This window comes from Arachis ipaensis, chromosome B10 (genome assembly GCF_059453495.1).
Source record: "Arachis ipaensis isolate K30076 ecotype BB chromosome B10, ASM5945349v1, whole genome shotgun sequence".
NCBI lineage: Eukaryota > Viridiplantae > Streptophyta > Magnoliopsida > Fabales > Fabaceae > Arachis > Arachis ipaensis.
In genome coordinates this window covers 516,154-630,912 of record NC_142435.1, presented here as the reverse complement: position 1 = coordinate 630,912, position 114,759 = coordinate 516,154, and the positions used below count along the sequence as shown (strand labels likewise).

At 33.4% G+C, this 114,759-nt stretch overlaps 16 protein-coding genes, 1 long non-coding RNA gene, 1 other non-coding gene and 1 pseudogene across 35 annotated transcripts; 12 read left to right on the top strand and 7 right to left on the bottom strand.

Moving 5' to 3' along the window:
• Nucleotides 1-4,126: 4,126 nt before the first annotated feature.
• On the top strand, nucleotides 4,127-10,163 carry LOC107623709 (MLO-like protein 10). Its single transcript, XM_016326057.3, has 15 exons — nucleotides 4,127-4,763; nucleotides 5,102-5,159; nucleotides 5,336-5,529; nucleotides 5,924-6,040; nucleotides 6,258-6,318; nucleotides 6,462-6,550; nucleotides 6,822-6,896; nucleotides 7,202-7,290; nucleotides 7,377-7,426; nucleotides 7,525-7,565; nucleotides 7,651-7,824; nucleotides 8,190-8,225; nucleotides 8,324-8,391; nucleotides 8,645-8,705; nucleotides 9,425-10,163. The coding sequence occupies exons 1-15, from the start codon at nucleotides 4,560-4,562 to the stop codon at nucleotides 9,815-9,817; spliced, it is 1,710 nt and encodes a 569-aa protein (XP_016181543.1). The 5' UTR covers nucleotides 4,127-4,559; the 3' UTR covers nucleotides 9,818-10,163.
• Nucleotides 10,164-20,551: 10,388 nt separating this feature from the next.
• LOC148578908 (uncharacterized) lies at nucleotides 20,552-21,618 on the top strand (annotated as a pseudogene).
• Nucleotides 21,619-24,498: 2,880 nt separating this feature from the next.
• LOC107621583 (RING-H2 finger protein ATL80) lies at nucleotides 24,499-25,686 on the top strand. The gene has a single exon (XM_016323617.3). The coding sequence runs from the start codon at nucleotides 24,606-24,608 to the stop codon at nucleotides 25,284-25,286; it is 681 nt and encodes a 226-aa protein (XP_016179103.1). The 5' UTR covers nucleotides 24,499-24,605; the 3' UTR covers nucleotides 25,287-25,686.
• Nucleotides 25,687-27,966: 2,280 nt separating this feature from the next.
• Nucleotides 27,967-31,456, bottom strand: LOC107623955 (uncharacterized). The gene is made up of 6 exons (XM_016326368.3): nucleotides 31,245-31,456; nucleotides 30,500-30,560; nucleotides 30,271-30,406; nucleotides 29,522-29,849; nucleotides 29,147-29,275; nucleotides 27,967-29,031 (listed from the first exon to the last, which is right to left on the bottom strand). The coding sequence occupies exons 1-6, from the start codon at nucleotides 31,330-31,332 to the stop codon at nucleotides 28,592-28,594; spliced, it is 1,182 nt and encodes a 393-aa protein (XP_016181854.1). The 5' UTR covers nucleotides 31,333-31,456; the 3' UTR covers nucleotides 27,967-28,591.
• A 779-nt stretch (nucleotides 31,457-32,235) lies between these two features.
• LOC107623070 (uncharacterized) lies at nucleotides 32,236-36,904 on the top strand. 2 transcript variants are annotated; one of them, XM_088502631.1, is made up of 8 exons: nucleotides 32,236-32,491; nucleotides 33,285-34,191; nucleotides 34,257-34,498; nucleotides 34,593-34,799; nucleotides 34,886-34,975; nucleotides 35,051-35,152; nucleotides 35,922-36,242; nucleotides 36,639-36,904. In XM_088502631.1, the coding sequence occupies exons 2-8, from the start codon at nucleotides 33,294-33,296 to the stop codon at nucleotides 36,687-36,689; spliced, it is 1,911 nt and encodes a 636-aa protein (XP_088358757.1). In that variant the 5' UTR covers nucleotides 32,236-32,491; nucleotides 33,285-33,293; the 3' UTR covers nucleotides 36,690-36,904. The 2 variants fall into 2 exon arrangements, with proteins under 2 accessions (XP_088358757.1, XP_088358759.1); XM_088502633.1 differs by having other exon boundaries at nucleotides 32,348-32,491; nucleotides 33,293-34,191.
• Nucleotides 36,905-38,111: 1,207 nt separating this feature from the next.
• Nucleotides 38,112-42,590, top strand: LOC107623372 (uncharacterized). 2 transcript variants are annotated; one of them, XM_016325606.2, is made up of 8 exons: nucleotides 38,112-38,275; nucleotides 39,226-39,992; nucleotides 40,056-40,297; nucleotides 40,397-40,603; nucleotides 40,694-40,786; nucleotides 40,869-40,970; nucleotides 41,624-41,971; nucleotides 42,181-42,590. In XM_016325606.2, exons 2-8 carry the CDS (start codon nucleotides 39,233-39,235, stop codon nucleotides 42,253-42,255), a joined length of 1,827 nt encoding a protein of 608 aa, XP_016181092.1. In that variant the 5' UTR covers nucleotides 38,112-38,275; nucleotides 39,226-39,232; the 3' UTR covers nucleotides 42,256-42,590. The 2 variants fall into 2 exon arrangements, with proteins under 2 accessions (XP_016181092.1, XP_016181091.1); XM_016325605.3 differs by having other exon boundaries at nucleotides 38,132-38,275; nucleotides 40,694-40,792.
• A 581-nt stretch (nucleotides 42,591-43,171) lies between these two features.
• LOC107619866 (monosaccharide-sensing protein 2-like) lies at nucleotides 43,172-49,367 on the bottom strand. The gene is made up of 6 exons (XM_016322104.3): nucleotides 49,159-49,367; nucleotides 47,387-47,947; nucleotides 45,962-46,461; nucleotides 45,127-45,471; nucleotides 44,345-44,532; nucleotides 43,172-44,010 (listed from the first exon to the last, which is right to left on the bottom strand). The coding sequence occupies exons 1-6, from the start codon at nucleotides 49,235-49,237 to the stop codon at nucleotides 43,560-43,562; spliced, it is 2,124 nt and encodes a 707-aa protein (XP_016177590.1). The 5' UTR covers nucleotides 49,238-49,367; the 3' UTR covers nucleotides 43,172-43,559.
• Nucleotides 49,368-52,234: 2,867 nt separating this feature from the next.
• On the top strand, nucleotides 52,235-55,236 carry LOC107619865 (uncharacterized). Its single transcript, XM_016322103.3, has 2 exons — nucleotides 52,235-52,610; nucleotides 54,678-55,236. Exons 1-2 carry the CDS (start codon nucleotides 52,294-52,296, stop codon nucleotides 55,135-55,137), a joined length of 777 nt encoding a protein of 258 aa, XP_016177589.1. The 5' UTR covers nucleotides 52,235-52,293; the 3' UTR covers nucleotides 55,138-55,236.
• A 1,919-nt stretch (nucleotides 55,237-57,155) lies between these two features.
• Nucleotides 57,156-60,221, top strand: LOC107623881 (actin-related protein 6). Its single transcript, XM_016326276.3, has 7 exons — nucleotides 57,156-58,167; nucleotides 58,766-58,991; nucleotides 59,073-59,136; nucleotides 59,332-59,416; nucleotides 59,522-59,572; nucleotides 59,673-59,735; nucleotides 59,821-60,221. The coding sequence occupies exons 1-7, from the start codon at nucleotides 57,443-57,445 to the stop codon at nucleotides 59,948-59,950; spliced, it is 1,344 nt and encodes a 447-aa protein (XP_016181762.2). The 5' UTR covers nucleotides 57,156-57,442; the 3' UTR covers nucleotides 59,951-60,221.
• Nucleotides 60,222-60,814: 593 nt separating this feature from the next.
• LOC107622682 (uncharacterized) lies at nucleotides 60,815-68,208 on the top strand. The gene is made up of 16 exons (XM_016324663.3): nucleotides 60,815-60,912; nucleotides 61,060-61,347; nucleotides 61,438-61,521; nucleotides 61,625-61,696; nucleotides 61,840-61,911; nucleotides 61,998-62,234; nucleotides 62,653-62,763; nucleotides 62,853-62,957; nucleotides 65,400-65,525; nucleotides 65,611-65,679; nucleotides 65,754-65,860; nucleotides 66,248-66,331; nucleotides 66,440-66,527; nucleotides 67,029-67,148; nucleotides 67,322-67,506; nucleotides 67,622-68,208. The coding sequence occupies exons 2-16, from the start codon at nucleotides 61,234-61,236 to the stop codon at nucleotides 67,911-67,913; spliced, it is 1,866 nt and encodes a 621-aa protein (XP_016180149.1). The 5' UTR covers nucleotides 60,815-60,912; nucleotides 61,060-61,233; the 3' UTR covers nucleotides 67,914-68,208.
• Nucleotides 68,209-70,635: 2,427 nt separating this feature from the next.
• LOC107622504 (uncharacterized) lies at nucleotides 70,636-84,220 on the bottom strand. Of its 14 annotated transcripts, none has more exons than XM_088502586.1 (7): nucleotides 83,467-84,039; nucleotides 83,137-83,331; nucleotides 82,895-83,052; nucleotides 76,128-76,290; nucleotides 74,967-75,394; nucleotides 71,211-73,643; nucleotides 70,636-70,962 (listed from the first exon to the last, which is right to left on the bottom strand). In XM_088502586.1, the coding sequence occupies exons 6-7, from the start codon at nucleotides 73,468-73,470 to the stop codon at nucleotides 70,910-70,912; spliced, it is 2,313 nt and encodes a 770-aa protein (XP_088358712.1). In that variant the 5' UTR covers nucleotides 73,471-73,643; nucleotides 74,967-75,394; nucleotides 76,128-76,290; nucleotides 82,895-83,052; nucleotides 83,137-83,331; nucleotides 83,467-84,039; the 3' UTR covers nucleotides 70,636-70,909. The 14 variants fall into 14 exon arrangements, with proteins under 14 accessions (XP_088358712.1, XP_088358707.1, XP_088358733.1 ...); XM_088502581.1 differs by having other exon boundaries at nucleotides 71,211-73,619; XM_088502607.1 differs by having other exon boundaries at nucleotides 82,895-82,990.
• On the top strand, nucleotides 79,536-80,291 carry LOC148578907 (uncharacterized). Its single transcript, XM_088501708.1, has one exon. It carries the CDS (start codon nucleotides 79,536-79,538, stop codon nucleotides 80,289-80,291), a length of 756 nt encoding a protein of 251 aa, XP_088357834.1.
• On the top strand, nucleotides 80,349-83,849 carry LOC110267813 (uncharacterized). The gene has a single exon (XM_021113623.1). The coding sequence runs from the start codon at nucleotides 80,349-80,351 to the stop codon at nucleotides 83,847-83,849; it is 3,501 nt and encodes a 1,166-aa protein (XP_020969282.1).
• A 455-nt stretch (nucleotides 84,221-84,675) lies between the features above and the next one.
• On the bottom strand, nucleotides 84,676-91,503 carry LOC107622208 (trafficking protein particle complex subunit-like protein). The gene is made up of 9 exons (XM_088502574.1): nucleotides 90,928-91,503; nucleotides 90,263-90,321; nucleotides 89,824-89,938; nucleotides 89,612-89,735; nucleotides 89,184-89,264; nucleotides 88,410-88,751; nucleotides 87,600-87,763; nucleotides 86,686-87,509; nucleotides 84,676-86,286 (listed from the first exon to the last, which is right to left on the bottom strand). Exons 1-9 carry the CDS (start codon nucleotides 91,281-91,283, stop codon nucleotides 84,800-84,802), a joined length of 3,552 nt encoding a protein of 1,183 aa, XP_088358700.1. The 5' UTR covers nucleotides 91,284-91,503; the 3' UTR covers nucleotides 84,676-84,799.
• A 1,183-nt stretch (nucleotides 91,504-92,686) lies between these two features.
• Nucleotides 92,687-98,583, bottom strand: LOC107622207 (RNA polymerase Rpb7 N-terminal domain-containing protein). 3 transcript variants are annotated; one of them, XM_016324090.3, is made up of 10 exons: nucleotides 98,520-98,583; nucleotides 97,695-98,402; nucleotides 95,652-95,728; nucleotides 95,230-95,345; nucleotides 95,032-95,127; nucleotides 94,553-94,640; nucleotides 93,745-93,829; nucleotides 93,543-93,606; nucleotides 93,370-93,459; nucleotides 92,687-93,016 (listed from the first exon to the last, which is right to left on the bottom strand). In XM_016324090.3, the coding sequence occupies exons 4-10, from the start codon at nucleotides 95,338-95,340 to the stop codon at nucleotides 92,915-92,917; spliced, it is 636 nt and encodes a 211-aa protein (XP_016179576.1). In that variant the 5' UTR covers nucleotides 95,341-95,345; nucleotides 95,652-95,728; nucleotides 97,695-98,402; nucleotides 98,520-98,583; the 3' UTR covers nucleotides 92,687-92,914. The 3 variants fall into 3 exon arrangements, with proteins under 3 accessions (XP_016179576.1, XP_016179577.1, XP_088358696.1); XM_016324091.3 differs by lacking the exon at nucleotides 98,520-98,583 and having other exon boundaries at nucleotides 95,652-95,811; nucleotides 97,695-98,117; XM_088502570.1 differs by lacking the exons at nucleotides 95,652-95,728; nucleotides 98,520-98,583 and having other exon boundaries at nucleotides 95,230-95,348; nucleotides 98,355-98,433.
• Nucleotides 98,584-100,204: 1,621 nt separating this feature from the next.
• On the top strand, nucleotides 100,205-103,912 carry LOC107622205 (3-hydroxy-3-methylglutaryl-coenzyme A reductase 3). Its single transcript, XM_016324085.3, has 5 exons — nucleotides 100,205-100,940; nucleotides 101,224-101,710; nucleotides 102,319-102,500; nucleotides 102,610-102,956; nucleotides 103,182-103,912. The coding sequence occupies exons 1-5, from the start codon at nucleotides 100,499-100,501 to the stop codon at nucleotides 103,422-103,424; spliced, it is 1,701 nt and encodes a 566-aa protein (XP_016179571.1). The 5' UTR covers nucleotides 100,205-100,498; the 3' UTR covers nucleotides 103,425-103,912.
• Nucleotides 103,913-104,084: 172 nt separating this feature from the next.
• Nucleotides 104,085-104,157, bottom strand: TRNAK-UUU (transfer RNA lysine (anticodon UUU)). The gene has a single exon. It is a non-coding gene; the product is annotated as a tRNA-Lys (tRNA).
• Nucleotides 104,158-107,517: 3,360 nt separating this feature from the next.
• LOC107622206 (thioredoxin reductase NTRB) lies at nucleotides 107,518-111,160 on the bottom strand. Its single transcript, XM_016324088.3, has 2 exons — nucleotides 109,699-111,160; nucleotides 107,518-107,763 (listed from the first exon to the last, which is right to left on the bottom strand). The coding sequence occupies exons 1-2, from the start codon at nucleotides 110,822-110,824 to the stop codon at nucleotides 107,693-107,695; spliced, it is 1,197 nt and encodes a 398-aa protein (XP_016179574.1). The 5' UTR covers nucleotides 110,825-111,160; the 3' UTR covers nucleotides 107,518-107,692.
• LOC148578906 (uncharacterized) lies at nucleotides 108,882-110,837 on the top strand. Its single transcript, XR_015902676.1, has 2 exons — nucleotides 108,882-108,996; nucleotides 109,110-110,837. It is a non-coding gene; the product is annotated as an uncharacterized LOC148578906 (long non-coding RNA).
• Nucleotides 111,161-114,759: the final 3,599 nt, after the last annotated feature.

Here is a 114,759-nt window from a genome sequence, read left to right as displayed (position 1 = left end):
AGTCTTGCTTGATTTGTTTGGTTTCCGTGCTTGAGTGCTTCACTTCATACCTTTACTCTTTCGTTTTTCCTTATCTTTAATTCCTTTTGCTTTGACACCTGTATTAGTGTCATTTGGGAGGCCCCTATTTTTTGTATTGTTTCAAATTTTGGATCTCTTGTTATTTTTTTAAGTCCTAATAAATAACATATATCTTTGGAAAAAAAAAAGAATAAAAATGTTATTTTTTTATTTAAAATAATCTGATAGTTTTTACTTTTATTTAATTTTTTTAAGTAAATTACCCAAATTTACATGTTAACTTTTTCATATGATTTTTGTATGCATACATAATTTGTTTTATAATTACTTTATTTTTCTAATATTACATATGTATTATTTAGGGAAAATTAATCCTAAAGAACAGGAATAGGAGCTAATTAATATTATTAAAATGACTAATTATATCAAAATTATCTAAAAAGATTAGAACATAAATGAAATATATATATGATCAAAGATTAGAACATACATGAAAAACGATGTGACATGCAAATCAAATCACAAGTGAAATGAGAAAAGAACTTGTTTGTGTGTGTTAGCTATAGAGAGAAAGAGGCTTCTATAATTATATCTATTTAAAAATTGATTGTTTTCTTAAATTTTACTCTTGTGCTCCTTGTGGTATCCCACTTTGCAGAAGGATTCAATAAAATATTTAATTAATATACAAATTTCATAATTAGATCAAAATTTTAATTAAGCAGTCCTTTCTCCAAATTAAAGGAATTTGATTTCTTGGTTAGGGATAATATTTGATAATGAAGATAACGACCTTGACAATGGAGATGGTAAAATGAATGGTTGAGGAGAAAAGAAAGTGTGATGAAGATAGTAGTGAGAGACGATGATAAATTGATAATAGTATAAGAATTTTGGATTATTTTTTAATGAAATTAACTAAAATATAAGAATTAGACATTTTTGTTAATTATAATTTATCTCTTTTAAAATTATAAATATAATGTTAGTTTTATTTATTTTTTGAATAAATTTATCAATATTTTAAATATTTATTAATAAAAATATTTTTTTATTTTTTTAATAAAACTTGAATTTGATCACTATGTTTGAGTGGTCTCACCTATTAAATTGTTGGTGCATACTATGGTGCCTATATATATTTACTTAACTTATTAAAAAAAAATAAAAATTAATATTTAAATTAAAAAAATATAAAAATAAATAATTTTTTAATATTTAAAACTTAACATAAAAGATAAGTTTGGTACACAAAAGTTATAGACACGGCAGAATTTACCTAAATTATTTGTAGCATTTTATGTAGGAATTTTTGTGTTTTTTTTTTCCTTTGGGCGTGGAATTTTATTGTGTTGGAACATGTCTTGATGCATTATTAGATTGATTTCTACTTGGGTTGTCACCTTGGAAGTTGCAGGTCCACTTGTTTGACTTTTATAGTCAACAAATGCAATATATTCTTTTAAAACTTATTGCATTTTGTATTTTGGATGTGTGTTTAGATTAAATTTAGATTTTTAGCCTATGTTTTGGTGTTTATAAAATATTGAATTGCAATTAGATTATTAAGAGGAGGGTTTTCCAAAAATTAAAAAAAATAAACGAAAAAACTCGTTTAGCCCGTCAACTTAGATAAGTTGAATTGAATTAAGATTTTTGGACTGAAAGCAAAGTACACCACTTAAATGATTAATTTATTTATGACCTAAAATTTAAAATGGCTATTGAGGGTGATGTTTTGTGGAAATAAAACATATTTATGATCTTATTAACCCAAGTGTATGGTCAAATACTCAAATGTTAACACTAATCAGAACATAATATCAAAAAAAGGAATGTGAGAACTAACTTGGTTAGTTAATAGCTTACTTGTCCATTTAAATAAGTATTAAATCTTATTTTGTGCATATAGTAATTTATTAGTCAGACACAAATTTTTAAATAAAGTTCAATTATACAACATATTAATTTTTTGTGAAAACTCAGGTGAAGTCTATTTCACGTAAAGTTGATATTTGAAAACTGTAAAATGAAAATTTAATCAATTCAATTAAATCATCTAACAATTTTTAAGTATCAACTTCAATTGACCAGAATTTTCACCTTAATTTTTATTCTGTCAAGTTAAAGATACCGTGAGAGAGAAAAAAAAGGATGGTGGGTCCAATTAATGAAAAATGGGAAAAAATTAAGAAAGTAGGAAACCAACCACTAACCGGGAATCAAGCCTGAATTATCAATCATTATTAAAATAAATAAATAATAATAAAACGAGAGAAAGAAAAAAAAAATTTATTGAATATTATATTATTATTTGATGCTTCCTTTGCGCACAAATTTGAGGTCAAATTGCTACAATCAGAAAATATTAGTTTCTAGCTACTACTTACTACTAATTATTAGTAATTAGTTCTAATTTCTACTAATTTAATATTTTATTTTAGGATTAATGGCTTTAACTTTTAATATAAGGTGATTATAAATATAATAACTTAAATAATTTTTATAATATGATCGCACATATATAAGATATATTTGTTACCATATCATATTATTTGATAAATAACAACTAATATACTCATCAATTTGAATTTAATGGCCAAAGTAATTCAAATTCACTCGTATAATTTTAGAAATACAATTGATGATAGCAAAAAGTGACAAATAAAGTGCCAAAAGTGTATGTTATTAATACTATAAATTGGGAAAAAAAAAATTAAGTGCACATAAACAAGTAGCAAAAATAGAAGGTAACCATATAAATTTGCATTTGATGATGAATTCTTTGAATTTAAGTCTGATAGTGACCACATTGGATTGCAATCTCAGAACTTTTGTTTTTTAATGAATAATAATTTGAGTATCTAATGTGAACAAAAGCTAGCATAATCTTAGGTAATTATTACTTTCCTTATTGCAAATATAATCACAATTACCTATTATTTTTATCAATTAGAGTATCTACTATCTATTGCAAATAGAGATTATTTATCGAAAATATTTGATAATAAAAAAAATTAGCTAAAATCTGTAAAAAAAATTTTTATTTAGTATTTATATTAATTATTATAGTAATTAATAAATATTAAATAAGACAAGTTCTAATTTTTTTTATTTTCTCAATATTATTGATTATTCATGTTGTATTTTTTTTTATGAAATAAGTAATTGAATAAAAAAGGGAGCAAGTGATTAATTTAATCTCTTAATTGGCATTCTCTTAAAGAAATGGCAACCAAATTCTTCTTTAATATTTTTAAAAAATAAATCGTAATCCTTGGCTACAACTATGTCAGTGAATCAGAGAGAATCTAACTCAATGAATAAATAACTCCATAGGCATAAATAAATAAGGAGAAAAAAACATTACGTTATAATATAACAATATTAATGATATAAATGTTAATACATTGATTATATTATTTTCAATAGTATTTTCCTATTCAGTAGATTATTATCACTTGATTTAATAAAATTTTTGAAAAAATAATTGTATTGTTTTAAAGTATAAATTTTTTATTTTGTATTTGATAAATAAAAAAAATTACGCATTTATACTTACAATTTTTACAACAGAGGAATTTTTTGAAATTATATAAAATAGAGTTTCTTAAAATTAGTTTATACTTATTAAAATTGTAAAAAGTATAATATAATTTATATATTAATTAAATTTTAAATTTAATTTTTATATTTATATTTATTATGACTTTTTTAATTTTAAAAATTATTTTATTAAATATAATTATAATAATTATGTTTATTAAAAATTATTTTTAATTTAATTTTATTAAATACAGACACTACAATAATTTTTAAAAAATAACTTTTCTTAAATTATTTTTAAAAATAAAAATTTTACTAAATATACAATCAAACTTTATTTAAATATTTATCTCAATAAATTATTATCTACCCAAAATAAAATTTAAAACGTGAGTTACTTATTTTTTTTTTTACCGAAGACTCGAATCAGCAACCTCTTAATTGAGTATGGAAAGACTATGTCATTTGAGTTATAACTCATTGACAAAGTGAGCACTTATTAATCAACCTAAATTGATTAAAAATATTAATATATAACATAATGAATGTCATAAACCATGACAAGAGGCAGAATAGAACTTCAGAAAATATATAAAATATTTTTTTTTTTCAACTCTTAACAAAAATGGTGCTTCAATTCAATCCATGAGCTGCTTTCAATGCCAGCAACTTTCTGAGCACAATCAGAAGCCATAGTTACACATTGCTTCTCTCTCTCTCTCCCTCTCTCTCTCTCTCTCTCTCTCTCTCCAGCTACCAGTAAATGCACGCGCTTTTGATTCTGAAGTCTGAACATTGGTGCTTCTTGTAATCTTTCTTCACCTTCCATTTCTGAAGAAACCAATCACACTATTTATTAAAGTTGCAATCTTTTTCCTTTTCCACAAAATCCCAACATAATTTTTCTCAACCTTGGTCAACCTGATATTCTTCTTTTCTCAGTGCTCCTTTCTTTCCGAGAGAATTGTAACTGCTTCTGTAATTTGTCATAAATGCATGCCTCAAAGTGCAAAATGCAGTTTTTTATGATCAGCATAGCGTGTAGCTTGTTATGGAATGGTGTAATGGCGTCAAGTGATAGCAGTGGGACTGGGAGTGAACTTGATCAAACACCAACTTGGGCTGTGGCTGGTGTCTGCACTGTCTTCATCTTAATTTCCATTGTTCTTGAGAAGGGTCTTCACAAAGTTGGAACGGTACTAATTTTCTCACCATCAAATTCAAACCTTTTTATCTCTTTAATTTGATTTAATTTCTCAAAATTATGAAATATGATCAATTATTATGATTTTGTAGCTGGAAAATTTTGTCATGATAATGTAACATTGTTTGTACTTTCACTTTTGTTGCTGAGGAAAAATGAAGAATTGTGTTAGTTGATCTTAATTTTCTGGTTGTTAGTTTCAATGTGAGACTTTTTGACCAAGGACAATGTGTCATTAGTGTAATTTTCATTTTTGTTTCTTCCAAATTTTGTAAAAGATATTTGTGATTTTCTTATGTACTGTGTCCCTAACTGGCTGAAATTTTCCAGTGGCTAAATGATAGGCACAAGAGGGCTCTGCTTGAAGCTCTTGAGAAAGTCAAAGCTGGTAAGAATTTTTCCAAGCAATTATTTCTTATGAACTTCTGAATTATGATGCTTATCACTGTAACTTGGAAAATCAATTTGAATCTTCTTGACTTACTTTTAGTACATGTTGATATTAATGTTTAATAAATAACTACCACATGTTTTCTTCTGTTTTAAATCTCTGTTTTTATGCAGAGTTGATGGTTCTAGGCTTCATTTCTCTGCTTTTGACATTCGGGCAGAGTTACATTGTTAGAATTTGTATTCCTGGCAGTGCCGCGGACAAACTGTTGCCATGTAAATATGCAGGTAGCGGCGATGAGAGTAGCGGCAAAGATCAACATCGTAGGAAACTTCTATCAGAAGATGGAGTTCATAAATGCAAGGAGGTAACTAATGTTTCTATGCTTAAATTTCCATGTTCTTATGTCAAGAGGATCTTAAAGGTTTTTCTTGCAGCTAAAGTTATATTTTTTGACCATGATAATTTCCAAACCTTTTGCAAGTTTATATTTGAAAAGAGAAAAATAAAATAATGGCAGAGTGTGTGACATACTTGGATATTTACTCTTTCAAAGTGCCATCTTTATCTGTTGATTGCCGTTTGCCAAAGCGATTTTTCCCTCTATTATGGGGGGTTTCAAGTTTTGATTTTTGGTTGATATGCTTTCATCAAAACAACTCTTTTACTATCAACCTGTTACTGTTTTCGAAAACACGATCAAAGGTTGCTGTTACTTACCTATATTAATTTTAACATTATCTGCTAATTGCTAATTATAGGGATACGCGCCGCTTATATCAAGCAATGGGTTGCACCAGTTACACATCCTCATATTCTTCTTGGCAGTTCTTCATGTGCTTTACAGTGCTGTCACAATGCTTCTTGGGAGACTGAAGGTCTGCATTTCCCTTTTTCATTGAATACTTAAAAAGTTATTTTTCCATATATATCCATTCTAAGCATATTAAATCGATGCTCGTAAGTATAAAATTTTCGTTGTGCTTTGAAAGAATAGGAGGAAATTAGTAGATCTAGTTTAACTTTTAGATATTTTGTCCTAAATCCCTATCCTAAGATGTCAGTTGCAAGTAGTAAAAAATTTCTTTTCTGCAGATACGCGGGTGGAAGGCATGGGAGGCAGAGACTTCATCTCATGGCTATGAGTTTGCTACTGGTATGGTGGATAATGATGCACTAAGTATTTATCTTTTTTTGCATTGCAAAAAGTGACAAATTTTTAGGCTTCTAAGTTTATGAATTTTACTTTGAAATTGTGCTGCATGCAATCTCATTCATATGTTGCATATTTGTGTGTAGATGCTTCGAGATTCCGGCTAACTCATGAAACATCGTTTGTGAAAGCCCATGCAACTTTTTGGACTAGAAATCCCGTCTTCTTCTATATCGTAAGATCTTTTCTTTAGCTAATCTTCCATATTTTCTGGTTTTTTCTTTTTTTCTCTTCTTGAGATAGAGGATATGATTTTATGAACAAGACAGAGGCATGTCAACACCCGGTACTTGTTGGACCATCCTATGCAAATTATTAGAAGTAAACGGGGGCATACTTGAGTCATAGCTCAAATGACTTGAATATTAATTATTTCATTGCTTCATTTTCTTGTGCTCTTTTTAAATTGATGTTGTGTACCGTTTCTTTTGTTTTGCCAATTTCAGGGTTGCTTCTTTAGGCAGTTTTATAGGTCTGTGGGTAAAGCTGACTACCTAGCTCTTCGCAATGGTTTTATCAGTGTGAGTCCTTGATAAGATATGCTCTTTTATGATATTATTTTCCCAATTAAAACTGGCTTAAACCCAAGACGGGTAAGCAAATTACAAAAGATCACAACCGAGTTAGAATACAGTTCACACTGCATCAAGTCCTATCCATTCATGGATACCATTTTCCTCCTCACAAGATGTTAAAATTCATGGTTATTCAGTGGAAATAATAGAGTAACTAGAAGAAAGAGAGAAAGATAATATATTACTCTTGGAAAGTAAATTAGACTTAATATCGAAATCACCTTCGCTGTTTGACTGTGCATTATGTGTAGGTCCATATGGCTCCTGGAAGTAAATTTGACTTCCAAAAGTATATCAAAAGATCCTTGGAGGATGACTTCAAGATAGTTGTTGGAGTCAGGTAATATTCTCTTACAAAAGCATTCATGCGAGTATATTCTGTACGGTTTTTAAACCATTATAACTTGTTTATTTTATTAATGACAGTCCTGTCCTCTGGGCGTCGTTCGTCATTTTTCTACTACTAAATATTAATGGTGAGAAATTATTTTCTTATTGGAGTTTTTTAGTATCTACAGTTTTGCTGTCGATAATTCGACTAACAAACTAAAGGTAATTTTTATATTATTTGCAGGATGGCATGCTATGTTTTGGGCATCCTTAATTCCTGTCGTCGTGAGTATTTTGTTTTTTATATATATAGTATGCACAATCATAGGTTTGTTGAGATATACAATTATAAATATTTAATTTGTTGCAGATAATTTTGGCTGTTGGAACAAAACTTCAAGCCACATTAGCAAATATGGCTATAGAAATCACAGAAAAGCATGCTGTTGTCCAAGGGATTCCTCTTGTTCAGGGCTCTGACCAATATTTTTGGTTCGGTCGACCTCAATTAGTTCTTCATCTTATTCACTTTGCTTTGTTCCAGGTATTTTATTGGTTCCCTTTTTGTACAATCCAGAACTAATATTTTGCATATCCAAAAAGTCATGTATAATTATTAAGACTTGAAGTTGGAAGCTTCAAAGATAAGGAAGATTATGTGTGTTACCTTGAAAAATCTTGTGTGTAAGCATGCAGATTTTGTTCTTTTGAATCTTGATATACACCTGCAGAACAAATAATTTCCGTTGTAACTTTGAATTCGAGTTTTCATGTTGTTTAACTTATTGAATGGATTAAGATATTACCATTTATACTAGCAAGAACAATATAGATATTTGTTTTAGGAGGCTTTGGATTTTTCAATCTGTTTACCAATAACTAACTGATTTTATTTCACTTCACTTGCAGAATGCATTCCAAATAACATATTTCTTGTGGATATGGGTATTGAACCTACCTCCTTACGCCATAACCTTGCATAATAATTCTTCGATATTATGTTAAAACGGTTGAGTAATCGATGATTCTTGCTTTGTTTGCAGTACACTTTTGGGTTTAGAAACTGTTTTCATGCTGACTTCAAGCTTGCAATACTTAAAGTAGTTTTAGGGTAAGTGTTAACACCTAAATTTCTCTTTTCGCAGTAAAGTAGCAAATCAACATGATTATGCTATGCATCATGTATCAAAGAATTGCAATGGTTCAAGTTTAGTGTATAATTCATGTCTATACTAAGGAATTACCTTAGCTCCCCAAGTTGAACCTTGTGCATCTAAGATATTGACATAAGAAAATGCATGATATACATCAAAGTTGCATTTCATAACATTAACTAATTCCATGAATTCTTGTGTGGCTTGAAGGCTTGGAGTGCTATGCCTATGCAGTTATATCACGCTTCCGTTATACGCTCTCGTTACTCAGGTATTACATGCTTCTGCTTGATGATTTTCTACTGTTTTATCTAATAGAAACACACTCATGCAAGATTTTCCGGGGTCAAGATCGACGATGCATACGTTTTGTTTGTCCAGAACAAACAACTTATATGGGTGTGGATCGGAAAATTTCTTATTGATAAAATGACTTAGTTCCAATTTGATTCCTAATGCCATAATCATGATAAACACTAGTTGTTTTTTATTCTTTGTAAGTTACTATTTAGATTTTTCAATTTAGAATGAGTCAATACTATTGGAGTTTAATTTTAATGCACTGACAGTGTAAAGCGCTTTACACAGTCGTGCAATCACATTCATTCATTTGGATGACCATTCACGCGGTCAATGTGAAAGGTAGTTATTTTTACGGTGAAAATTCAGGTGCAGTCAACTTCACGTGAAGTTGATAGTTGCGAACCGTTAAATGATTTGACTGATTTGATTAAATTTTCATCTAACAGCTCTCAGTTATCAACTTCATGTGAAGTTGACTGCACCTCAGTTTCCACCTGTTTTTATTGATGTGACATTACGTAATTGGATGCACGTATAAAACTACTTTACACTAGGCGTGCATCAAAATCAAATTCATACTACTATTTAGATTTCTATTTCATTTGTTTCGTTTTATTTGTCACTGTCACTTTTTGATACATCTGATCAACTTGCGAATGTTGTTTTCGCCATGATGAACACTTGTAGATGGGCTCAACAATGAAAAGATCAATATTTGATGAACAAACATCGAAGGCGCTGAAGAAATGGCACATGGCTGTGAAAAAGAAGCATGGAGAGAGGCTAGGGAAGTCCAAGGCGCGAACCTTGGACGACGGAAGCACCATTGGTTCGACGGTGCATTCTTCAGGACCAATGCTACACCGCTTCAAAACCACCGGCCACTCGACCCGGCACACTTCATCGTACGAGGACCATGATGATGACGATGATTATCAATCTGAGACTGAATTGTCTCCCATTACTCCAAGATCAAGCTTGATAGTGAGAGTGGATAATGGTGACCAGCAAGAAGAAACAGCAAAAGAAAATAGGCACCCCACTGTGGGAGAACAATCCAATCATGGTTTTGGAGGTTAATCTATTAATCTCCCTTCCCTCCTTTAATTTTTTTAAACATATTTATACATCGGCGAAAACTCCGTACAGTTGTCTTGATGCGAAGTTAGTTGAGAACCGTTAGATGATTCAACATGTTTGACTAAATTGTTTTTTAACCATTCTCAACTATCAACTTCACGTGAAAACAACTATACGTGAATCTTCACCTTATATATATCTCTTTGTAGATAGGAATATATAATTCACTTTTGTATATTGTAATATATTTTTAGTCTTTTGAATTTGTGGATAGAACATCAAAATGTGAAATAATCTATCCTTCACAGTGAAATAGTTAAAAATCAAAGAACCAGTCATTTACATATCCAACTATTATAAATTTATAATTATCTTCTATAAATGATTTATTAAAATCCCAGTTATTATCTTAGGCATCAATGTATGTTAACCTTTGCTGTTATGTATCTTTGGTCATCACACCAAAGTAGCATTTGATTTTTTGTCGGTAAAAATTCACATGCAGTTGACTTTATATGAAGTTGCTAGTTAAAAACCGCTAGATAATAATTTAGTCAAGGTGAAAACTCAGGTGCAGTTTACTTCACGTGAAGTTGATAGTTAAGAGTGGTTCAATGAAAATTTAGTCAAATCAGTCAAATCATCTAACGGTTCTCAGTTATAAACTTCACGTGAAGTTGACTGAAGTTGACTGCACCTGAGTTTTCACCTTTAGTCAAACATATTAAATCATCTAACAATTTTAATTAACAGCTTCACATGAAAACAACTGTACACGAGTCTTCACTTTTTTGTCACTATTATTTACCAGGTCAAATAAACTTTTATTATGATATTCATAAATTGTTACATAATATTATAAACAAAATAATAATAATAATAATAATGCTCTTGTGCTTATCTATGGATATCTTATGAATCTGTTCCAATGAAACAGTAATGAAAAGTGAACAACGAGGGAACTTTTCATGATGAAAATATCACCTAGGTCTATATATGTTAGAATTAAAAGGTGAATTGACATGAGATATTTTCTTTTTTATATTCTTTTCTTCTTTTCTTTTTTTTTTGGGGAGGATTGGTGACATTAGATATTTGTTTTTGTTGTTAAGAGGACATGAGATATTTGTGTTTGAAGATAATGACGTTGGGTTTGATTAAAATGGACTAATCATCCTTAATATATAAAATTAAAAATCAAAACCATGACACGTAAGAAACTTTTAGTGTTCAAAGTACCTAGGAATAATGCTTTTGCAATTTTTTTTATTATTTTTATATTAAATTACTGCCATCTAAATCTCAACTCTCATTATCTGAAATCTAAAAGATTCTCCTCAACCGAAGTGAAATCTCAATAAAGGAGTAAAAATTTTCTAAGAAAAAAAATTATTTTAACTTCAATACTTAAATTCCAAAACCTTTAAATAAGTGTTTTTTTTTTTCTTTCTAAACTTTTATAAATAAATACCATGATGTCTACATTATTACATTTATGAATAAATAACACACACATTAAATATACTTGGCGATTGAATTGAACAAAAATTTCATATAAAACTTCTTGTAGAATACAAAACAGAAGACAAGGAAAATACATATAACTTTGTATATATATATGGGACGGATCCAGAAAATTTAGTATGGAGGGGTCAAATTTTAGATAATTTTTTTATTTCATAAAAATAATTAACATATAGTTATTAGAGTTAATTTTTTAAAAAATTTATCAATATATATATAATTATAAATTTTTTTCACAATTTTACTTTTAATATGATAGTTACATAAAAAAAATATAACAATATCAATAGTACACTATAAAATTATAAAGTACCAATAATTTATAGCGTGTTTAGTTAAAAATGATCATATATCTTATTAATTAAAATTAATTCTTTCAAAAAAATTTAAAAATTTGAAAATAAATGATAAATTATTAATTATTTGAAAGATACAATACCTTTATAGAATACAAGATATAAGATATTTTTATAAAATTTTTTCTTTCAACAACGTAAATTTAAAAAAAAAATAAGTATTTTTTATAAAAAAAATATCTAAAGTACATAATGTGATTACCAAAATATAACTACGTAAGTTATTATTAATATAATAATATAAATTTTAAATATGATAATATAAAATAGACATATGATTTTTTTAAATAAATATAGAGATTATTATATAAAAACTAATTTAAAAGTTACAAAGACTTGAGGATATAATATTAAATTAGTTAAGTGAAAAATATTAGTGAATTAAATAATTAAGACATAAATCTATCACATAATAAAAAATAATACATATAAAAATACTAAATTATATAATATTTTTTATATTTTTAAATACATATCTCATATATAAATATAGTTTCTAAAAATTTTGGGGGGCCGAAACCACTACCCGCCCCCCTCTAAGTCCGTCCCTCTATATATATATATATATATATACTCATTTTCTTAATTATTCTTTTAATTTTTTATCTTTTTAATATTTTTAAAAGTAACTTATATATAAATTTTTACTGACTTAAATATTTAAAAAGTAATTAACAGGATGAATAATTAATACTCCTAATTATTACTCAGCGTATAAAACTAGGTCAAAATGTATGAAATTTAAGTTTAAATTTTTCTATTGTTAATGTACCAAAACTTATTATCACATTGCAAGCAGGACCATTTTTTCCCTTTTTAATTCTTTGTTTTATTGTTTCTTTTTCTTTTTCTTTTTCTTTTTAAGTATGAATTAAGAAGGACCACGCCTTAAATCATAACACGTATATTTAGTTATTTACATCTCAAGATGTTATAGGTTTTGCATCCTTTTGACTCAGCTGAAAAGGATACATATATCTAGTGTGATTTTATGCAAGTTCCCTTGAATTTATTAATTAGTTTGCAATAATAATTTGATGAATAACACAAACAAACAAAGAAATAAGAGAAAGCAAATATAAATGCACACTCCTATATATGAACAAGAAGGAAGCTATCTTATCTTATAATAATAATAAGAAAAAAGATAAATAAATCTTTGATTTTATAATTCGAAGATACATAAGTCATTGACTAATTAAAAATACAAAAACGTCTTTCATTTTTTTAAAATACGAGACATCTAAGTCTTTCTGTCCAAAATATATAGATATATAAGTCCTCCAAAAAAACTTAGATGTCTTGTGTTTTTAAAAATAAAAAATACTTTTATATTTTTAATTAGTTAGATAAAAAATAAAGGGCCTATTTAATTTGTCATTTTCTCTAATAATAAAAGAGCATATATAAATCAAGTTGAGTTGGTCTAATGGTTAGCTCACTAGTCCGCTTAAACAAGTGTCGGAGATTTGAATCCTGTTTTATACATGCAGCAATCCATTGAACAGCATACATATATAGAGAGGTTTTCCTTTTTTTTTTTTTGGGTGCTATTTGGCTTGAAAGGGATACATGCTATATAGTATGCAAACACCCTATTAATTAGTATCACTTTCTAATGCTTGCTAGAAGGAGGATATGATTATTTATGTGACATTTGAAAATTATTTTAGGATAGAAATATGTAATTTACTTTAAAATATATATATATATATATATATATATATATATATATAGAGAGAGAGAGAGATGAATAGAAACAAAAATATATAATGTTCTATCTTAAAATAATATTTCTTCATTTTCTTTTAAATAGAGTGTTTGGAAGTTGTTTTTAAGTTTTAATGTATAAATTAAATAAAAAGGAAGGTAATAATAGATAAACTTGTTTGTTTACCCGTGATATACATAATTACATAGAGAAGCCAAAAAGTTTTTGTATGATGATGATTAATTTTTTTTTTTTACCTTTTAAAAATTAGTAAAAATTGTCCCCATTCTAATTAACTAACTATATTTGTGTCACATCAGGACAACTTAAAAACGCTACTCTAAAAACTAAATTAAAGAACAAATGCATCAGGAACAGAAATCCAATAATATTTTTGTCTCATCTTTAATTTATCTTAAAACACTTTGATATTTCTAGGCATGAAAAAGAATGAAAAATTTTAGTACAAGAAAATTCTCTCTCAATCATGCTACGAATTTAATTATATTATTTTTACTAATTAAAAACAAAAAATCATATTATTTAGACATAATTAATAATAACATAACTAATTAATCAAAACCCTATAATAATGGCAACCATATATATGTAACCACGTTCACTAGACATATTTAAGTATTGATTTGGAAGGTTTGGCTTTAATCTCTATCACTCATTAATTTTGAGATGGGAACATAATAATAGAAATTAACAATAATAATATTGTTTAGGGTAAAATATATATTTTTTGTCCTTAAAATTTGTTAAAAATTTTAAAAATAATCTTAAGTTTTATTTTGTTTTAATTTTGTCCTAAAGTTTTCAATTTACATCAAATATAAATATATCTCTGACAGCTAATTTTTTGAAAAATTTAGAATCAATTCATTTACAATTTCACAATAACAACCTTCAATACAAATAAATCAGATATAGTTATCACGCATCATTACTGAATTAGTCCTAAATTTTTTAAAAATTTAGGTGTCAGAGCTATATTTGATGTAAATAAAAAATTTTAGGAATAAAATTAAAAAAAATAAAATTTAAAAGTATTTTCAAAATTTGTGACAAATTTTAAAGATAAAAAATATAAGAAATATATTTATACGAAAAACTTTTAAGTATACTAGTACATCGGTATTTTAGTAATTTTTAATCGTTAATCTTAATTATAAAAAATGTATATAATAATAATTAAGATTAACAATTAAAAATTACTAAAATACCGGTGTTGATATACTTTTTAATTTCAAATTAGATAAGAGTTCCACGAAGCAACAATGAAGGGATCCTTCTCATTTTTTCGAGTTTTTGTTTTATTTTAATATTTAACAACAATGGAAATGATTTATTCACTTGAATATATATTTATATTCATATATTCAAATGAATAATAAGAAAAATTCGTATATATAGAAAGAATTTAACAAAAGATATAAATATTTCAATAATTATTATTATATCTTTTTTATTTTGTGATTTTATTCTATAAATTTAATTAATTATATTAAATTGATAAATTTAAAAGTTGAATTCAATTTCTATTACTTAAAAACTTTCTTATACTTTATCTTATTGTTTATTTGTTTGATAATAAGTGAAAAGAAATGAAGGACCCTACAATGGTAGACAATAGCACATGTTGAATATGAGGCTAAGTAGTGGTTCTTCCATATCAAAGTGGGAAAAGCATATAAAAGTTTTAATTTCAAACAACATGTTGAATAAAGCTCATAAGTGTGTATATGTGTGCCTCACACATCAAAAGTGGGAAAAACCTAATGCTTTCACATACAATACCATGGTAGCTAGAGCCACTACTCTTCTATATATATAATCCATGGTTTTCATACTTAGTGCATCTATGCATGTTTCAAACTTTATCCTCCTGTATCCAACTAATTATTACACACTTATCTAATTCTAGATATGACTTGACGTATTATTATTATTTTTTTTAATTTATATGAAGCTTTTATTCATTCACATACATCTCAATATATTTATTTAATTTATGTAAACTATATAGTTTTCCTTCTTAAAGCATAATTTATTATTTCTAGTTGAAAATAGTTGTTTAAGTTAATTTGGAGAATTTTTTTCACAAGTAATTGTTCAAGGAGGGAAAAAATTAGATAATATATATTCATTATTAAATATTTTCATAATAATCACATACACAAATATAGCTAATAAGTTGCTCTAAATTTTTTCTTTTCATTTTCTCTAATTTATGTCCGCAATTAAAACAAATTTATGAAGCACGGACACTTCGTTGAGTTGTCGTGTTCGCGTGTCGGACACATTTCGGACACGACACTTATCGACACTCGTCCGACACGCGTGTCTACTGTGTCCAACCGTGTCTTAATAAAAAATAAAAAATTCTTCTCCAGATCAGACACACCTGGACACACCTAAATACCATCATATGTCATTGCGTCCTGTCTTATTCTTAACATATATTTTTAAAATAAATTTAGATATAGTATATATTATTATTTATTAAAACAAAAAATATTTTAAATACTTGATATAATTAAAATAAGACATTAAAAATAATTAAAAAATTTAATTTATATTTTAATATCAATAAAATATCAAAATATCATTACAATTTATCTAAATGCTTTATATTTTATATGTATGCGTATCCCCGTGTCATGTAAGATTTTAAAATTCGCATGTCGGCGTGTCCCGAGTCGTGTCGTGTCCCGTATTCGTGTCCGTATCAGTGTCTATGCATCATAGAAACAAATTAAACAGTTACTTTTAATTATAAGAGAGTTACTGTATATCTTCTTTAATTATTATTTAACCTAACAAATTAATTAATTAAATTAAAGTGATCAATCTTTTCCGATGCATGAAATTTCATTTTCAAGAATAAATAAAGAGATTGTTTTATGCAAACAGAATCCTAACTACTATTGCGCAAAGATTAGCCTTTTCATCAATTAATTCCCACCATCATCAAACATCAATGTTTTGCTTTGCTTTTCTTGCACAACAAGAAGAGAAAAAAAAATTAATAAAATTAAAAAATAAAAAGAGCATACTTTAATTTGGATTAGAAGATCGAATTTAGCACAAAAAATTGAGCAAGTGCAAGACTCTTAAGATGTTGACATCTAGTGGCTCAAAGAAGAAACTGTTGTTTAAAGTGATGAGGATTATTACACATTACATAATTAAGCTTTTTCATAAAGTATATATAGCAACACTATCTACCAACCTGAATTAAAAAAAATAAAGATTTAATTACTCTGTTGGTCTCTATAGTTTTGCAAAATTTTTAATTAGGTTCCTATATTTTTTTTTAATTGAGACCTTGCACTAATTTTTTTTTAATTGGGTCCCTACACTTTTTTTCCTTTTATTTAGGTCTCTATACCAATTTTTTTTTATTTGGGTCCCTATAAAATTAAGCCAATTACTATTAATAAGAAAAACTTAATTGAAAAAAAAATTTAGTGTAGGGACTCAATTAAAAAGAAAAAAAGTATAGAGACCTAATTAAAAATTTCACAAAACTATAGGACCAATAGAGTAATTAAACAAAAAATAAATAAAATAAAATAAAATAAAATATCCATATGATTCTCTCTAAAAAAGAAAACCAAATTACTATTTTGTTCCATTGGTTCATTTTCAGCATCATATGTATGTCTGTTCCAATAAAAAAATTAGAATAGTGAGATCTCTGAAAATGGACAAGACTATAACCCTAATTAACCAAACCTTATAAATATATGAGAAAGATAACTTTTTCTTTTTAATTTAATTTGCACGTACAACATGGGACGTACTGTTGTCCATTTATACATGAATCAATTAAATATAATCCAAGTAATTTTTTTTTTTTTTGGGAATACTTAAATTAAAGCACGTCTTGCTTGTACTTTAATTTGTATGGATTCCATCATCCTTAAATTTTGATATGAGTGGTTATCTTTTAATATTTAATTTATTTTTTACTATTAATTAAATATCGTTAGATGTCATATTAAAGTATTAACACATGTTTAGCTGTATGTTTGTTCAAAATAAAAGGGTAAAATACTAAAAAGAAATTACATATCAATTCATATATTATAAAAAATAATTAATTATCAAACGCGCACCGAACCCTATGTTTACCTTAATTAAACCAACAAACATATTGACACAAAAAATTAAAAACCAACAAACATATATATGCATATAAAAAATTTTCATATATACTTAAAAGCAACCACAAACTTAAGTAATATATATGTTAATATTTATATACATGTTAATTTATAAATAGTTTAATTAAGTAATTAATCATTAAAAATAATCAAAACTATTATAATATGTAAAATAATTAAATTTGTAATGGATAAATAACGATCAAACTTAATTTATTTACAATAATAGTATAATACTTTTTTTATGAAATATCAAATACGTGTATATATATATATATATATATATATATATATATATATATATATATATATATATATATATATATATATATTGGTTATTTTTAGTATATACGTAACACACGTATATATTATATCCTATAGTAGATTTCAAGTAACATTTATCACTCAAGTGAAAATTGAAAAAAATAATTCAGTTACTTTTTGTTTTTATTCAAGAAACCGGAAAAATAAGGCCACCACTTGCTACTCTTTTATATTATCAACAAAGATAATTGGATAAGTGTAGATTTAGAACGCCTGAAAAACTTTATTATAACATAATTAAGATTGGTAAGATACTAAAACAAATTAAACACTAAACTTTAACATTAGTGGCAGGTACGTACTATATTAAACTGATGTTAAATAATAAATATAGTTCTTGTCTTTGTCTCTTTTCTCTGAAGAAATTTAAAATTATTTACTAGCCGAAAAGTTTAGATTCACATTCGATTTAGTGAAGTGTGTGGGTTTTGAAAAACGCATTATTTTTTGGCTTTGAACGGTATACTTGTATATAGTTTATTTAATTTAGTGATATATATTATAATATACACAATGCAATTATTTATTGTATTGAACGGATTAAAAGAGAAAGATTAAAAAAAAAAAAAAAAACCGTAGGAATTTATGCCTGCATGATACGTTTCTTCTCTCCATATTCTTAACTATATATATAAACCTACTTTTTTTTTTCTTTCTTTTTTTTTTTTTTCCCTTCTAATCCTAACAACACTAATAATGATAAAGAAAAAACACTAGTCAATATTCTACTACTCTTCCAACAACTCCTATATGCTTTCTAGTATTCTTGACTATCCACTAAAATGTTCTCAGACTACTAATAATTTTTCTCTTTCAAGTAGTTAACTATATATATATATATATATATATATATATATATATATATATATATATATATATATATATATATAAATAAATAAAAAAACCAGAGCTTAAATTAAGGACACACAGAAAATACTAAATTATATGAGGGGTGTGTGTATCAATTTATATTTTAGTTATGATCTATTTGTAGTACTTAAAAGGTGCATCTATTAGTATTATGTTAAATTAATGTATCATTATTATTTAACTGTATTTGGCTATTTTTTCATATTTCATCTTAATTAGGTATTATTTATATTTACAATTTATAAATGAAACAACTATTATTGGATATATATAAATTATTTCCTTTTTGTACACAAACAACTACTAAATATTCTTTATTTATTTAGTAACAAATTGTTTATGTATATAATTTTAGAATATTAGTTATAAGAAAGAAAATAATCAATCAACAATACATTGATGTCAAAATAATTAACATACATACATATTAATATATTATGTTAATATGTGCATACACTTAATTTTATGTAAAATTAATAGTTAAATTTTTTTAAATAATTTAATAAATTTAATTAATTTATTATCTAACAGCTCTCAATTATCAACTTCACATAAAATTAACTAATAAAAATAGGGTATTAATATGATAAAACATGAATGGAATAGAATAGCTTAACTAGTAAGAATGGGGTATTAATCAATGTCCCTTTCCTCTACCTACATTTTCCCTTATTAATAGGCAGTGTTCCCCACACTCTTTTAACCTACCAGACACAGTGAAAATGAGAGTGTGTTATGTTATTAATAGAGAACTATTTCAAGCTACTTTTCCTCCCTTCAATATCTCTATCCCTCTCAATACTCTCCTTTGGTCAATGTCTTCTCTTCTCACATTGACCCGTATATCTTCATTAAGCAAATAATACCCCTATTGAAAGTGAACCCTAATTTTTTCACAAACTAAAATTTTTATATGAGTAAAGTGATATATAAATTCTTTAAAATTTATATTTTGAACAGATTAATTTTTAAAAAAATATATACTAATAAAATCTTTTATAATAATAGACGTAGACAAATGTGTTTAAATTAAAATTTGTACCCTAATCATAAGAATTAATCTGAAGATAATATATCCATTACATTTTTTTATCGTAAATGACTTTATTAGTATTTTTTTAAATTTAATATTTTAAAGTATAAATTTTTAAAAATTTATTTGTCACTCTATTCTTTCTTTAAATTATTGTTTATTTTTTTTTGTTAATTCTTAAATTTTACCTTGCAAACTTAACTCTACTGGCCACACACGTTGACATGATAACTGACAAGTGAAACACACTAAATTTTTAAAAATTTTTGTTAGAATTTGGGGGCAAAATAATTTGGTTATGAGATTAAAATTAGTGTTTGAGTTTAAAATGGGTGCAATGTGGTATTTGTAGATTGGTGGTGTCAGAAGATACTTTTAACATGTGGGGTTACGTGTTGTTTGTAAACTACAACACATGGGGACGTGTTGAGTCAGCACATGGTTGGGCGTGAATGCCATTTGGCAAAATTTGGTTGCACGAACCTGCAACACATGGGGGTGTGCTGAGTCAGCACATGAGTGGGCGTGAATGTCACGTGGCAAAGTCTGATTGCACGAGACTACAACATATGGGGTGGCGTGCTGAATCAACACCAGGGGGCGTGTTACACATATCGAAAGCTGGTTGGTTGGTAATCGCAACACGGGGGTGAACGTGCTGAGTACTTCATCTATATAAGGCAAAGTCCGATACCATTTTCATTGCGAGGAAGAGTGTTCTTTGAGTGTGTTGCTAGTGTAATGGAGAAAACCGCAAACGTGATAGTGTATTGCAATGGTGAGATTATACGAAATACTCATGAGGGAGTGAGGTTTGTGTGTCAGAATCCATTTTCGTTTGTGGTTCCATGCACCATGACGTTTATCGAGCTTTAAAACGGTCTCTGTCAAAACATGGAGAACAGTATATTGAGGAGAGTGAGCAGTATATTGTACCAGAATTCGGTTATAGTTTTGGTGGTCTAATACAGTATGATATCATGCCGATCATTGACGAGGAGATTATGCACAATATGTTCCAGATTCACCGATAAACTCAAATGCGACAGCCACAGATTGAGTTGTATGTTGAGTTTGAAGACGTAGAGGCAGATGGATTCAAAATGATTTAGATATAGAGGATGATAGAGCTGCAGTGTACGAAGGAATGAATAGTGACAGCGAAGAGGACTTCGAAGCCACTTATGAAGCTGGCAATGAAGACGAGGATAGTGATGTGGGAGTCGAAGCAGAAGTAGAGAATGTGGTGGTTCACCCGCAGTCAATCAACCGATGAACGTCCCACTTTTTATGCGTAATTTGGATCTTGACGCGATAAATGCACCGGAATTTCCGGAATATGCAAACATAGGTACGTGATGAGTGAATAATATGTTTTTGTAAATTTATATTTCGGATGGATCAATGAATGATGATTTCTGCTTTTTATAGGTGTTGCTGATCCTGAGGACGGAGAGTTCAGGATAGGAATGGAGTACAGTTCTAGAAAGTCTGTCGTCGCAGCAATCAGAAGTTACACTATCTCTAGAGGAGTCGACTACAATGTTTATGAGTCCGAACCATTGACGTTCTATGCAAAATGCAAGACGTATAGGCGTGGGTGCAACTGGCTTATCCGAGCCAGTTTAATACGGAAAAAAGGTTGTTGGGAGATACGGAGATACAACGGCAGGCACACATGCACCATGAGAACGATTTCACAAGATCATTCCAAGTTAGACTCGGACACAGTTGCTGAGGCTATAAGGCCGTTGGTTGAGAGTGACCCGTCCATCAAGGTCAAATCTATAATTGCGGAAGTCCAGTAAAGGTTTAACTACACCATCAGTTACCGAAAGACTTGGTTGGCAAAGTAGAAGTCTATAACCAAAGTTTTCGGTGGTTGGAAGGATTCTCATCAAACTTTGCCATGGTGGCTCTCGGTCATGACTCAAAATGTCTGGTTCAATAGTCCAAATAAAAACACAACCATTGTACAACGGAATAAATAAGAAAGATGAAGTACACTGAGAGAGACTCTTAAAAAACATTTGGGATAAGTACTTTTTTCGTTCCCAAGGTGTGGGGTTGAAATCAAAATCGTCCCCGACCTTTTTTTCTTATTAAAATCATCTTCAACGTTTAAAAACGCTTTAAAACCATCCTTTCCCGAATTTTTGGACCAAAATACCCTCATCATCATCATTCTCCTCTTCACCTTCCTCACCCCACCACCACCACCACCACCACCACCAACACAAACACCACCACCAACACCAACCAACACCAACACCAAGACCACCAAACAACAGCAACAACACCATACCACCACAACCACCATCAACACCACCACCACCACCACCACCATCAAACCCCTCACCGTAACCCCCCACCCCTCACCCCACTCCCTCACCCCCTCACCCCCTCACCGTAACCCCCACCCCCTCACCCCACTCCCTCACCGTAACCCCCCACCCCCTTCCTCATGCCCCTCTCTTCATGGTCGTCATCATCATCATCATCATCATCAACAGATTTCATCAACAACAACAAATTTCATCAAAAATTCAGAAATTCAAATTTCAGCAACAACAACAAATTTCATCAAAAATCCAGTTCACAGAAGAAGAAGAAGAAGATGATGATGATGATGATGATGGTGGTGGTGGTCGTGCGGTGGTGTAGTGGTGCGGTGCGGTGCGGCAGGACGACAGGGGTGCGGTGCGATGCGGCAGGACGGCAGGGCGGCAGTGCAGGACGGCAGTCCCCCTTCTCTCCCCCCTCCTCCCCTTTTTCTCGCGGCCTCCCCCCTTTCTTTCTCTCCCCAGTCCCCACTCCTTTTTTTCTTTTTATTTATTTATTTTATATTTATTTTATTTTATAATTTTTTAATAATAAAGGGTAATTTGGTAAAAAAAATAAAATTGAAGTAAAAAAGGACAATTTTATAACGTTTTGTAACGTTGAGGATGATTTTAATAAGAAAAAAAGGTCGGGGACGATTTTGATTTCGACCCCAGACCTTGGGAACGAAAAAAGTATTTATCCCAAAACATTTACTTATTTAAATATTATACATAATAATTAGTACAAATAATAATATTTATTTTTAAAAATATATTAAAAACCAATATAGTAATAATATTTATATTAAAAAATAAATGAACATATATAACATTTATATTCGAAAAAAAATGTAAATAATATTTACATTTATATAAAACAAAACATATATAATTATATTAGACAACTAAAAATATTATTCGTAAATATTATTAAAAAAAATTATTCTAAAATAATAATATTATATTTTCATATATTACTAACAATAATAAAAATAAAAAAATAATTTAAATACATAAAATAATAAAATTTATGAACTTATATAAACTGGATGATCCAAATAATTAATGATATGTTCTTCAAGTGTCGTATAATTACATACTATTTTTAAACACTACAAATTAATAATTTTTTTATATAATTTTTTTTAAACAACCCTAACTCTAACACTCTTCTTCAGCCTCTCAACTTCTTCTCTCACAATCAAATTGTGAGGCATTCAACAACAACACAAAAAAAAAAAAAATTAACTCTTACATTCATCTTCACTCTCTCAACTTCTCCTCTCACCGTGAACATATGAAGCATTCATGCATGAGAAATGGTTCTAGAAGTTTAATTTATAGTAGGACTTTGAACATTGTTGCTGATTACCAGAATGAGGGACTGTCCTCTGCATGCAGACTACCTGCGCTCCTGTGTTGCTCCAGATTTCTCGGAAAGAAGCAAAGGTTGTGCTGGCTTGCCAAGATTCAGAGGCTGCGTGTTGGCAGGGCTGTACTACACGTCCCTCCAACTCACCTCACCACGTCCACCACGTGCCTATTTCCATTGCTTGACATGCCTCGGAGGCACTTGTGAACACGTCCCTCACTGTGTTGAAACTGAATTCCATCATTTTGCAATATACCTACATTCTCAATATTTAGCCAATACACTACCGTAACTTCTATAAAAAAAATAATTTTTGGAATCTGGAATACAATATATTTATAGAATATAAAGAATGGTATGAATTACAATAATATATAGATAAATTATAATATTTTAATATTTTATTAATATTAAATAACAAGTTATTTTTTTAATTTTTTGTTCATATTAAATATTTTAGATAATTTTTTATATTAATAATTATTAATAGATACTATTTTTTAATCCAATTCAAGAATATAAAGCAAAAATAAAATTAAACACATCTTTTTACTAAAGTATAGTTGAACACAAATGACATATATATTATGTTTAAAATATATCCAACATGAAAATATAATAATTTCATATAATATAGGTAATTAATTCTATAATAATTTATTAATTCAAATAAAATCGTCTCTATACTCAAAGAGTATAAAAAATTCTTTTTCATAATATCTTTAATTTGATAAGCTAAAAGCTAATTTATAATTTGCTGTGAAATTTAAACTTCCATCTTCGATTAAACAGACTAGTAATTTAGACAGAATAAACTATAAACCTACACATTGATTGCGTTTTTATGTATTTTAAAAAAATGAAACATTGCTTAACCATTACTAAACTTAAGATTAGCTGAAAAATTATTTAAAACTGAAAAGATTACGGCTAAAGATAAATCCTCTCCCTCAACTATATAAGTAGCTACCACAACCATTCACCTTTCCATAACCATAACACAAACCGCAAACACTTCTCTTCTCACTCTCTTTCTCTCTTAAAAAAACCAAAAAGAAAACAAACACTTTTCCAGTTTCTTAACTTCAATTCACTAAACATGACTCGCATGCTAAGAATCCTCCAGTCCGCCACCGCCAACAACGCCACCACCACCACCGCCATAGCTGCTGCCGTGCCACCGGCCGAGGCAGCGTCAGTCGAGTCCGACTTCGTCGTCATCCTCGCTGCGCTGCTCTGCGCTCTCATCTGCGTCGTCGGCCTCATCGCCGTCGCACGATGCGCCTGGCTCCGCCGCGTCCCCGTGGCAGGCACCGGAGCATCTCCACATCAGGCACTCGCCAACCGTGGACTCAAGAAGAAGGTACTCAACTCGTTACCGAAATTCACCTACGTCGAGGGCGACGACGCCAGTAACGGTGCTGACGCCAGTAACGGTGCTGACGCCGGCGTCCGGAGGAAGTGGACAGCCTCATCGGAATGCTCTATTTGTCTGGCGGAATTCGCCGCCGGCGACGAGGTCAGGGTGCTTCCGCAGTGCGGCCATGGCTTCCACGTGGCATGTATTGACACGTGGCTGGGATCACACTCCTCCTGCCCGTCCTGCCGCGCCGTCCTGGCCGTTGGGAGATGCCAAAAATGCGGCCAGTTTCCGGCTGTTCCAAACGGCGCTACCGTAGTAGCAATTGCCGGCGAAACGGAATTAAAATCTGTCGTCGGCAACAGCAATGGTAACGCCGAGAGTAATATCCGGCATGCTAGCAATGATTTCTTGCCTTAAAAGTTATACTTTCAAAAAAAATTCGGAAAATTACCACAAAGGTGTAATTAGTTGCAATTATACCAGATAAGAGTATTATTGCTGCCACAGGCACGGTTGCGGATCATAATTAAAAACCAAAGATGTATTTCTATGTATATTTTTAGAGGCTTCTTAATTTTTGTTATTTTTTTATTACTAGTTTTTGTTTTAGTCCTTTAAGTTGATCCGAAGAGATTGATTATTTGGGCGATTTTTCTCTTGTTAACACCCTTCCCTACTTGAAGTAGTTATTACCCTCTTTAATTTGTTTTGTTTAATCTTTTTTTTTTCTTTTACAAAGGAAGTGTATGTACTCTATAATCTAATTGTATATATAACTTTATTATTCAATAATCTTAGTTATTATTTTACTGTGCTACAATTTTTCTCTTTTTCTTTTTTGTCTCAAGGGACATGGTCTCCATTGTTTTAGAATAGCACAAGATGATCAAGGAGGATGAGTAAAATTTGCAATTATTTTCATTTCTTTGTAGAAACTACCATGCTGTAATAAAAGATTTGGATCTTTGTTTTTTTAATATATAAAATTAGTGTAGCAGTGAATTGAGGGGGAGAATATATAATTCTAGTTATAAGAAATAAAAAGTTAATTATGGAACTCTTAAATTAAGTTTTCAAGCCAAGTACAGTAGTTTTTGGAAAAGGACAACCCAATAATAATGCCTCTAGTATATGGAAAATGTTACTGTATTTTCCTCTTTATTTTCTTTTGTTTGTATTTTTTTAACATCAAAATCATGCATTAGCATTTTGTTATAGCAATAGACATGATATGTCTCACTTATAGTAGACATTAAAGCAATGACATGTAACTAAAACTGCATGCGTGATCATCTAGCTAGTTGGAAAGTTGGATTATTATAGATTATGGATTAATAATAATAATAATAATTAAAAAAAAACATGTTATGGCATGGCATGGCATGGCATGCATGCATGATATATATACTCTGCATAGAAGAATGTAACATGTAAATAGATCAAAAATCGTATTAATTACCAACTCCTGTAGTCTAAATAAAATTCATATTTTATTTAATGATAAATTGTTTATATAATATGTAAGTTCTTGAAATGCTATATAGTCCAAACAAGAAGCGCTGTGGTTTTGAAACTTCCTGTGTGTCTATACTCAGTTTATGTTCTACTTTTTGTTTTGAGTTTATGCAGCATGAAAAACTGGTTTCAGCTTTTCTTTTCTTTTTCTAAATGCACTTTTGTTGGGTACCAATTATTACCAAGCATTCTCTGACCAATAAAAAAGGGGAACTACCATGACCAAGCACTTTGTAGTTTGTACCAATTATTACCAAGCATGTAGTCATAATTGTGCATATTTGTGCATCAATTAGGTCAGTCATACTAATGAGAAGAAGTATTATTTTGAGTAAAAGGGTATCAAGAAATTTTCATAATGTTAATGCTCAATGCTAAACCATCACTAGTTAGAATATAAGTAACCTAAGCTTCTACTAGAAGCTTGATTTCCACTAGGTGTAGTGTTGATCCTTTTATTTCTTTTTTTAGTATTTAACTAATCTCTTTTGGAAAAAGAAATACCCAAAAATAGGGACCAAGACAAATTAAAATAAAGGTTAAAGTGAAGATAAGACAAAAGAGGGAACATAAAGGTAGTGCAAGTGTTTATTTTATGGAGTTAAAGAAATAATAACAATAATAGAGAGTTATTAAATAAAGGTGGTGATGCCTTTTGGGTACCTACAATATGGTGATGGTCCTCTTCTTGCATCTATCCAAATTCCCATTAACTATCTTTCTTAATGGGAGGTCTATAAATAAGAGTTTCAACACCGTTGATGCCTAATTGTGTAGAAAAAGTAATACTTTGATGGCATCTTTCTACACTGTTGTTTAGTAGAATAATAATAATATAATGTATGTTTTTGTGTGGCCCCACCCACCATTTATCTTCCTAGGTTATCTTCTATTCCCCCCTCTCATGTGAAGCTTTAGTGAGAACAACTCACTAGCAAAGTTGAAAGTTGAGACTCGAAAAAGCAATATCCATATTTCCCTCAGATTCTCTAGATACATTATTAGGAAGCACCATGATTGCCAAAATATTACATCCATTTTCCCCTTTTTTTTTCCTTTAATTTTTTTCTTGTCATATGTAACTAACTTTTGTTATAAAAGTTCTACTAATTCGATTTTAAGAGTATTTTAGTCTTAAATTCTAAACTCCAAATCATATTTCGTTAATCGAATCATGGAACACCCATGTTTAATTAGATTTATTTTCACACCATTTTTTCTTTACTTTTTTGTTTTTATCCTAGTTGAGTTGGGGGAGTCATCAATCTATTGCTACTTTGCCTACTTTTTTTTTTCTTCATACTTTTTTCCATACCTTTTCCTTAGTATCTGACTTATCAGATGATGACAACTCCGCAGGCAAGTTGTTAGCTTTGCATACTACCTACTCTTTTCTTCCCCTCTTGTGACTCCTCAAATAAGTGCTGGTCAAATTTTTGAGATACCTTATGCTTTGGCCATCATCCATTGTATCCAAACTTGATTGTTACCTAAATTAATAATAGCTGTTTTATCATACCTACCACTGCTTACAGGTAAGGCTTTGTTAGCAAATTAAGAAACACACACAAAGCACATGAAATGATAGTAACTTATTCTTTTACTTCTACCCTCTAACTGGGGTTCTGTTTTATATACATCAAACACTTTATTTAATATAAGAAAAATACTTCACTACAAAAAAAAAAAAATACTAGAATATGTGACCAATTATGATAGGAGCAATTTTTTCTTTTTAACCACCATAACTTCTTCCAACCACTAAAATATGCTGCCATCTATGTGACAATTGTTTCTGAAAGAAATGAGGTAATCTATGCAGCACAGTTCATATGTTAAAAAAAGAAAGTCATAAAGAGAGGTAAAGAAACTCATCTAGTTTTTGAAAAACAACTAATCACCAAAGCATTTTGACTAGTGAGTATTTTTCAATCAACTATTCAGCTTACAGAACTGCAGAATGTGCTCAAGCTATCCACACAACACTATATTCATGTTAAGTACCATGAACATGGCCACATCATAATATTTTAACCATGTGCAGGAGCTACCAAGAGTAGCATGAAGAAGGACCCAATCCTTGTGGAAGAGGTTTGAGAGGTAGCATATCTTCCGAGTAATGCTCAAAATAAGTACCATGAAAGACATGCATTGATGGTTCTGTTAAACTTATAACTGAATTATGTAGAGTCAACATCTAATATGAACTAAGTTTCCTCTTCATCACTCTCACCCCCAAATAAGGAAGCCATTTTCATAGCAAGCTTCGCAGCCATGTCTCTCCTTTGGAAATCAGGCATCAACCTTAAACCTGCACGCATGTTCCCAATCTCGGACATCAACTGTTCCAAATCGTCTAACTCAAGACATTTATCCTCATCTTCAGAATGCATGATGCTGTGTGAGAAGTTCTTGTTATCCTCGCCTTCAGACCCAGTACTTGATGTTGTGGGTGGGACATCTTTATCAGATTTAATTTCATTCTTGTATTCACAATCTGTATTTGTATTGTTTTGAGGAACCAATCCCCCAGCTTCCAAAGAAGTCGCGGATACCCATGCTTGTTCAATTCCATCCCAAGGATCAGCTGAACCAGCCGACAGAACTTCATATTCTTGTTCATAATCAGATTCTTCTGATGATAACTCTGAAGAAAAACAGAGAACCAAAATTAGTGCTTGTATTGCACTGCCTGGCATATATTCGACATCAATAAAAGTGCCATACATCACACTTTAAGAAATGTAAGAGAAGAAAAATACCCTCTTTTGTAGGAAATGATGGTTGACTTATCCTATCACCAGATTTCAATACCATTCCAGGCCACATATGAGCAGAAAGAGCACCATAGAGACGTTCAACTCCTTGTAAATCACCATCTATAGACAAACCTGTAAACAGCAGTTCTTTTCTCTCAGAAATGTTATAAATGTATGCAAATCATATAATTTGAAAAAAAAATTCCAACATAAGTCAATGTTGTTTGGCAGGAAAGTTTGGTCATGAATAATGGCATTCCTACATGAACATGATCTATTAATCATCAATCTTAAATGACCCATCAATCAGCATCTGCCAGAGCAAAAAGCAGAATTCAATGGATTGTGTTGGCTTTAAAACAGGGAGGAGAATTTTACATTTGTCAAAATCAGCATTAGAAGCACAAGCCTCAATGAATTCAATATTGTGTTCGGTGCACCATTCTAAGCAGGACCTTCTGATATCCCATGATGGTTCTTCATCTCCCAGTAAACTAGTTCCTTCAGATTCAGATATTCCATACTCAGGGAGCTCCGAATAAGGATCAATAGCAGAGTCTTCAAGTTTCAGTAACCGTCTTCTGTATTCAGCATGAACTGGATGACCTGGAAGGAGGTCCACTTTGTTTCCAATGCATAATAATATCTCAAAGTTTTGAATATCAGTGCCAGATACCCAATCTTGGAGAGCAGTTAGAGAAGATGGCTGCATATAACAAGAAAAATGAAAATTAAGTTTACATTATATGAATATGTCACTGTAAATGCAAGCTTAAGGCAGGCAGAATAAAAAAAAGTAACCGAAGAATAGTTCACATGAATATTGATGTGTTTTGTTTATAGTTTGCAAACCAAGGTTCGGTCTAACAAAAAAAATAAACTTTTTATACTTCTGTCCAAACTATAGCACATGGTTAAAAACCATGTTAAAATATAGTTCAAACATAATGTTGAACAGGCCGAAATTAGTTGAAACTTGGTCTGCTTGCTTCAAACCATTGTTTGAGATTCGTCATGACCAAAAACAACACACACTAAAACAATGAAAGTAACCAAGATTTTTTCATGGAATAAATGATCGTTGACCAAAAAAACAAATTGAAGAGTAGTCAAGTGAAGGAACTAACATTATTCATGTCAAAAACCATCACCAGTGCTGCTGCCTGTTGAAACACGGGCAGGTTCCGGACAGAAAAATCATCACGAAGATGAGCCATCCACACAGAAACATCAGCAGTATAGTACTTAGTGTTGATAGTCCATCTGTTCAATCCCGGTCAAACACACACCCAATAACATTTAAAATTATGCTTCGAATAAGTTCGATAAAATAAAAGCTACTCAAAGTCAACGTACCCATGTACATTTACTTCAGAAGCTGAATCAAAAGCATCTTCACTATCAACAGAGAGCAACCCTAAAATTGACATCAAATACAACCAAATCCACATTACTTCATGTAAAAATATATCAGAAGAACCAAATTAAGAAATAATTGCAGAGTGGACATAGCATACCAATGATATGTTTTCCAACTGATTAAGAAAATATTTGATGTAGTTACTATCCAACTAAATTAAGCATAACTCATCAAGAAGGTTCTACTGTTAGAATCCATGACTCGGCAATCACACACACATTTGATACAATATAATCTAATGACAGCATAATAAACTTTACATTAATACATTGTGTGTGTGTGTGTAGGAGTACAGGAGTACATCAATCTAACTAACTAATATCTCTAATTAGCTTAAATAAATCACATTAGGTGTAATACTTAAGAGTATACTTACACCATTCAAAATTAATCAGTAAACCTTATTGCATTTGCACACCAATTGAACTTCATAAGTCATAACTACTACTACTACAGCATCTAGGTTTGATCCAATCACTTTTAAGTAAAAAACGAACGATAGTATCTAAGCAAGAATTATGCTAAAAAGTGTTACTTCAAAACAATATCTATATGAATATCAAGCACTAAAATTAGAGCAAACCAAAGTTAATAATCCAATTAAAGATAAAATTGGTAAACCAAAGATTTTTTTTTTTAATTAAAAACAAAAGAGAAGAAGAAAGGGAAAGAGAAAGATACGTGAAAGGATGGTTCGTTTGCCGACGTTGGAGGATCCAATGACGAAGATGGCGGGTCGGTTCTCCAGAGAGGCAATTGGCGATTCCATTTTTTTGAGCTCGAAGCTTCGAATTTCGCTGCTCTCACTCTGGCAGAGATGGGTGAGACCGTGAGAGTAAGAAGAAAATGAACCCGTAAAGCAGCTAAGGTTTAATTAAAAAAAAAAATTAATTAGTCTCTTAATATTATACTTTCACTAAATTTATAACTAAATTTATGTATATTTTTTTAGTTAGCTCCTTATACGAATTTTAATTTTATAATTAAATTATTTATATTAAAAACACTAAAATTAAAATTATTTTTTTAAAAAAATATATGATCAAATTTAATTAATTTTTTAATTATTAATATTTTTAATTTATAAAAAATATTTCATTAATTCTAATATTTTTTATATTAATAAAAATTAATTATAAAATTAAAAATAATATAAAAATTCAATTTTTATATATATATAATTATAAATTTAATAAAATTATAAAAATCACTAGAATAATTACATCTTAAAAAAAATCACGTTCAGTTTAATGAAAATAAAAGTAGAAAAGTTAACCATAGAATATAATTTAGACAATTTCAAAAGACATAATTGCAATAGTTAATTTCATTTCACAACTAAATATTATATTTTTAAATACTATAAGTACTGTTGTGGTACTATAACAGATTAACAGCAACTTCAAGTTGATATTTTTGAATTGTGATCAATAATATTCAAAAGTAATTTATAGAATTGAATTATCTTAACATTAGTATAGATTAATTAAAGTGTATGAAGTAATTTCGTATATCATATTAATTAGTGATATTTAACTATTTATATTAATATTGCATTAACATTGATAGATTAGGAAGTTTGTGTTTTCACTTTTCATAAGTGATGGACTCATTAAGTTAGTAATTTTAAAAACTGAGATTAAATTGGCTAATCAATTAAATTTGAGAGACTAAAATGAGATTATTAGTGAGGTCTCCTTTGTTAAGGATTTGCAAACTGACCCCTAAAAAGTTGGAAAATTACGACAACACTTTTTAGTTTTTTTAAACCCCACACACAGAGGTAACGTTAGCGGAACCCTAAAAAGCGTGGTAAGTGAAAGCTTCGCAAATCTCACTTTTTTCGCTCCACACTGTGGAGTGTCGAGTTCTTCTTCGCAGAGCTCGCAACGCTTTCACCAGCTATCTGCTCGTCGATTTTCCGTCACGTGAGTTTTGATCTACCATTGTCGTGTTCTTTCTCTTTCTTTAGGTTCTGATTGTAGGAAATTTCGTTCTTTTACTTTGTTGATTTGTGTTTTCAGCTGCGTATATGAAACACTGTGATTTGTGATAGTGCATGCAGTGAGAATAAAGTTCAAGCTACTTATCAAAAAATTTAATTTGCTGTTCGGTAGGGTCAGAAGCATTTCTAGAAGAGAAATGTGTTTCTGAAAGCTTGAATTGCTATGCTAGTTATACATTAAATTAGGGCACAACTGAAAGTTACATTACAATCCGTCGCTTTGAAAAACATGTTAGTTGTTACTAAAAGCCAATTACTGAAATTTATCCATTCAATGAGCCTAGTAATGGTTCCTTGAAGAGCATGTGGTCTATTTATTCATTCAAATGTTGGGAATGATGGTTTGCATTTTTGCATATTTTGGATCACAAATAGGAGCTGGATTAAGAATAGCATTCTATTTAGGATTTTGATAAATTCATTTTCCCCTAGTGGAAAGCAAAATGGCAATGCAACAAGTTAAGGGAGTTAACCATTTGCTGATAAAACCATTCCAAAATATTTGAATTCTAATGATTTGTATGTAGACATGGTTTACTAGAAAGGGATGATGTTCATTGATTCATTGGTTGTGTTAGTGTACACTACTTAAGAATGAAAAGTTTTCCTTCATAGGTACTGTATTTACTATATGTTATAGCTAAACAATTGGACTAGTAGTTATTGTATCATTCTCAAGCTTTTGTGAGAAAACTTCACGATTAATTTCTGCCCAGATTTGCAGCATGCCTCGAGTTGCACGCTTTGGTCGTCCAAGAAAAAGAGGTGGAAATAAATCTTCTATGCAAGAACCTTCACCGTTGATTGATTCTCCACCATCTACTCAAGACCCACCACCAACTATTGATGCCTCATCTTCCTCTTTGCCTCCATCTACATGGCTTGATGCCACATCATCTGCAGAGGCTCTTCTACAAGCCCCACCGGCCACCCATTCATGGCTCCGGCTCCGCCAATACTTAGATGCTTTTTCTGAAGTCCCACCATCATCATTCGGAGCTCCATCTTCTTCTCAGGTCCCACCACCATCGAATGATGTTAGAACATTTACTCAAACCACATCAACATTGCATGACTTCACAACACCAATGGAAGCGCCTTCAAATGGCCCACCTGCCACCCAAGCACGGGCTCGGAGCCGCCAATACAAGGAAGCTCCTTCACAGGCCCGACCACATTCAACTAATGCTCCACCATCGACACAGGCCTCACCACCATCAACTGATGCCACACCATCCTTGGAAACGCCTTCTCAATTTCAACTACCCTTTAGAACTCGGCTACAACGCCGCCAATATATGGAAATTTCTTCCCAGACCCTACCACCGTCAACTGAAGCTCCACCATCTATTCAAGCCCCGACACCATCAACTGATGCTCCACCATCTATTCGAGCCCCACCACCATCAACTAATATTATGCAACCTATTCAAGCCCCAATTGATGCTCCATCATCTTCTCAAGTTCCACCACCATCATTTGATGCATCACCACTTACTCCTGCCTCATCAGCATCGGTTGATGCCACATCATCCCCGGAAAGTCCATCACATGCTCCCCTAGCCACCCGAATTCAGCCTCGGCGCCGTGAAAGCAATAGACGCTGGACAGTTGATGTAAGAGGTAATTTGGATGCATATAATCTTTTTTCTTTCCATATTTGATGTTCTAACAAATGTTACTCACAGATGCTTCAGGAGCTACAAAAGTTGTACATTTGAAATTGAAGGATCTTTGGGATCTTCCTGATGGAACCAAAGTGGTCGTACCACTTGATGATTGTAAACAACCAGTTGGTGAGACGGGTGGCCTCTTAGCATTTGCTATTGCAAAATTGGGAGCAGATTTTACTGCTCTTCCTATTTGTTACAAGTCTTGGATAAAAGTTCCTAAACATTACAAAGAGGAGATTTACAATAGCAAAATAAAGGTTCAACCAAGTTTCAATGAGATTTTTCTCTAAGCTTTTCAATGAGATTTACAATATGCAACTATTTCACAATTTTTTTCTTGTGCATTTGAAGGAAAAGTTCATTATAAATAGCAACATAGCAAAGAAGATAATCATAAGCAGGATTGGGGACAAGTGGAGGGCCAATCGAACTAAAGTTTTTCGTAGGTATTATGATCCAAAACTCAGCAGAGAACAAAACTATCATAATCATCCTCCGAATATAACCCGGGCTCAATGGATTTGGTTTATTGATTATCGTTTGGATCCAAATACTGATGTAAGTAAATCAATCATATGATTTATGCAGTACAATTATTTCACACTAATCTCATTGAGTTTTCGTTTTTGTTTATCACATTGCAGAAAATGTGCAAACGAAATGCAGAAATTCGAGGAAGATCATCAATAGTGCCTGGAGGACATAAGACGTTAGCTAGGAAACGATCTGAGATGGTGGTAGTTTAATTGGTTTATTTTTCAGTCATTTTAAATTCCATTAGCTATAATGAGCATGTTGAAAATGTGTAGGAAGTTGAGAGCGAAGAGCCTGTTGGTAGGGAAAAAGTTTTTGTTGCCACGCATGCTAATGGTGATGGATCATATGCAGATGACGCCACTAAATCTATCCATGTAAGATTTCTTGCAGAAGTTTATAAACTGGCAATATCTGTTTCTCTAGGAGATATAGTTTGTATTTTACTATTATGAATATGCCTTCAGACTCTCTCGCACTGGTAATAGCATAAGCAAAGTTTCTGAAATGAATACCAAGTAATTCTACTTGTCGAAATGAAAAGTGACAATCTAACAACAACAAACTATCTCACTAGGAGGAGTCGGCCTCAGGGATTACCCGATGCCATAGTGTGCTATTGTACACATCATTTCAACCTATGTGGAAAAGAGACTGTACTGAGGAAAAGCTTGACAACAGATCAGTTGTTGAGTTTTTCTGGGTAGCATGGGAAATCATTTCTTTGTTTATAATTTTGTTCGAAAATTGATTCCTCTCTTATCTAGATGGAGAAATTGAAACTTGTACATAAAAGGAAACATGGTCATCGAGTAGTCTCTGTTTAACTTGGCTTGATTTCTCCTATTTGCTTTTAGTTTATAGACTGACTGGTTTTATTAATGCTGTTTTGAGTTATAAGAAGATTTAAATACTTTTAGTTTTATACAAGATTTTGCAGCCAACACATGGTATTGGGTCTTTGTGCTTTTATATTTATTTTTATTGCTTTTACATGTGGGATTATTGTGTAATTTTAACACAGTTGAATCATGTACTTTTTTTTTTCCCCATTTATGAGTTGGAGTTGGTTTTATTTTTTATTATTAATTATTAATATCTCGCTTTGCTAGATATCAAGCACTAACACACTAATGTTGACAATAGGAGAAAGTTCTTCATATTGAGAATGAAGGGAGCTGTCCACGAGCAATTCCTCTGGATGATTCCCTCAGAAAGGAGCCTCTAGGAAGAGTTGAAGGTTTGGGTTTTGGACCCTGCCCAACCCAAGTAGTTAGAACCAAAGAGGGTTGTTGCTTAAACAGTGACGTCTTTGCTAAGATGCAGCAGGAAATTCTAGATCTGCGAGCACAATTGGAAAAAGAGATTAAAGGTAGAATTGAATTTCAGAAAACTGTGGCTCTAATCCTCCAAAATGTTGCCACCCCAGTCATGACTCCAGAGCTTGCTGCACTCCTTACGCCATTGGTAATCCTCTTCCCTCTTCCTCACTAAGATTTTTAGTAAATCTATGATCCACAGATTTGCCTAATCAACCAAACTAAAATCCACAGATTTTGCACTGTAGAAAAATTACATATGTAAGATTTGCCTAATCAACCAAAACTAAAATCCCCAGATTTTGCATTTTAGTCGTGCTAAGATATTTAGCAACATTGCAAATGCTCCTTTGAAGCTATTATTATGTATGATCCACATATTATAAGAATCATGTTTGCAATTGGATAAATGCAAATTAGCAATAGAAAGTCAAATTTGTTTTAATTTGATATAGTACTGTGGCATCTATGTGGTTGCTAATTTGCTATTTTTAGTGTTTACGTCTTTTCCTCCTATTTTCTTACATGATAGTATCTTTTTCAGCTTACACGTGCTCTTCAAGCTACATGTGATAATGCTGGGAATGTTGGCTAAGCAATGGAAGTTCTTCTCATAGAACTTGATTTGTATGATTATTTATGGTAGGTGAAGGGCAGAACTGGACCAATTGGAAAGTTGTTAATGTAAAATATGAGAAATGAAGCTAGTGTGTAAGAGAAACCAACTGCAAAACAATTTGTGCATGTTCAATTTTCATGATGAGAAGCTAAGTGTAAAATGTGAAGGGGAAAAAGAACTTGCAAACAATATTATAGCCTCTTATCATATGACCAAGAAAATTGATGATTTACTTTGAAAGAATTTACTTGGTGAATTGTTGTATAAAGCTAAACTATGAAGTAACTACGAATGAAGACTCAGATTGCACTGTTACTGGAATATAAAGCTTCTAAACGATCGAGTAGAATTGGAAAGTTAGAAGAATAATTATGATTGTGTTAATTGTTTTTAATCATTTTTATGTAAGTGAAGAGATTTTTCCTATATATAAGACCCCATTGTTTGTTTACAATCATATACCCGTTGTTTACAATTTTTAACAAATCTCCACTGGGTTTTATGTATCTTCGATTCTTCCCTACTATATATGTAATGGAGATATAGAAAGAAAAGTTGGTGTACAAATTTTCTTTCTAAAATGTTGGCTATATTATATAGTTTATAAAAGAAAATTTGTTAACTTGTTAAATTCATAATCTTATAGTTTTAGTATATTATATAGTTACTATCTTAGCTAAAATAAAATTCATTACTATTATTCACATTTAATTTATAAAAAAGTAAATTAATAGGTAATAAAAAGAAAGGAAAAGAATACCTAAAATAAATGAAACAAAATAAAACTATTCTACACGTAAATTGCCTCCTCCATGATACTTATTTTCACTAATAATTTATAATTTGAAATGTTTATATTTATGAAAAATCTTACTTTATGCTACCGCCCACCTTCAATAAAAATTGAAAAAAAAAAAAAAGGTCTAGGAAGAGCTAGTGCAATGAATAAAAGGTGTCTGTAAATTTTGATTATCCTTTCAATTGGTTTAAAATAAAAAATATTTTCTTGTTTTTGTTTAGCTTCTTTAATATTAATAAGGTTTAATTTTTCCGTTAGTTCTTAGTTTTACCAAATTTTTAATTAAGTCTTTATACCTTTTTTTTTTATTGACTCTTTATTATGTTTATGTTAAAATTAATGAAATATTTTTCTCAAAAAATATGTAGTCAAATATCTAATTAAGTTCTTAACGATAGATATCTAGAAATGACCTAATTATAAAATTAAAGTGTAGGGATTCAATTAAAAAAAAAGTATAAAAATCTAATTGCAAATTTGATAAAATTATAAAGACCAATAGAATAATTAAACTTTTAATAAAATAAGAAACTTACTAAAAATAGCAGAATGAGGCTTGCTTTGTTAGGGATTTGCAAACTCACCACATAACAAGTGGTAATTTACAACACCTCATTTCCAATTTAATCACACGGAACACAAGCGTTGGCAAAAGCAAACGCTGAAAGCTGCGAAGCTGCCACACTGTGGAGCTCGTAACTCCACTGATACGCTACGCTTCGATCTCTGTTCTGCTGTTGTTCGTCAATTGTAGCTCCACACTGTGAGATTCCATTCTTTGTTTTGTAAATTTTGTTGTTTTCTTTGCTTCTACACGTTTTGAATGTGGATTTAGGGTTCATAGATATATAATAGTGTTTATATTCAGAATTTCAGATTAATAGATTTTAAAGCTTTCAAATTTTCGCATTCGGGTAAAAAGTGTGAAATTAAGTTAATTTGTAGATCTTTGAAGCTCTTGATCAATGTGATATTGTGCTTCAGAAGTATAAAACTGATTATTTCTCGTTCTCAGGTGCAATTAATGTGTATATGTAGAACTAGATAGTACTATTACATTGCATTGTTAAAAAGGGTTATTTCTGTATTATACTATTGGAGAATTCAGGTTTTCCTCATCTTGCTTAAGTTTATTGTTTAAGAATATATTTTAACTTAATGTGGTAGCTGTTGAATGTGGATTTTCATGGGTGAATAATTTCGAAAAAATATGGTTAGGAATGGATGCATTAAGGAGAAAATAAGGTAGGAAGTTTTGTTGATAAGAGGGTTTCTACTTTAGACGATTTAGTTATCCGTGCAGATTGAAGAAGACCTATACAAGCTGCAAAAAAGAAAGTAGATGGAAATGTAATCCAATGGCTAGTAGGGAAAAAGAAAATAAGAAAAACCAGTGTTACAAGGTTTGATTATTGTCTCTAGAGTCTAGAACAGATATGCTGCATAGCAAGTTTTTTTTTTGACAGAGTTTATAGCAAGTTACTTTAACCTTAACTGATCCATATAGCCAACCCAACCTAATGGTACAAGGCTTTGTTGTTATTGTTGTTGCTGGTGCTGCTTCAGTTGTACTTTAGTCAAGAATGATAAACTTGTTTCTTTCTAGTTGTTATGTGTATGTTATATCAGAATAACTATTAACTAGATTCGTAATTATTTTCTCATTCTCATAAGCTATTGTGATTAAACAACATGACTAATTTCTTTACAAAGTTGTACTATGCCTAGGGTTTCACGTTTCGGTGTTCCACCTAGGAAAGGAGGAAATAAAGCTTCAACTCAATCCCCTCCACTATCAACTAACAATCCAGCAACTGCTAATGCCCCACCACCATCAACTACTGCTACACCAGTTGCTCAAGTTCCACCACCATTGAATGATGCTCCACTACCTAATCAAACCCCATTAGTGTGGATTGATGCCACACTATCTCAAGAACCTCCTCAACCCCTATCAGCCACCCAATCTTGGCCTAGGCGTCGGCAACGCACAAAAGCTCCTTTGCAAGCCCTACCACTTTCAGTTGATGCTCCACCATCTACTCAAACTCCACCACCAACTTTTCAAGCCCAGAAACCATTGATTAATGCTCCACCATCAGCTCAAGCCTCATCAACACCCTCCACAGTGGCTCCTTCACAAGCCCCACTTGCCACCCAAACTCAACTAAGGCACTACCCATGGGAGGAAGCTCCTTCACAAGCTCAACAACCATCAATTCATGCTGCACTATCTACTCAAGTGCCGGCATCTTCAGCTGATGCTCCATCGTCCTCCGAGGCCTCATCATCTTCTGAGGCCCCATCATTTCCCGAGGCCCTAATACCTTCATTTGATGCTCCACCACCAACTTCTCATGCCACACTAGCATCAATTGATGTCTCACCATTCTCAGAAGTTCCTTCACAGGATCCCCCTTCTGACCAAACTCAACGTCGGACCCGTGAAAACCGCAAATTTTGGACTGTTGATGTAAAAGGTAATTTGTGGGTATGTCTTGTGTTCTTTCCTAATTTGATGTTCTGACAAATATAACTCACAGATGCTTCTGGAGTTACAAAAGTAGCATATTTGAAATTGAAGGATCTTTGGAACCTTCCCAGTGGCACCAAAGTGGTGTTGCCACTTAATGATTGGAAACAACCAGTTGGTGAGGCAGCTGGCCTCTTAGGACAAGCTCTTGGACAATTGGGTGCCAATTTTGCTGCTCTTCCTATTTGCTATAAGTCTTGGCCTAAAGTTCCTAAAAATCTTAAGGAGGAGATTTTTGATAGCAAGATAAAGGTAAAACTTAGTTTAAGTAACAATTATGTCGAAGGTTTCTTATTTTAAACTTCATATAACTTGTAACTAATTTATTGATCGTTTTCTGTGCATTGAAAGGATAAGTTCATTATAAACGATGATCTAGTGAAGAAGATTATAATCCAAAGGATTGGGGAAAAGTGGAAGGAGAATCGATCTGAAGTTTTTCATAAATATTATGATCCAGAACTCAGTAAAGAAGAGAACTATGCTAATCACCCTCCTGAGATAACTCGAGATCACTGGATTCAATTTATTGATTATCGTTTGGATCCAAACACTGTGGTAAGTAGATCAATTATATGATTTATACGATACAATTATTTCACATTGATCACCCCTCTCTCCCCCCTCTCTAATGTATGTACATTGCAGGAAATGTGCAGAAAAAATGCTGAAAGTCGGGAGAAACTATCAGTTGTGCATCGTTTAGGGTCCAAGAGCTTAGCAAGGAAACGGCATGAGATGGTGATTGTATGATTGGTCGATATTTATTTTTCTGTTGTTCCAATGCTTTATTAGTTCTAATGAATGTTTTGAAAATGTGTAGGAAGTTGAGAATGGAGAACCGGTTAGTAGGGGGAAAGTTTTTATTGCCATGCATACTAGACCTGATGGATCATATCCAAACGATGAAATCCGAGCTATTTGTGTAAGATTTCTTGCAGAAATTTTAAATTTGTTTTATCATTTTTTCTAGGAGACACGGTTTTAATTTTAGACTTTGATATCTTTCCACTCTTTAGCATTGGCCCAAAAGGTATGCTTGAGTAAAGTTACTTCTAAAGTGGGAATATTGAGGAAAAAATTGACTGCAGTTTAGTTGAGTTTTTGTGAGGCAGGGGGGATAATCTCGGTCGGTGTAATTGTCCTCTAACTGTTGATTAATCTCTCTTCTAAATGAACAATTGGAGCTTGTGTATAAAGGAAATTATAATTTTGAAAGCACCTCTTTATTTTGGGTTATTTTTTTTAGTTTATTATTTTTATTATTACAAACTATGTAGTTTAGTTAATCATATGATTAATTATAGCCTTTAAATATTTGGAGTGCATATGGGATTTGAAGTCATAGCATCAGCGTTCTATTACTCTCTCTGCCCAATAATAATTGTTGGAATGAGAAAATTGGCTTTGCATGCTTCTTTGCTAAGCTTTAACACTTTTTACAAATTGTAAGGATTACAGTGCAACGTTAACCTGTTGAACAAATGAACAATATCCACTGTTTACAGTTTGCGCATTTCATTTCCATTCTTTTGGTCAGTCTCTTCCCCAACACTAATGCTGGAATGTTCACAATAGGACGAAATTACTCGTATTGAGACTGAAGGGAACTGTTCACCAACAGTTGGACCAGACGATTCCCTTGCCCAAGCGCTCGGAGAGGAGCATTCTGGTAGAATCAGAGGTTTGGGTTTAGGACCCTGCAAAACACAATTATTTGAGGCTGAAGAGCAAACAAGATGTGGAGGCAAATGCCTAGAAAGTGCCCCCTTTACTCAGATGAAACAGGAAATTGTAGATCTGCGAGCACGATTGGAAAGAGAGACTAAAAGTAGACGTGAATTTGAGAATGCTGTAACTCTAGTCCTACAACATGTTGCTACCCCAAACATGACTCCTGAGCTCGCTACACTCCTTACTCCATTGGTAACCCTCCTTCTCATTATGTTCTTTATAGTGTTTTTCTCGAGTCTTGGAATGTACACAATATCAATCTTGAGGGGGAGTTATGGGAGTAGATAGAAACTATGCAGAACAATGAATAGACAAGTTTGTTTTCCTATTATGTATCACAAATTTACAATAAAATGTATGTGGAAGCTAATGGTTTTTTATTTATTTATTTATTTTTTCAGATTACGCGTGCATTTCAGGCCTCACTTGCTAATGGTGGGAATGCTGGGAAAAGCAATGGGAATCCTTCTAAATGACAGAACTTGATTGCCATGAATTGTCCAAATACGGTGGTAGAAGAGATGAAATCTGTTATATCCAAGAAGATATTAGTTAAAGGGCAGAATGGGATCATTCAGTGATTGCTGATGTTGGAGTTTCACTTTAGGGTGAAAAAAAATGCAGTATAGGACTGTAGAATCTGTATTAAGGTAGTGAATGAAGAAGGTCTGAAATTTTTGGATATGTTTTCATGCCTGCATGGTCACCCTATTTTTACTATTGGATGAAAAAAATTCTTTGTAATTGATAAGGGTATTGATATATTCTTCTAACCATCAACCACAAAATGGCATTTAAGCAATTCGAACAACTATCACTTGTACTATACTATGGCTCATTGTAATGTATTTGTATAACCGGTAATGTTAGGTAGGAAGACAAAAAAAAAAGGTCTAAATTTGTCTTATTTAGTATTAATTAATTTTAACAATAATTAATAAATGTTAAATAAGACAAGTTCTGTCGTGCAAAGTTAACAACCTCATACGTGTCTTGATTTCATTTGTCCACAAACTCTTCATACAAGGAGAAATTCTTCATAGCATTCACAAGAAAAAAAATGTCCAACACAAGGAAATGGACACTTCAATTGTTTGGTTGGAGATAAGTGGTGGAAAAATAGTGGGAGACAGGGAAGTTGCAACTTCTCTTCCCTCTCCTCTATTACTTTTTTGCAACTCTCCAATCAAACAAAGCTTACAAATTTTGTTACTTATATTATTTGTATGTATGTTTAATATTAAATTTTTTTTAATAGATATTTAGTAATAAAGTAGTTTAACTCAATCACCTATTACTTACAAATTTTATAAGTGCAAGAATTTGATTAGAATATTATCAATCCATAACACTTAAAGTCGTTTAAGTATTTGTATTGTAATTTCTATTTTTCAAAGTACAAGGGAGGAAAAAAAGACACACAATCTTATCCATACCAGCAAAAAGGTTCCAATATTTCCATTTCACCAATGAAATCTTCAACTCGCTCAATAGGAATTGGAATCAAAATCAACTAAAGACTCAAAACTATATATCTACTGCTGCTTCAATTCCTTGTGATCACAATAATGATAATATTATGAATGTTCTGTTTGCCAATGATCTCAGACACAAATAGAAAACTTGTCTTTATAAACTCTTTTATTGTCCCATTTTGGGTTAAGCAAAGACACAAACATTTTGTTTATTTTTTTCTCTAAATAGTTTTGTGTTGTGTCTTCCAATGTCTCTATCCTTGTTCTGAGATAATTACCGAATAAGACGACGATCGTCGAGCTTTTTAGCTTGCCATGGTGGCAGGATCAGCTCCAGGCTTAGCACCAATGGTGAAGAACTCGATGATGACTTCTAAAGGCATGCCCTTTGTCTCAGGAACTTTTGTGTAAACAAACACCCATGAAATGAGGCAACCACAAACAAACAATGAAAAGACACCAGTGAGTCCAATTTGATGCAGCAAGAATGGGAATGAAGATGTGACAATCAATGTGCTGATCCAAAATGTGAGTGCACAAATTGAGATGCATATTCCTCTCACACTTGTTGGGAAAATCTCTGCACAAATAATGTTGGGAATCACACCAAATCCCATGCAGAAGATGCTCTCATAGACAATGACACATGTTGCTGTTACTGCTGCATTCACAATAGAAATCATGGGGAATGAATCCCTTAGTACTAGTACTGTTAGAGACACTATCAAGATGGGGATTGTGTTGAGCAATAGTGCCCTGCATTTCACAAATAATTATTCTCATTTAGATCAATGATGCATTATTTGTCCTTAAATTTTGCATATAAGAATGTAAGTGGAGGTCAGTTTCTGAATAAAGATACAGAGATCTAAAGACATAAACTGATCGAAGAAGATAGACGAATTTTTACTATCTCTCTACTATCTCAGTATCTTTGTATTTTGTGACTTAGAACAGTTATCGAATAAGACTATAGAAAGATATGATTATAACTTATAATACCCTTTATGAAAGAATATCTTGAACAACAAGAAAAGGCTAAAGCAAATTTAAACCACATAATAAATTTTGAAATTGTAGTTAAACTTACCTCCTCCCTGCAATATCCATGAGTTTCATGGAAAGAGCAATGCAAGGGAGCATAGAAAATGTTATAATGACATTTACGAGTAAAGAAGCTGATGTTTCAGTAATCCCAAAACTTGAAAGAAGTGCCCCAACACCTGCTTCCTCAAGGATTTGAGGAGCATAATATAGAAATCCATTTATGCCAGCAGCCTGCAACATGTATTTGAAGTTATATACTATTGAATGTAAGTATAAATTAATTTTCAGTCCTTGTAGAATGCATTTTTTTTTCTTTTTGTTTTGGTCCCTACAAATATTTAATTTTCATGTATACTAAAAATCAACTATCAAATCAGTCACTATAGATTTGTATATATTATACACATATTCCTTTTTTTTTTTCTTTTCAATTAGGTCCCTATACTATATCAGATTTTGTAACTAAGTTTCTACCGTGACAAAAACATTGAAATTAATTGAATATTCTGTCAAACTACGTAGAATATTCAGTCAAGTATTAGGCATATTCGTTTTGTTTAACGAAATATTTCGTTAATTCTAGCGTTTTTGCCACGATAGAGGCTTAATTACAAAATCTGATATGATACAGGAACTCAATCGAAAAGAAAAAAAGTATAGAGACTTAATTGAAAATTCAGTAAAACTAGAAGGACCGACAGAACAATTAAACTTCTTTTTAAAACTAAATAAGTCGCCAAAATAATCAAGCGTATAATAGACAAATAATCAAAGTTGTTAACAGTAAATATAGAGTATTAGTATCATGATTGTTAATAAATATACCTGTTGAAGAGCTTGAAGTCCAATTCCAACAATCAATGCACGTTTAACTCCAGGTTCAAGCAGAGCACCCCAGCCTGATCCTTTATTAGCAACAGCTTCTGGCTTTATTGTGTTATCCTTATTAAGAGCAAGAACTGATTGGCTCACAAGTGCTGCTGCTTGAAATGATTCACCACGCTCTAATGCTAATTGCAAATCAGTCCCTGAATTCCCAACAAATGAACCATGCTGAGACCCTGCACCAATGGAAGGGTCTGCATGCAAATACAACCTTTGGAACCCTCCTTCCTTTTTTCCATCCACTGCTTTATATGCCAATTGCCAACCCCCACCAATGTTTGTTGCCTAAGATGCACAAATTCCAACAACAATATCAAATAAAAATACAAAATTTTTAATCATAAATCACATATATAAAACATACAAAAATAGGCTCAATTTTATGGTTATGGAAGTCTTGCATATGATGTGTCCGGATATGGATTTATAGGGTACAAAGACAAATTTGTGGGACAGCTTTTTGTGAGTGTTAGGATGTAGAACTCGAACCCTGCGAGTTGTTTGATTTAAAAATTTTGCAGAATAAATCGGATGGTCCAATTTGAAATTGGGAAAATTTGAATTTCGGAAGAAGGAAATCGGACCCTCCATGTTCTTTGCCTTTTAACAACTCGGACCGTCCGTTTACCATGGATGAACTCGCATGGTCCGAGTTCTGTTATTCTAACACCACACGGATGTAAAGCACCTGTGTTCTCCATATCCCAGACCAACCCCATTGTTACGTCCATATTCAAATTAAAAAGCGTACAAAGGTACTAATTTTTAATTTTACCTTAGTGGCGGTTTCACCCTGGGCAGCCAAGTTACCATTACTTCCTCTCATGCTGCTGCTCCTCTTATAAAATCTACTCCTATCCACAACACTACTACCTTGCCTTGAGAGCAATGGAGCTTGCAAATTGTCATGGTGGGTGCCAAAAGAGCCTTGATCAATGCTTTGTGCAGCAAGATCATGATGATGATGATGATGATGATCACTCTCATGCATGCTACCAAAGAGATTCACAATAGGGTCCTTGAGGCCGGGGGTTGCTTGCCCGGCAAGGCTTCCTTGTCGCGACAGCGCTAGGATGCTACCGCCACCATGTACATTGCTGATTGGATGAGCAATCATTGAAACTCCCTGGTTTGGTCCATAAAGTTTTATGCAATCTTTTGCTGATTCCATGTTTGATATTTGTTCAGTACTTCCTGCTGGGGTTATTATGTATTCTTCAATGATGGTTGATTCTCCTCCAGGGTTCATACCCTCTGCCAACAATGCTAGTTCTCCTATACATTTTCAAACCTATCTTAGTTTTACCATTAAAAGTTTTGAGTAGAAACAAAAAATCATTTTCTGTCAATTTGTATGTGCAGGTTTTGTATGTGTTTATATGTATGTGTGTGCAAAAACTAATCAAATGTAAAAAATTTGGAGTATTTATTAAGTAACTATTTACACGAAAATCATAGTTGAGAATAATTAATTAAATATGAGAAGAATTCATATACAGTGTTTATATGAAGATGATGTTAGGTACCGGATAAATGACACAGCAAAATATAGAGATGAAAAATTAGAAATTTGTATAAAATATGGAAACAATTGAATATCTTCTTTGAGAATTACAAATTCTCTCTGGCAAGGAGACTACAATAACACTCTCTCTTGACAAAAGGAGAACACACTTCTCTCTATCATATATAAGAGAAAACTACTCAAAGAAATATTATGTTATTTTATCTGGATGACTTGATTGAAATGAATTAAAGAAAAACTCAATTTATAGGTGAGTCTCTTCAATATGAACTGTCCATCAATTAGAAGTATATAATTCTTCTCTTTTTCAACCATTAAAATTATAAGATTATAAACTAAAATTGTTTATTATCTTTTATTTTATTTAGTTATTATTTATTTATTTATTTTCTAAAATTAGCTTTACTAATTTTCACATATAATAGTTGAGATTTATTAGATCTAAAGTAGAAACTCAGGTACAGTTAACTTCATGTAAAATTGATAGCTAAGAGTTGTTAGATAAGAATTTAGTCAAACTTACTGTCAAATTATTTAACGACTTTTAGCTATCAATTTCACGTAAAGTTAACTGCATTTAAATTTCACTGTTATTTAATTATTCTCAATTATCAATTTTATATAAAAAACAACTGCATGTGAATGAAGCTATGTAGGTAGTTTAAGGATGATGACCTGAAACATCTTCTTGGCCACGAATTCTCTGAAGAACCTTCCTAGCCTCTGAAATCCTACTTTTGCTTACCAACCATGGAGGAGATTCAGGAAGAAAGAAGACAACCAAGAAGAAATAAGCAACAGAAGGAATTGAAACTACACCAAGCATTGCTCTCCAACTTGGAGATTCCAAAAGGGACATTGAAAACATCCAAATGTAAGCCAAGAACATTCCCAAAGAGCATGAGAACTGCGGTAGCGTGTTCAGCAAGCCTCTGATCTCCGGCGGCGCAATCTCCGAGATGTAGACCGGGGTTATCGTGACGGCGAGGGCGATTCCGATGCCGTCTAAGAGTCTTGAGAACACTATGAAGGCAACATTTGGAGCCCATAACATGGCTAGACCACTTAGGAAGAACATTATGGATGATCCTATGAGCATCGGTCGCCGGCCGATCATGTCGGATACTTTTCCGGAGAAGATCGTCACGATGGTGCCGGTGAAGAAGGAGGTGGAAACAATCATTCCCTCAACTGTGGGATCAAGTTTGAATTCCCTCTTGATGTAGCCCATGCCACCTGCATGCATGGCATTTTGGTAATTAAATTTGTAATTAACAAGTTAGTAAGAATTTATTAGGGTTAATAGTTAGGATGTTCCCATAAAGATACTAAAAAGTCTTTTTGTAAAGACATTTATATGTCGTATTATTATTAGACGTATTAATGAATCGGTTATTTTTAAATTTTTTAACAAATTAGAATAAAACCGATTTTTTTTATAGCAATAACAATAAACCCAATTTTTTTTAGGGATTTAATTGTATTTTTAAATTTTTAGAGATTTAAATGTCAGAAAAACAAAAAATCAGGGATATAATTATCTTTTTATCAAAAAATTTAAAGATATTCGGTTTAGATGGTATAATTCGATCGGATTAAATCGGGTCTAATAATTATAATGCAGACAATTGGGTTTATTATTGTTACTATAATAAACCGATTTTGTTCTGGTTTATAATAAAAAAATAAATTACTAACCGATTTAATAAGGATGTCCAATAATAACATGACATGTGTGAACGTCTTTAAAAAAAGACATTTTAAGTGCCTTTATTAAAGTGGTCTCCTAATAGTTAAGGTAGAAATTCAGGTGCAGTCGACTTCATGTGAAATTGATACCTGAGAGTAGTTAGATGATTTGACTGATTTGACTAAATTTTTATTTAACGGCTTATCAATTTCATGTGAAATCGACTTCGCCTGAATTTTTGCTAATAGTTAAAATAGATTTTAGAATATCAATGTCTTAAATTGATTTCTTAGAGATGGAATCATATGAGCTAGATTCATCTCACTTTAATAAAATCGTTGAATACAGTTAGATTTATCGATGAAATGACAAAAATAATTTTTTATTTTTACAAACTCGCAAATTCTACAACAAATTTATTGACCAAAAAACTAGTTAGAGACAATGATTACACAACTTACATAATCATTTTGTAGAATATCATTAGTTAATTAATGAAAAAACCAATTTGATTCATTATTGTATTTTTTAAGAATCAACTTGAGGTGTTAAATCCTAAATTAATGAATACATAATTTTTTGCCACCATTGTGATTACTATTCATCAGAATGTATAATAAGTTAAAGTCTCCAAATTAAAATTGTCCATTTTAAATTATAAATTCTGGTTCATAAGTCTTCCATTTTATTTTCTAATGATCTGATCTAATGAGATTAAAGAAAGTTAATTAACAATAAAAATTAATTTCGTACAAACCTGCAATTGTTGAACTATCCCATCCAATAAGCAGATTCCCTAGAGTAGCAGCAGCAGCAACAATTATAATCTCCTGCATTGTTTCTTGTTTTTCTTGGCTAAAAAATTAGCCAAAAAAAAAAAAAAAAACTTAAAGCAAAAGTTTATGTGCACATTTTGTTACTTTGTTTCTTTTTATTGTATGGCTGATTGGCTATAATTAATGTGTCACAATCTTCTTCTCTGTTTTCAACTATAGTGATATCTATGTTATGGTAATGAAGTTGTTAAAAGTGGGATTTTGATCCAAATTTGAAAGTCAAATCAAAGAACAATGCCAACCCTAATTTCTTGGAATAGCGATGCTTATGTGTTGATGATGATTAGTCATATTGAAATCGAAATCTTTGCAAAGTTATTTGTGAGTGAGAATGTGCCACGATGAAATTTACTATTTTATAACATGGAAAACGGTATTTAGAATAGGAGCAAAACATGGCTTGCCAGATCCACTATGCCTCCAATATTCTTTTTTCTAATTGATGTGGTTTTTTTAATTTTATACATAAATTAAATAATATATAATTTACTAAAATTAAAATACTCGACCACATTAAAAGAATTAGATTGAGCTGTCATCCTATTTCTTAAGTTTTGATAGCTTTACTTTTGTATTTATCATTTGGTGAAAACTTAGATACAGTCGACTTCACGTGAAGTTGACAGTTGAGAGCCGTTAGATGGTTTGACTGATTTGACTAAATTTTCATCTAACGACTCTCAACTATCAATTTCACGTGAAGTCGACTGCACATGAATTTCCACCTTATCATTTTCACTCTCACTAAGTCTTAGTTTTTTAAAAAGTAGTATTTTGTTGAGTTTGAATCTTTCATACAAATTAAATTTTCCATATCGGTTTGCAAATATATTGATCCCTATAATTATTATTTAATTTATTTGTTTTATTTTTATGCATGATTTTTATACATAAATATATTTATAAAAATTAGGAAACATTATATTTATAAAACAATTTTTACTTTTGTAATATTATAATTATATTTTTAATAAATACATATTAAAATATAATATATAATATTTATTATTAAATTGAATTCTATTTTACGAGTACTTAGTCATTAATTTATTGGATTAAAGAATATTATAGAAAAAAAAAGATAATAATCCTACTAATTATTAAATCGAGGAGAGATAAGTTTTAAAAAAAGAGATAAAAAGTATATATAATAAAAGTTTTTTTTTTGGTATTATATATAATAAAAGTTTTTTGGTATTATTCAATGTTGTTGTTGTCATATAAATGTGAGATCATCATTAGCACAGCCTGCTAGGTTCTATGAATCAACAAATAAAAAATATGACGTCATTTAAACACAATATATACGGACAACAAGACAAAATAGTGAAAATACAAATATATTTGCTAATACTAATACTGATTGAAATAAAGAAAAATAAAAAAATACTAATGTTTTTGTCTTAAGTAACCATATACATGTAATTGTCTATTAAAAGACTTTGCCAGGATTTTAGTCAAACTTTCTTTATATGGACATATAAATGGACCAGATGACTAAAGGAAAAAAATGCCGGAAACCTTCCTTAAAAAAATATTTAATACGTTTTAAAGATAATAAATAAATTAATATATTTTAAATTTTTTATAATTTTATTAAAAAGTATTTAATTTAACTAGCCTATATAATAAATGACAAATTAAATTTTTTTAATTAATAACAAATACAGAGTACTTCTTATCTAATAAAATAGAGTAAGTTATGCTCACAATTTTTTTAAATAGGGTGATCATAGATAAGTTATTGTTACGGTTTTAAGAAGGGGTGACCATAGATGGGATGAGGTGAAAACTGTAACCATGGATAAGGCTATGGTCACAGTGAAAACGGTTTTAAGGAGGGGTGACTATAAAGATTATGGTCACAGTGAAAACCATGAACATAGATAAGGATATGGTCACGATTTTTAGGTGTGACCATAGATTAACCTATGATCACGTTGAAAAAATGTGGTCTAAAGTGTCAGAATTTGAAAATTGAAACCGTAACTATAGAAACCGTGACTATAGATAAAAAAATCGTGATCATAGATCTAGGGCCACAACAGAATAGGTCACAGTAAAAAACCGTGACCATAGGTCCAAAATCATGACCATAGATCTATGGTCACCTTTTTTATTAGTTATAGTCACGGTTTTTTAATGTGACTATAGGTCTTTTTTTTTGTAGTGAGTACTCCTTATCTAATAAAATATATTTAAGGAAGAATTATTTAAATACTTAAATTTTTTAAAGTAAAATAAATTTTTATTTTTAATATTTGTGATTTTTTGAAAGATATTCGTAGAGTTTAATTCATTTAATTTTGTTCTTAATTTTTTAATTTGTCTCAAAAATATTGATAGACATTAAGGTTTAGTTTGGTAAAATCTTTATTTTTTAAAAGTAACTTATAAAAAATAAAAGTTAACTTTTAAAAGATGGTTTTTTAAATCAAATTAAAAATAGCTTCCAATAAACACAAGCAACATCAATTGTGTTTGGTAAAATAGCTTTTAAAATTTAAAAATATTATAATAGACATAAATGTAAGTATTAAATTTGAAAATTAGTTAACATATGAGGTTATATTAGACTTTTAAATTTTGAAAAGCACAAGCCAACTTTAAAAAGCTCTATTTTAAGTGCTTTCAAAAGTACCCGATCTTTTAAAAGCCGCAAGCACAAGCACATGGTCTTTTTTATTAACCAAACACAAAATGAGGAGTTTGAACTTTTAAAAAGCACAAACACCTCTTCGAAAAACTTTACCAAACCAAGCCTAATTCTATCCAAAATATTAATAACAAATTTAAAAACATTTAAGATAGTTTTGACCCAAATTCAAAAGCATTAAAGACAAAATTAAATTTATCAAAAACATTAAGAACAAAATTAAATAAAGTTAAAAATTATAGATATTTTAAAAAAAATGGTAAAGCATACAAAAAATATAGTTTAATTTATTTATAGTCCATAGTAGGGTTTGAGTAACTCATCCTGAATATAAGCACGTCCACCGCTATACACACACTATTCTTCATAGATTCATACTACTCTTTCTCTCTCTACCACAATGGTGCCTCCTGAAATTATTGATCTTACAGAAGGAGCAGCATCTCCTCCACCACCATCAAGATTTTCAGATGGACCAACAATCCTTAACTTTGCTGTGGTCGATCCGGTCCTGTCCGATTTTCAGAACCATGTTACTACTACTAGTGTGTGGCCACCTTCAATGCATATCTATGATCCTTCTGCTAATCCTTCTTATTATCATTATCAAGGTTCTAATAATAATAGTAGCAGCTTCTTCTTCCAACCCTACATGCATGCTCATCATCATCATCAACCCGATTGCCTCACTGCTGATTGGACTCTCAGAGACCATGAGTTTGTCTTTCTTTCTTATTATTTTTTTTTCACATTTTAGCGGTATATATTATTGAATTTTATTTCTGTCATCATATCACACCAGCTATTATATATAAAGTGAAAATTCACATGCAGTTAATTTTATGTGAAGTTTTTAACTAGCTAAAAATCGTTAAATGATTTGATTAAATTGTTATTTAACAATTCTTAGATTTTAATTTCACATGAAATTAACTGCATATGAGTTTACATTTATATATAATCAATTTATATATTGAATATTATTTTTATTTTAAAATTTAATTGACTTATTATATTATAAAATAAATTTTCAGTGCTAGAGTATCTAATTATGTTATTTAAAAATGATACATGTATATAAAAAATTAACTATGATATATAGAATTTAATTTTGATACATTAACCGTGTAAAACATTTTATACCGTCGTACAATCACGTATGTTCTTTTGAATAAGTATTTATGTCATTAATATAAAAATGTAGTTATTTTTATTGATGTAATATTATATAATTTAATGCACATATAAAATTATTTTATAAAGTATATATAGTTTTACATATTTTTTGATATATTTGTCATTAATTTTGTATGTACGTATTAATGATATTATATGATAGTTAACTATTAAATATATAAATTGCTTAAATGTTTTTATTTTAATTATTGTTGTATTAAATAGATAATAGAGAATCGGAAACTTTGCCAGAATTTTTGCGGCCTATCCTCAAAAAGATGTGTTATGGTATTGACTACTATTAAATTAATTATTAAATGAGCCATGTCACTTTTCTCTCAAAGATTTTGACTTGAGAAAAAGTAGTGTTCATACTTGCTGGCGGTTGTTTGGCTTATTAGTTTCCACTTCAAGATTTGGTTTATTTTCTGGATACACAAATTGAATTTCAAATACATTGATCGAGTTATATCAAATTTTCTATAATAATTATAGTGACGGATTAATTATTATTATATTTACATTGTTCAAAGCTGTTAAAATTAAGGATAAATCATTAAAGGTATACTTAAATTATTTTGACGTTGATAATAATATTTTCGAATTTTATTATTAACAAAAATATTTTTAAATAATTTTAAGATAGAACCACTTTGGTTAAGATGTTTAAAACGTTTTTTTCTAAAGATATTTTTTATTAATTAAAATTTAATACATATAATCAATTAAACTATATTATTTTTGTCAAAATTAGATCAGACAAATTAATTTGGTAAAAAAATCAATAAATTAAACCTTAAACCGATCTAAATTAATATTCTTTTTTTATAAAAAATGATTACAATAACTTTATTATAAAAAATGGCTAAAATATTCTTATTATATATACCTTTTAATTTTGAAAATCCTAAATTCTAACTCTATAATGGCACATAGAAAACAAAAAGGTTAAAATTTAGCGTTCTCAACATATATATATATATATATATATATATATATATATATATAATAAGAGTATTTTAGTTATTTTTTATAACAGAGATATTGTAATTATTTTTTTATAAAAAATATTAATTTAGACCGGTTCAAAGTATAGTTTATTGATATTTCGGCCAAATCAATTTATCTGATCTAGTTTTAATAAAAATAACATAGTTTAATGAATTATATGTACTAAATTTTAATAATTTAAAAACATCTTTAAAAAAAATATTTTAAGTGTCTTTATCTAAGTGACTCTCTTTTAAAATATGCTAAAAATATTCAACCATGATCACAAACCGATTCTATTAATGAAAAAATGTGATGTGACTCACTTGCCAATGTCATTACTTATTATATAAGAAATTTTATTCCTTACGTCACTTATTTCCGTTAATGTAAAACGTTTTAGTTTACAGTTGTATATTTTTTAGGTTTTTAAATAATATAAGAACTTTTTTTCGATAACAAAATTTAAAAGTATTTTTGTCGGTATGTAATAAAATAATTCTGAGTGTATTTTTTTATGTTGTACCCTAAAATTAATTTTTGTTTCCTTAATTCATCATTTTGCTATAAGACATTGATTGTTATTGTATATACATGGATGTTTTAATTTGAGCATAGGTTATTTATGATGGGACTAAGCAATTATGGAAGAGGACATTGGAATAAAATAGCTAGACACTATCTTCATAACAAGACACCACAACAAGTTCAGAGCTATGCTAATAGATTCTTTAGCCACCAACCACCATCACCACCACCATCATCATCAACACACTTCTACAACTTTAGAATAAGAAACCCATCCTCATCATCAACATACCCTTCTTCCGGAGATGAACCAATTAAGAAAACGCTCATGCTTTTTCCGGAGAAGAAAGAGCATAATGAAATGTTTGGTACTAGAGAAACCGCCACTACTACTACCAATACCGCCGCTAATAACTATGATCAATATGGATTCTTGTTTGGAATAATCCCAACAACAACTACTATTGGTGCAAGCTCTTCTTCTTTCATGAGTGGTAGTGGAAACTATTATGAAGAAATTGATTTGGAGTTGCGTTTGGGTAGTAGTTGAATTATTGCCACCAGCAGTGAGATATTATATTAGATTATTATTTTGTTTCATGCATGAATAGACAAATTAAATAATTAATATTAATATCTCATCACTTATTTATTTATTTCTTTGGTTATGTTAATCGGTAAATTTCTGGCATGAATATGTTAAGATGTTTATGATGATTATATAAATATTATTAACAATAAAATTATGTTTTTTTTTTATATTTTAGTACTTTTTTTAAATAATATTTAAAAAAAGTTAATAATAAAAAATATTACTTTAATTTTAATAATATTTTTTAAAATATTATAACTACTTTAATTACCATAGTATAATCACGCTATACCCAGGTTTGGTAGGCGTTACTGATTTTTGCAAATGTGTGTTTTCCTGAATTTCATCTAACAAAAACTGAGAAATAAATCAATAATAATGTTTGTCCTCAAACTTCTATGTCCTAGTCCTACTACTATTGTCTATTGCTAATATATTTATATTAATTAGTAGAGAGAGTGTGCATATTACTTATAAATCATCTATTTTTGATATGTTATTTAAGATAACAAAAATTTAAGTTAGTGGTCGATTATATTTAATTTTAAGGTTAAAGTTAATTAAGAAGGTGTTTATATATATGTATATATATTAACAGTACTATGAACTCAATTGTAAGGTCTCTTTTGCCAATGAGTTATAGTTCAAATGACATAATCTTTCCATACTCAATTAAGAGCTTGCGGATTTGAATCTCCTATCTTTGATAAAAAAAAAAAAAAAATTGTAAGGTCTCTTTCGAAATGATCCCATCCTATATTGAAGAAGCCAAAAACTTGCGTAAATGCTATTGAATGCATGTCTTCTTACATCTCACTCCATTGATTATATTCCATATAATATTAATAAAAAATATTATCGGTACACTAAAATTATCTATTAAAATTAGTTATTAATATATTTATATATAAATATATATATGATTTAATTTATTTTAAATATATGTTTATATTTTAATATATATTTTATACTGATGATTAATTTTTGTAGTTAATTTTAGTGTGTATATATAACATAATCGAATAAAGTCACCAAAAAAAATAACATAGTCGAACATTAATTGGGTGGCTACTACAAATTAAAACTTTTATTTAATTATCGGTGAAATTTATTTTCAGGTGAGGTTAATAGTTAAAAATTATTAGATAAATTGATATATTTAACTAAATTAATATTTAATATTTTTTAACTATAAATTTTATATAAAAATATATAAAATAATAAAAGAATCTTTAAAACAATTGTTAACGAGAAATTTTTAAATACTTCATGATGTCTATGTTTTTCTTCCTTCGTATTGACATAATCACGCAAAAAAAAACCATAAAAATATAAAAAAGAAAGTATAATAAAATATTAATTTTTTTAGTTAAAAATCAATTTGGTGAAAGTCACATTTTTATTATTTAATTTATAAATATATATTATAATATTCGACAAAACATATTTTTCTTAATTAATTTATAAAGAATTTTTTATTAAAATAAAAATTTTCTTATTTACCCAATATAAAATAATTTATCAATTTATATATTTAGTAAAATTTGCCAATTTGGGTTTAGAAAAAAAACAATTTTCATATATACTCATACACATTTTAGTTAATTTTTAATAGAGAATGAAGTGAGATACTAATTAATTAAATAAAAAATAAGTTTTTCTCTTTATTCTTTTATAATAGAAGAAAAAGATGATTATAATTACGATACAAATTATATAGTTATAGATGTTACATGAATATTATATAAATCAGCTACCAATTCATTAAATATAAAATAATTTAATATCTAAATATATAAATAAAATTTTATAGATAACACTAATTGAATGGCTTATTGTGTTTTTACTTTTTACTTTTTTAGCATCTTTTTTTTGGTCATGGACTTTTTAGCTTCTTTGAAACTAGTTTTTTGGTTTTGGGCTAAGCCCAGAAAACCCTACCCGAATCCCATCCCAACCCGCCCGACCCAAATCTCCTTTCTGATCTTCTCTCTCACAGCAGCGACGTCGCACCAACAAGCTTGCTTCCATGGCTGCCACTACCTGACCTCAGTAGCCCCTTCTGGAATCAGACATGATGCGGTTGAGCTGCTCCGAATAGCGGAATAGGTCTCTCCGCTGGCATCTCCTCGGCAAGAAGCTCCGCCGCAGAACTACTTATGAACTGAACATGTGAACCTTGAAACGACGCCGTACCGAAGCACAATCATGAGAACGGGACACACAAGCTGGCACTGCACGTGACTTCACCATAACCACCACCATGTCCTCCACCAACGTCGTTGTTCTAGACAACGGCGGCGGCCTCATCAAAGCTGGCTTCGGCGGCGAACGCGACCCCGCCGTCATTCTCCCTAACTGCCTCTACCGCGCCCCCTCCTCCAAAAAATGGCTTCACCCACACCCTCTTCCAATCACAACTACTTCCACCGATTCCTCCGCCGCCGAGCCGGACCTCACCTCCGCCGCCGTCCGGCGACCATTGGACCGCGGATACCTAATAAACTCCGATCTCCAACGAGAAATCTGGTCGCACCTCTTCTCGTCAATCCTGCGCATAAACCCAACGCAGTCCTCTCTTCTCGTCACCGAACCCTTGTTCACTCTTCCCTCCATTCAGCGCTCACTGGACGAGCTCGTCTTCGAAGATTTCAATTTTAGGGCACTGTACGTGGCAGATTCCCCCTCGCTGGTGCACCTGTACGAAGCAAGTCGCAGGCCCGACGGGCTTGTGTCTCGGGCCCAGTGCAGCCTAGTTGTTGATTGCGGGTTCTCTTTCACGCATGCTTCGCCTGTGTTTCAGAATTTCACGTTGAATTATGGTGTTAAGAGAATCGATTTGGGTGGGAAGGCGCTTACTAATTACCTGAAGGAGCTTGTTTCGTTTCGATCTGTTAATGTGATGGAGGAGACCTTCCTCATTGATGATGTCAAAGAGAAGCTCTGTTTCGTCTCCCTTGATGTGCCGCGCGATCTCCGCCTTGCCAGGTACCCGAAATGCTTTCTTTTCTTTGGCATTTAGCATGCATTAGTGCAAAGGGGTGTGTGTTTGGAATCAACTTGTTGAATCTTCATGACATTGTATTCATATTTTTCTAAATGAACTGCTGGTAGAGGTAGCCACAATTTCCTGTGCTTGACTAGTCAATTGCTGGTAATGGGGTCTGGATACTAATAGTATGATGAAAAAAAATTAGATATTTGAATTCAATATGTGGTTTGTAATGAGTATGAAAATAGATTGAATCACTGTGTTCCGTTGAATCCATCAAGAATTGATTTGAATGGGGAATTTTAGGTTATTCATTTTGAGTTGAAATCCTTGAATACTTGATTTGCAAATCATACCTAGATGAGTCTGGTTTGATATTGGGTTGTTTGAAGGAACTGAATCCGTGAGGTGTTTCTCTATGATATTATTTAGTTTCAAGTAAAATGGTAAATCAGTTTTAGGATGGATTCAATTTAGTTACCAATTACCAAATAGGTGGTAAGGTTTAGTATTCATAACAATCCTTTTGCCTAAATGCGTTTATGTGGTGCATTTTTCTTTTTTCTTTGTCTTCACTTTTTTTTTTCTAAATAGGGAAAGTGGAAAAGAAAATCTCTTCAGGTGCACATATGTGCTTCCCGATGGTATCACATACACCAAGGGTTTTGTTAAGCATCCAGAGCGAATACACAACTATCTTGCCTTGAAGGATGGCACTTGTGGCTTTCCTCCTCTTCCAGAGGAAACAAAGGGGAATATGAACCGCCCGGAAATTGCTGAGATGCCTCAAGACCGAAACAGAATTGATCTATCGAAAAATGTATTTGTAGGCGCGTTTCTTTTAGTATGAGATGTTGATGGCAGTTGTTTGATTTTCCTGCTTTCATTTTATTATTTGTAGGAATTTGACTTGACAAATGAACGGTTTCTTGTCCCTGAGATGATCTTCCAACCTGCCAATTTGGGTTTGTATTCATACACAACACTCTTTGTTTGAGTATTGAGTTTATCAAGTTAATCTAAATGGGGATAGTCCGGTTCCTAGAAATATAGTTTAGATACCAATGACAAAAACAAAGAATGATATTAGTCTACTTGGCTCTTTGCTTCTTATTATCATTCTGTGTTCTCTGAAAATACTAATAAAAACAGTTTTGCAGGTATGAATGAAGCTGGGCTAGCAGAATGTATTGTTCGAGCTGTCAATTCGTGCCATCCACATCTCCACCCTGTACTCTATGAAAGGTTTCTAATTCAAACCATTTACTCTGATGGTTCTGTTTATGGTTATTTACATCTTGATTCTCTGGTTCATCTTGCAATCTATCTATCCGATTTTCCTTTTGGCAGCATAATTTTAACCGGCGGAAGCACGCTGTTTCCTCAGTTTTCTGAGAGATTGTAAGTTCTTTGTCTTATCCACTATACCTTGTTCCATGATAACATAATTTTTGTGCACTTTGCTTCCCCGTGATTAAATTATCGACAATCAACAATGTAGAGAGAAGGAGCTCCGACCACTAGTTCCCGATGACTATCATGTGAAGATAACTACTCAAGAAGAGTAAAACCCGTTCCCTAAATAGTTTTGTTTCATTGATGTTGGGAGAAGTGAAGTTTCCATAAACTAACTCGTTTTTGTGTTGTAGTCCCATACTAGGTGTTTGGCGAGGAGGATCTCTGTTGGCGTCAAGTCCAGATTTTGAAGCAATGTGTGTAACTAAGTCTGAGTATGAGGAGCTTGGTTCTGCTAGATGTCGCAAGAGATTCTTTCATTAACTTTTGCATGCCATCAACTCCATTGCTCCAATCTTGTACTAAGTCATATTTTCGCTATTTATTAGAGTTCAATCTACTAGACGGATTGTGAGGTGTATGTATCTTTTATTGCAAAACTTGCACTTAACATGCAGCATGCTTAGGTAGTTAGGTATGTACAGCTTTTAAGTTTATAACCACTTGGAAAGGAATCAGGAATACTGTAATAGCTTTGAGATTCCAAAGCTATTTTTTTGGGGTAAGAAGATTCCAAATTTTGGTGCATTACAAATCGGCAAATCCACAGTGGACTAGACATTTTTGTCATCGAATTGGGCCTGGATCGTACCTCAGTTAATTAAGACTAATTTCTTATTTTTATATAGACCAAAATAGAAAAAGGACTAAAAGTCGTAACAAACTAAAGATTTTTTAAAGTTATTTTTCTTTAGATTAATTTCCCAAAAAATAGATTAAAAATAATTCTAAAAAACCAAACTTTTTAAGTTAATCTTTTTCTGTTTAATCTAAGTACTATTTCTTTTTTAAAATTTTGGCTGAATACTTTTTGTTCTTTGGTAAGAATTTGACTAAATAGTATTTGCCCCAAATACTAAATCAAATACTATTGAAGTGTTAATTTTTTATTTTCTTTTGGTAGAGAATTGTCAATTTTTCTTCCAATTGAAATTTACCCATTATATCTTATGGGCCGAAGAAAGGCCCAAATAAAATCTGACCAGATTAGTAGATTACATTTAGCGTAAAGTATGTAGGAGAGATGTTTAATTATCGAAAATAGGGATTCGAACTCTAACTTCTGAGTATGAAAAACTATGTTATTTGAATTATAATTTGTTAGGGCAAAAAAAATAGTTACATCCTTATCTTTGACTAATTTATATATTTTGCAAAGTTTGATGGGTTGATTTATATATTTTAAAAATTGAAGGGCTACAAATTCATAAAGCGAAAAAAGATACGTGGTTTATATATTTTAGGGGGGGTTTATTTATTTTTTATTATTTTATTATAAAATGATTTTTTTTTATTAAACTACAGTCGAACCGGTTGTCAATAAATCAGTAAATCAGTAATTAAAACCGTTTGATGACCGGTTTGATTATTAGAACCCTGATATAAAGTATGAATTGCTCTGCCTCAAAACCCTCTTTCCTGTTGCCTCTTCTTAGCCGCCATTCCCTTCTCTTTAACGAAGAGGTAGCAGCTGCAGCAGCACTTCTTTACTCTCTCCAAACGACAACAACGAACTCCGTTTTGTTTGGATCGCGTTTTGCGTTTTAATGGGAAGGGTTAGTGGAACCGAGAAGCAAGAGTTTACTGAGATGGAGGACCCTGAATTCACTGATTCTCAGCTAATTTGTCATGTTAGAGATGCACTTTTAGCAGTCACTTTGGTACGTAGAGCAAAATATAATTCTAGATTTTTTTTTTAGATTTTTATTATTTTTCTGATAATTAAAATGGTGGATTTTACTCACTCTTAGGGTGACAGAGAGAATTATGATGAGCTTGTTGGTTATTTGCACCGGAAAGAGAGTCTTAATCCCGATCAGATTGCTCTACTTGAGGTGAGTTCTTAAATTAGAGCACGTGAAAATTGTGACTTAATTAAAAATGTTATATATGTTTGCTAATACATAGTGCTGATATTTGATATGATGTTGGTTACAGACAACTTTGAAGGCCCTCTCTGGAACAGTCTCATGTATAGATTCTGTTCATCACGAATCTCTTCTTTCTGCAGTAAGTTTTTTTTCACATTGGACTTGTTGCTTGTGTTTATGTTTATGTTTATGTTGTGCTTGAAGTGTTGAACTTGTTAATGTTGGAAGGAAATGGACAATTTATAAAGATATAGTTGTTCTCACTGAAGTTGTTTTTGCCAGGTTTATAGAATGAGCCTGTGGAATTATGGAACTTCTATTATGGATGCACTGGTTGAGCTGATTGTATCCTTGGTACGTGTTTCTTTTCTGTTTTTTCCCCTTTTATCTTTGTTATTAAGCTTGGTTGACCTTTCTTTTCTTTTTTACCCTATTTGAAGGCTGCTTCGAATGGGAAATATATCGATTGGTCTTTGGAGATGCTTGTGAATAACTTCACTCCACCTAATCACCTCATGGATAGTCTGAAGCAGGAGAGTGGAATTGAAAAGAAGAATAAAGTTCTGTCTCGTGTGCATGCTGCTTTTGAAGCCATAGCTGTTTTGGTGCCTCTTGCCCCTTTGCGACTCTCTCCAATAGTTGTCCAGAGGATGCCCTTAACCTACAGTAAGGGACCGGTGAGTTCAATCTTCACTTCCATCGGAAGTGCTTAAGTAACCGCTTTATGCTAGTTGTTGCTCCATTTTGTGAATTTGTTGTTGTATGTGATGGACTGTCAACTTGGTTGACGGCAATTAACATCCATCTAAGCTTCATTTCCCCACCTTGTTGTATCCCAAATTTATTCATGTTTACAATGTGGAGGCATTATTTATTCTTGCACTCTAAACCATCTCCGGTTGCTCCAGTAATCATTTACATGCTTTTGTTGTATGCATTTTGATGCCAAAACAATATGAGGAAACCAATATGTTAATTTGAGGAGCATTTCCAATTTTCAGATGTCTTTTATGTAGCTTTTCAACATATGTAAGAACTAGTTCGACAATTGCAGTATTTTGTCAAAGCTTAATTTACTTCTTTTGATACTTGTAGGAGATTCTCATGTACGTGGAGAACATGTTAAAGTTGGAAAGTGGTGCAATTGGAGAAATTATTGGTGTTACGATGCTGCCTGCTATTGTAGATAGGTTGATAGAACTCGATGTATGTTGGTTAAGCCGCCCTTTATGTTTTGGTTCAAAGAAAAGTGATGGCAGTTGACCATTAAATTAATCCCTTTTGATCTATTTCAGGTCGAAATTGGATGGGATGGCCTCTTGCAGGAAGATGCCAAAGGCATATTTGAAATGGAATTAGAGGATGCCGAATTTGCGGATGCGGATGGGGATGATAATCTGGTATGGTCCAATATTTTTAATTTAGGGTTCATCTTGATGTCTCCTTCTTTTTAATGGCATTTTGAAAATTAAGATGATGCTCCTCTTAATTGGTCAGATAAAAAAAAAATGAAATTAAAATTTCAGCAGGGGAATCTCTTATTCTGTTTAACATGCCTTGTCTATGATATAGTGTGTTTTTGTGTTATCTAGTGAAGTTTTGTTAATTTATGTTCCATCTCTTATGCTTTGTGAAATGAAAAGATTGAACGAGGTTGTTATTATTGCTTAATAGTTCCATAGTCATCCATAGTTCATGCTGCTGAAATGGTGCTTGCTAGAGTAATGTGGAGCTGTGAAAGAGTTTCCTTTTTGCAAATTCACTGTCTGAAGTTTGATATTTCACCTCCCTCTTTTTATTGGTTTTATATGCATGTCATGGAACACGAACAATGATCTGCCTGTCAATTTAATTGGCTACATATTCTTTTGATTAGTTCAATCATTGCACTATTAGATGACCTGAAACACAATCACCCACCGAATCTTGTCGACTTCAATACATCTGTTAGCAATTCCTTAGCAAGAGATGTAAGATGGATGTTGATGGGAATCAGGAACATTGAAGTTTATCTGAAATGCAAGTTGTGGTCAATCTGACATAGGTTGATATTTCAACGGTGATTTTGTCAGAGCATGCCTGTATGTATGTTTATAAGGCTGTGGAAGCAGCCATTAGCCCTACCAAACTATGAAGGGCCTTATTCTGGTGTTTGCCTGTTTCAGGCTAACATGCCAAGCTGATTATATTCAGGCTTGGCTTAATCAGGCTGTGGGTGAGGTTAGGTGGCTTTGTGAAGTGGCAAAACTTCATATGGTGAACTCAGGTACTCTAACTCTTTGTATATCATATACCAAGCTGGGATCGAGTTGTCCATGATGAGTAATTTTTTAACCATACTAGATATGTCCTATACATGTCTCAATTGCAATATTTTGAGCTGTCAATATGGAAGACTGAAGCTTGTTTTGATCATCATGATATTTTGTAGATTTTTGAGATACGAGTAAACATGTTCTGCTTTCGTTTTTTTTGTGAATCTATACCAGTGTCTTTTTTCCTCCCGTATTTGGGAGCGGGGAGATAAATAGTCCGTAACTGGATGCAATGTTGCGTAGAATGGATTCAAACTACTGAACTTCTACTACACCCAATATTCAAAGTATAACACAACTCTTAAAGCACAAAGGGATGTATTACTACTATCTTTAGGCAAGAGGCACCAATACTGTCTGCTTGCTTAAGAAAGGTGTTGATATTGTTTAAAGAAAAATAGAGCCTTGTAAATATTGGCAGTTGTATTCATTTGTCGTACAATTTGACTATTTATGCTCGTCCATTTATATTTAAGGGGTAAATTAGTAGTTTGCAATGGGGAACAATGACAATAGGCAGTGTATATGAGTCATGCATGTTAAGAGCTGCATGACGTGGTATACACTAATTGTTGCTGGAAATAGCAGTGTTGTGATAGAAAATGCAAGGGAAAGTCAAATTGAATAAAAGAAAAAATCCATCTTTTGGGATGTAATTATCTTGGCAAAAGGCCAAAAATGAGTAGGACCAGAAAGCAAAAAAGGAAGGACTTGGAAGCAAACCTGGTATAATTTTTTCTGCCAAATCTAACGGCAAAAGTGAATCTAGATACATTATGGTAAAACTAACTGAGAATCTGCTGAAATGTGTACATAATAGAACTTGGAATTCAGAAAGTGATTAGAATGATTGTTTATATAAGAAAGAGACCAAGAATGCAGCTCGGCCATAGAGTTATCTCTAATCTCTTCTTCCATAAACTACATTGACATTACATATTGCTGGATTCCCAAGAAGGGAAGTCATTGTGCAGTAAACTTGTAGTGGACAGGTGTTAATGCTAAATAAGCAGTATACAATTCACAATCACATTTCCTTATACAATTTAGAAGAGTTATAATATGATAGTAATTAGAGTTTGGCCAGTTCATCATTTTTCCTTTAGCAGTGATCATTTGAGCTCTCCCTTTATAGTACTTTTAAAGTTCATTAACCTAAGATCATGGATGAAACTCCTTTCCTGTCATGGGCTCATGGCAAAGCCTTGCGCATGCATCAGATTTGAATCTTTGTTCTGCAGTCAGCTTACTGTTAATTTTTCAGCCAACTTCTATGCAAATTAGTTGCAAGGTTTTGAAAGATGAATGTAGTTAGGTTCTATTAGGCTATTAGCTCATCTATGAGCAATATATTTCCAACTTTTATTCATTATGTAATTCTTCCAATTTACTACGTATGTTAGTTGCCAGTCTATATATCATCTTATTAACACAAATATGTGTTCTAGATTTTGTCTTCACTTGTGTGTTTCACAATATCATATATCTTATGTGCTATCTCATGGTTGTTTTTTTATTTTATTACAGCCTGCTGCAGAATATTTAAATAGGAAAAGTTTGGAGGGAAACACAATTGCTGAGAAATTAGATAGCTTGATTGAGCTGGCTTTTTTGCATCTTGAGTCCTGTCAAAGCAGTGGCCGTTTGTCTGAGGTATTTTTCAGACATTGCATATATTTGCTTTGATTAATTTGTACTATATACTTAACTTCTAGATGTTCATTAAATTCTTAATTAGGTATTTAATGTTCTAGTGAGATCATTTCAAAGGACTATTTTGAATGCCTACAAGTCAAAATTCACCCAGGTACTCTCTCTCTCTCTCTCTAAAGTTGGTACTGTTTTGTGAAATACATTATCAATGCCTTTATTTTGTTGCAGTTTGTAGTGTTCTATGCATGTGCACTTGATCCTGAAGATTGTGGGGAGAAGTTCGCCATGGTTCTTACAGAGATGTTTCTTAGCAATGTTAATCCCCCCAATACTAGGTAAAATTGATTTTACGTTGTGGTGGAAACTTGAAAATTAAAAGTTCAGGTGGCTGTCAGCACCAATTGATGATTTAAATATTTTGCCCCCATTCATTGTGAAGTGTCGTAATTGATGTTAGTGTGGTCATATGTATTTTTTTATTTTTGATTGATATTTTTTTTACTGTAAATTATTTAATGCTTATCAAATGGGGCCCCTTAGCAGCTTATTATAGAATTTAATTATTTAATCGAACTTAAATGATTTAGTGTGCTTCTCCTATTTATTGAATTATTTGTTTTGTTTTAACATCATTTTTGTGGAAGATGTAATGTGGTGCATATGATGCTGAGCATTGTATAGACTTCACGTATGACATTACTAGTTGTTTTCATTTATCGCAGGATGAGTGCTGTTGCTTATCTTGCTAGTTATTTGTCGCGTGCAAAGTTTGTTTCAGCGGCATTAGTTGCTAGCATCTTACAAAGGTTTGGGAACATTTAGTTTCCTTACATGGCCTAATTACTTTTTCTGTCTTATCATATAAAATAGGAAATGGTACTAACTGATATGATTATCTTCCCATGAGGTTTCAGATTGGTAGATTGGTGTCTTAACTATTGCAAGTCACATGATTCTGTTATGAACCCGCGAGCACATCAAGTTTTTTATTCTGGTTGTCAGGTATGTCGATTAGCATTTGACATTCTATTCTTGCATATGGTGAGGGAAGGGCTATAAACCTGATGACTTGTCATTAATTGGACAAGTAATGCAACAGGATTGACGTTATAACATTCTAAAGATTCTCTTAAAACACACATATAATTAATCTCTAGAAATATTTATAAGAAAATTCTTAATTTAGTAATTAAGAGGATGCTTGGCAGAAGTTGATAGGAAGATAAATCATTTTTCAATGCCATTGTTTGAAAGCTTCCAGTTATTGCTTCCTCTGATATGTGCTTTTGAGCCCTCAATCCTCTTCTGTTTCATTGGCTGTTTATTGTAAGCAATTGGTTTGGTTTGGTTACCTTGCAAATTATTTTAACCTGGTTAGAAAACTTATTTCTATGAACTGCAAAATCATTTCATGTTGATGGTATCATGTTTATTATTTTTACTTTCAAGTTTTTTGGTAGATTATTTGGATTTTAGTGTTCATAAGCTTGTTTTCGTGAGCAGGCTCTCATGTATTTGCTGTGTTTTCGAATGAGATCTCTGATGGATGCTCCAAGGCTCAAAATGCAACTTCTAAATATGCCCATGGAGCCAATCTTGCAACATAAATTGAATCCTTTGAAGGTAATGAACTTCTCAAAAGCTATCATGGTTTATAGAGAGCATAAAATGCTAAGATTTTATGGATAGCGATATAGTCGCTGAAGACTGGACTGATTTTGGTTAACTATTCTTATTTGCTCCAACCTTGATTATTCTATCTAAGATGTATAATTAAGCTTACATTTCTCCAACAGGTTTGTCTACCTACTGTAGTAGTGGAATTCCTAAGACAAGCAAAGGCTGCTAAGCTCTTCATGACATCGGAATCATTTGCCTTCGATGATATGCTCGAATCTGATCTTTCGAGGGCATTTGGCGGGATAGATAGACTCGACATGTTTTTTCCTTTTGATCCTTGTTTACTGAAGAAAAGTGAAAGGTTTGTAATCTAGTTTTATGAAGGAAAAAATCGTTAGATTTGTCCAGACTTTTTTCTTAGTTTAGTTGTTGGTGTTGCTTCTGCCTTCCACTCTAAATTTCATTGCTGTCTACAGTTACATAAGGCCACATTTTGCACGCTGGTCAAAGATCAAATGTGATGGCGCCGACGATGGCGAATTCAGTGAAAGTGGCAGCGATGCATCTGATGACGAATTTGCCGACATGAATGAGAATGATATGATTGAAGATGACATGACAGTGAGTGTACAAGCAGGTTTGGATTTCAACCCCGACTTGAATAGAATGTCTATCACGCCCAAGAACAAGTCTTTGTTACATTTTCAACAGCAAAATGCAAGAATGCCCGCAAGAATCAGACCATCCACTAGTCCGGAGTCTTTGTAATGATATTCTTGTGTCGAAAAACATGTCAATTTTGCATGTTTTGGTGTGGTAGGATTAGGAAGTCTATGTTGGTGTTCTTTATAGTGAAGAAAACAGGGGGGAGCATTGTGCAGTGTTTTGGGGTATTTTGCCCCCATATTCGGGCAATTTATGTGTAGTTTTTAACTTAATGTTCATTTTGTGCTGCCTATTGAAGAAAATGAGTAGAGGAGTCAACCATTTTTAAGATTCCGTTCCTCGTCACTATCTTGTAATTGTAATGTTTTAAAGATCATATCAACCATTTTAACCTCCACATCTTACGAATCACTCCCACAATTTGTTGCTTCTTTTTGCGATGATTCAAGAATATTTTTAGCTTTTACCTTGTCAGCTTTTGCTCTATCTTTGATTGATTTAATAATCAACAGCTTTGGAATTGTTATTTTTGCCATTGGGCTTCTTGTCTTGTGCTCTACTTTTCTAACCATAGTTAAACCAATCGTCTGCAAAGATTTCATATCACAAAACCAACTAAATTAAACACTAATTTTAGATAATACTATTTTCATTTTCTTTCGTTTATTTATAACTACTTGTGTTCAGATGAGCTATGTTCACAAAAAATTAGTAATTCTGTTTAAGGTAATTACTTCTGTTTATAACTCCTCCACTGTCGTGATCCTTCTCTGTCTAAGGTAATTCTGTTTGCAACTATGTATGAATAGGGGTTTTGTAATATGAATATAATTTGGATGTAATTCTGTTTGCAACTATGTATGAATAGGGGTTTTGTAATATGAATATAATTTGGATGTGCTAAATCCTAATTTTCACTACTTTATTGATTTCAGGTTTGAAATATTAGTGTAATTTGGATGTGTAATGATATAATTTTAGATGTGTTTATTTTATTCATGTTAATATTGGATGTGTTTGTGTTTCTGCTATGCTATTTCTAATTTTTCAGAAATTATATATGAGAGTATTATTGTTCTTGCAATTGTTCATTAGTTTAGAAATTTTGGATGTTTCAAATACATAGTGAAAAAACTCAACTAATAATGAAATAAGGTATTACATTTTATTTCTCTTCTGAATTTTGAATGTGTCTTGTTCACTCAATTTTAGATATGTTTTCAGTGAAAACTTTATATTTAACCTTATAATGCAGAGATGTGTTGATAGAGAAAGAATTTGAGAGAAATCCGTACATGTGGTGTGATAGTGGTGCACTAGAGGAGAGAAAAAATAAAAAATAAATAATTTTTTTGAATAGTCGATACTTGTGAAAGTGGGTATTTAAATTAATTAAATAATAATGAATCCTTAAAAATAAGAAACATAATTAATTAAAGAATTAAAATAATATATTATTAAATTTAAAAGTTAACCAAAAATTAAATTTTAAAAGACAAGTAGTATTTTTTTAATACTATTGATGAATAATAATGAAGATACAAATATATTCCTTTGATATATATATCATTCTAGTTGAAATTCCTTAAGTTATTGATCTCTAAATAGTAAATACATTCTTGTCTAATTTTATCAATTGAACATTTCTATATCATTCTATTTTAAACTAATTACTCAAATATCACCTTTTTAAAACAATTATAATTAATCATAATGAAAAATAAAATAAAAATCAATTATCACCTTAATAAAAAAAGTGATATTTAAGTTAAAAAAATAACATCTTAATAGTAAATATTGAAAAAGATGTCACATTAATAAAAAAGTCAGAAACCAGTAACTAAATATGCATCGAAATTACTAGGAAAGTGATACGATTCTAGAAGATAAAATAAATGGGTTAATTTTTTTTATGGAAATAAAATTTTTGAAGTGTTCATTACCGAATCAGTTAAAAACTTAAAATTTGTTACCATATATATGGGAATGTATATAGTAAATGGAGGAATTTTATGAGGGTAATAACAAGAATATAATATATTATAATTTATAGATATACAAAGAGATCGAGATAAAATTAAAAATGATTAACTAACTTAAATTGATCAAATGATCAATTTAATTATTTGTTTAAATAAATATTAAATTTAAATATTATTTTATATATACAATAATTTATCAGCTAACAGGTAAATTCTTAAATAAAATTTAAATTGTAACAAATTAATTTTAAATTTATTAGACTTAAAAATCCTATAAAAAAAGTTAAAAATAATTAAACGCCGATAGCATAATTATTTTAAAATATCACAATTTCTCATTCGAGCATACATATAAAATAGTGACATCAAATGGGATTAATGCAAATATCTATGGCCGCATGCAAGTAATAGATGTATGGATTTATATATGAAAAATGTTATCACTATCAAAATTTATTATTTTTAATTATTATTTAGTCATTAATTTAATTTTTTTTTGGTTTATTTTTTTAATTTAATAATTTAATAATATATTTTATTTTATATTTTTAAATATTAATAGTTAACTAATGACAAAAATAATAATTTTTAAAAGTTCTCTAATATTTTTTTTATATATTGTATTTCAAATTAAAAAAAAAAAGATTTTTGCATTAGAATACCGGTTAAAATATAACCATTCATCTTTATCTATTTACCAATTTAAACTTTTAACATACACGATTTAAGTGCAAAATAAGTGCGTCCAACTTATTTACTAGACCAGAAACATTTTCCACTTTTTTTTTATTTGGTGTCTATAACATACAAATACATACCTGTATTGATGACAAAAGATAAAGTTTGAATCGGAAAATAAAGTAAAATAATAAATACACATACAATCATACCCTCAACTAGACCATACATATATATCTAGAAAATATAAATATATATAAAGGTCTTATAATGCCTCCTGGCTCCATCAAGAAACAAACGCAAAACGATACACAAAATCTAGAAAAAAACAATCTATATATATTAAGGTCTTATAATGGCTCCATCAAGTAATAAACACGCAAAACGTAACACAAATAATGTTCCAGAAACATAGAAATGCTGCTCATCAAGTGGTAGCTAACTCGAAGCAATAGAGCTACCTCGAACTCTAAGCAACGGCGTCTCATCATCTGAAAAATAGGGAAATGATACAAAGGAGTGAGATAAGAATTTTCATCAGTAGGAAATGGAATTTTGCAGAACGGTTTTACCGTGGAACCGAACCGACCAGATGACCGGTTTCCGGTTAACCCGGTTGAATCGGCCAGTCCGATTCGATTTTCAGAACAATGGGCTTTTCACGCCCGAGAATGAAGAAAATATATAAAAAAAAAGAAAAAGAGAAATCTAACACAAGTCATAAGATTTGGAATCTTACCTTGGCTTTCATCTTCAAAAGATTGCCATTCAGTATCGTCTATCTCTGTTTCTTGATTGCCATTCAGTAAAGCACAGAATATCTTAACGAGACTTTCACAATTTGGGATAAAGGACTCGACCATTGATAATTCTAGTTCTTCGTCATTAGCATAGGTGTTGTTGTCAAGAAACATGTTTTCACCGAATGAAAATAGCATCTTCTTCACTGAAGCTTGAGTCGCATTCTCATTATGCTGCTTCAGAAAGCCCAGCAACTCAGCCTGCTTGTCCCAGTATTGGTTACGGCACCTTTGAATTTTCCACGCTTGATCTTTGACCCAATCATCCTCCTCAGTTAATTCAAATCTAAAGTCGTAGGCCTTCTTTAATATGTAATTAACATTAGCCATGATAGACACACCACGCAATTCATAATCATACGCACTATTGAAGGTGGCTTCTAAAGAGGCCTCATACTCCTTCACATTCCAATATATATAGTTTGTAATCCAAGACCGTCCCCTAAAAACTCTAACTTTGTCACTGTGATATGCTTTGAGGATTGGTTCAATGTTGTCCCTATTCTCAAAAGCAGTACCCAGGCGGTGCATTACTTTCATGGTAATTGGATGAACTTCACAAGAAGTAGACTTGTCAATTTGGGGAGGGAAATCATCATCCCGGAAATAGTGATCCCTGATTTTTGTCCCTATTGTTCTTGGGAGGTCGAATACTTCAGCGGTCATGGATGGATTATTAGGAAAGAGTGACTGGAACTCTGGAACAATTAGGTCACGCACTGTTGTGAAAACCAGCGTTATTTCAGGAGAATTCATCAGTGTAGGCATATCATCTTGGACAAAACTCAAAATATCTTGTTTGACATGACAGCAAAAGTGCATAAAACACCGTTCGGAGATGGGAGAGGATTCGCCAAAGATTTCTTCACACATCACTCTTTCGTTGGGAATTAGTATCTTGAATGCTATGTTGCAGTGTTTAATCCACTTCTTGATCACACTCACTGTAGCCTCCTTGTCCGGTTCCAACTTGGATTTGCACATCAACAAGAACTGTATCCGACTGGATTTGTACTTCGTCTCCAACCATTCCTCCACTCCTTCATCGTTGGCTGTTATACCAGTCACTATTGTGCGAAGAGCCTCAACTGCCTGCTTAATCGTATCCTTGATAAAGTTGGTGTCTTCCATTATTGGCTTTGGAATCTCCTCGGTATAACCATTGATGTACGTACTCAAACCACTCCGTAATTTCCCAGCAAGTTCTTGATCCTTCTCATTAAGAGCACCAATGATGCGATCTTGAGTCGGGCTTAGAAGCGAGGAATCCGTTCTAGTATCTGGGAAGAGGGGGGTAGTGTTGCTGTCAATTGGATCGTGATGTACATCTCTGCCGGCGTGATCTTCTGGTAGGCTTAGAGGCGAGGAATCCCTTGTAGTATCTCCCGAGAGGGAGGCAGTGTTGCTGTCAATTCCTCCGCCGGCATGATCTTCCTCTGGGTTTAGAGACGAGGAATCTGTTCTAGTATACCGGCGGCTAAGGGTGGAGTTGCTGATGCGGCTTGGAGTCTGTTGGAAATCCGCTGCACTAATTGGGATGCCCCTTTCAGATGGTTCTTTACACGATTGGAAAATGAGGAGCAAGAAACTGAACAGAGCTCCTAAGAAACCATAATACCATTTTATTTTGGTGAGCTCCACCACAAGAAGTTCCACAAAGAAGTCCATAAGTTCTTTAACAAATTCGTAGTTAGTCTGAATTGACAGAGCCAACGCCATCAGAGCAAATCCAAAAAGCGATACGCTACCATATGCTAACTTACTTTTTGGTGTCTTATTGTGGTGTTCTTGTTCTCGTTCTTCTCCTTGACTAGAAAAGAAGGTGTAGACATAGATCAGCAACAGGGCCCCGAATACACCACATGCTTTGATTTGACTACGATAGGGTGAATCATTCACTCTTCGCCGGTTGGGTGAATCGTTCACTCTTCGCGATTTCCAACGATGAAGGACAAATGGCAAAACAACCACAGGAACACAGACAATAACGAACACAATGATTTTCCACAGTACTTGTTTTGAGCCTCCCATTAGATGCTTCAAGTTGGAACTTGCAGGAAAAAATGCGATTCCAATAATAGCTCCAAAACCATACAATATCCACCAGCTATCGTGGTTCTTCATCGGCACCCCATTGCGAACCAATGTTTCCAATGAATTGGGTCTATTGCCGTCGCGGGTGGCGTTATGAGTTGACATAGAGCGAGCTGTGTGTGAAGCTTGATAGTGACAAAGTGATATTCTAAGCGGAAAGCTCTTCAATTTGGGTCGATATGTTCCAAGGTATAATATTACCTTGATTCTACCATATGGCTCTTCTTCAATAACATCCCAAAAGCTTTGGTCTTCTGAAAGCCACAGAATAATAGTTTCTGTAAGTCTCATCCATGAAAAAAAAATTCAGCATGAGTAAATTAAACATCCAACCTCATAAAAAAGAAACTCCAAAACATTAAAAAAAAAAAAAAAAAACACAAAATATCCAACACACTTTTATTCAATCCTGAAAAATTAACGACACGAAGAACATAAAACTTGAAACAGCACTGCAAAGAGGAGATTACCATGTTGGATATAAATTATAAATAAACATCCTAAAATATAACTCAACCCATTTTTTGTCTCATGACAACACTGTCATTCAAACAACATAATCATTGAATACAATGCAAAGCTACTTATTCATTGAGATCTCACATTATACAAACAACTTTCATGACTTAAGTTTGCACATTTTCAACAAACAATTGTAACCAGTGTTATTTTTTCTTTTACAATGATATGTACAAATCACATATAGTACAAAACTACAAACTAACTGGAAATAGATATGAGCTTAGATGCATGATTATATAGTGTAGAGAGGTGAGTTTTTGTCTCTGTTGTTAACATGAGATTATACAATGCTCCCCCTATGAATTTGTCTCTAAGAAACATTATAATATTCATGAATTCGCAAAATGTTTACTCTAGGAACCAGAGAGCATACATACTGGACTAGGCAAGCAATGCTTAACTACATTGAATAAATTTGCATGGCCTTGACATGACTTCGACTAATAACACATATACAAATATGCATTGAAAAAGTACAAAATTTCAATAAACATTACTAAACAGAGGCAAGAAAGAACAATCATCATTCAGCAACAAACATTACAAATAGCAACAAGTAATCACACTGTTACCAAATTCAAAAAGAATGAAAACCAGATAACCCCAATCATAAACACCATTACCAAATTAAATAAAAAATCAACCAAAAATCACCTTGCAAATCAAAAACTCAATCTCTTGAACTCAATAATTACATCAATTATCCAACTAAATAATTGCATCACAGTTATCATAAACTGATTTCAAAGCCTAGAAGCAGAGTGAAATTAAAAACATGAAGCATATAATAAATCAAAAGATCACCAATTGCAAATTTTTTAATAAGAACAGAAGTTAAGAACAATGAAAAATGAAAAAAGATTCAACAGTGCAAATTTAAAATTTAAAAGTTATCAATTTAAAATTTATCATCAAATACAATCAGTGAGCAAAGCCAATCAACCAAGCACTGACTGAGTATTCTGTTCTGATTCTGTGACTGAGAAGCAACAAATTCAAGTTACAGCAACATGCAAAAATACAGGGAGGAGAAAAATCTGAAAAAGAGAGAACAGGGAAGCGATGGTGCAGGGACTCACCAACGGTCGACAGCGAGTTGGCGACCAACCCACGGAAGGCGACGAAGCAAGAGACACCCCCACGAGTTGCTTCTGCCGCCGGTGACGAGACAGACGAACCACGAGATGCCAGTGACTGAGACGAGACTCGAGTGAGACTGGGAGGCAGAATCGAGCAGAGACAACCACGGACGACGAGCAGCAACCAACACGCACAGCTCGAGCACTCACTGGCGGAGGGAGGCGCGAGCAGCCGAGCACAGAGGAGAACGGCGAGATGCGAGCACCCGACGTGGAGGATCCGGCGAGAGGCCCAAGAGCACGAAGACGGAAGTTCTTGAGTGCAACAGACGGCGGCAGCAGTCTCTCACTCCGACAGACGGGGACAACTATTGGTGGAGGCTAGGGTTTGCTTTCATTGGGGGAGGCTAGGGCAATTTGCTCTTTGCCTGAAGGAAGGAGTTGAAGAAGGGGGGAATGGGGGATAACGCGTGCAACTTAAAAGTAGTATTTTTAGCAGATTTGTATAAGATTAGATTGAAGAAACAAATACCTGTGTTGTAGTATTTATAAAGTAGTCATATATAATTTAATCATTTTTTAGAGATGATTTCTGTAGATGATGAAACTTTCTTACAGAGGGAGAGATTATCCCTTGTGTTCAAGTTCATCATCTCAGAGAAATTCCCTTTTACCTCTAATCACATTTTTGGCAACAACATACACTTCTTGCTTTTGGAGGCCAGAACCCAAAAGATCATGTTCAAGAATCACAAAACAGAAATCAGAATAACAAACTTACATGGAAAGTCAAACCACCAGCCACAAAAAATTCAGAATCACAAAAATTTTAACAAAAACTTCTAATCAAATATTCAACAATAAAAACTCGAATCCAAACACAGAGGACTCAGCATCCAAAGTTAGAAAATCCAAAAACAGAATAAATAAACAAAGAATTTATACTCAGCAATCAGCACCCAAATTAAATTCAGAATTATATCACCAACAACCCCCAACTCAGAACACAAAATTAACAACCACTGTTAAAATCAACTATCAACCCCAACTCATAATTCCATCAACAAAATTAACTCTGCAAAAAAATTTCAACAGAATCATTCAAAACAAACCATTATTTCAGAAAATCAGCAACATCATAAATTGAAGTAGCACGCTTACCGGCAACGAGGGAGGAAGGGAAGTGACGGCTAGGAGGAAAGAAATTCTGCTCAGACAGAAAGAGAAGGAGAGAGAGGGCTCGAGGACAACGACCACAGAGATTGCAACGCCAGCAGCTCCAAGCGGATCTTTGAGAGGCGACGACGGCAAGGAGAAGCAATGTCTGCAACGACGACGAGACACGGTTAGGGGTGTTCATGGTTTGGTTAATCCAAAAACCAAACCAGTTTTTTGGTTAACCAAAAATATAGCATTGGTTAATTAACCAAATTGGTTTTACATGATGAAACCGGTTATTAACCGGTTAGTGAATTTCAAAATCGGTTTTTAACCGGTTATTAAAATAAAAACCGGTTTTTAAAAAAATAATCGGTTTTTATATAAAAAACCAGTTTTATTTTGTACCAAAAAACCGGTTTTTGTACTAAAAAATTAGTTTTTATACCATAAAATTGGTTTTTACATGTAAAAATAGATTTTTACACAAAAATTAATATTTTTACACAAAAAACCGGTTTTTGTCCAAAAACCGGTTTTTATACTAAAAAATTGGTTTTTATACCATAAAATTGGTTTTTACATGTAAAAATAGATTTTTACACAAAAATTAATATTTTTACATACAAAAACCCAAAATTTTAAACCTTTTTTTAATTGAATATTTTTAATCTAATTTTTTTCTAAATGATACGAGTAACATTTGTAAATAATGAAGTCCCTTCCATTGCTTTCGTTCCTTTTTCTTTCTTATCTCTTTTCAATATTTTCTATAAATAATTTTTTCTCTTTCTCTCTCTCTCTCTCCCCTCTTCTCTTTCTTTTCTCTCTCTCTCTCTCTCTCCCATTTTTCTCTCTCCTCCTCTCTTTCTCTTCTCTCTCCCCCTCCTCTCTATCTATCTCTCTCTCTCCCCAAGGAAAAAGAGAGGAGAAAGTAGAGAGATATGGGAGAGAGAGAAGGAGAGGAGAGGAGAGGAGAGAGAGAGAGAGGAGGGGAGAGAGAGGAGGAGAGATAGAAAAAGGGGAGAGATGATTAGAGAGAGAAAGGGGAGGAGAGAGAGAACGGAGGGGGAGATAGAGGACAAGGAAAGAGAGAGAGAGAGAGAGAGAGAGAGGAAGTGAGAGAGCGGAGAGAAGGAGAGAGAGATAGAGAGAGAAGGAGATAAAGAGAGAGGGAGAGAAGGATAGAGTGACAAGGGAGAGAGAAAGAAAGACGAGGTGGAGAGAGAGAGAGAGAGAGAGGGAGGGGAGAGAGAGAGGAGGAAGAGGGGAGAGAGAGAGAAAAAAAGAGAGGAAGATAGGGAAAGAGAGAGATAGGGGAGAGAGAGGAGAGAAAGAGGGAAAAAGGAAAGAGAGAGAGAGAGAGAAGGAAAGGAGAGAGGAGATAAAGAGAAAAATGAGTTAGAGAGAGAAGGGAGAGAGAGGGGGGAAGGAAAGGGGAGAGAGAGGGAAAAGGAAGAGAAATAGGGAGAAAAGAAGAGAGAGAAGGGGATAGAGAATAGAGAGAGAGAGAGGGGATAGGGAGAGAGAAAAGGAGAGGAGGAGAAAGAGAAAAATGAGAGAGAGAGAGAGAGAGAGAAAGAAGGGAGGGAGAGAGAGAGAGAGAAAGAGAGAGTAAGGGGGAGAGGGAGGGAGAGAGAAAGGGAGAGAGAGAGAGAGAGAGTGAGAAAGAGTATGTAATTTGGTTTTGAAATTAGGTTTTGATTTTAATTTGGTTTTGGTTTTGGTTAACCGGTTAAAAACCGGTTTTTTAATTTGGTTTTGGTTAACCAATTCTAAAAAATATGGATATGGTTTTTAAATTGTTTCATTAAACTGGTTAACCAAAATGTGGTTATGATTTTTTAACCGATTAACCACATTTTGGTTTTTTTATGAACACCCCTAGACATGGTGCGGAGCAAAGAGGCAGCAACGGAAAGATTGACGGGAAGCAGAGAAGAGGTGACAAGCAGAAACGATGAGGAGCAGGGCGAGGAGGGCAGAAGCACCAACGACCCACGATGAGGGTGGATAGCGGTGATGGTGGCGGCTGCTCTTCGTTGGGGTTGGAGGAAGATTGGAAGGAAATTAGGGTTGAGGTGTGGAGAGGTGAGGGACTGAACAAAAGGGGCTGGGGGCTCTGTGGGTACTGATTAGGATTTAGGGCTTTAATCTTAGGCGTTTTTTTTTTTTTTTTAAAGAGCCAAAACGACAGCGTTTAGTTTTTTAACTTTCAAACCAAAAACCGTTAAAAACCGAACGGTTCTCCCGGTTCACCGGTTAACCACCGGTTCGACCGGTTTTTTCACTGGTTTTTTGTCAGACGATTTTTGACCTTACCCGGACCGATTAAATGACCAGTTCCCGGTTAATCCAATTGAACCGGCCGGTCCGGTTCGATTTTCAGAACCATGGATTTCAGACACCCGTATCTAAATTGTTCTGACCTATTCAGATGAGGCCTCATGGACTGGATATTCCCTATTGGATCGACTTGTCAGGCTCAATTCTGGATTTAGCTTGTAAACCAAGAGAAAAGTGGACTGGGCCAACGTTCTACGGGCTAAGTATAAACACCAACCATTCATCAAATTTTTTGATGGCCAAGGAAAAAAAGAAAAAGAAACTATAGGCCAGGAATTAAAAAGGCTTATGGTAGCAAGGAAGTGGGACAAACAGGAGTGTGTAGCCAGAACAGAGGAAAAAGAAAAACAAGAACTTCTGAAGGGGGAAACAAAGGAGAATGCTACTGGAAGACTATCCAAAGAAGATCAGAAGGCGAAACATAAAGGAGAGTGCCAAAAAGCAAAGCCAGGGGAGAATATCTATTATGTTGAGTTGGCAAGTGACGAAGATGAAGAAAAAGAAATGGAAGCACAGACAGATTGGGAAATGCGACTTGCAAAGAAATTTGGAACTGAATCTGAATTTGAAGAGGAAACGAGAAACAAAACAGATCCCAATGCTAACTTATAGAGAGAGCCAGGAGGAGCAAGAAGATAGAGAACCCAAGAAAACCAAGAACAGCATCAACTCTAATGGTTCAGGGGAGTATCAGTTAGCTAGGCTAGTTACTGGTCAGATTATTGGAATGCAAACGGCTGAGGAGGCGAGCCTTATCAAGCCCCAACCTCAGCCATGAGTATCATCAGTTGGAATTGTCGGGGAATAGCGGCTGCCCCAACAATTTCTGAGTTGTATAACCTTTGTAAAAAAGTAAAGCCGCTTATAGTTTTTTTAATGGAAACCAGGGCCAGTCAAGAAAGAATGAGTAGGATTAGAAGAAGGCTGAATTTTGACAAGTTTTTTTGTGTAGAACCCCGGGGCTTGTCCGGTGGGCTATGTTTGCTATGGAAATCCAATATTAATATTGATGTTTATGAGTGGTGTGATAATTATATTAAAGCAAGTATTAATATTAATAATGTTATGAAATGGCAGGGTGTTTTCGTGTATGGCAACCCAGTTTTCCAAAAGCGAAGGAAACTCTGGCGGGAACTTACGGTAAGTAATAGAAACAGGGAAGAACCTCAAGCTGTTTTGGGGGATTTCAATGATATCCTAAGTCAAGACGAAAAGGTAGGCCTTCATCCTCAACCAAAAATTTATTTGGATTCCTTTAGAAAATTTGTAGATGATAATAGTTTAATAGATATAGACCTTAAAGGAAGTAGGTTCACATGGTACAGCAACCCAAGAAATAACTTTGTCACTAGAGAAAGACTAGATAGGGTATTAGTGAATTGGAAATGGCTGAATTTACATCAGAATGTGGTTCTAAAAGCTGCTCCGGCCATAAGTTCAGATCATTATGCCTTAATTTTGGAAACACAGCCGAAAGTTCGGATAAAAAAAGAATTCAGGTTTGAGGCCTTTTGGATAGAGCATGAGGAGTGCAAAGAGGTTATTAGGAGGAGTTGGCAGCAGGATGATGGAAATAGAAACTGTTGGAATCAATTCATAAGAAAAAGGGGTAGATGCATAAGGGAATTGACGGAGTGGAGCAGAAGAAAGTTTAAAAGAGCAGACAAGGAAATAGAAAAAAAGAAGAATGAGCTAATTCAAATACAAAAGGGCGATATGACAGACAGAGATCAAAAAAGAGAGAAAGAACTGAAGAATCAGATAAATGATCTTTGGAAGCAAGAAGAAAAATACTGGGGGCAAACATCAAGGTTGAAATAGATTAAATGGGGAGACAAAAACACAGCCTTCTTTCATGCAACAACCATACAGAGAAGAATGCGAAATAGAATTGACAAACTGAAAGATGAGGCTAGACATTGGATACAGGGAGAAGCAGACATTATGAGATTAGTAGAAACACATTTTGCCAAGCTGTTCACCTCAGAAGGGGATAGGAACATGGAAGACTGCTTAAAACATATACCTATGAGAGTCACGAGTAAGATGAATGATGACTTAATGGCAAAGATCAAAGATGAGGAAATTAAGGAAGCAGTCTTTGGCATGGGAAGCTTAAAAGCCCCGGGGCCTGATGGGTTAAATGGACTCTTCTTCCAACAGCATTGGGATATTCTGAATAAAGAAGTGTGTGGCGTGGTGAGGCAGATTTTTGAAGAAGGAAGCTTACCAGAGGACTTAGGAGAAACAACTGTGGTTTTAATTCCAAAAGTGAAGCAACCGGAGAGTCTGAATCAACTCAGACCCATCAGCTGCTGTAACTTCATATACAAGATTGTAACAAGGGTCTTGGTCGGACGATTGAGGAAAGTGCTTGATGTTGTCATATCTCCGGTCCAGAGCGCTTTTATAAAAGGAAGGCTCATACAGGACAATATAATAGTAGTGCAGGAAGTGTTTCACAAATTAAACAGAAAAGGAAATCAAGGAAGTAATGATATAGCCATCAAATTGGATATGAATAAGGCCTATGACAGATTGGAATGGAATTTTTTGCAAAGGGTCATGGAAAAGTTCGGTTTTAGTAGAGAATGGGTGAAGCTGATGATGAGTTGTGTTAAGAGTGCCACTTATAGATTTAAAATTAATGGAAAATTGTCGGCCAAGATCCACCCTCAAAGGGGACTAAGACAGGGAGATCCTCTATCGCCTTATCTCTTTATCTTAGCAGCGGAAAGTTTTACTATTCTCATGGAAAGGGCTTTGATGGACAACCTGATTTCAGGAATAAAATTAGCTCCAACTGCACCAGTTATAACCCATTTGCTATTCGCTGATGACTGTATCATTTTTGCAGGTGCGCAAGAAGAGGAAATTTATCAATTAATTCAGATCATAAACAAGTATACAGAGGCATCAGGACAGAGAATAAATACAGAGAAATCCGGACTGATCTTTGGAAGCCAGGTTTCGATTCAGAGGAGAGTAAATATTGAAGAGATCACCGGAATGGCGTCGTGGGAAGAGCCAGGAAAATACTTAGGATTACCAGCTACATGGGGGAGATCCAAGAACAAGGCGCTAGAATGGATTCAGGAGAAGATACTAGACAAAATGCAAGGATGGAAGGAGAAACTTTTAAATCAAGCGGGAAAGGAAGTTTTGATAAAGGCTGTTATTCAGGCGATTCCGGTCTATGCCATGAACGTTATCAAATTCCCCAAGTCTTTTTGCAGGAAGATTGAATCAATAATTGCGAAATTCTGGTGGACTAATAACGGTAAGGAAAGAAGCATTCACTGGAAGAGCTGGAAAAAGATGACCAGAAGCAAATTAAACGGAGGCCTAGGATTTAAAGATTTTGAAAGCCAAAACATAGCACTCTTGGCCAAGCAAGCTTGGAGACTGGTAAAGGAGGAGGATGCAATATGGGCTCGGATCCTAAAGGCCATATACTATCCAAATTGTAGCCTATGGGAAGCGGGAAGAGGAGGCAACGCATCATGGATTTGGAGGAGTATGTTGGAGGGTAGAGATTTTCTCAGAAGGAAAGGAAGGTGGAGTGTAGGAAGTGGAGAAGGGATACATATCTGGGATGATAATTGGGTGGTAGGAATAGACAAGTTGAGGAGAGTCGGAGAAAGTCAACATAGAAGAGTGAGCGAGCTAGTAAGAGAGGGCGAGGGCTGGGATTTAGACAAAATTCGGGAAATTTTTCATGCAAATGAGATTGAGCGGATAACAAGAACGCCCATTAGTTTGATTAACAAAAAGGATCATTTTGTTTGGCCGTATAGGAATGACGGACAGTATTCAGTCAAATCAGGATATCAGGCAGCGAAGGAGGAGAAGGATACAAAGGAATTCACAATGCTAGGCAAGGCTTCAACAAGTCAGAATTCGAAGGAGATATGGGAGAGGATTTGGAGATTACCGGTACCGGAGAAGGTTAAAATGTTTCTATGGAAAGCAGTGCATGGAATTCTGCCAGTGAACGCGAATTTATATCAGCGCAAAAGTGCTCTCACTCCCAAGTGCAGCATATGTCATGAACAAGATGAAACAATAGAACATGTGTTGCTATTATGCCCGTGGACAAGAGCGGTATGGTTTGGATCTAGTATTCAAATCGTGCCTACGGCTTATGATGTCAAATCTTTTGAAGAATGGTTGATAAACACAATTGACAAAATTAAAAAACTGGCAGGAAGTGAACAAGACAAAGTTTTGTGCAAACTAGGATGTGTCTGTTGGTGCATTTGGAAAACCAGGAACCAGCACATATTTCAGCAAACAAAACTCAATCCACATAATACAATTATCCATTCAGAACAGATTGCAGCAGAATATCATAATACAACGAAAGACCTCAACAAAGATAATAGAGCTATGGCAGATAGGAATGGAGAGAATCGGAGAATTACCTGGAGGCCTCCAGCCCGCAACAAGATGAAAGTAAATATAGACGCGGCTTTTCAAAGGGAGACAGGAATCGCAACAACAGCAGCAGTGTTCAGGGACTGGCAAGGTAAAATCATAACCGGAGCTTCATCAAAATTCAAATCAACATCAGCTTTAGCAGCTGAAGCACAAGCATACAGAGAAGCTCTTATTCTCACAAAAAATTTACAGATAAGGAACTGCATAATTGAATCAGATTGTTTACCTCTGGTTCAAGCGATCAAGGCAAGAACGCCCTTAGCTGAAGCAGATGCAATCATCAGGGACATTCTACAACTGCTGGAAGAGGCGCCGGATGTGGGAGCTACTTGGACTCCACGAGAAGGCAACACCCTGGCTCACCAACTGGCAGCAATGGCAGCAGTAAATCAACTACAGAGGCAGTGGACAGTTACTCCACCTGTGCAGATCAGAAATATTATCAGAACGGAAGCAGGATTCGCAATTCTTCAGAACAACCAACGCAATCGAATTCAAGACAATCAGGTTTCAATTTCTACCAATCTTCAAGGAAATCAAAGAGACGAAGGATTACCTGGACGGGTGGAAACGGAAACCTGGAACAGCCATGCAACTCAGGGGGATCGGCGGCTTCAGCACCCGGTTTCAATTCGGCAGACAAAACCCACCAGTAGAGACACTTTCAACATCAGAAATAGCCCAATCGAAGGGGACGAAGCCACATCTCATAGTGGGCAGATGCTCTCTCGGCAAAAGGGTAGCAATGGTCACAACGCGGCGGTGAATGGAGCAGATTTAGGACGTTGTCAAGAGCAGCAAGGGGAGCTTCGGCGAGGGAGAGAATACGCGCCGATTGAAGATGGCACACACACGGTGAACGGCGGACGAACTGAAGCTGAAGACACAAATCCGGATGGCCCGCAGCAGCATCTGAATCTTCACATGGAGGTTCGGTGACGTTGGCGGAGCAACGAAGCATTCATCGGAAGGGAGAAGAGGAGGGCGTGGTTGGTTAGGTCGGGCATGGGGGTTGGTGAGCTGAGCAGATTTGGGTTGGTTTCTGGGTTTGGGCGAGTTCGGGTTCTGGTTCTAGGCCGGGTTTAGCTTCTGGCCCATGGCCATGTTCAAAAAAAAAAAAAAAAAAACATCTCCCATGGAAGACTCCAAATTTAATCCCACTTGTTATAAAAGTGAATACACGTATATAAATTATAAAGTATCATAAAAAGCATAAATGGGATCTAGAGTACCTTTTTCCCCCCTAGCAGGAGGGGCAAAAGCTTTGTCCCTTAGTTGATCCCACACGCTTAATTATTAAGTTTATAAACAAATAAAAAATAAAAAAATACAACGCTGTAATAAATACACTTAGTCCAAGCAATTGCAGCATCATCAATACCTCTACCAATCATGTTCATTTCTGATGCTTGAAGATTATATTAAAAAGATCATGACAGCATTATAAATCATTTGGTAGGGATTGTAAGTTCCATCAACATATTGCACGAAACTCCTCATTCAAATATCATAGGACAAAGCTAATTACTTAAGGAGTAAATATTTGCACTAGTCCTATGAACGAAGAAAAAGAAAAATATTTGCACTAGTTCTTTTATTCTTTTTTCTAAAAGAATATAAATAAAAAAATTCCATTAACCAGTCAATGCAAAACCAGTTAGAACCGATTCCAGTCTAAAATTATTGCTTGTGTTAACGTGTAACTATTGATTAACATATCTAGAAGTGTTTTAATGACCCAAATCAATAATAAACAAGAAACAAAGATCCAAAAGAGGACATGTATACAGATTTTCCATGCAACATATGTAGTTTCCTTCAATCCCAAGGAAGATGAATATGATAGAATGAAAATAATTAAAAAAAAAAAAAGGAACAATGTACAAGATCTATTCATTGGCAACTGACTCCAACCTAAAGTTGGTCGAGGCTGCATTCTTGAAATGAGGCTTCGAAGGAAAAACAAAAACAGAATTTGAAGAACTTGAAGGCTGGTATGCTGCTGAGTATCTCACTGAAGTCATGGAAAATCTAGGTAACTGTTGCAGCCCAGAAGCAAGTGGAACTAATTTGTAACTGAGAATGAGCTCAGATTTTGGAAGAACATATACAGTGTCATTATGATACCCTGATAATACAAAACTTTGTGCATCTGCCAGTGTGTATTTGATTTCCTGCAACAATGGTGTCTGGTTCAAAATCCTAATATAGTATGTGAAGGGGTCTCCCAAGATGGCATAAGGAGGACATTCCAAATTCACAATCAATGGTGGTAGCTCGACATTCATGTCTGGCAGCTTTTGCTTGGTCACAACCCAAGGCAATGTCGCCATGGTAGAAGCAGATTGCTCTTCCACCCCCAAGTCCCTCCTCCATGTCAAACACACAGTTCCTAGTACAAGCTTTGAAATGTTTTTGTCGGAACTCACTGAGAATACCTTCTTGAACTCTCTCCCAGGAGCAACAAGGGCAGGGTTTGAAAGCTCCTCATTTCCATGTTGGTTAGAGCAAGTCCTTTCAACATCATTGTCTGCTTCTACGGAAATGGACTTCAACCTTATTGGCAACTCGGTGCAATTCTTTGCGCTGACAATGAGCAGAGTTTTTTGGTTTAAGGGAAGTGATTGTGACATAGATTCTGAAGCTTGCTTGTTCTTAGAGAGAATTAATGGGTCCCGTCTGAATGGCATCAAAAATTGATGGTTAAGTTCAATAGCATTTTGCCCTTCAATTTGCAAGTTCTTGTGGACATGGACCATCTGAGGATTCGACTCATTATTAGTAGGAGTATAACCCAAAGATACATAAAGCATAATCGGTTTAGGCCGGTGCCACTTGATTTCTAGTTTGCATGACCACGAGTCCCCATTTTTAAGAAAAGGGACAGAAATTAATCCAAATGATTGCTGTACTTGTTTTATTTTGTCAGAATCTAAATGAGAATCATCTTCCCCTTCTGGTCCAGAAATACCAAGCAGCTGGACATGATGACTATCCAAGGCGTGCGGTTCATTTTCTCTCGGACTAAACAAGCCACCTCCCCTCACATCTACTAGATTGATCTTCAACTCACCTGAGTACACATCATGACCTTTGGAAATCACTGTAACAGGTACCAAGAAAACCTCTCCTACTAATGCAGGACCAAAGGCACCAAGACGAACATCTACCTGTGGTTCTGGTTCTTCAACTTGGATGATCTTCTGACCAGATAACACAAGAACGGAATCTTTTATTGGAACAGTTTGCATACAATCATCCAATGTCCAAATAGGTAAACTATCCAGTGAAGCAGGGCTTTCAGCTCTGCAGCAGATTCTGAAGTGTGGTCCAAATTTTGCGATAACAGACTGGCATTCGAGTTTTCCACTTTGATCTGGAAAAGCAAGTAGAGTTTCAAATCATGATAAAAGAGGAGGAGGAGGGGGGGGGGGGGGAATGGCTAAAGCAAAAGCAATTCTTCTAATCGTAATAGTTATGCACTCATCAAGATGGACAATTAATTAGACATAGATCCTAACCAGAACCAAGAAACTGACAAATTTTGTTGACACGGGAACCAGAAAATCCCACAGCAATTTTCAAAGAAATATTGGAGGACTTTGCATGGTACATAAATAAGCAGTCATCTCATTGTTACTTATATAATAAGTTGGTTAACCAGTCACATCAATAGAAACAAGACGTGTAAGGTAAAGAAATTTAAGGTCACAAAATGGTAGTTAAATGTATAATATATCATGTTAAGTGAAGTTTTTCTAGATATGTAGCATACCGGATGTAATGTCATAGGTCAACCTCAGCCATTTGTTTGGTTCAAGTACAAGTGAAGTTGATGTCTCCACTCGGTGCTGTTGAGTATCAGTAACTCCTACTGATTGAGGTTTTTGCGCATTTGAAACAAAGAAATTACAACTAGGTTGGTTGAACTGGATTTCTAATTGATCAATCTCAACACTACAGGGTAAGTGGGAAAGAAGTGATACTGAAATTGAGGTCGATGACCCAGGCTTCATTGTCTGTTCATGGAAAGCAACTAATGCAATCATTGCCAACCTGAGAGGACTTACAAGATCAACCTGAAGCTGAAGTGGTTTGTCCCCATTGATCTTGAGGTTAGTCAGTTGTTCATTTGTTTCTGACACTGAATCTTCCATAACGAGATCAAAAACCTCCTTGTGTACAGATTCTCTTTGGATTCGACTTGCAGGACCAGCTGGACCGGTGTCTCTCTGGAGATTGGCATCAGATGATATTGGGAGTGCAGCCATTTCAAGAGAATACTCCACAAAATCTTTAACACTAGAACTCTTCCGCGAGCACTCCCGCAAGAATCCCAAGACATCCCACAACAAAGTTAACCATCCCTCTTTTCTATATAGGGAAGCAATACTGTCAAAAATCTGCTTTGCATTGCTTGAATCACCCTCAGAAAAATATTCCTTACCCATCTGGAACCAACAAAGTGCGGCCATCCTCTGAATGTTACTACTATTGAAGGATTCATAAGCTTTTCTCAGAAGAGCAATAATTTCAAGTGAGTCTCGGAACCTTCTTCCTTCAGACACAGCATAGCGCATGTACTCTTCATCAGTGAGACTGCAAATAAAAATGAATATTCAGATCATACCCATTAAAAAATAAATAAATAGATAAAATGAACTCATTTATCAACCAATTAAAACTTACGCCATCATATCAACATTATCTCCTAGCTCAAGTATCCGAGCAAATTGACCAACATAGGTTGAAGGAACAACAGAATCAACACTATCAGTATCACTAGAGGTTTCTGTCGTTGAGATTACAAGCTCCAGTGATGACCTCTTCTGGCCCAAATAGTGGGCTGCTAACTGTTTCATACATATTAATCAGGATCACCCAGTGAGTTTACATAAGCACATGAATAAGTTCATAATACAACTATGCACATACAAACGAGGAGTAACAGTTTGTAAAAACACACATGGATGCGGAAAAACATACATATATTTTAGTACTATAGGGAACTCAATGTAGAGGACTCTCCCAACTAAGATTGGAACCATGGATCACAGCAATGTGGTAGAAACCCCCTTAATAGTATAACAAACTTGTAATTTCCTTCTCATTAATGTTTAATATGAATAAGGGCTAGGAAATTAAAAAAATAAAAACAAAGCCTTATCCCACTAGATGAACACAGTAGATAGGAAGTTAAAAGTGAAATATAAATACATAAATCAATCAATAAAATGCATTTTATAAATTTATTTTTAACAAAATAACATTCGAACTTTACATTGACAAGCAGTCACAAAATAAAAGTATTCTAAAATTCCCACCAAGCGTTAGCATGGATTTTACATGTAAACGTTTTATTGAAGAAAGTTCGAGATTAAAATTCAAACCTCTATGTTGCCAATGTTACAAATACAACCTAAAACTGGTGTAGGCATTTTCTTTCCTAAACATGTTAGCAGCATAACAAAAGTTAGGTAGCAAAAGAGAAGTTCTCACTTGGTAGTAATAGGCTGGATGAAATTCCCACTCAGACAGGGGTTTAGAAGCAGAACCTAGAGTAATAGGAGGAAATATTTGAGCGGTTTTTGAACTTGTCTCCAACAATTCACCAAATACCAAATACTGCCTACTCATCCAGTCCCAGTGAAGAAATATAGCTTCTGGAGTACCAACAAGCCTTTTGTATGCATTCTTGTGCTGACGAAACCATGCCACTGATTCTGTGACCTTCCCACTATGTAGTAGTAAGGTGCATATCTTGAAATTCAACTGTTCAGAAACATATTTTATCTCAACCAACCGTTGTGTTGCAGGTAACCTTGTTGTCACCCCAACAATCTGTATGATGAATATAAACAGAAAAAATGCATGTCACAACTTTAGCATTTGCTTTGGAGACAAATGATACAAAAACACAACAAAACTCGAGTCAAACACATGCAACTTCATTTAATAGTAGGGGAGACAATAGAAGATTTCAGGCATCTTAGACAACAGTGCATATAATATACTACAAAATCAGATCCTATAGATGCTCTTGGAGGATGACAAGACTAGCTCCTTGCAAGGCTATAACTTCTAAACAGAAATATAGTTGGCAGATGATAATTGAGAAGTTATATTTCGATAGTAACTAACAGTAAATAGTAATACCAATACCACTTGCGCTCAATGAATATATCTTGACAATCGTCAAGAATGAAAACAAAACAGATAAAAATTAAAAATGCAAAATAAACAATTTTCAAAGACTATTCACATGAAACGCACCTCTCGCAGTGTATGATATCCCTCCTCATAAAATTTCAGCGCTTCGGGCCAGTCACTTCGGAATTCTGCATATACAGCAACCTAGCAATTCATAGCATCTAGATAAATAATGCACACTTTCTATTTGATAAAAGTATAAAGAAGCAAAGCATGCACAAGTTCTTGAATACAATAAACAACATAAGAAAGTCAAAAGGCATGATCACTGCAATTCCTTTTCTACTCCTTCAGAAAGCATGATTACCGTTATTCCTTTCATCCTTTTTCTACTACTAAAATTCAATCAATCATACATTCGTACATGCATTCATACATAATATAAGCATTTGGATTTCCAACTCAAAATAGCATCCAACAGGACCTTGGTTGGCATGTTAGTGGCACCGGCATAAAAAGTAAACAGGAAAAGAAGAAAAAGGAATTCCTACTTTGAAGCAGTAGCGAACAATCAACTCAACCGAGTTAACATTCTTCTTTTCTATCCTCTGTTTAACCCTTCTTCCTTCTTCTCGGTAATACGTAGTGGCTAATCCATAAAACGCATTTGCCATCCTGCACAAAAAAGGAGAACAGAGCATGACGACAATGTTGCTGTTTATAGAGAAAATAGACAAAAAAAATTTAGAAAGATAAAGCATGCCTGTCAAGTGACTGATTGAGATCTGAGTTGTCATTTGGGTTTAACATAATTACATATTTAGCATCTACATCTGCTCGCTTTCGTAGGGCAATCATTCTATCCTCAGTGATCTCATCTGCAATCAAAGACCCTAAAACATATTACAAACTCATTGCACACCTCTATCTGTAAATGACATTAAAAGAACAATAGTGTCCCTTCCTCTAGTCGTGCCTACCAATCAAACAGAAACAGAAATACAATAAAATACACCCAAAAAGAGAAAAAAAGAGAGGGGGGGGGGGGGTTGCCGATTTGCATATCAATTCCAATCAAAATGATAGCAAAATTTGCCCATTCAATGAAGTAACAATCTAAATTCACTCTCCTCATACAATCTGTGAGTAGAGTGCACGGTGAAGTAAAGTGATGAAGACAGAAAAACTAGTAAGTTAATCACCTGCACCAGTGTGGATAATTACAACAGCCAACTTGATGTTCCTCCCACGAATCACAGCCCTGCACACAAACAACCCCAAACACATCTCTGAAAAATCAAGGCCAAGAAATGAAAACAAAACCAAAATCCCACCTCCAAAACCAACACAATACATTCAAATTGTAGGTCATGCTTGGATGATATTGAGCTAAAATCATAAGTGTATGACTCAATCACGAACTATCTTGAAAGTCTTACTATGCAAGTCTAAAATTCTTCTCCACTTTCAGTTCATAGTAATTGAACTCAAAATAAAAGCCATTATATTCATAAAGCAAATAAAACCTCAAACTTGCCTCAACAACAATTCCTTGTTCCACTACATCTCAATATACATTACATATCTCCATTCTCCAAAACAAGACAGCAGCTTCCTCAACATACAATCCGTGCTCAATTATATTACTTTCTTATGCAACATCCTCAAACCCCCAACCAATAGCTAAAAATCGACATTTTCACTTAAAATGCAAAAAGTAAACACTATCATTATCTACTTAGTTAGCTGCCATTGTTATTGTTGTTCACTCATAATGCTGAATCGCACCTTCTCCAAACTCCACCATCCAAACACGCACTTAATAGAAAGAGAGAGAGAGAGAGAGAGAGAGAGAGAGAGGTTTTACTTGATGGAATCGAGATCGGAGCAGACATTGAGCCACTGAGCAGGGTCACCAAACACGTGCTCCGCCCTGAACACAGCACCGAGGACGGCCGGAACTTTCGTCCGGTGCTTGAGGAGCCAGTCCTTCTTGAGGATCCCACCGACAACCGTAGGAGGCGGTGGCGGTACTTCGGCGTTGGAATCCTTGGGCTTGCGTTCGAAGAGGTAGATCTTGGAGAGGTCAGGGAGGGCGAGGGTGTTGATTGGCGGCTGAGCGGAGAGAAAGTGAGTTGAGATCAGAGGGTGGAGCTCCGGACAACCCACAATCGCCGCCAGCGTCACCGGCGGAGTTCGCAACTCTTCTGGATATTCTTCCATTTTTTCTTTGTTGGCGATTAACGCAGATCGGAATCAGAATAGAAATAGAGTGAGTTCAACTCACCATGGAGTATGGAGTTAAGGCGAAAACATAACACAATTTCAAGCCATTTTTTCAAAATATAAAACAAAATAATTCCTTTTTTAATTACTGAAAAATAACAAATGTTTGCGCCTTTTTTTTTTTTTTCATGAACGAGAATAAGCTCCTCATAAGTTTAACATGGAGACTGGAGATGTTCATAAAGTAAAACGTAAAAAAATTTAGTTATTCTTAAAATAAAGTAGTAAAATGTATATATGATAAAAGAACCATCAATTAAAATAGTACAAGTTTTTATTCCAAAGAAAATGAAGAGTATAAAAATAAACAATTATGATTTTATGAGATAAGTCAATATCTCGTTGAAAAAAATTAAAGATAGCATCATATTTAAATTTTAGTGAAATCAGTATATGTTTTTAAATATAGAACAAATGTTGTCTCTAAGATTACTTAGCCAAAATATAATCTCCATTAGTGTAATTTACTCAAACTGATAGAATTAAGATTTGATCATTTTAAATTATATAACTCCATGTCAACTACCCAACCACTCACCATTAACCGAATTGTAATTTCACTTTTCAGAAAATTGTTACTTGATAAATTTTAATTAGGTATAAACGATTAAACGAAGAATGTGTTTCTATATATATACATCATCTTATGATATAGGAATATATAGAGTTTTAAAATTATACATATATATTAGAATATGGATATTAGGGCTGCACATGGATCAGATAATATCCGCATATCCGCGGTAATTATCCGCATCCGATCCGCACTATGGTTGGATCGGATTGCGGATTCGACAGTGATATCCGCGAATCCGATCCGCAAATCCGCATATCCGCACATCACATATAAATAGCATAGTTTAAGAAAGTAAACCCTAATGTGATATGAATATTTTATGATATTTTGTTTTTAATTTTTTATGTTGTACTTTAACTTAGAATAATTCAACTTAAATCTTGTGTTATTATTTTGTTTTTGTTATTCAAGAGAACTATTATTGATAATATTTTAGGAGTAAAAAGACTTAAACAGATAAAAAATGAATGTTCTGGATATTTTTTGTAAAAACAGCCAAACAGAATCTTAAAATAGTTTTTTTGAATTATGCAAATATACCCGATATCCGATCCGATCTACAAGTATAGGGATCGGATCGGATCCGGCCTAAAAAAATGCAGATATCGTATCCGATCCGATCCGATCCGATAAGTGCAGTACGGATCGGATAGAATTTTAGGCTATATCCGATCCGATCCGTGTGCAGCCCTAATGGATATCAAAGTTCAATTGGAACTAGTTTTGTTCACGTATAAGGATATGAATAAAGTCCACTTTCCTCTTCTTGCATGTGAAAAGCAATTCAGGTAAAAAATAAATGGGCAAACAATGGTTTCATGAAATAATTTACATATCAGACCCGAAAGAAAAATTACATATCAGAAGGAATTGAACAAATAAGCATATTTAGTGTTGTTGAGTTGCAATCATGCAAGAATGAATCTGAGGTCCTATCAACTACCTGTTTCTTATATAGCCTAGTATTGAAGATTAAACAAAATAGTCACATTTACTCCTCTGCCGCTGTCTCCTCCTCCTCCTCCTCTTCCGCATCCTCTTCTTGCCCAGGCCACCAAGAAACAGGGCCCAGTCCGTCATGATCTATTGATCCCTACAAAATAGATGCTGCCATAAGTCACCTTTTCAAAAATCTGCAATGATAACTACCACCATTTTAGTTAGATAATGCACGTTTACTATGATTTTAAAAGCATCCCCACAAACTTTGTCACTATGCCATTCCCAGGGTGGAAACTTGGTTGGTTTAATTGAACCTTAGCATAGAGCTCATACATGAAAATTCACACCCCATTTTCATCCGACAACCAAACATACCCTCTAAAGTACACATCCCCTACCACGGTTTATTTTAACATAATGACTCCAAGAAACAAATACTTTGCACAAAATTCAAAAGCCATATGTCTCAATATCTCACTCATGTAGAAAAGAGAGCTAACTTACAGTGACCAGCATAGGGGCAAAAGGCTTTGACTCTTTTGGTTGTTCAACTGGGATTGAAGGATAAGTCACATTTTGAATGCGGAACTTGATCTGCCATATTGGAAGCCAAAAATTTAGCGCATATATATTGTTTCTTAAGCATACAGTTAACATTAAAGGCAAAGAAAGCTAACCATATCACTATCATCAACAGGATATGACTGCTCCTCATATTTCCAATACCATGTTCCTTTTGTGCTGTACTTTCAAAAACAATATATTAGCACATTAATAAATCTGCATCTAATAGGATGGATTACAGTATTTAAAAAGAAGAAAAGAGTTCAAGCAAATATACTATTTGTTAAGACTAAAAATTAGGTAAGGGTAAGACACCTATTTTTTGATTCAGCCTTAAACTCATTTGGGCTGGGTAGGTGCTGTAGGGGAACATAAATGTCATCAAAGAATCCAAGTGATACTGCAACCACGAATTCAGCCTTACCAAGCATGAACAATCTTTAAGCATAGAAACATCTGACAATCATTAAATCTTTCACGATATGCAAACATTGGATGGTGTCGTTATATACACAAATAATGGGCTGCTGCCGATGTCACAAGTCACAATATAGAAATGAAAACACAAAAAATCGGCTCTGCTAGCAAGCAAGTGTATGGTTATGTCATTCTTGTGGTCTTTCACACTTTCCTTACATTATATTGACATGCTTTGAGTTTCAACTAAATTACACTTGACTCTGATTTTGCTCACAAAAAATAAGCATGGACAAAAGGACAAGCAGAGACATCAAGGCAGAGTAGTAATCACATACTCTTTTTTTTTGTAGTAGCAAAATATTTTATCATGAATTCATCAGTAAGAGAAGCCTTAAGACAACCTTCAAGCAACTATCTTAAACTTTTATTAAAATAAAAAAGAAAAGAAAAAGAACTCCAACCATGTAAACCCTTTGTGATCAAAAGAGTAGAAGAACTTTTAAAAAAAGTGAAAAAAAAAAAGAAAGAAAAAGTCATTATGCTGCAGCCTTCATGTAATAGATGTATGAAGCAGAACTATGCACTGATAAGCATGGTTATTATCCATCAATAACATAAAACAAAGGACTAAGTAAACTGGAACTAAATTAATTAAGTCAAGCGAAAATTAAAATCAAGAAAGCAACTGAAATCTAAGATATACATCTTAAGCCATCAGCATCAGACGAAAGAAGCTTTGCAGTCATAATCTCCCCAACAAATGGACGAAACATAATCAAATTGAACACTACCTGCCAGGAATATCAGAAGTCAGAACAAAGTTATTGCATTGACAGCAACAATCACACACAGAAACCCTACTTCTGACGTCGAAAAAGTTCAGTTTATAACAAAAGAAATACGGAAATTGGAAACACAATAGCTAAAAATACACACAACCTTTTAAGTCCTCAAATATTCTCAAAGGAACATAGTGTAAAAAAATGGCATATCCACATTATTGTGCCTGGATATCATAATCTAAGCCTCAAAACTTGAACAAACAAAGTTAAAAACCATTCAGGGAAAAAAAAAATATTAAACATAAAATCCTGCATTCAACTTCACACTGTGATCATGTTGAACTTCAAATCTCAGGACAAAGAGTCAAAAAACAGAAAAGCAAGCCGTGAGAACTTGTACCGTATAGGTTGGAGCACCATCTCCGGGGTAAATAAATCCACCCTCAATGGATTTTATATCATAAACAGATACGCAGAGGCCCAAGTTTGCAATAACCTGAAATGATTGCAGAAAACCAAAACCAATCATGGTGAAATATTATCAAATGAAGAGCACGAGTAAAAGAAGGGGAATGGAAAACATTAGAAGCAGAAAAACCTTATCCAAGAAAAGCTTCTCAAGTTCAGTGTGTATAGCTTCTCGAATTGGACGACTTAGCTGAGGAGCAGGCAATGGCAATGTGTGTTCAATCTTGCTTAGATAGAACATTGAGACTGAACAAATAGCAGAAAATACAAAAATTCATATGGATGAAAAAAAAGGGTGAGACTAGGGGAAAAAAAACGTATGAAAATGAGAATTTTTCCAATTTATCATCACGGTATTAAATAAAAGTGAAAAAACAAAATTCAAAATTACAATTCGAACAGTGCATTCACGAAACACTTGAACCATGTTAGTTGTTAAGTAAACTAACCATGTTACTTATCAAGTAAACTAAGTTACATTTTTTAACTGATTATAGAAATTTATAATTGAGAGAGGTTTCAGCAGCAGAAGAATGATTTCAGGTTAAATACCTGAAGTGGTGGCTTGGACGCTTTGATATCTTGTGGTGGAGCAGACGGAGGCAACAAAGAACTCCTACTGAAGCCAGCTGCAACGAAACCCAATTCAGCGGCGACGAAGGTCTCAGTGAAGTTTTTTTCAGATTGTGGGTTATTGGGCTTGTCTGATGGGCTAGTATTGGGTCATTATAGCCAATTAAAGCACTTGTTGTATAATAATGCATGGCCCAAGACCAAACGAAACACAAATTCATTGCATGAACATAGAATTTGGAATATACAGAAGCATGTTTTCTCCAGAGATTTGCAAGGCTACTTAAGGTTCTGAAAACTGGACCAGTTATCAAACCGCTTTAATTACTGGTTCATTGGTTCATTGGTTCAACCGGTCCAACCGATGGTTCAACCGAAAAAGTCGTTTTAAAATAAAATAATAAATAAATTATAAAGGACCAAAGATAAGGGTACTCCAAGAACTCCTACTAGATGCAACATCATTCAACATTATCACACATTCTCACACACACAAATACAAAGCCTTAACTCAAAGAACAACCACAGCAAGTGACTTGGAAAGAAAATGTAAACACAGAACAATCACAAGCATACACAACATGTGAATATTATTATAGCAAACATAATAACAAAATAGTTCTTCTAAGTTCTAATGCGTCTCCGAAAATATCCCAAATAAAAAAAACTACATAATCTGATCCACTTGATTCAGAAAGTTACATATATTAGAAAAATTAAGAATCAACTAAAAGAAAAAGAAGAAGAAGGTCTGGTTGATTCGATTCAATTGCCTGAGATGAAGAATCAAACAGGGTTAAGAAGCTGAGAGTTTAAATGTTAAACCTCAATATTCAAATAACATGACTCCATTATTGTTATTATTACACCCTTCTAATGTCACAAACTCAATATATATTATAGTCCGTTGACACTTGTGTATTCACAACTTGGCCTCATCATTCTGATTCATTCCTTAAGTAGAAGAAAAAGTCCCAATCAGCTTTCGTTACAATTTTATCCAGAGAGTTGGAGTTTTGGTTCGGAGCTCATGCCGATGATGATGACGAGAGGGATGAATCCGTGAATCAGTAACATAGGCAGTGCAAATTTTAACAAAGCTCATCACAATGATTAAAAGCAACAAAAAGCACTAAAGGAACAGTGAATCAGTAATATAGGCACTGCAAATTTTAACAAAGCTCGTCACAATGATTAACAACAACAAAAAGCACTGAAGGAACAGTGAATCAGTAACATAGGCAGTGCAAATTTAAAATTTAAAAGTTATCAATTTAAAATTTATCATCAAATACAATCAGTGAGCAAAGGCAATCAATCAAGCTCTGACTGAGCATTCTGTTCTGATTCTGTGACTGGGAAGCAACAAATTCAGCAACAAATTCAAGTTACAGCAACAAATTTAACAAATTAAATCGCAGAAACCTAGCAATTTAGCAAATTAAAACATCAGCAGCCCAACAATTAGCAAATGATCAACTTAACAAGTTCAAGAACAGAAAATCACATCAAAAAAAAAATAGAAGTAACAGAAGAACAACAAAACAACAACACAAGAACAATTAGCAAATTAACAAGTTCACAATTACAGTTAAAATTTACCAAAAGAACACGAATGCAAGTGGAATCATCATGCTAATATGTTTTCTGCAAAGATGCTATTTGTGCAGCTAAAATTTCCTAATTACTAAGATCCAATTATTCTAATTTCACATGCAATCAACTTACTAAGGTTCTAAAAGCAAGAAATGATAAAACCAACCAGAAATATGGTTAAAGCATTTCATCAAACATGTTGAGTGCAGTAAAATTAAAACGAAATAAGAGAATTCAAAGCTTAATATCAATGTGATAGAGAAGAGAACATAATTATTGTAACTTTAATTCAGCCTATGAAAAAATCCAAACCACTAACAAATCAAATAGTTACTTATTGTAATAGAAATCAGAAGTTGCAGAGTTTGAAGCAGAGTATTGGTGTTGTGTGAGTGTATTGTCTGGTGGCGGGTTTAGGGAACTTACGGCGGCGAAAAAAGAGAGCAGTTCGACGGCTAGGTGGAGCCCGCGGGTTGGTCGCAGAGTTTGGAGCAGAGCAACGTGGCTTCCAGACGAATACGAATGCGAACTCGAATGGTGAACGGCGAGTGAACGCGAACGATGAACGCCGAGCGAACGTGAACGGCAAACAAACGGCGACGGAAGCGCGGCTGAGCAGACAAAGACGACGGACGCCGAGCTCGAGGAAGTAGCCACGATCGGTGACAGCAAACAGGGGTTGAAGACTTGGAGCACGAGGAAAGTTAGATAGACGGACGGATGGCGAACTTTGAGTGCGACGGACGGCGGCAGTATGCCACTCCTTGCGGCGGTGGTGTAGGCTTACAGTGCTAGGGTTTTTTGTCTGGGTTTGTGTGATTTCTTTCTGAATGAAAGAAAGAAAGGGAGGAAGGGAGAAAGAAACGAAGGAGCTTCCGTTTTGTGTAAACCGGCCAGGTTTCGGTTCGGTCTGATCGTCCGGTTCTCAGCCGATTCAACGATTTTTACCAGTTTTTTATCTGCGGTTTTACATGCTTGACCGGACCATTATTATTGTCGGTTTGTAGTTGAATCGGTCCAGTCCGATTTTTAGAATCAGAACTCCAATCAGTGTTGTGAACAAGGAGGATAACTTATACTGTCCTGGAAGAGAAGACAGTATATATAACATAAAGCGCAGCAGAAGTAGGGAACCTACAATTAAATTGGAGCATTCAACCACCATTAGAAATTCTGCATATTATACAAAATGAAAGCAATAATTAATAAGATCGGCAAGATATGTGAATTGATGAGATAATGGGAGCATACGTTGAGTTTAAGAAAATTTTGTGTGATACCTCGTCGATTGTATGCAGTAAATAGAGAGTTTGATATGAGCAGCTAGGGGTGTACATGGCCAGATCCATCCCGAAGACCCGACCCAACCTCGAACACTTTAAGAGCTAATTTTATCGGGTCTAGGGTCAGGTAAGGGTCTCAAAAATAGATTCGGTCATTATTTCGGGTCGGGTCCGAGTCATAGCTCGGATCACCCGAACTTGGACCGGTGACCCGGTCATCATACACAATTAATATTTTGTGTTATTAGTGATGGATGATGGCTATTCTTATGTGGAATTTAAATATTATCAACCTTAATATTTTGTGTTATTAGTCATTATAAGATTATAAGTTAATGTTTTATGTTTAAAATGCATAAGACTTTAGACTAATGCATAATATTGTGTTATTTGTATTGATTTAAATATTTGGTATTATTAGACAATATTAGTATTGATTATGGTTATGCTTTAATTTTAGAGAAGGGTTGGTTCTTGTTATATTTTTTAAGTGAATTTTACTATGTAAATTGTGAAATAATGGTTGGAGATTAGGTGATTTTTACATGTTAAAGACCCGGTTTTCACCCGATTTTTACTCGGTTTTCACCCGGCCCGAAGGTGCGTAGATTTTATCGGGTCTAGGATCGGATTAGGGTCTAAAAATTAGGTCCAGTCTATATTTCGAGTCAGGTCTGAGTTAAGCCAAACCCAGTGTGGCCCGACCCATGTACACCCCTACGAGCAGCAGCTGCAAGAATAGGGATGTCAATACCACCCGAATCCGCGGGTACCCACCCCGCCCGGAGCGGGTTTTTAACGGGGAGGGTTCATGGGAGGAGCGGGGCGGGGTCATGTTTAGGTAATACACGCCTCTACCCGCCTTCGCATATATATAATATATATAATTTTAATATATAATATGTATAATATATGTAAAATAATTAGTAAATGATTAATAATATTGTATCATATTTAAATTTTTACTTTAGTTTATGTTATGTCTGTGATGATGGTTATATAAATTTTGAAATTTTATTTTATTTATTGGATTTTAATAAATTATAGGGGCGGGTAGGAGCGGGTACCCGCAGGAGCGAGTTAGGGTTCAACGTTTTACTACTCGTGGATAGAAATGGGGCTGATTCTATACGAATTGTTGTACGGTGGGACGGGTTGACGGGGTCGGATAGAGCATAAACCCGCCATGTTGCGACCCCTATGCAAGAGGAGAGGGATACGCAAATTTAAATGGCGGGTCGGGTTCGGTCATGGGCTTCTGTTTTCGGTCTGGGCCACGTTGGTAGCCCGGATCCTGACCAAAAACCAAAAAAAGAATATACAATTTTTAAATTTTATTTAAGAATAGAGACATAATATACAAACATGTCAAAAAAATCTAAAACTAACAAAAATAATCAAATTGTTAGATTGCTTTCTTTTATAGACAGAAAAGCCTGCAGGAAATAAAAACACTTGCATAACAAATTTTTGTGGTATCATATCAACCCCGAATCAACAAAAAAATTATTTAAGGATAAATTATTTTTATCAAATTTTCTAGATTTTGTGATAATTATTTTTCTTTTTTTGACATTTTCCTTATTTTTGTCAACGCCATTTTAGTGTTTACCAAATACTAAATATTTTCCTTACAAAGCCAAAAAATATCAAGAATAAAAAATAAAAAAGGAGTGGGAGAAAAATAGTAAGAATAATCGATATTCAATAGCACGTTGGACGCGTGGGCACCGTGGAGAACAGGCAGCGCGCCAAACCAATGAAACCATTCCCATGCACCAAAACCTCTCTCTATAAATCACTCTCTGAACTCTCGGAATTTCCTTCATTTTCAACCGTTAGCTCCAAACTTTTCCTTCCCTTCTTTTCTCTGCTTCTGGATTTCTGTTTTCCTTCGGTTCCTTGATCTACATTTTCCCCAAACGTAGATCAGTTTCCGTCAGGAAAATGGAGCTTCGCCGGAGACACGTCGCTGCAGCTGCCGTTGCCGCCGGCGAATCACTCAAAATCCAGAAGCCCGCTGGGGACTCGTCAATTTTCCCTCTTTACCTAACCAACGCTGTTTCCTTCGGAGCCTTCTTCTCCGTCGCGTACTTTCTCCTCCACCGCTGGCGCGAGAAGATCCGAACATCGACCCCGCTTCATGTCATAACCGCTGATGAATCCGCCGCGATCGCTTTACTCGTTGCGTCTGCCGTGTATCTCTTCAGGTTCTTCGGCATCGGCCTCTCACGCGCTTCCGTTGACGATGATCTCTCTGACGAAGAGATAATCGCCAAGGAGGACGGCCGGACGCCGGGGCCGTGTCCTGCCGCCATCTCAGAGGAGACGGCTGTGATTCCCTCACCAATACCGGCGAAAGCCTTGTTTAGGACTGATTCGGATTCATGTAAGTTGTCTTTTTTTTTTCTTTACTTCTTAATTTTATCAAATTAGGGAAGGAAAAAAAAAATCAAAAAACAATTTCAATGCTGTAATAAGATTTAAGTTTCAATGAGAAATTTTGTCATGGTATTACTTTTAGCTATGGATGTATAAATGAATTTTACTCGCTTTGTGCGTACAATTCTCCTTTTATGTTGACAAATTCTGGACTTCTGGTAATTAAGTCATGGTTTATAATTTTGATTATGTAGCATTGCTCTAATTTAATATTTGATTTTATGTTGCAGTGTCAACGGAAGACGAGGAGATCATCCAGGCTGTGGTTTCAGGCTCAGTGCCATCATATTCCCTGGAATCAAAGCTTGGAGACTGTCGCCGGGCGGCGGCTGTTCGGCGCGAGGCTGTTCAGAGGTTGACAGGGAGGTCATTGGAGGGTTTGCCAGTGGGAGGATTTGATTATGAGTCAATATTGGGGCAATGCTGTGAAATGCCAATAGGGTTCGTGCAGATTCCAGTAGGTGTGGCAGGTCCATTGTTGCTTGATGGGAGAGAGTACACTGTGCCAATGGCAACCACAGAAGGATGCCTTGTTGCCAGTACCAACAGAGGCTGCAAGGCCATCTATGCCTCCGGTGGGGCTACCTCCGTGCTCATGAGGGATGGTATGACAAGAGCACCGGTGGTTCGGTTTGCCACCGCCAAGAGGGCTGCACAGCTGAAGTTCTACTTGGAGGATCCTCTCAACTTTGAGTCTATAGCTGTAGTTTTCAACAAGTAATTTTTCTTATCTCATCCTCTTATTGTTCTTAGCAATCCATTTTCAAGTAATTGTTCTTATCTCAGTCTCTTATTGTTCTGCATAGTGCAATTTTTTGTTTCATTGGTAATTATAGCAAATATTTGATGCTTTCCTTCTTTAGTAATAATTGAACCGGAGATTGAATCGGTATGTTAGCAATGTTTTTGGTTTGTTGTTAATGTTAAGCTGATGTTGAATTTGAAAGCGTCTAAATATAATATATGGCTATTATATGATTCAATCGGTTCAGAAGATGCTTTTTGTCGGGTTTCTAAGAGTTGAGTATTTCATATTTGTTATGTGAAGATTAGGGAAATGGTGCAAAGAACTTAATATTTTGTTTTGAAATTTGAGAACTGACAAAAAATATTAGTTGCAGGTCAAGTTGGTGTAAAATTTAGATATTGATAAATGCTTTTGCTTAAATCTAATCTTTGTGTTCACATTTTTTAATGTAAGTTTGTATCTAAGATGATCATGGAATTACCTATGTGGAGTTTTTACCAATTGTTATAAAGGATGGCAAGCTGAAAGTAACAATGAAACTGTTCTTGGTTTATTAATGCTTAATGGGTATGTGCAGGTCAAGCAGGTTTGCTAGGTTACAGAATATTCAGCCTAATATTGCTGGCAAGAATTTGTACATTAGATTTCGTTGCAGCACTGGAGACGCCATGGGGATGAACATGGTTTCCAAAGGTGTCCAAAACGTCCTTGATTTCCTTCAGAGTGACTTCCCGGACATGGAAGTTATTGGAATCTCTGGTAAACATGACCTTTATGTGTTTTTCTCTCCCCACTTGCAAACCTACATCGTGCCATGTCACAGTTAAACTAGTTGCTAACTTGCCGTGTACCCTGATGCTTGCACCAGGAAATTTCTGCTCGGACAAGAAGGCTGCTGCTGTTAACTGGATTGAAGGTCGCGGTAAGTCTGTGGTCTGTGAGGCTGTCATTAAGGAAGAGGTAATTAAGAAGGTGTTGAAAACTAGTGTGGAATCCCTAGTAGAGCTTAACGTGCTTAAAAACCTTACCGGATCAGCAATAGCTGGTGCTCTTGGCGGGTTCAATGCCCATGCTAGCAACATTGTCTCTGCTATCTACCTAGCCACTGGTCAGGATCCTGCTCAGAATGTGGAGAGTTCCCACTGCATCACCATGATGGAACCAGTGAACAATGGCAAGGACCTTCACATATCTGTCACCATGCCTTCCATTGAGGTACAATCAATTCTAAGGTCTTAAATCAGGGTCTCTTAGAATATCTTTTTCTAATATTCTTCAATAGAAAAATCCATCATTTTTTATAATTCTATTGAATACAAGTTATAGTACCCTTTGGCACATTTGATCTTTCCTTGCATATATCAGTTATATAATTTTTCTTAAGGTACGAGAAGATCAGACTTCCTTTGTGTCTGATCTATATTTTGTCTCATGATTCAGGTGGGTACTGTTGGAGGGGGCACACAACTTGCTTCTCAGTCAGCTTGCCTCAATTTACTTGGAGTCAAGGGCGCCAGTAAAGAAACCCCGGGTGCAAATGCTAGGCTACTGGCCGCCATAGTAGCAGGTTCAGTCCTCGCCGGAGAGCTTTCGCTCATGTCTGCAATCGCAGCTGGGCAGCTTGTTAAGAGCCACATGAAATACAACAGATCAAGCAGAAATATCACAAATGTTGTATCATGACATGCAACCAATGACAGCAGATTAGTTTTGAAAAATAATAACCGCCCAAGCATCTAATATTGGCCCAAAAAAAGTAGCTAGGTAAGATTCAAAGGGCTACTTTCTGTTGATAAATAAAAAGTCATGGTCAACTAGTCTCCAAGATAATGTGGTAAGACACAAATAGAGAAAAAGAACACAGGCTGCATTAGACTCAAATGAGTGTGTGCTCCATGTGATGTCTTGTCTCATTTTTTTGAGGCTGTACTGAGAAAGGAGACTTCAATCAATGGGTGGAGGATAAAACAAAGAAGCAGCTACACCTTTGGCATTAGTTTTAATTCTTTTTTTCTTCAAGTAATTTATTTCTGTGTTGGGTGCTGTTCTCTAGTTTTAAGCTACTGCCTTAAAGTTGTGATAATTTAGTCTTCAGTATGTTGTAATCTCATCTTTTTATTTGTAAACTTAGCAAGAACTGCCGCAGAATACAGAATATTATTAGCCTGATAGAGATTGGTCTAACTGTGATTGCTGGTGAAGTGAAATTTATGCATCAATTATTTAATTCTATTTTCTATCGGATAGTGTTTGCATCGAGAAATTCAAATTATGTTTAAGGTCATGTTTTCACATTAGTAAAAATTATTTGTCTGTTTTTACAGAAGAAAAAAACAACTAAATCGCCGTCTGTGGGAATCGAACCCACGACCACGTGGTTAAAAGCCACGCGCTCTACCAGCTGAGCTAAGACGGCAATTGATATAAGACAAAGTTTAAATATTAATTATCATGTAAAATTAATTTTTTTCTACCAACTCCAATTCGAAAAAGCGCTATCAAACTAAACCAAAATATTTTTGGATCTGTAGTGATTAGCAACAGAAACCAACCCCCAATCTCGAGAAGTAATTAATTTTCATTTACTATTATATAATTATTTTATTTATATCATTATATGTCAACACTTATTTGGATGTAAAGATAATTATAATGCGGAGACTTTAGCTATGGGTGTCAAAAATTCTCAGGAGGTGGGGATCTCCGTAGGAACCGTCCTGAATGGGTCTCGTTGGTGGGGAATTTTTTCCGTGGGAATGGGGATGGAGAACAAAATTTTTTTGAGACAGGCGCAGGACCCGAGCGGGGATCCCGTCCCATCCCCGATAATTTTTTGAATGTTTAAAATTTCTTAAATAATCTTATTTTATTTCTAACATAGGTGGGTTTTTTAGTAATTTCACCAATTAAAAAATCATAACCCTATTATTCAGTCTTCTCTACTCACTACTCACTGTATTGTATAATTTTGATTTTCTCCCCTTCTATGTATCTAAAGCATTTAGACATATAGGGTTTATAATTTTGAAATAGTTACTTGATTTTCTCTCCTATGTATCTAAAGCAATTATGATTTCTCTTGCTGAATATGCTGACCATAAAAAAATACTTGATGTTAAAGACTATATATTATTGCTTTTTTTTAGAATGAAAGTTGTATTTTAAGATTTTATTTTATGGATTATAATTTTTTATGTTTGTGTGTTTATAATAATATTTTGTAGTTTATTTTTTATTTTTTTGATATTTTTTACTATAATTTTCATATGAATATTAAATATAAAGGGATGGGGAATGAGTCCCGCGAAAAATATGAGAAACGCGGGAAATGGGGATGGGACAATTATGTCCCCACGGCGAAGATCGAGGCGGGAATGGAGATTAATTCTGGGGGCAGGGACGGGAGCAGGGAGGCATCCCCCGCCCCCCGCCCCCCATTGACATCCCTAACTTTAGCTGAATTTGTCACTTCTTTTATCTTTTCTGGCTTTTTTTAGTTATTCCCTGTACCCAAAAAAGAAAATCACGACTGAACTCAAGTGACGAGTCCTCTACCAGTCTGGATGCACATCCTTTAAATAAAGACACCTAACACTATTATTAAGTAGTTCGATAATCCAACTACACAGGAAGAGGATGCTTCTTCTTACACGTCTTATATGATATACGACTAAAAATATAATATACACACAAAATTATAATGTGATGTATGTATAAATTATACTATCTTCTTACAATAACCACTCAAAGTATTAATGTGATGAGTACAATCGTCTAATCTAGAAAAGTGATAGGCATCGAGTCTTGTATGTGTTAGTTTGACACATCTAATAACAATTTGGAAAGCAATGCCTAAAATATTGATGAGCTAATCTGATCTCTAATTTGGAAAAGTGATTGGTAAAAACTTAGGCTAGTTTATTTAATATAAGAGGCTCTATCTCTGTAATAATAAATGTGAATAAACAGGTCAATTTCGTAGGCACGATACAATAACGCTTACATTCTTCATGTATTATCAGAAGTCTCTGTTGTATAGTTCAGTTTAGATAAATAATTTAATTAAGCTTTTTTTTGTCAAAATAGTTTAGATAATAAATTATTATATTAAAAATAGTTAATAATAAATTATTTTGTTTTTGGTTTTTGTAGTTTAAAAAATATTTATTTTATAAAAATGTGATAAAAAATATTAGTATTATGAGAGAAGTCATTTTTTTTAATTTCTCTATAATGACTATAAGCTTCTAAATAGCTTTTTAAAAAGCTGTAATTTAGTTTTAAAAATTGCATCAGACATTAATAATATTATTTTTTATAAGTCAAAAGTTCAAAAAAATTACTTTTAAAATTTTTCAAGCGGATCCTAATTCTATGATAGAAATTAATTAAAAATATATATTCCTAAAATAATAAATGAAAATTGTATAACTGTAATCTTCGAACCTACTATTATTTAGATTATTAATTAATGAATCCAATCTATTTAAATAAATAGACGACGAAACGGACTGATAACTATATATAATATATATAGTCTCGTGCAAATGAAAGTCGTGGTACTAATAAATATGCATGGCTCTGCTAATAAAGAGAGCACGTGTTTGATGTTTATTTTGTTTGGAAGAAATTAAACTACCAATATTATTATTTGATCATAAAGGACAATTAATATATTACCAATCTATGACTCACCACCTTCAATATCGAAGCTAGGTTTCTTGCATCAAGATGGGGTCGCCTGTTATGTCAATTCTCATTATACATGAACAAGCACTTATTATTGTATGAATTTTAAATATGGATAAATTATTATTGAATGCTCTGAACTAAAAAGGGTTTGATCTTGTTATGTTTCAATGTCAAGAAGAAGATAATGATGAATAATGTGCTGTCACAATGGCAGACATTGGCAGTTACGTAATTATCACTGTTTTATTAAATTTAGAAACGGATCTAGGAATATTATTGTGGAATGCTGAAATTGTATGTATGTAGTCTTTTACTCTTTTATTCTGTCTCATTCAGTTATATTAGCATAATGACTTTTATATTATTTATCATAGCTAGTTATGTTTTAATTTTTTAAACTTTTATTTATTTGAAATATTATAAAGGTCTACTATGCTGATATGATTGAGTGACTAATATATTTTTCTAAATATTTATTTCAATGCTAGTGTAATAATTCTTTATACTTTATCCTTTTTATTTATGAGATATCAAATATACATTTTCGTCTCTTATAACACTTAATAATCGTTGATTTAATCCATTTTAAAATATTGTTATTAATTTTAACTAGATCAATGTTAATTTCAATGATTTATTAATGAAATTTCGTTTTGGAAAAATACCCTTTAGTAAATTGTTTCTTTTTTCCTTTATTATGCAGTTTACCAAAATTTTATGAGTTTTGTATTAAAAGATATTTTCATAGAACACAAATTTATTAATGAATTATACATTAATAAAATATATTTTTTATTATTATTGAAAATTGTTAGTAAACATAATAAACAAATTATTTATTGAAGGATATTTTTGTAAAATAAAATTTAATTAATAAAAAATTGAAGATAACATTATCTTAGTTAGAATTAATCAATTAACAATATATACAATGAGTTAAGAGATTATTTAAGTGTTATAAATGAAGAGAGTGTACATTGAGAAGGAAATAGTATTTTAGAACTCATAGAGAAGAGTGACATTTTCTCTTGAAATAAAATAAACCGGTCAATAATAACCAACATAAATATTTTTACCATCATAGTTAGGGAGTCTAGAAGAGATGCATCCATAAACGTGAAAATGTGTATGCTGTTGTGCTTCAATTCTGCAAATCAAATGCTGAATAGTGTAATTTACATATAAAGTAAACATTCTTTTTTTTCTCTTTCTTAGGTGAAAGTAAACATTTATTATCATGAATCATCCCCACTTCATAATCAACTACTCGTATCTTCATGTGTACCAATCTCTTGCAAGTAATGCTCTGCATCCAGTGCTGCCATACACCCTGCACCAACAATATTTCCATTAGTATCTGGGAAAAAAAGCTTTGCATATAGATCTGATTCTAATTGATTATGATTTATTGTTGATACATCTGATAATGATAAACAATAAAGATCAGATTGGATTTGGCAAGATTTCTAACATAGAAAGTTAATTGCAAAACAAAACAGTTTTAAGTTTTCAATTTATTTATTTCTTAAAAACTTCTATCATGAGTGACCCTAACAAGTTTCCAGGTACTTGTTAGCGAAACACATTCATTTTGAATTACTTTAAGCTTCTAAAATTTGAATGCAAATATAAAAACAATGGTGATTCCAAAATCTTATAGTGCATCCCCTGCAAATGTGTGTATATATATATGCACATCAATATGCACTCCAGGGTTTACAAGTTTTATCATAACCAAAGGCCATTGGCAGGTCATCATTGACAATTTTCTTTTGGTACAAAAAGGTTAAATCAAAAGTCAAAACTCCCATAACCTAAAATGGTACGGAGTAATATGGTCCATTCTTAAGAGAGCTTCTTAGGTTTCAACTTTCAGACCCAAAATCTGGGGTGGTAAAATTGAGTATCATTGATGAATTTTAACGGGTCATAATACTACAGCCAAACCAACTCTCATTAAATGCATTCTATACCAAATCATAACAGCAACAGATAAATCAGAGTAATATAAGCAAAGACAGCCAACATTAAAATAAGTTAAAAAAAAAAATTAAACATACAAACGGACAGACATGAATGATTGAAAAAGGGCAGCCCAATGCACAGGCATCTCGCGTTAACGCAGGGGCCGGAAAAGGGCTGCACCCAAAAGATATAATGTATGCAGCCTAACCTGATAACTACATTAGTGGCTATTTCCACATCTTGAACCTGTGACCTTGAGGTCACACGGAGACAACTCAACTGTTGCTCCAAGACTCCCCTTCACATGATGGATTGATCAGATAATAAATTGTGTTTAGCGAAGTGTGAGCATTAAATCTACATACTAGCATATGGGCTTGGAGAAATTGAAAAGTAACCTATATCTACTAGTAAATGGTATAAGAGTAAGAATGAAGGAAGAAGAAAATGAAGGCATACAGCCCTAGTCAGAGATTTATGGTATTATAATTGTCTAACATGTCAGAATGGGAAACAAACATGTACTAGTAAATAGGAAATTGCATGCCCCAAGAGCAGTCCTTGAAGGACAGGTACCAAAACATCCAGGGCAGCACAGGTTCATGGATCATGGATACTTTATTTTCTTTTGCTTATGCCAATTGATATTACTTCTTTACATTATGGAAAATCCCTTAACATCTCATTTCCTTGTATTTTCATCTCTTGTAGGAACATCTATTAATAAAAAGAGGTCAGAGCCAAGCATCCGAATCATTATCCATTTTGAGCTTCAATTGTTAGAAACATTTTCCTTTATCTGGATAGGAATAGGATTCAGCCTCTAAATCAAGGTATGACTTGCAAATAGACAAAAATTTGAAAACACAAGAACTTACTTTTCCATTATTTTTAAGTTCTGAGAGAATTCTATTTTATCTTAAGAAAGTTGATGACTCTATCTCTTACAATTACAGCTAAAATGGCAGCAGTAAGGAATGATCAAATTTTGTTCAAAACAAAGTATATGAATGGATACCCTAAAAAAATGAGGAAACTTCGCTTCAAAACCTTACCTATTAAATCAATTTATCACATGAATTTATAATGATCATAAAACACCTTGCATATCTCAGAATCTAAAATCACTATGAAACCTGTTTAGTAAAATCCAATCCATTTCAACATCGCTTTCAAAACACTAAATTTCAAAACCAGGGCATTATTCACATGAAGCTACAATAATCACAAAACCTGGTCAAAACAATCAAATCCAGTTAGTTCCATTTCAAAAAACATAGCCAGAAAACCAATGAATTACCGGTTCCAGCGGCTGTAACAGCTTGCCTATACTTCTTGTCCTGGACATCGCCGGCCGCAAACACACCCTTAACACTGGTCATTGTAGTCCCTGGCTTGGTCACAATGTAACCATCAGGATCCAGCTCAAGCTGGCCATTCAAGAACTTTGTTGCAGGCTCATGCCCAATTGCAAAGAACAACCCATTCACCTTCAAATCAAACACATCATCGTTCACTACATTCTTCACCTTGATTCCGCCAAGAACCCTGCCACCACTTTTTTCATCACCATAGGCACCAACCACCTCTGAATTCCACAAAACCTCAATTTTAGGGTTTTTCAAAACCCTACCCTGCATGATCTTAGAAGCTCTAAAATTGTCCCTTCTATGGATTATATACACTTTGGAACCAAATTTGGTAAGGAAATTAGCTTCCTCCATGGCTGAATCGCCGCCGCCAATAACCGCCAGCGGCCGGTTCCGGAATATTGGCGCCGCTCCATCGCAGACCGCGCACGCTGATATCCCGCGGTTCCAGAATCCGCCAGTACCATCGCCAGCGCCGTCGAAGGACAGCCGCCTCGCGACGGCGCCGGTGGCGACAATGACGGCGTCAGCTAAAACGGTTCTGGAATCGGTGAAAATCCTAAACGGACGCTTTGAGAAATCTACCTTGGAAACCGTCTCAGTGATGATCTCAGCGCCGAATCGGAGAGACTGCCGGCGGCAGCGGTCCATGAGGTCAGATCCGGAGACACCGTCCGGAAATCCGGGAAAGTTCTCGACGTCGGTAGTTGTTGTGAGCTGGCCGCCGGGAGCGACGCCATTGGCCATCCATCCTTCGAAGAGAACCGGCCGGAGCTCAGCTCGCGCGGCGTAGATTGCGGCGGTGTGCGCCGCCGGGCCACTTCCGATGATGCAGAGCTTCCTTCTCTGGTCGTCGTCGGTTGAAGAGTCGACGGGGAAGGAAGAAGTGGAGGAAGGAGAATCGGAGGTGGTGGTGGTAGTGTAAGTGGAGGAAGTGTCGGCGGATGAGGAAGTGGAGGATGAGGCTCCGGCGGCGGAAACGGCGGCGGACGAGGCGAGTCCGATACCGATGAGGTTGCGGGCTTTAGTGAAGAGCTTGTTTGGGCAGAACCTCATTTTTTGGCCCTGTTAGATTGCGGCCGTTTCTTTTTGGCGAATCGCGTTTCGTTTTGAGGTTTCTTTTCCTTTTTTAGGTATTATTCTTTTATTACTTATTAGTATTAATTGTACTTTGGGTGCTGCTTCTTCTTGAATGAAGGTTTTGAGAAGAAGAAGCAGCAAAACAAGAATACGCATTGTGAAGGGAAGGAATGTGCTTAGCTTGTTCGTTCTAGTTCAGCATCATCTCATGCTTAGAGAAACAATACAAGCATCACTCGTGTTAACACACAATTCAATCTAGATGCTAATTCAAAACTTTATGCATGCATGCATGGCTGTTACTTAGCTTCTCAATGGTGTGGTTTAGATTCAAACTCTTGATCTTTAATTTTGTTATGATATTAGACATCAGAGATTGATTATTTTTTATCTTTGCTTTGTCACAGCAGCCATGGTTGTGGCGCTGCCCAATATTTATTTATTTATTAGCTGAAGATTACAGCTAAGCATTATTAGCAGATGACTAATCAACATCAAGGGTGAATTTAATTGGGTTAATAGCTACTAGATAGGCTTCTATCATATAGTAATGATTCACGTTCATAATTATTTAATCAAATTATTATTAGGAAAATTGTCAATGTCCTTAAGAAATAAGATAGGTTAAAACATGAATACTGCACATATACATTTATATAAAAATTAAAGTACTTCTACCTTATCCTTGTTTATATATGAATACAAATGAGGAGAAGGATGTTTCCCTGTATGTGGTGTCAGTAGTGTTTTAATAGAATTTGAAGGGTTCGTTTTGAGTTTAGAAAAAAATAAAAAAAATAAAAAGCCTAATTGGAGGATCCGTTTTAATTTAAAAAAAACAAAAAACAACAAAACTAACCGGACAGTTCGATTTATGTTTTCGAAGATAAAAAAATTTTAATGTTAAAATCAGACCGTTCGATTTTTATTTTTAAAAATAAAAAATAAAAAATACAAATCGGATCCTTTGATTTGTATTTTATTTTTTTTCTTCAAACAAATTGAACCTTTTGATTTGTATTTTATTTTTTTCTTTAAACAAATCGGACCATTTGATTTGAATAATACAAAAAAAAAACACCATATCAAGGAAAAACACCTAATCTTCCAATAACAATGTATTACACATATATTTAATCAATATAAAAAAAATTAGCCATATTTCTTATGTACTAAAGAGGAGTGATAGGGACAGCAACTTTTGTAATTTGTAGTCATCAAGTAGTCATTAATAATATTTTTAATTGTGTGAAATTTCATCCAATAGTGTAGAATTACTCATTTTTTTTTGCTGCTGATCATAATTTAATAAAGTTGCTGATCTCTTAAACTTTTTTATGTACTAAATAAAGGTGAGATAGACAAGAATTAAAATATTTTAAAATAAAAAATTAATAAAATAAGAATATAATCATCCTTAAATTATAATATTAAAGCTCATATGTAATAAAAATTATAAATTCAGCTGTGATTAACTTCTTATTTTATTATTTTATGATTATTATCTTTATTTTAAAAAAAATTTTATATGAAAAAAATATTTTGACAATCAGATTAGAGACTATACGTATATGATTACTTTATATTTCGGGAGATAAAACATAAAAGTTCATATAGTAACTTTTAGAGAATAAGAACTTAATCTTAGAATAAATTATTGTATTAAACTAAATTAATTCGAATTATACCCTATACAATATAACACGTCAATCCGAATAGTAAAACTTTAATTATTTATCAATTTTAAAAAATGATAGGAAGGAAACAAAACATAAATAATAAACTGAAGGATGTATACCGACCTGGCTCTTTGTTCTTGTTTATCATCACTACTATGTAGATTGTGACCCCTTTAATTTCCAATGTCAACAATAAATCAATAATATTTTTCTTTAGACTCACTTTAGGCGGCTTAATCTAGGTAATATTATAAGATGAAATAAATAAAAACAAGTAATTTTTAAAATATAGCTGTAGATTAAGTGTCCAAAATTGACATCCTTTCTACTTAATTAGTTTAATCAAATTCAAAACCACTACTACTACAACAATAAAGTCTTATCCTATTAGGTTGGATCTGCTACATAGATCAAACAATGTTATTGAGTTCTATTAGGCTGCGTTTGTTTTCAAGAACAGGACAGAATAAGACACTGAGAACAGGACAGGATAAGACACTGATGGACAGAGATACAAAATTTTGTGTTACTATATTCTGTTTGGTGATAAACTAAAATAAATTATGAAAATCCAATTTATTCTTATTTTTTTCATTCAAAAAATTTGAGATGAAAAATATAATAATAAAATATATAATTATGAAAAAATAACAAAAATAAAGAAAAAAATAAAAAATAAGTTGTGTTTCTTGTTAGTGTCTCCGTGTCCTTCCTGTCATGATGGATACAAAATACACTAATTCAGTGTCTCTGGACACACTATCTCTGTCCATGTCTCCTCTGCCAAACACAATTTTGTGTCTCTGTGTCCCTGTCTCAGTGTCCTGTCTCTGTAAACAAACGCAGCCTTATGTTTCATATCTATAAAGAGATCATTTACATGTAAATTTCGTTTGACCACTTCATAAAATAATCTTTCTAGATTTTTTTTACCTTTCATTTTTTGTCCATTATTTTTTTTATCTCATCTACCATCTTGACTAAATAGGTGTTAAAAGGAAAAAAAAAAAACTAATAGTGCTGTGTTAGGTGAAAATCCAAACTCAAAAATCTTCATGACATTAATACTAAAAATCAACATGCTTTAATTTGAATAATGAATTGAAATTTTCAAAGTAGAACATAGTAATATAGTATTACAAGTTAAACCTCTTGACATTTCTCATACACATACACATACACATACATGTTTACACAGGATTTAACTTCTAATTATGTACACAGGAACAAAATTTTCCTAAGCAAACCTAGGGGTCAAAAGATAAAAATTAATAGGACAAATCAACATATATAAATTGGCCAAAACAAAAAAAAAGACTAATACCTTAATGCATGTATATATATATATAAAATTGATTATATAATTGTATCTACCAAAAATAATGAGGACTTTCATGTGTTTCTTCTATCTTGAATATGGCTAACATGACTTTGGTCCATAGATGAAGATATTGATGTTCTTTTGATGAACTCCAAGCAATCTGCAATGGCTTCTTCTACATAGATAGAATTATTGGACCTAACATAATAACATTGGAAATTGACTTGTTCTTCTCTCTTCACTAAATTGATTCTTTTGAAGCCACCACCTTGAATGCAAAACACTCTCTTCAGCAAATGAAGTGACAATTTCAACCTATGGAAGAGCCTAAGAATGAAGGTGAACCTCTTTCTTAGCCTTATTAGGACCAAAACCCTTCTAGGGTTTAGTAATCTAAATCCTCTACTATACCTTCTAGGGCTTATTACCCTACCACTACCAACTCTTTGGTACTTCATGTAACTCATTTTTTTGGTTCTTTGTGAGATGGTGCTAATAAATTTTGTTCTTGGAAAGAACCTTATGACTTTATATAAAGAGAAATTAAATTAGAAACAAGTGTGTATAAACTATAAAGTTGAAGGGTGACTTTTTGGGAGGTGAGGGTAATGATGATTATGGTGTGAACTGAATAGAAGAATCAAAGGAAGGTGCATAGGAATTTGAAGTTTGGACAATTTTGGAGCTTTAAAAGAGAGAGGCAATTTAGGGTGTGAATAATGGATGACCATATATATGACACATTTTTTTTAGATATGGAGAGAAAATTAGTGTAGGATGCAGTTATGGAGTGTATGGGTATTTTACGCAATTGTGATGTCAGGAACAAAAATTGGATCGTCCGATTTGTGTTTAAATAATTAAAAAAATTTAGAATGTACAAATCGGACGGTCCGATTAGTTTAGCCAAA

What these genes read in the sequence shown, in the direction of transcription:
- LOC107622504 (XM_088502579.1), bottom strand. Translation starts at nt 73,470, where the DNA reads ATGTCAACTCATAACGCCACCCGCGACGGCAATAGACCCAATTCATTG. An exon ending in TTTTGAAGATGAAAGCCAAG is followed by an intron (nt 70,963 to 71,210) that starts GTAAGATTCCAA and finishes CCTATTTTTCAG; the next exon opens with ATGATGAGACGCCGTTGCTT.
- LOC107622207 (XM_088502570.1), bottom strand. Translation starts at nt 98,433, where the DNA reads ATGGTGGTTGAATGCTCCAATTTAATTGTAGGTTCCCTACTTCTGCTG. An exon ending in AGAAGCTTTTCTTGGATAAG is followed by an intron (nt 95,128 to 95,229) that starts GTTTTTCTGCTT and finishes CAATCATTTCAG; the next exon opens with GTTATTGCAAACTTGGGCCT. An exon ending in CTGTTGATGATAGTGATATG is followed by an intron (nt 93,460 to 93,542) that starts GTTAGCTTTCTT and finishes CCAATATGGCAG; the next exon opens with ATCAAGTTCCGCATTCAAAA.
- LOC107619865 (XM_016322103.3), top strand. Translation starts at nt 52,294, where the DNA reads ATGGTGCCTCCTGAAATTATTGATCTTACAGAAGGAGCAGCATCTCCT. An exon ending in TGGACTCTCAGAGACCATGA is followed by an intron (nt 52,611 to 54,677) that starts GTTTGTCTTTCT and finishes ATTTGAGCATAG; the next exon opens with GTTATTTATGATGGGACTAA.
- LOC148578907 (XM_088501708.1), top strand. Translation starts at nt 79,536, where the DNA reads ATGAAATGGCAGGGTGTTTTCGTGTATGGCAACCCAGTTTTCCAAAAG.
- LOC107622205 (XM_016324085.3), top strand. Translation starts at nt 100,499, where the DNA reads ATGGAGCTTCGCCGGAGACACGTCGCTGCAGCTGCCGTTGCCGCCGGC. An exon ending in ATAGCTGTAGTTTTCAACAA is followed by an intron (nt 101,711 to 102,318) that starts GTAATTTTTCTT and finishes GGGTATGTGCAG; the next exon opens with GTCAAGCAGGTTTGCTAGGT. An exon ending in GGAAGTTATTGGAATCTCTG is followed by an intron (nt 102,501 to 102,609) that starts GTAAACATGACC and finishes TGCTTGCACCAG; the next exon opens with GAAATTTCTGCTCGGACAAG.
- LOC107623709 (XM_016326057.3), top strand. Translation starts at nt 4,560, where the DNA reads ATGCATGCCTCAAAGTGCAAAATGCAGTTTTTTATGATCAGCATAGCG. An exon ending in TCTTGAGAAAGTCAAAGCTG is followed by an intron (nt 5,160 to 5,335) that starts GTAAGAATTTTT and finishes GTTTTTATGCAG; the next exon opens with AGTTGATGGTTCTAGGCTTC. An exon ending in TTCACTTTGCTTTGTTCCAG is followed by an intron (nt 7,825 to 8,189) that starts GTATTTTATTGG and finishes CTTCACTTGCAG; the next exon opens with AATGCATTCCAAATAACATA.
- LOC107622206 (XM_016324088.3), bottom strand. Translation starts at nt 110,824, where the DNA reads ATGAGGTTCTGCCCAAACAAGCTCTTCACTAAAGCCCGCAACCTCATC. An exon ending in TGTTACAGCCGCTGGAACCG is followed by an intron (nt 107,764 to 109,698) that starts GTAATTCATTGG and finishes TTGTTGGTGCAG; the next exon opens with GGTGTATGGCAGCACTGGAT.
- LOC107619866 (XM_016322104.3), bottom strand. Translation starts at nt 49,237, where the DNA reads ATGCAGGAGATTATAATTGTTGCTGCTGCTGCTACTCTAGGGAATCTG. An exon ending in AGGGTGAAACCGCCACTAAG is followed by an intron (nt 45,472 to 45,961) that starts GTAAAATTAAAA and finishes TGTGCATCTTAG; the next exon opens with GCAACAAACATTGGTGGGGG. An exon ending in GACTTCAAGCTCTTCAACAG is followed by an intron (nt 44,533 to 45,126) that starts GTATATTTATTA and finishes TACATGTTGCAG; the next exon opens with GCTGCTGGCATAAATGGATT.
- LOC107622208 (XM_088502574.1), bottom strand. Translation starts at nt 91,283, where the DNA reads ATGGAAGAATATCCAGAAGAGTTGCGAACTCCGCCGGTGACGCTGGCG. An exon ending in AATTATCCACACTGGTGCAG is followed by an intron (nt 89,939 to 90,262) that starts GTGATTAACTTA and finishes CTTTGATTGCAG; the next exon opens with ATGAGATCACTGAGGATAGA. An exon ending in GACCTATGACATTACATCCG is followed by an intron (nt 86,287 to 86,685) that starts GTATGCTACATA and finishes TTGCTTTTCCAG; the next exon opens with ATCAAAGTGGAAAACTCGAA.
- LOC107622682 (XM_016324663.3), top strand. Translation starts at nt 61,234, where the DNA reads ATGGGAAGGGTTAGTGGAACCGAGAAGCAAGAGTTTACTGAGATGGAG. An exon ending in GTTGCTAGCATCTTACAAAG is followed by an intron (nt 66,332 to 66,439) that starts GTTTGGGAACAT and finishes ATGAGGTTTCAG; the next exon opens with ATTGGTAGATTGGTGTCTTA. An exon ending in TTACTGAAGAAAAGTGAAAG is followed by an intron (nt 67,507 to 67,621) that starts GTTTGTAATCTA and finishes TGCTGTCTACAG; the next exon opens with TTACATAAGGCCACATTTTG.
- LOC107623372 (XM_016325605.3), top strand. Translation starts at nt 39,233, where the DNA reads ATGCCTAGGGTTTCACGTTTCGGTGTTCCACCTAGGAAAGGAGGAAAT. An exon ending in TTGGACTGTTGATGTAAAAG is followed by an intron (nt 39,993 to 40,055) that starts GTAATTTGTGGG and finishes TATAACTCACAG; the next exon opens with ATGCTTCTGGAGTTACAAAA. An exon ending in TTTTTGATAGCAAGATAAAG is followed by an intron (nt 40,298 to 40,396) that starts GTAAAACTTAGT and finishes GTGCATTGAAAG; the next exon opens with GATAAGTTCATTATAAACGA.
- LOC107623881 (XM_016326276.3), top strand. Translation starts at nt 57,443, where the DNA reads ATGTCCTCCACCAACGTCGTTGTTCTAGACAACGGCGGCGGCCTCATC. An exon ending in CGCGATCTCCGCCTTGCCAG is followed by an intron (nt 58,168 to 58,765) that starts GTACCCGAAATG and finishes TTTTCTAAATAG; the next exon opens with GGAAAGTGGAAAAGAAAATC. An exon ending in CACCCTGTACTCTATGAAAG is followed by an intron (nt 59,417 to 59,521) that starts GTTTCTAATTCA and finishes TCCTTTTGGCAG; the next exon opens with CATAATTTTAACCGGCGGAA.
- LOC107623955 (XM_016326368.3), bottom strand. Translation starts at nt 31,332, where the DNA reads ATGGAATCGCCAATTGCCTCTCTGGAGAACCGACCCGCCATCTTCGTC. An exon ending in TGGTTTTTGACATGAATAAT is followed by an intron (nt 29,850 to 30,270) that starts GTTAGTTCCTTC and finishes TGTTATATGCAG; the next exon opens with CCATCTTCTCTAACTGCTCT. An exon ending in TAATGCTGATTTTGACAAAT is followed by an intron (nt 29,276 to 29,521) that starts GTAAAATTCTCC and finishes TGCTGTTTACAG; the next exon opens with GTTTGTCTATAGATGGTGAT.
- LOC110267813 (XM_021113623.1), top strand. Translation starts at nt 80,349, where the DNA reads ATGCGAAATAGAATTGACAAACTGAAAGATGAGGCTAGACATTGGATA.
- LOC107623070 (XM_088502631.1), top strand. Translation starts at nt 33,294, where the DNA reads ATGCCTCGAGTTGCACGCTTTGGTCGTCCAAGAAAAAGAGGTGGAAAT. An exon ending in CTGGACAGTTGATGTAAGAG is followed by an intron (nt 34,192 to 34,256) that starts GTAATTTGGATG and finishes TGTTACTCACAG; the next exon opens with ATGCTTCAGGAGCTACAAAA. An exon ending in CTAGGAAACGATCTGAGATG is followed by an intron (nt 34,976 to 35,050) that starts GTGGTAGTTTAA and finishes GAAAATGTGTAG; the next exon opens with GAAGTTGAGAGCGAAGAGCC.
- LOC107621583 (XM_016323617.3), top strand. Translation starts at nt 24,606, where the DNA reads ATGACTCGCATGCTAAGAATCCTCCAGTCCGCCACCGCCAACAACGCC.